General features: G+C 42.8%; 1 protein-coding gene and 1 non-coding gene across 2 annotated transcripts; both read left to right on the top strand.

Moving 5' to 3' along the window:
• The first annotated feature begins 27,100 nt into the window (after nucleotides 1-27,100).
• Nucleotides 27,101-72,924, top strand: SAMD5 (sterile alpha motif domain containing 5). The gene is made up of 2 exons (XM_037034841.1): nucleotides 27,101-28,385; nucleotides 68,402-72,924. Exons 1-2 carry the CDS (start codon nucleotides 27,924-27,926, stop codon nucleotides 68,462-68,464), a joined length of 525 nt encoding a protein of 174 aa, XP_036890736.1. The 5' UTR covers nucleotides 27,101-27,923; the 3' UTR covers nucleotides 68,465-72,924.
• On the top strand, nucleotides 43,166-43,268 carry LOC118979010 (U6 spliceosomal RNA). The gene has a single exon (XR_005064827.1). It is a non-coding gene; the product is annotated as a U6 spliceosomal RNA (small nuclear RNA).
• Nucleotides 72,925-144,179: the final 71,255 nt, after the last annotated feature.

Raw genomic sequence — 144,179 nt, 5'->3', positions numbered from 1 at the left:
CTGAACAGGAACTTTGATCGTTATTAATCACATTCAGAGAGTTGTTTTATATTGTCAGGGATGAGGTATCTCCACTCAGAAATATAGCTTTTCTCTGACCTGAGTGGCTCGTTTATTTTCACTGAGATAGTGGGAGTTCTTCTTATTTTGTGGCCTGAACACCTGATGGATGGCTATGATGATTCTACTTCAAAATAACATAAAATATAAAAGTAACTATAACTACAACTATGAAAGTTACACAAACTATACCAAAGTAAACGTTTGGCTTTTTTTTCACATAGATTTTAATAGCACTCCCAAACATAAAATAACAATATTAGATCCTTCAAAGATATTCCATAACTGCTGCTAATGTCTTTTTGTTTTTAAGATATGGTTTGGATTTCTTTTTAAATGGTATTGGCCATAAAAATTATCCTAAAATTTCTAATGACATTCAGAGGTAACTGTATTTTTAGCAGAATCAATACTTTCAAAGCCCTTCAAAAAACAAACCATAAATCAGCAGCAGGTATTGAANTTGTCAGGGATGAGGTATCTCCACTCAGAAATATAGCTTTTCTCTGACCTGAGTGGCTCGTTTATTTTCACTGAGATAGTGGGAGTTCTTCTTATTTTGTGGCCTGAACACCTGATGGATGGCTATGATGATTCTACTTCAAAATAACATAAAATATAAAAGTAACTATAACTACAACTATGAAAGTTACACAAACTATACCAAAGTAAACGTTTGGCTTTTTTTTCACATAGATTTTAATAGCACTCCCAAACATAAAATAACAATATTAGATCCTTCAAAGATATTCCATAACTGCTGCTAATGTCTTTTTTGTTTTTAAGATATGGTTTGGATTTCTTTTTAAATGGTATTGGCCATAAAAATTCTCCTAAAATTTCTAATGACATTCAGAGGTAACTGTATTTTTAGCAGAATCAACACTTTCAAAGCCTTTCAAAAAACAAACCATAAATCAGCAGCAGGTATTGAAAAGGAAAAACCTGTTAAAGCAAATGCTCTGTTTACTGCTCAGAAGCCGTGAATCATAGAGGACAACGTAGCCCAAACGTGTGTTTTCCTGACATTTAAAGTTGCAGGAGCAAATCTGTGGCATTGAAGTGATGAAATGCAATGACAGTACAGAAATACATTATTTAGTCGCTTGCTAGAGAATGTGATTTAAATTGTCTTTTGCCCCATTATCTTTGGCTCTTGGGCACTTAAGTTGAAGCAGATGTATGAGTCTTTCATAATTAACAAACGTTCCTCTCTGACAAAAAAAAGTAGCCTAATTTGGGGGGAGGGTGGGAGGCTTTGCTCTGTCCCCTCTCTGTCCCCATACCTCCCCCTCCACAGCCCTGCTTCCCACAGATGGAGCCGATGACTCCACTGACTTTAACAGCAAATTAGAATCTGGCTTCTTTAACTGTTCTCACTTTGCTGAAATCAAAAACCACTTAATTAGTTTGCTGCTAGAGTATGTTAGTACGATGACCACGTCCAGTATAAAGCAGTATAACTCGATTTCCTAAGATGGTGTGGGTTCAGAAAAAGATTTTGAGCCTGAATTATGGCCAATGCCTAGAGGACATCCGGATGATGTTTTCGACTTCACCCTATATTTGCAACATCTCCCCCTATCTGTAAAGCCTAGAAAGGCCCATTTCCCGCTGTTTGGTGTGGCAATGTGCCCCTTGACAAAAGTGAGAGTTTGCAAGTTCTTTTTTCCAGGGTGGTTTCTGTGGAGCCTGTTTACTCTAAGCAAATGTGAATGCCTCCGGGAGAAAAGTGACTTAATCCACTTCCCCAAGGCTGCCTGCTGTGCCTCGCACCCAGTACTCCAGGCACTGAGGCCGCCCTGGCAGGGCCACGCCCTTATTCCTTGAGCTACTCAACAACTGGCACAGCCCTCAAAATGTGCAAATGAGCGAGGAAAGCTCTGACCCTCAGAATGTGGGTGCCCTGATGTGCTCTGTTCCTGCACCACGGGATCGCTTGGGGAAACAAACCCCTGGGCATTGCCTAGAGTCCACCCCTCTTTGCTCAGATTTAGAAAGCAGAATATAAGTCCTGTTGTGTGTATCCCATGAGGGTGTAGTGACTCAGAAACCAAGAACGTATTTCTGGGAAAGGAGTGGTTCACTGCATTGAGTACTGTGATAGGAAAGAGGAGAGCCTTGGGATTTGAGACCTGGAAGACATTGGTCATCCGTAACCTTTGGGGAAAGTAGAGAGGAAAGAGGTTTGACTGGGAGGGGCTCAGGAGAGGTGACAAAGTAGAGGCCGTGTATAAATGTGATTGGTAATTTAGCATAAAGAGCAACAGGAAACCATGACGTACCTAGAGAGGGTTATGGGGTTCAGGAAGTGTTCTTAAGAAGGGGAATATTAGAGCAGTTTGTGTGCGGATAAGAGTAATCCAGTGGGTGTGGAGAAACAGTTACAGGAGGGAGAAGGGGAAATTGCAGGCACAGCAGTTGCCGGAGCAACGTCATGAAGAAGGTGGAGGCGAGAGGCCCAAGGCTCCAGTGAGCAGGTGGGTGGAGTTCTGGGCATGAACACTTCTACTGAAATAGAAGGGCAAGCAGACAGGAATGTAAATATTATTGCATGGGAAGTTGTCAGCTAATTATATATTTTCACAAGGAATTAAGCGGTGAAAGGAGGACATGTACCCTATTTCTATACATTAGTATTTGAGGCTTGTAATAGAAAAAGAAGTTTCTACTTAAAAAGGGCGCAGTGAGACAATATGAACAGGGAGGATTAAAAATATTAAGTAATATGATTACTTTAATAGAAAATAAGTCCTTTTCTCTATGCACATGATTGGAGGAAACAAAGAAATGAGTGAATTTGAGATAAAATCATCAGCTAAAGAAAGCAATGGCATAAAACCTTACAAAGAGTATGTCTTCCATAATTATTTTAATTAAAGAAAGAGGTTGAGATGCAGAAAGTAAACTAATGATCAGTGTCAAAAATCAAAAGAAATATTAAAATAAAGTAAAAAGTGGACACACCACAGAAAGAAACAAAGATAATATGAGTGGAAACACCAATAAGTGGCCCCTGTGTGTACTGTCAGCATTTCTGTGGGGCCTGTGAACCAGGAGTTTTGTCAGGCTGAAGAACCCCTGGAAACTTCAAAATGATTATAATTCTTATTAAAGGCATGTGAAAGAGCTTAAAGTTCTTGTGAGCCCCTCTGTGTGGCTGATTGTTAAGCAGTCTTTGTTTTATTGATTTTAGGTGGGAGGAGAGAGAGAAAAACATCAGTCTGTTGTTCCACTTATTTATGCATTCACTGGTTGCTTCTTGTATGTGCCCTGACTGGGGATCAAATCAACAACTCTTGATGTATCACACCACACTCTAACCAACTGGGCTACCTGGCCAGCTGTTAAGCTGTCTTAATAATGTCATGATCTATCGTGCTATTTCCTTATAGCAGTCTGATGAAACAGTTCAGATTTTTTTCTTGCCTTGTAAAGATATTTACTTGGTTTTGGCTACCACACTCAAAATCAAGGCTCAGGAAAAGGATGAACACATGTTATAAATTTGGACATAACTAGGATTTTAAAAATAAAGCTACTGCTTTGAAGATATGAAAAATATTCCATTAGTGAATTGAGTGCCTTGTGAATTTTGCGAAGTATAAGAGAGCAAATATTTTATGAAAAATGAAGTAGCAGATTCTGCTGTTATGCTAAGTTACATACCCAGTATGACATCTTGCTTCTTTAATATTTCAGGGGAGAGAAACAGTTATTCTAGAAGATAATGATGGAAGTCGAATCATTGTGTCATTTGGGAAACCATTTATAATCAAAACAAGTTTTTGAGATCTATTGGGTTTATTTCAAATTTTTCAAAACAGAGTGTATCATAAATTAATTATATACAAGGATAAATTATACATTTATGAGTATATTCTTAGATATCTACTTTTTCATCTGTTTGACTAGATTCTAATTATGAGTTTTAAGCTGGACAAACTGCATATAATAGAGCTATTGGGCTGCTGAAAAAGTCTGTATGACTTTATTCATAAAACAAAAGACATGGTCTGCATTTTTAGCGACAACTTCATTGATTTGGGCGTTTTGAGTATTTCGGCTCTCTCCTGTGTGGTGTACCATGGATGGTTCTCAATTAATGTCTCAATTTGATTGCTATCAACTCTAACTTGTCCACCCAACTGTAGAGCCTCGTCCAGCCAGAAATCTCCAGCACAAAACTTCGCAAACCACTTCCGACATATTCGATCAGACACAGCACCTTCTCCACACACTACACAAAACTTTCGTGTGTGTGTTTCAGTTGCATTTTTACCTTTCTTGAAATAATAAAGCATGATATGCTGCAAGTGCTGCTTATTTTCTTCCATCTTCAACATTAAAATGGTTACACAAAAATTTACCAAATTTGGTAAGTTTTTTTAAATGCACACTGATATGACAGCTGTCATCATACAATCTAACAAAACTGTTACAAGTGAAGTTAAAGATGATTAAGTGCTACTAGAACCATCACATGGGGAAAAAAAAACAAATGAATGTTTTGGCCAACCCAATATTACAGTTTAGATATCAAAAGAAGCATTTCTTAAACATTTGGTTTATGCACTTAAATAACCATGAGGCATTTTATCTGATCATAATGCACATACCTAATGTAAATATACACAAATCCATTTGATCAAATTGTGTTTTCATACGTCATGCTTGTAGGGTTAGTAGTAGGGTTACTTTTTAATTTTTGAAAAAATAAATAGGGCTTGTAAATTTTATTTTTTGATCTTTAAAAATGTATACTAGGTTTTGGACTAAATATTTTTTCCTTAAAATCGTGAATATAAGAAACTAAAGTTCTTTTACACACATGCCTTTGGAATATTTTTTAAAAATCAGCTTATTTCAGATAATTTGATAATTTTTGATCAAGGATCAATTATTATATAACCTAATGCAGTAAAAAGAACATATAATGTAGAGCTGTGAGACATGGGGCTGATAATCCTTCGTCACTCACCTAATACTTATGTGACTATAAGTGACCCACAGCCTCTCTGAGCCCTGGTCGGCACACTTTCCAGTGATAAAAATACTTATTTCAAGGCCTATAGTGAGTGAGGTGAAGTTCTCAAAAGTGCTCTGTACAGAGACATCCTAACACTCTTATTTGAAAACTGAAATGTTTCTGACTTTGTCTTCGCCTCTTCCCAGTGTCTCTGAGGTTTTCTACATCTATAACTGAATCTGCTGTTTTTACTTTGTTAATATTCCAAGTGTATGCTAAAACCCAAACGCCTCCGTTCTCAGGAGCCCACACATTAGAACCTTATTCTTCTCCGTGTATCTATAGGGCGCGGGCTCCGAGCCCAGCAGAGGAGTGTGCAGTGTGGCACACTGAACTTTAGACAATGGAGTGACAGAAAAATCAGAAACGTTGTAGAAAGAGCTGGTACGAATGAGACCGATTCTCATTTTATTGCAGAGTTCTTTGTGGCTGCTATAATTGTTTGGCTATACGTCTGTAAACACAATAGACAGTGTTACACGGTAAAATAATTCAGAGGAGTAGCCCAAATAATAAAATTGTAGTTATGTACGTTACTCCGATAAATGCATATAATGAGAGTATTTCCTTACCAGTAATTTGCAGAAATGCGGCAAACTCTTTAACCTAAGTTTGCTAGGTCTGGAAGTGCCTTGTGGATTTTCCCACAGAGCAATAAAGATCTTTATTGATCTTCTTAAGAACATCAAGCACTATCATTCTGTCATCCATCGAGAGGATATTCATTGAACACCTACCATGTGCCAAGCAGCATTCTAGGCAATGAGTATGAGCAATACGCAGAAACAGCCACTCCCCCCGCCCCACATCTCTGCTCTCACTGGACTCGCTTTAAATATTCTGTTAAGTTATAATAAGTTCTAGGGAGAAAGATAAAATCAGGGAACGGTGCAGGCTGTGTGCGAGAGGGGAAGTTTTTGTTTATGTATTGGTTTGTCTGACATTTTAACTACAGCGGCCAGAGAAAGCTCGTTGCAGCGAAGACAGACGCAGCAGGGAAGAGCGTTCCAGGCAGAGGGAGCAGCAAGTGCGCAGGTTCTGTGAGCAGAGAGCATGTGTCTGTCACACTGGAGCGTCAGTAAGGAGACCGCGCCCCTGGACCGGACGGAGGAAGTGGGGACGTTGTCTGAGCTGTGGATGCAGTGGGACCTGGTAGGGCTGGCAGGGCAGTGTGTGACACTGGCTCCTCCCTCTCCTCCGAGATAAAGGATGAGCGAGAATGGAGGGCCCCCTAGCAGAAGGGTGACATGGCCTCACTTATGTCTTAACAAGGTCCCTCTGGCTGCTGTGTGGGAACAGATGGTAAGGGGACAAGGACGGAAGCAAGGAGACCCATTAAGAGGCTACTGCAGTTTGCCTGGCAAGAGGCGATGGAAAGATGGCCGTGATTCGGAGATCACGTGGAAGTGTTAAAAACTGTACGTAAGGTTAATTAGCATCACGATCATTAGGAGTGGTGGACAGAAAGGATAGTAAACATACAGTTCAGAAGTGCCTATATTTGTAAGCCAGGAAGAGGAAGAATAATCTAAAAACCAAGCAGTTTCTGAGTTCCAGGAGATCTATGTCTCTGGTAGATTTCCAAAAGCAGGAAGACGAGAAGTGACTGTATTCTCATGAGGCAGTAAGACAAGAGGATGTGTTCTCATCACACACAATGTGTCCAACATTGTCTTAGGTGCCCCACCCACAGTACTAACACCAGAAGAAAAACACAGACGGCATGGCTGGAACAGAAAAAGTAAGGCTTTCTTTCTTCTGAAATAATATGACCATTTATGTAAAAATTCTTGAGCACATACCAAAATAAATCCTATTAGAAGTAATGAGTTGAGCAAGGTTATAGGACACAAAGTTAATGTAAAAAAATCTACTGCATTTCTTTCTAATGTCAGTAAATGATTAGAAATTAGAATTTTAAAAAATAGCATTTACAGTAACAGCACAACTTGGAATTTTTAGGGTAGAACCTGCTTATCGAAAACTACAAAGACATTGATGATGAAGAGCAAAGAAAATGTATATAAAACACCCTGCTCATGAACTGAAAATCTCAAAATTGTTAAAATGTCAACTTCCCTCACATTTAATCTATAGATTCAATGCAACCCAGCAGGCATTATTATTATTATTACTATTTATTATTATCAACTATTATTTTATAGAAGCTAGCAAGCTTATTCTAACATTTACATGGAATTGCAAAGGCCTAGAATACCTGTTTCGACTTTCGAAAAGGACAAAATTGGGAGATTTACACTATCTGACTTCAAGACCCGATTACTACAGCAATAGTCAGTCATCAAGACAGTTTAAAGTTGGTCTAGATGTTGTCATATGAATCAATGGAATAGAATAGCTAGTTCAGAAGTAGGTTCACACATACCTGACTAATTGATTTTCAGGAAATCAAAAGGGAAAGGACGATTTTTTCAATAAATTGTATCAGAAAAATTGGATCTCCATTTGTAAAAATACAAACTTTATGGAAGACAATCTGACTTTTGGGTAGTCGGCAAACAAATAAAAATATATAAATTGTGACCTCTACCTCATTACATACAAAAATTAATTTGAGATGAGTCATAGATCTAAGTTCAAAAATAATAACCACAAAATTCCTGGAAGAAAACACAGGAGAAAATCTTAGATACCCCAAATCTTGCAAATACTCTTAAAAAGACACCAAAAGTATGCACCCTTGAAGAATAAATTGATAGAATGGATGAAACTAAAAACATTTTCGTCCTTCCAAAAACAAAGCGAAGGAAATGGAAGTAGGGTACTACGGGAATACAGAACAAGGTGTGTCTCCTGTCGCAGCTCCTCTGAAAAAGTGGGAGGGACGTCCCCTCCCTAATTTAGGTTCCACTGTCGAGACTGATAATTGCCCCTCCAGACGCGCACCCCAACAGCATTTGGCGATGTTTCTTTCCTGTGTAGTTAAGGTCGCTTGAAGAGTGACTTGGGAAAACAAGGAGACGACACAGGTTTTTAGGGAGGTTGAGGGGCGGGGCCGTGGGAGAATTCTTGCCTGTGGGCAGCGCCTGGTATAGGTTGGATACCGGTGAGATCCAAAGGCGGGGGGGGGGGGGGGGACTGTGACNTGGGGGGGGGGGGGGGGGGGTACCTGCTCTTTTTGGTCAGCTCGCCCGATGTTGCACTCAAGGAAAGGAGGGATGAGGCTTACAGCTGTGGGCAAGGCCCGTCAAACCTGGAGGCTGACCCTGGCTTATAGTCCCCAATCCAGTTTTAGAGGTGGAGGGTCCCCTAAAGCTTAGGAAGCTTCCTAGAGAAGGTGGTGCCTGATATAACATGAATATTAAGGAAGGAATATTTATTTATTCATTTTCTGTCTTTTGTTTGTATTTGCCTATAAATATAATTGCCACATACTGAAAAAATACAGAAAAGGATAAAACAGAAATTAAAATTCACTCCTAGCTTCGCCACCCTGAGATAATCTTAGTTAACATTTTCATGCAGTTTCTTCTGGTCCAGACTCATTTGATAATTAGAAGAAAATGAATTTTTCAAAAAATAAAAAATTTTATTGTGCTATATGTTTCGGTACATTTACTCTTTTCTCAATGAAGTCTTGGTATAATTGCTCTTTTCCAACTTTTTAATATAGGAAAGTTAACATTTATATTCAGTTTTGCTCACTGTCTCTGGTGAGGTGATTAATTTGAAACATGGCAAAACTGAAACTGCTATAGTTTTAAGAAGTTTGCAAATATACATATGGCCTGTCCAGAAGGAATCTAGCCACGTAATCTGAAAAATAGAGGCCTTGATTGAAGAAGATACAAGATACAAGAAACATTGTACATAGGACAATGATGCCCCAGGCCCCTTCAAAGTAGGCACCTTGGGACCTCACACAGTTCTCCCAGTCACCATCAGCTACCCTGTCATATTTTCCTGAATCTCATTAATGGTCTGAAATCTCTTCCCTTTCAAAGGTGATTTTAGTTTGGGGAAAAGCCAGAAGTTGCAGGGTGCCAAATCTAGTCTGGAGGGGGGCTGAGTCACCTGGGTGATTTGATGTTTTGCCAAAATATTCTGCATGAGACATGATGCGTGAGCAGGCACATTGTTGTGATGAAGCTGCCAATCACCAGTTGCCATAGCGGCGGCCTCCTGAATCATCTGATTAGTGTCTGTGGAGGACTGTTCAAGCTTAATGCAAAACTTGACGCAGATTTGTTGCTCTACTCCCTCAGTCATTTTGAATGCGACGGCCACACAGTACTCATGCTTCCTTGGTGGTGTCTACTGCCCCCTTGACTAGTGCAGTGAGAACGTCATTGTTCACCCATGTGCATTCCAGTCCACTCTCCTTGGCTGCCAGGTTACACTGATGTTGTGCAAACCATTCTCATATCAACAATGGCTGAACTTTCTCTAGACCATATATGTGTGTGTATGTGTGTGTGTGTATGTATATATGTATGTATTTATATATGTCTATTTTTACCATGTCTATTTTCATTTTACTGTCAAGAAACTGCTGGAATTCAAACTTGACCTTTTCCTTTTAATGCCTCTAGCAGAACTAAGAATTGCCAAAGGACTAAACATCTCTAACCTACTCCACAAAGAATACAAGGTACATTTGGAAATCCACATTCCTTTACCACTTCATCTTTCAGGCGCTTAAAGAACTTGTCAAATTCAAAGGGACAAGCACAACCTCTCATGTTTCAAAAATATGAAGGAGCGTTGGCAATGATGCTTCTAAAGACAGATAGAGTGGGCTTTCTTTGTCCTTATAACTCCCACTGATTCCTCACTGCTCTGCCTCAGATTATTTTTCATTGCCACCACTCAAGGGAAAATGGGAAAAAGAATTCTCTGTCAAGTCTTGCCTGTCACCTGTTCTCCCTGGCATATCTATTTTGCTGTATCCTATTAGTATCAACCCACATAGTCAACTGTAAAATGAAGTTAGCCCTGTCCTAAGACAAAGGTGGTGGCATTGGCCTTGTGCTTTACAAAGGAAAACAAATGTGTAAGGACCTCTGAAAGGCCTTGGTTCTCTGTAAATCCTCATATGGCTTGTGGGAAGAAGGCTACTTTGTATCGTGCTCACATACAGGGCGGGGAGACTAGGTCTTCGCTGAAGTTCACAATAATAAAAATAGTAATGGTAACAGTAATAATGTTCATCAATATTTACGGAGCTCTTACTGTTTGTCAAACACCATTCTAAGCACTTGACCTGATTTCTTTGATTCAATTCTCCTAGCAGCCTGACAGTATAGGCATTTTAAAGAGGAGATACAACCGTAGCTTCCAGAGAGGAAATAATGTGCCCCAGGCCATGCAGCTGTAGAGATTCAGAGTCCGACACTGAACCTGGCAGTGTAGCGGGAAGATCGGATCCCTAACCATTGTGCACACCGCGTCCCCAAAGATTCCAGTCCTCTGCGGTAGGTGGTCCGAGGAAGGATCCATAGTAAAACGTGTGCGGAAGGGAGGGTTACAGGAGATGGGCCCCCAGAGAGCAGAGTCTGGAAAGGCAGGACTTGGTGGTGGCCGTGGGAGGGTACATTTCAGTTGTCCCGAGTAATTCTCAGTTGCTGGTGCTGAAGGCATCTGCCCTCAGCCTCGTCTGTGCCTAGTTCCTGAACAAATCTCGTTTGAGTTGGCGGGTAAGTCGGGAGCACAGAAGTTTCCATCCCCTCACCCCGTCTATGGCAGAGATGCCAAACTGAAGGTTTCTCCTCTGCCTCCCTCTCCCCAGTCCTCATGGGTACCTTCCATTTGGAGTGGTCGGGCCGCATTCCGAGTTCCTCGTTTTGTGCTCCCCCCATTGTGCATTCGAACTGCTGGGTGCTATTCCAAGCTNGCCGTGGGAGGGTACATTTCAGTTGTCCCGAGTAATTCTCAGTTGCTGGTGCTGAAGGCATCTGCCCTCAGCCTCGTCTGTGCCTAGTTCCTGAACAAATCTCGTTTGAGTTGGCGGGTAAGTCGGGAGCACAGAAGTTTCCATCCCCTCACCCCGTCTATGGCAGAGATGCCAAACTGAAGGTTCTTCCTCTGCCTCCCTCTCCCAGTCCTCATGGGTACCTTCCATTTGGAGTGGTCGGGCCGCATTCCGAGTTCCTCGTTTTGTGCTCCCCCCATTGTGCTTTCGAACTGCTGGGTGCTATTCCAAGCTGTGAGCCTGTCGTACTTGACCTATCCACCCTCCCAGTGATGAACAACAGGCTGCCTCCAAGGTCCTATCACGACAAACAACATTGCTAGGAACATTCTTAGAGATCTTTTGAGAACTTTTAAGATTCATAGACTGGAATGGAATTGCTGAATCTTTGAATTGGTCTGTACCCTACCCCCAGCAATGCATGAAGTTGTCTGTATACCAGTATAAACATACCTCATACCAATACATTGTGTAGGTATTGTATTTGGCAAGGTAAGGACTGGCATTTCCAGCTCATTCTTCCCATCCTTATCAGCTTCTAAAAACCGCACTTGAGATAGCTCATTACTATCTCCAGGCTGCAGGCCTGGATGCTCCGCATGCAACCGACTAGGTGCCTCCAGCTCTCCTTCTACGACTGACCAGCCAGGCACTTACTCATGGGGTAACCATCAGCATTAAGCCTCTGTGCTTCCCGCTGTGCCAAAGGTCCTCCAGGGTGAGGGGTGAGTGTCCTTCATGTGCAGAGGGCCTTTCACAATGCCTGGCATGGGGGCACCCAGTGCAAGAGTGTTGGCTCAAATAAACGGAAAACAGGGCACAAGGAACCAATTTGGGAAGGAAGGTGACTGACTCTATTTGGGACAGGTGAAATCAAATGGTCAGTGTAATTGGTAGTGAGACATTCACGTACATTTGTCCTCTGGGAAATCTAGGACTTTGAGTTTAAAGCACAGAGAGAGAGTTAAGGAAGAGTTGCAGCCATGGCTTTTGAGTAATGGCAGGTGACTCAGTGAACTGCGTGGGGGAGAAGAACGATATGGAAAAGAGTGGAAAACAGGCTTACTTAGCAAAGAAAGGAGAGTAATCGCTCAGCAAACTGGTCCCAGAGCACGAGGCTCAGTGAGAAGGATTTAGCAGCAGGAAGGAAATCAGTGTGGTGTCAGCAAGGCCATCAAATCAGTGTGGTGTCACCAAGGAAATCAGTGTGGTGTCACCAAGGACACCAAGGTGTCCCATACTACAAGGCAGTAGGGTCAGCATGATATTAAGCAGGGGCTGCTGGGTCTGATCATTTATATTTCAACGGTGCCTTTGATGGAGCTCAATGATGTATGTCGATATTAAGAAGCGAATGACCTTCTTTCTGCTGATCTACAGATCCTATTTTGAACTTCCTTTGGCCTTAACCTGATTGTAGGACACAAAATATCTCTATGAAAGGGAAATTCAGAATGTGATATACTATTATAAGGAAAAATGGAATTTTCCAAAAAGTCATGCTAAAACATTTTGTGTATAGATTACTTTAGACTATGGAAGGCATTTTTTTTAAACCATTAGGTAATTTCCTAGGCTCATGGTATCACATAAAAGTTCCATGGAATTCTTGTGTTGGAACTCTGTACTTAAAGAAAGGCCTAACCCTGTATCTTTGACGCATACCAACATTGACATGATTTGTGTCAAGGGAAATCCACCCTTACCTAGAAATTTCACAAGGAGCTAAAAGACATATGAACATAAATTATGTAGGGTTACATAGTTGATCATTGTGGTCTTATTTATCATCCAGGATGTTCCTCATAGAGTTTCCATTTTAATGAGCACCTTAAGATTTTTGCCCCCCCCCAAAAAAAGCACTAAACACTTTCTCCATTAATCTCAAAGAATTTTGTAGAAAACATGTGCAGAGGGCCTTTCACAATGCCTGGCATAGTTTTTCCAAAGGTCTTAGATTTAGACCTCTTCAATAAGCCTACTTCATAGCTTTCCTATTTTATAAATATTTCATGGTGATTTTTCTAAGTTATATCCACCTTCTTTCTACCAATCCAAAGCATAATATTTCAGAATTTTTTTGGAAAGAGAAAAAATTGCCTTAAGTCATTTTCCATTATTGCTCGGTATAGAATTAATGAAATACAATTTAAAGGAGAAACTCTTCCTTTCACGTAGCTGTTGTGCTCATTTATTTTATTTCCTTTGCGCCTGAAATTTATGGCTCCCTGTGCTCACCCTTACTTGTAAATCATCTTTTCCCATCTCTACCACTGGTTTCAGGCCCTGGAAAGATATTTTTGAATCCTGTGATTTCCTTTCCTGTGGTGCTTTCAAGGTGGTTAGGTTATATTAAGGTGATTTCAATTAGAATTTAGGTTGGGTCACCTGCAATTCCATCAAGCACAACTATCCAACCCTGGTCTCTCTGATATCAAGACCAGTATTTCTTTCACGAGTACAGTGATTGATGCTCGTAATAACAACCACATTGTCTTCTGACTTAAGAAGATTGCCAGTGTGGTTTTAGTAAGTATTTTATTTATACTAATCTTTATAAAATGTGTAATCCTATATAAATAAATTCTGATTAGATTATTTTATTAACTAGATCCGTTCTTTCTGTGGTTTATGCTGTTAAGTCTCAGAAAGACCGTCAAACTTCTAAGTTTGCTCATTTCAGTTTTTCATTTCTTATATGTCAGCCTTCCCTTGCACTTTACTCTGGCTTTTTTCCCAAGTCAAGGTTCAGTTGACGTGAGCCCTCGGCCAGCTCTGCACCTGCACCTGCAACTGAGCATCTCGATGCTACTGAAGGAGAATGCAATCCCACTGACTGGTCTCATTAAATTTATGACCATAAGCCTCCAAGGTGACCCCAGGCTTCCTGGCACCCTTGATCTATTTCTCGAGTCAATTCCCTCTCCCACTCTCTGGGGTGATTATTTCTGCACCATCTCACATCTCTCCTGCCTTCTTCCTCAGCAGATGACCCCACTTTCTATTATCAATCAGAATAGAACTTCCATATCCTCCCATCTCTAAATTCACTAATGTACTTGTGTGTGGCCCCACAAACTCAGCCAGATACAAATGAAATGAGCCCAATGGGCTGCTAACCAAGACCAGACCCTCCACTCATGTCTGGATGCCATCCCCTCCCGGCCACCCAAGCTCTGTTCCCATATCACCTTCTTCCCGCTCTTCCTGGATCATCCCTCTCTCTAGCCCCATAAGGCAGTAATTTCTTCCACTGCTAAAAGACACCCTTCCTTTACCACTCATCCTTCTCTAGCCCTTGCTCCACTTTTCTGATTCCTTATAGTTACATTCCTTGAGTCAATTGCTTATATTCTCACCTTCAGTTTCCCCAAAGTCCACCACACTGACACGGCTCCTGGAGAGGCCAGGAACTGGCTTCCCTGTTGCCCAGTCCAAAGTCAGACCTCATGTCTTTCGGCGCCTTGGCAACAACGGACGCAGTTGCTCATTCCCTCCTTCAATCAGCTTTATCCTCAGTTCCTGGATCCGACCCACTGCCTGCTCCTCATCTATTTCCTCCTGGGGCTTCTCAGAGTCCCTTCCAGGCTATTCATTCCATTGCTCATGCCAGAAATTTAGGAGTCCACCTTGATTTCTCTCTTCTCAGGCCATATCCAGCAAGAATTATTACTAGCACTTCATCAAATCTGCCTGCTTCTCACCACTTTATCAAATATAGTGCCCACATCTAAGGCCTTGCAAGACCTACTGAAGCAGCTTCTACTCTTGGTTCCTGGCCTCGGTTCCATGGACCAGCCGGTGGAGTCCTGTTAAATTGTGAGTCAAGCTCATGTTCCCTGGTTGGAACCCTTCGGGGGCTCCATGTCACATTTGGAACAAGCTCCAACACCCTTACGGCAACGCGACCCTGGCCCTCTCCCCCACACTAACTTTTCTGTGGCACACAGGCCTTCTTGCTTCCCCCACACTGGGTGCTGCCTCAGTGCCTGTGCATTTGGGCTTCCCTTTCCTCATTCCTTCTCCCAGATATTCCATGACATTTGTTACCTTCTACACTTTCTGTTCTTCATATTTTTATCTTCTCCCAAAATAAGAGTTATTTATTTAAGCTTCATGAGGACAAAAACTTTGTCTCTCTGAGGTACTGCTGTGTGTCCATGCTTGGAACAGGGCCCAAAACGTAATAGACACTCAATAAATATTAATGACCAAAAAAAAGTCCATCGGTGACATACGGTGCTTCCACGTTTCTCAAACCCAGTTCCATCCCACTGTGTGCTGGTCACCGGGCGTGTTCTTTGACACAACGCTGCATCTACAGTTCTGGTCCTAGCCCCCCATGACCTCGACATAGTATCTCTAAGCTGTACCATTGTCAGTCTCATTCCGAGACACCAATGGTCTGTTTTAATGACATCTGGTGTCTGCCTACAGGGCTGCGAGTCCCCCCACAGAGCACTGGGGTAGTTTGCAGCACCTATGTATTCCTTTAACTTGTTATGATGGAAATTTGCAAACACACAAAATAGTGAAGAGAACAGTATAATAAACCCAATTTAATATCACTCAGCTTCAACATTTACCTTGGGCTAGTAATGTCTCATGCATTACTACCCATTACTTTCACAGGTTATTGTGAAGCAAATTTCTGGTGTTCTATTAATTCATCTATAAAAATTTCAGCTCTAAAATATAGACTATCAGCATCAAAAAAGTGAAATACTCATAACAGTAGTACCATTAGCACACCTAAAAGTTATTGATAATGTTGTAATATCAACACATTTCTAGTGATTACTCCTATTTGTCTCATTTTCTTATAATGGTTTTTAACAATGTTTGCTTGAACCAGGTTCCAGAAAAGATCTGTGTTTTAAAACTGACTGATGTGCCTTTTATGTCTCTTGTCAAAGTTCTCCCTCCTCTCTCTCTCTCTTCCCCCTACACCCTTCACCATTTTTGTTCCAGAAACCAGATCATTTTTTTTCTGCACAGTCTCCCTCAGTCTGAATTTTACTGCTTGTTTCTCCCACATGGTCACCTGTTGTATTTCCTGTAACTTGGTAGTAAGATGTAGAGCTTTGATCAGACTTGGGCTCAATATAATTTTTGACAAAACTACTTCATAGGTAGTGTCTACTTTCAACAGCAAGTAACCATGTCTGAATTTCTCTCTTTTTTGTGAGGTTGTCACTCACTGATATTAAGTAGATCTGCAGTTATCAAACTTTTTGTCTTAGGAGGATGTTACAATTTTAAAAATGAGTGAGGATCTGCAGAGATTGTTATTTAATAATAGATTAATATTATCTATTAGTATTTATTTTATTAGATATTAAAATTGGGACAACTTGAAAATATTTATTTGTTCAAAATAACAATAACAACCTTTTCCACATTGATATAAAGAATGTATTTTATAGCATATAACTATATTTTCAAAATAAAAAACTCATAAGAAGAGCAACATTGCCTCATATTTTTACAAATCTCTTTACTGTCTGGTTTAATAGACTGTAAGACAGCTAGATTCTTCTTTCTGCTTCTGTTTCTGTATTTAATCTGTTGCTTTAGCCAAAGTACATCAAGAAATACAATATCACAAAGATGTGTGGTTGGAGATGGAAGGATTATTTTAATACCTTTTTCAGATAATTGTAGATAATCTTATTTGATACTATATCAAAACTTGGCATGGTAGTTTCTTAAAAGTTAGTTGCAGTATGAAATCTGAAACCACATCAATAAACTTTTTCTATTCTGCTACATTAAATTCCATTGGCTTATCTTGCTGTTTTAATGGATCTCTTACCAATGCATGATTTTGTGATATTATTTGGAAAATATCAAATCACTAATATAAGTAGATCTTCCAAATGTGAACAATTTCATTATTCGACTTCAAAAAACATTCATTAATAACCATTAATCCTATTTTTTAAAAGCCTGTAAGTTATTGGCAAACTGTCAAGCTCAAAGTGGCAAGTTCAAATTTTTATTTGAAAACTTGAATTTCACCACTGGCAACAGATACTGTCAAGTTGTCCTCCTGAAGTTTCAGGTTTATTTCATGCATTTTCAAGAAAATACCTGCCAAATATCCAAGTTAAAATAAGTATAATTTTTCTGTCAGAAATGCCTTCAAATGAGAACTGTGTTCCACGAAAAAGAGTGGCTAGTTTAGCTGGCAACTCAATCCTACGGTTGTTTTTAAGATGATGACATGCAGAGGTCAGTATTCAGCATAAGTGCTCTACATAGATTCGCACTTTATCACATAGAATATGCATTAAAGTACTCAAAGGTCAATATTTAATATGATTAGTAATTTTTACTGCATCATTGGGACATTTTTAGGTAGAACTTGTCTTGCCATTTGTGCTGGTTGAGATGCAATGACTGTGACTGCGGGCGGCACAGCCGATACCACCGCCTTGACTGGTGCTCAAGCACCAGCAGTTTCACCCACAATTACTTGTGCAACATCTTTGTATCACCATGAAAATAATGTTAATCTTGTCTCCCTGAAAGTCTTAGGGAATCTTACTTTGAGATCTATCAGTAGATTCATTACTTTATTAGTGGTATTCTAATTCCCCAGCTGGGATACTTCTATTAAAAATTTTCTACTCATCAATGATTTTGATTGAGGTGAAAATAAATTAGGAAAAGCAGAAAAAGCACCAGTTTTTAAAATAATGAAGTGGTTCTCTAAAATTTTCTAAAGGTCACCAATTTGCATTCTATTAAAACGTCATAGAAACTTGTGTGTTTAAACACATTTGATTAACTCATTAAGTTATTAAATTTGATCAACTCATTATTAATAAATGCTCAAATTATTTCATCTTTATCTGGTGGGTGCTTGTTCAGGTCGGCTCCTGAGCCCTTTTGACATGTCTAGCAGTCTTTGATAGATGCCTTGCCTTCTGATATGACAAAAATTTCTCAATTGGTCTAATTAATTTTGTTCATTACATCTAGAATCAAACATTTCTTTAAGAAACTGTTTAATGATAAATGATTAGAGAACACAGTATGGGTGCTAGAGGTTGTATTACTTTTGGGTAAATCATTTTTTTCTAATCTTTTTTGTAGACACAGATAAGAAAATGCTTGTTTTATTAAAAGATAAAATACATAAATTCTTATTGACATTATAAATCAAAATTTAGGACTACAGAGTTTTGTTTTTAGACCTCATTGATTTTACAATGCTATCTTTTTTGCAATTATGCCAAAAATCTTGTATCTCAATGAAAGCTTTCTCCTGATTTATACCACATTACATATGTAATCACTGCATAATCATTCAAATACTACCAACAACAGTGTTATTACTGAGAATTGTTTACTGTTCATACTCTTCCTCCTTAAGTGAAGAGTAATACACACAAGTACTTTTCTCCATCTTGCTTTTCCCCCCAAATATGTAGTGATATGTGTCAGAGATCACCCTGTGCGAATGTACAGAGATTGTCTTCATTTCTTTGACCAGTTGCCAAGTGCGTCTTGTGTTGATTAGTTACAGCTTATTCCATCAGTCTCTCATTGATAGATATTTGGGCTGGTTTCAATACTTAGCTATCCCAGTGAGTGGTGTGATGCAGCGTGTTAGGTCTTCTGCACACCTAATTTTTTTAAATTTTGCTAGTGTATTCTAGAAATACATTCCTAGAAGTGGGATTGCCAAATCAAAGGCTCGGGAACGTTGAATTTGCTGGATCTTATCCATACGGGTTATGCTGGTTGTTCGTTTATTTTTGTTCTCATCTCTCCATCCACCATTTCCCCCTCCACTCTGAGACGCTGTTGCTGGGACTCACAGCCCTTTTATGCTTTACCAGCTGCCTGCCTGTTAAGTTTTGGCAAAGGCGCACTTGACATGGACTGCAGTGCCAGCAAAAGAACGAGGGACTTGCTTTGTGCTTTGTTCCCTCTTCCCGTCAGGGTCACCCCTGCAGCAGTTTTTATCCAGTAAGGAGAAACGCAGTTTCTCACTTTCTCCTCTCCTAGGACCCTCTCTGGGGCACCAGCCCCAGCTGGGCAGCAACCCTTTCTAGAAAGCTCTGCTCTGTGGGCTTCCTCCTTGGAACTTCTCCTTGGAACTTCTGAGCGACCTCTACCATCAGATGGCGCCCCTTCCTCAGAGGTCTGATCTCAACGTCCTGGTGTCCTTGGTCCTAACCAACCCAACAGCTCCCCTTTGTCAGAGTTCTGGATCCATACACAGCAAGGCTTCTCCTTCAGGGTTCCGTATTCTAATAACCCCAACCTCTTTCCTCTGTTCCCTCCCTTTATTTCCTCTGTTAAGGATAATAGCTATTTCCTGAAGTTACTACACTGAAATACTGAGTATGGGGAGGGACTACTTTTTGTCTTCTAAATCCTTCAAAACCTGTTTAACAAACTCTCTGTTAATTAAATCATGCAAACTTTATTTTTCTGACTAACTCTGAACAACACAGAGTTTGTATCACTTTGCAGTTTTACTCTCTATGAGAATGTTTGATTCTCTCCAGCCTTGCCAACAGGTTTGCTGCTAAACTTTTTGATTCTTGCTAACATGGTAGGTAAGCAATGGTCTTTCATTATAGTTTGAATGTGCATTCCCTTATCTTTGAGGAATGTAGAGAATGTTTTAAAATTAATAGCCATTTGTATTTTTACTGGAAAGTCTTTGGCCCATTTTTCTATAGGGTTGTTGACTATTTCCTTCTCTATTTTTAGATGCTTTCTTTGGCATTAGCTACATCGATCCTTGATTGTCATATACATTCTAAAAATGTTCCCACAGGTGTCTGTCATATGTCTTTTTCCTTTGCTAACCGCGGCTCATGTTTTAACTTTAATTTTATTTGTTTGCCATGTAAAAGTTTATTATATTTATGTAATAATCAAAGATATCGCTCTTTATTTTCCCATGGCTTCTGGAAATTGAATCAAAATTAAGAAATTCTTCCTCACACATTTACAGAGCAGTATACCTATGTTTTCTTTTTATAAGAATATTGTTTCTTTATCTTTACACATCTGATCCATTTTGGATTCATCCTGCTGTCCAGTATAAGAAATGTGTCATTTCTATCTTTTTCTGGGCAGATCCTAAAGACCTCCTTTCCTCACCCATGCGTGACCAGCAAGTCCTCTGAGGTCAGAACACACTGGCTGGGAGCTGGACCTGGGAGCAGGTCCTGAGGTCACGACCCTGGTCATAGCTGTGGGGGTCTGGGCTCACTCAGGCGGGCACAACCCCAGTAAAGAGTCTAAAATATGTCTCTGGTGAAACTGGTAAGCTGAAAAGTTTTAAAGATGTATTCAAAACATTTACTGTTCCCAGGATGGTCAACCACACTTCTAGGAACAAGGCTTTGCTGGCCTAAGGATCTGACATGCTGCTCAGGTCTTGGGTTGATAAAAAAGGTCTAAGATTTCACGTACACATCAACAGTGACATCCAATGTCAGAGAGAGTTTCAGAACTGTGATGTACTGCACCTGCCTTTCTCCAAAGCTGGAAAAGGGACATGACCTTGGGCTTTCATAAGAGCTCTGACTACACGCAGATTTCTCATCCTTTAAAGGTTCAAGAATGATAGAGTAAATATTTCAATAGCAAATGCAAAGCAAATAAGGGAGAATGAAAAAATTTAACAAACACATGAAATTACCTAGACTCAAAAGAAACAACCTTTGACTTCATCAAAAAGTCTTGAGGACTTTGGGTCATTCAGAGCCAAATAGATCTCTGGAATTTTTCCTCACAACTAAATGGAAATACATTGTTAGATGGGAACACCTAATATACATTATTCAGTTTGGATACCTGACCATAAACTGAGTGATATCATGGTTAGGGTTACATGAATAACTTGCACTTGTTTGAAATAGCTTTTGTCAATATCACCTTACTTGCATAAGGTTAAATAACCTGACTTTTAGGTCCTAAGTTAACTTTGCTGCATTAGATTTTTTACAAAAATGTACTCCTAAGAGCTGCTTATTTATTATTTAACAAAATACCCCACCTATTGTTTTCACCTTGGGAAACACCAAAGGAACTGTTACCTCCTCTTTGTGAGTGCATTTTAATGTTTTTATTCTTGCCATGGGACATGCTTATTAATTTTACAGAAAGGAAAAGGGAGGGAGAGAAATATCAATGCGACAGAGAAACATCAACTGGTTGCTGTTGACCCGCCAGGGGAGGGAACGTTGGGGGGGCCTGAACCGCATGACCAGCAGATGGGAACGGTCAGGGAGTCTCAACCATGTAACCAGCAACATGCCTCTCACACATGCCCTGACCGGGGACCGAACCCACAACCTAGGCACGTGCTCTGACGCATGTGCCCTGACTGGGCACTGAACCTGTGATCTTTCTTTCAGTTGGTGCCCAACCAACTGAGCCACACCAGCCAGGTCTGTGAGTGCATTTTAAAATATAGAATGTTTGGGGGTATCAGAGATAAGATAAGATATTTTTGAAAAAAGATATATATTTTTTAAAAATGCATCTCAGTTTATTTTCTAGCCCTATTCAGCTCTTACTTGACTCTCTTTCTTTCAGTGACCTCCAGGTCTTTGACTTTTTGAACATTTTTTAAAACTTTTCTTCCTTAAAGAAAGGCCTGTTACAACAGCAATGAATAATCTATCGGCATCCCATGGCCACTGCCTACTGTCCCTTGTCTCTTCTTCCATCGTGTGCGATTGTAACTCACAAGTCTAAAGTACACAGCTCAGACATGTTCCCAGATGCCCCACCCAACGTGTCCCAGTTACGTGGCTAACCCAACTCCTTGCCCCAGTGACCGGTGACCAGACTGCTTGTTCGTCACTCATTGTTCTCATTTCTCCCCATGGCATGTGTGCCTCCTAGGTGCTTTGTTAGCTCACGGTTTATACAGAAGCAAGATGTAAGTCTGCATTGCAAGATGAATATTATATATCTTTAACTTTTACAAGGCCGGGTACTCTGGAAACTGATGTTTAATAGATGTTCATGGAATTTAACTTTTATACACACTATGTGTGAACATTTACCTTCAAAATAAAATGGTGTGAAACCTTAGATGGCGCCAAAAAAATTCAAAACAAATTATTTTTCACTCTGTGTTCTTCAATCAAGTTACAGAGACTGAGCAAAGTAGAAAAGCTGGTTTCTTTATATTTAGGATTAAAAACCTGGATATAATTACTAATCATTTATTACACTGAAAGTATCAATAGGCATTTTGCCAGAGTTATTACCATTATGAAATATTTCTAAAATGGTGCCTGAAAAGAATCTTTCTCCACAACCCATTTTTCCATTAATTTTCATTAGGCAAGAAGTCCTCTCTGGAAGAAAAGAAAATCTGACCCCAAACATATTAAATAATAGTCAGCAGGATAAATGTTTTGAAAATTTTTATGAAAAGAAAGAACACTAATAAAGCAATGCCACTGAAAACACTTGTAATGTTAGAGGCGAGACAGCACTAGAATATTACTGGCGAATGGGCCTCGGTTCAGCAAGCTCGGTACCTGAGCTCTGGCTAAGAAAGAAGTCAGAGCAATGAACTCGAATTATAAGAGAACGTTTATTTAGAAAGTCGNTCATTTATTACACTGAAAGTATCAATAGGCATTTTGCCAGAGTTATTACCATTATGAAATATTTCTAAAATGGTGCCTGAAAAGAATCTTTCTCCACAACCCATTTTTCCATTAATTTTCATTAGGCAAGAAGTCCTCTCTGGAAGAAAAGAAAATCTGACCCCAAACATATTAAATAATAGTCAGCAGGATAAATGTTTTGAAAATTTTTATGAAAAGAAAGAACACTAATAAAGCAATGCCACTCAAAACACTTGTAATGTTAGAGGCGAGACAGCACTAGAATATTACTGGCGAATGGGCCTCGGTTCAGCAAGCTCAGTACCTGAGCTCTGGCTAAGAAAGAAGTCAGAGCAAAGAACTCGAATTATAAGAGAACGTTTATTTAGAAAGTCACAGAGGTAGAAGAAGTGAGCCACCTGGGCTGTGTGGGCCCAGGAAACAAGTCAGAGAGGCAACAGAAGGGCCCTTGAAACTTAGGAGAAAGAGATCAAGGGTATGTGAGGGATGAGAGGGGGACAGTGCGAAGGAGAGGGGGAGAGGTTTGGGTGGGCTCCGGAGTCTTGAGGGTTTTTATCTGAAAATCTCAGGGGAGGATCAATAGAGAATATTTCTCAGCTTTCCAGCTGTGTCTCCTCAGGGTTGTGGTCTCCACTGATTGGTCAGCACCAGGGGGGTCATTTGTCATCAAAGCTGATTCTGACATCAGCCATGGCTTTACCCAACTGGTATTTTTGCTTTTCTGGGCCTCAACTGAGGCCTAGATGTCATCTCTGGGGCTTAATGCTTCTGGGTTTGGTGGTGCAAGGGCTGATATGGAAGGCCTATGAGGCTCTTCTCTGGCTACCTTTTTCTTCCTCTTAGGGGTCTACCATGTGACATGCCAGGGGAGGGCCTGAACCATGGGACTAGAAGATGGGAAAGGTCAGGGAGTCTAAACCACACAACCAGCGAGATGCTAGGGGGGAAAGGTCACCCTGAGAGTGAGATCCCACCCTACAGTTGTCCGTTGCTAGGCACCCAGGGCTTGCGGCCCTGGATGACCTTCTGTGCCTGGTCTATGGTCCTTGCTCTGCTCATGCCTGACTGCCGACCACAGTAATATTATAGGTACTTGACAATGTGGGTTGAGTGAATTAATTTGTGTTCTAAGGCTGTGCTTAAAAGCATAACACAACTTGTTTTTTTTAATCCTCACCCGAAGACAGCTTATTGATTTAGAGAGAGAAAGAGAGGGAGAGAGAAAAAGAGAAACATCAATGTGAGAGAGAAAAATTGATTGATTGTCTCCATACACAACTCATCTGGGGACTGAACCTGCAAACTGGGTATGTGCCTTGACCTGGGATCAAACCTGCAACCTTCTGTGTATGGGATAATGCTGCAATCAACTGAGCCACCTGGCCAGGGTGCAACTTGCTTTTTAAAAGTGCATGGCTGTCTGGATGTAAAATGTAGTCTAATTACAAACTTTGCCTAATGTTATGTTTCACAGAATTTGGATAATTAATTGAAGGTAGAAGAAAATATCACCTTTGTAATCTTCCTAATTTATGAAACAACATATGAAGCAATCAGTTTATTTTCTACATATTTAAACTACTGAAATTTCTCCAGTTCCAATCAATGAAGGAAAACTCTTTTTGCTTCAGGCCTGGCACTGAAGTGCCTACTTAATAAACATTTGATGAGTAAATGAATGATTTTGACAGTCAGCAGGCACTCACAGCAAAAATGAGGTAATGCAGCACTTTGTGAAGAACACGAGGAAACAGATCTGGGTCGTTGTCCCCATTCTGTCGTGACGTAGCTGTGTGACCATAGGTAAATAAAGTGACCTTCCTGAGCCCTGACTTCTTCCCTGTAGGGCAGATGTTGGGATGAATCTCCAATGGCCTTCTAGCTCTAAAACACTAGCTCCAAATCTTAAAGTTAGCCAATTGTTCTCATCAGTTTTACCTGGGACTTTAACTGTAGCTAGAGACACATCTTGGCTATAAAACTTCTGCATGGGAGATGACATGGGGTATCCCCCAGAACTAAATCTAAAAGGGTCAATATGTGAAAGCACGCAGGGCTCAGGAAGGTCACTTTATTTACCTAAGGTCACACAGCTGTGTCATAACAAGATAGAAGCCCGAGGGCTTGAATGAGTGCAGGAGACTGGCAGTTAGAGGGATGTCCAGAAAAGAGTGTCTCCATAGTTCACAGCAGTGGAGTCTCCCGGGAGTTCTCTCAGGGTGTTGCAGCATCTAAGTTTCCTTTATGGCTGATTAACAGTTGATGAATTTATAAAAGGCTTCTAAAGAGGGGACTAGAACGCTTTATTTCCTAATTGGATAGTGACGGGGCACATAAATAAAGGAGAATCAGTGCTGCCTATTGGGAGACATTTGGACATGGCAGGTTGGTTCTCCTCTCTCTCTTGATTTACTGTGTCACCTTGGGCAAGTCATTCATCTTCCCCCAAACCAGTTCCCCTAATTATAAAACGGAAATAAAAATACTTGCTGCCGTCACTGAGGATTAATGAGACAAGGTGAGTATCTAAGCTCCTACAGGGGAAAGCCTGCACATAAGCAAGCGAAGAAATGGGAAGTAGCATCGTTAGACTCTTTGCACAACGTGGGAAGGAAAACCACACAATAATGAAACCTGGAGCTGCAAGTTTCCTCGTCTAAAGAAAGGGGAGTCCCGTCTTTTAAGCAGCCCAATTTCTTTGGCATGCTCCACAGAACCCGCTGCAGACAGGGGAGGGTAGTAAGGGGCACTGCATTCACTCCTCCAGAGTTCTACCCTTGCTCCTCTTCGAACAGTGACATCTCGGGGCAACTTCTTATTCTGTGGGACACTGGGTAATAACGCCACATACAAGATAGGTGGGTAGTGTGTAGACACCTAACATATAGTAAGTGCCAAATAGACGTCCGCTACAACTTCTGTTTTCAGCAGCGTAATTCAAGCTGCTGGTATACGTTCCTCCCCAAAGTGAAAGGTCCTTAGGAAAGAGAGTGGGGTGTAAAGGCAAACGCGGAGTAAGCATTCACAGGTGTTTAAAAAGGTGTGTGTGGGGTGGGGCGGAAATAATGCAATGCCTTGAAGCTCACGTTCTTGGGCTGAATTAAGAGTTTGGGGGGATTTTGACAACGCCTTTTAAAATTCTCCCACACGGTCGCGAGGGGGCGCTGTGAACCCACTTTGGCCAGGGAGAGGCCGGGACCTGAGCCCCGCTGAGAGGGCTGGGTGCATCCCGCTACCAGGGACAACCTACCAGGACCCGCGACCCCAGCTCGGGTTCCCCAAGGGGTGGCCTAGGTGACAGAAGGAGGGAGGAGAAGGGAGGCCACTCTTAGCTCCACAGCTCTTGGCCCACTTCCCTCCTCCCAATCAGGTTCCTTTTTGCCGGCTTTTCTTAATTTGGGATCCATGCGTCCCGGGGCTTGGGAACCCAGGCAGCACCGCTGCCCGGCCCGCCGGCCGCACTCCCAGCCGTCGGAACTGAAGGGAATAGTTTTGGTGTGCTTGTGTCTGGCGTTGTCCCGGGCAAAAGGGCCAAAGCGGACATCTGATTTTAAGGGGTCTGTGTCCCAAAAGGAGTTAACCTTGGCTTTTCTGATTTAGGGGAAGAAGGACCTCCCGCCAAAGGCCAAATGAGCAGGTCTGGAAAGGACTGTAAAATCATTTGTCCACCCTCCAAGGTCGGGGCTAGCTGCCGTCTGGCTCGCCCCGCGCGGTCTCGTTCAGGAAAAATCCAGTTCAGGTCCTGAAACAGCTCAGGTGCGAACTGGAACGGCCTTTCTGCGAAAAGGGACTCGGAGACAGTGAATCTGCCCTCCACCCAAAGTCTCTTAGCCCCAGAAAGACATACGTAGGAAAATTTGGAAGCCGTACCGGGTAAGTTCCCCCTGCCGCTCCCGTCCCCACGCCCGCAGGCGCGCTTGCTCGGCTGGTTTTGTTATTCCCTGTGGAGAGGGTGCAGTGGGCGGAGTAGTATGAGGGTCCCCTGGGACTCGAGCTGGGTGTTGGGGTGGGGTGCCCACATCAACGCGCCCCAGAGACAGGAGAAATCTGCTTCCCGGGCTCCAGGACTGAATGCCTCGAAGTGTCCCTGGGGATAGAGCCGCCCGGGGCGTTGGAGCAGAATGCAGAGTTGGGGGGCTGGAGAGGAAGCACAGAGGGGTCGAGGACAAGAGGACCCGGCAGGAAGTATGGTGGGGGTCCGTGCGGAATGCCAACCTCGGGGAGAGTACAGCCCATCCCAAACTTTCTCAGACCCTAGGGCCTAGGAGGGGAGAGCCAGCCAGGAGCACCACTCACTCGCGTTGCCCAGCCTACCCAACGGCAGCAAGGAGGGGCCGCGCGCGCAGCGCGCGCTGGGCGCCCGCGGTCCCCGCGTCGCGCCCACCCGCGGGGCCAAAGTGACGCTGCTCCGGGCACTGAGCGGCCGCCCACCGGAGCAGCCAGACCTCCGGGCTCCGGCCCCTGCGTAGGCTCCGAGGAAGCGGAATCCCACGCGGACTGGGAAAGAAGGGAACTTGACCTCACAGCCTCGCCCACCCACGTGGGACGGGCAGTGCTTGCCCTCGGGCAGCCCGAGGGCGAGCAGGCTGGAGTCAGGGAGGCTGGAGACGAAGTGAGCGCGGAGATTTCCATGGGCTGGAGAAATCGGTTAAAGAGAATTGTGAAGATCGCTCCCAGCAGCCGCTGGAGCGCGGCGGTTTAGAAGACACCCCTCCCCACTAGGAGGGCGACAGTGACACGCACTCGCGAAGACGAGGCGCTCCAGGGCTGCCTCGGGTCTGCGCAAGAGCCTCCTCCCCAGCGTGGGGCGTGTGTTCAGACGCCCACAGCGGCGACCAGAAAGCGAGATGTGCCGTGCAGTCCCGGGACTGCCCCGGCCGGGGAAACTCCGGGGCGGCTCCACGCGCCACTGACCGGGTGCGGGGCCCAGGGGTGTGCCGGGCCCCGCCCGCCTCCGCCCCCGCCCGCGTCCGCCGCGCGCCCCTCCCCGCGGCGGCCGCGGCGTTTCCAGGGGCGGCGCGGAGCCGCTAGCCCAGCCGCCAGCGCCTGAGAGCTCCAGGCTGCTTGGGGAATTCACTTCGCCGCTTTTTTGCTTCTCCGTCCTCAGGATTCTTCTGAGGGCTTTCTGTCTTTGACTCTATCCTTTCTTTTAAAAGGGAAACTTTACTGCCATTTTGCTTTTCCCCTTGGGGGAGAGGATTAAAAGTTCCGAGCACTGGAGACCCCCGCGCGGCCCCGGCGCTGAGACAGCTGGTGCCGGCGGGGCTTCAGTCCCACGATGTGCACCAACATAGTTTACGAGTGGCTGCGAGCGCTGCAGCTCCCGCAGTACGCGGAGTCCTTCGTGGATAACGGCTACGATGACCTGGAGGTGTGCAAGCAAATCGGGGACCCTGACCTGGACGCTATCGGGGTGCTGGCGCCCGCACACCGCCGCCGCATCCTGGAAGCCGTGCGCCGGCTGCGGGAGCAAGACGCGGCCACCGCCGGCCTCTACTTCACGCTGGAGCCGCAGCCACAGCCCGCGCCGCCCGGACCGTCCGCGGTCCCCCGCCCCACCGGCCGCCGGGGGGAGCCGTACGGCTGCCCGGCCCAGGGCACCCGCGGGGTCCCATGCAGCCAGACCGCCCCCCACAGCAGGGAACTGGTGAGCTACCCCAAGCTGAAGCTGAAGATCATGATCAGGGATAAGCTCGTCCGCGACAGCGTCCACCTGAGCAAACCCCCGTACTCCCGCAAGGTAAGGAGGCGCCGCCCGCGAGGGGACGCCCAGGCTCGGCAGCCCCATCCCGGGCGACTGTGGGGAGGCTTTGGGCATTTGGGATTCTCTTCTGTGTTCTTTCTGTCCTCGCCCTCTGTTCCTTTCTGCCTGGTGTCACTAGCGGTTAGTAACGCAAGATCCTGGACGCGGGTGTCAGTTCTAAACTCGGACCGAGTCTCTGCGCGGTCTCCTCTGCTCACCTGTCAGCGCCTGGACTCCACCCAGAAACGAAGGGCAGTTGCTGATACCTCTGTGGTCGAGTTTGGGTTTGAACGGTACCAGAAGGATGCTTAATATCTCCATTATTTCCAGCCTTCCCTGTTTCCGTTCTTTTCCTTCCCTGTTTGAGAAACTAAGGCAAAGCGAGGGGAATCATGCTCCCCGTTGTTCTCAATCCCATAGAATCAAATCTCGGCTGCACGTTTGAAAAGTAGACCAATGACCTGAACATTCTGGTGGAAAAGTTAAGCAAACACATGTTGGTCCACTTGGAATAAGTGCCTTCGACTTAAGCGTAGAGAGATAGGTAATAGGTGCTGAGGGCCGTGGGCATAGTGGGGCCACTGAGGTCTGTCAGGTCTGTGCCCAGGCCCCCGCTTGGTCTGCTATTCATCCTGGACAGACGAAGTATAACTGTGACTTTTAGAAAGCCTGAGTGGCCTTGCATTGGCAAGAGTGGGACACAGCACGCGGGAGTGAGCCGTTCAGGACCAGGTGAGGAACTCCCCGTGCAGGGGCCTCCGGGAAGGAGCCTGAAGTTACAGCAGCTGCTCAGTGGGTGAGGAAGGCTGACAGGTGCGCCTGGGCAACGCATGATTAAGTAGCAGAAAGTCTCATTTCGCACAGGAGCTCTGCCTCCACCTGAACCTCTTCCTCGTAGGATTCCCCAGCCCTCTAGGGAGGGCATCTGGACTGGAAGTGGGGAGGGGAGACAGCACAGGTGATCCTCCAGCCTGGGGGCGGTTACCCAGGGAAAGGGGCACCTCTGCTGGAAAATCAGGGCATGGAGAAGCTTGGGGCTGGGCGGCGGGGCGAGGACATAGGAAAGATGCTGCAGCTGCAGGGGGTTGTAACCAGCACCCTACGAGGGAAATGCCTCATAATATCTGTACATCGTGAGCAAAGCTTATAATATCTGGATTGAAGGGAGTTCAAGAGAAAACTGCAAAAAGTGGATAACAGTATCTAGGCCGGACTCAAATGAAAGGTTTGATATTATCCATAGGTTAGTTTGAAAGGCAGACGATTCAGATAACTTGCTTGAGTGTATGCAGTTGCTCTCTGAAAACTAGGCAGAGGACAGGTCTGGAGGACAGGCCCCCTCAAATTAAACCCATGTTCCAGTCACACGCCGACTGTGTGACTGATGTGTGCCCAAGACAGAGATGGAGACAGAGATGTTAGAGTTACTTCCAAGTGTGGACAGAGGGGCGGGACCATAAGTGTAACAACTCGTTTCTGGAGTCATCCGGTCAAAGTAGGTCAAGGTCAGACTTTTGTGACTTTTTGAACCAGGGAGTGAGGTGGGCTTAGGTTGAGAGGATGTAAGAACCTGGGCACATGGTAAGTTCAAGTCCTGGACAAAAAGGGAGCCAGAGAACAAGGGGTGTCATTAGGACTTACTTATTTTTGAGGAAAAGAGGTTAATACTGGGGCTGAGAAGGCAGAGGTAGGGGGTTGGCAGGGGTGGGGGGTGCTGGAGGTAAGAGTGGGCCACCACAAGTGACACATTTGGGTTCTGATACTTAAAAAGACAAGACTAGAGATCAACCTTAGAGGCTGAAAAAGATTCCTCGGTGCAAGAAAATTGATTCCAAGGACTTGAAATGTCTGGGCATAGACTTTGGACCGCGGGCTGCTGCCTAGATCAGTGCAGGATCTGGTAATGCATTCGAGCGAGTACAAGTTCTAGAAGACAATTTCACCTTGCGCTGTGATACCACTTACTTTCCACGCCAAGAATTGTTTCAGTCAACTGCTACATGAATCTCATAACAATGTTGGACGATGAAGATAGGTCCCCATTCACTTTCTGTACACAGTGAAGGGAGACCAAAGAATGGACTTGACATAGTTCACTTTAGAAATAACTCTGTGACTGCATGTGTATATAGTTGTTACAAGTAAAACAAACACAGAGGTTGAAGCTAACATATGATTGATGTAACCCAAACTGGGCTTGAGTGTCCGCTGTGCTAGATCACATGAGTCATTCCGAATTTGCTCATATGTGCATTGTCCCGGAAGGTTTGCCTCTTTGATTACTTCAGAAATTGTTTTCTGATGCAGCTTTTTTCATTGCAGACAGTGTCAGGACTGTTTTGTTTTTTTTTTAAACATGATCTGCGTTATAATTTGTCCAGATTCCTTGGCTCTGTTGTGATCAGAATGTGTAGTGTTTGTCACACACGTTTCAAATCCTGCTTGTGAGAGCCAGCCTCACCTTTCCTTCATAGTCATTTGCAGCGTTGATCCCTGTGATTTTCTGTACTGTGATGAGAAAATCAGAAGGCATTGAAAGTGGATTATACGGAGGGTGATCAAGGCAGGAATAGTGAAGCTGCAGGGAAAAGAAAGTTGAGAGATTTCACCCAAGAATCACCTGGAAGGACTGTAAGATTTAGGATTTGCTACAGTGACATTTGACCATCCTTGGTGCTGAGCTACAGTGGTGTGTTCGTTACATCTTATCATCAGTTGTCACCCCACTCAAGTAACTTATATGTTAAGTTTCTCTGGTTAACTAAAATGTAACTTATCTGTAAGTTTCTCCTGTTCTACAAAGGAGGTCTGTAGCTTTGGAAAGGCAGCAGCTTGGAAAGAGCACGGGGACTCCAGTCCCTCTCCTTCTTGTATTTCGTGTCTGACTGCTCGGGTTTCTGCCTTAGCCAGGCGAGGGTCCACTGTTTCCACAGGGTAGGCACTAGGTAAAGCTTCCACACATCATTGCACTACTTGACCAAGCTCCTTGCCAAAGCCTTCTGCTAGTGCCCCAGTTGGCAGCCTGCAGAAGCCTTGCCCTCAAGGAACTTGAGGTCTAGCAGGAAAGACGTGAAGTGACTGAACAATAATGGCTGAGTGTGGAGACTGCTTTGATAGGGGAGCACGTGTGATCAGGGACAGGTGCATCCAATCCAGTTTGCAGGGAGGTGGGGTCGAGGCCAGCTTTCCAGAACTGGAATTTTATCTGAGAACCAAAGGTTGGAGGCGTTTAGCCTGAAGAAGAGGAGAGTCTGGGGTACGGGTGTTCTAGGCAGAGGGGACAGTGTGTGCAAAGACCAGAAGGGGAGGGAGTTTTGCATGCAAAGGGATTTAGTGGAATTTAGCCTGGCTGGAGTCCAGAACCCTGGGAGGAAGTGGCGAGAGACGAAGAGATCGACAGTGGCCTGTCCTGGGTGGCCTTGAAACCATCTTTAGGAGTTTGGAGTTTATCTCCAGAGGGGAGCTACTGAAGAGTCCTGGCTAGAGGTAGGGTAACAATTAGGGGGTAGCCTCAGTGTCAGGAGAGATTTGCTGCTGGCCTGGGCTGCTAGTGACAGTGGGAGGAGAACAGTGGAGGCAGTGGAGTGGCAGAATTGACAGAAGTTGATGACAGTTTAAGTGAGAGGGGGAGAGGGGTGGGGGTGGGGATGACCTGCAGATTTCCGGTTCAAGATTACACTGCCATTCCTGGAGTTAGGGGACCCAGTTGCTTTCAGGTTTAAACGTATACTATGCACCTGGGGAGTATGTGAACATGGTTGGCAGCTGGAAATTTGGCAGTAGACAGAGGAAAGATTCTGGGGCGAAAGATGGAGATTCGGGAGTCATCAGTACACAGACACCATGGGTATGAATGGGCTATTGAGGGAGAAGAGCAGAGGGACCCCGACAAGATGCTGGGGAGCACCAGGAATTAAGGAGATGGGCAGAGGAAGGAAAACTAAGGGAGGCAAAAAGGGCGAGTGGAGAGGAAAGTCAGAGGTGGGTAGCAAGTGACGTTTCACAAGCCGGTGGAACCAGTGAGGCTTCAAGGAGGAGGGACTGACTGGTCAGGAGGGCACATTCCCGTGAAGTGGGAAGCAGACCCGAGCTCTGGTGTCTCTGAAGTAGCAGGTTTAGGTGATGGGACCAGTGAGAGGAGATAGGAACCGGGAACACGAACAATCTTTTTTTGGTGCGTGTAAGACTTTTTTTTTTTTAAAGAGCAGTTTAGGTTCACAGCAAATTGAGAGGAAGGCACAGAGATTTCCGGCATGCCTGCTGTCTCCACACACACGTGGTCACCCCCATTGTCAGCATCCCCCATCACTGGTGCACTGATGACCGTGGGTCAGCCTGCATGCTGGACTATAGTCATTTGTAAAGTCCACCGCCTACGTTAGAGGACTCTCCTAGGGTTGTGTACTCTGTGGATTTGGGAATACCTACATACCTACCATTTTGGGACCACAGAGAGTATTTTCCCTGCCCGTAAAAATCCTCTTTGCTCTGCCCATTCGTCCCTCCCTCTCACCCACCAATGATTTTTTTTACCCTCTCCACATATTTGCCTTTTCCAGAATATCATACAGTTGGAATCATGCAGTAGGTAGCCTTTTCAGAGTGGCTTCTTTTATATAGCATTGCACATTTAAGTTTCCTCCATGTCTTGATACCTAATTTTTTTATTCTGATTTTTGCAATTATAGTTGAATAGTCCCTTTCTCTTTAGCACTGAATATTATTCCACTTCCTGTGAGGACCAGACAACTTTTTGACAAAATTGGATGAGAAGGTAGATCGGAGACATCACCTGGAGGAAGAAAAGAGGCTTTGGGTGGACAGAAGAGTTTTGTGGATTTTTTTTAAGGATGAGAGAAACAGGAGCATGTCCAAGTGTTGTGCTGGGATCCAGAGAAGGGGGGCAGTGAGGAGATGGGAGGAAGGACACAACCTGAAGGCCAAGGTCCCGGAGAAGGTGGGAGGGAATTGTGCCCAGCCCCCTGAAAGGGAAGTGCATTCCCTCCCGGTGGGGGAGGGGAACCTTCACCAGGGGGGACAGCGGGAGAAAAAGGATGGCCGAGGAGACTGGGACCTTGGTGGGGGTGACACTGAACAGCTCTCAGAGCTCCTTGTTCTGGGCCCAGCTCAAAACCCAAAGTTCTTCCAGTCTCTGCAAATGCAGCAGAGTAGCCCATCCAAATGAGGACTACGTTGCTTCCGAAATGTAAAGAAGCCCATTAGGCCTTGTGCCCCTTTTCTCAGTTGTGGGAAGGGACTGACGCACCTCCTAACCTCACTTTGAGAAGGGTATCTCAGTATGCACCCTGGGACCCCTGAGCGTTTTACTGAGGTAGCAAGCAGGTCCTGAAGTTTTGATGGGTTTCCCACCTCCGTACATGGAGAAGTCTTACCAGTAAGTTGAGAGTGATTGCTCTTCTTCACTAGGTCCATGTAGCACAATGTCATCCGCGTAATGGTCCAGTGTGGTATCTTGGGGAAGGGAAAGGCGATCGAGATCCCTGAGAGCTAAATTATGACATCAGCCTGGAGAGTTGATATGTCCTCGAGGTAGGACAGTGAAGGTGTCTCGCTGGCCTTTGCCAGCTGAACGTGAATTGCTCCCTTTGGGCATGAACAGGCATTGAGAAAAAAGTATTTGTCAGGTGAACCGCCTGGCTCCTGGTGGGTGCTCCCCTCTGCTGGCACCTGTTACCCTGCACCCAGCTTTGCTCGGACACTTCAGCCTCAGGTCCTGTGTCCTGTGAACAGAGGAGTGGGTTGTCTCAGGTCTCGTTCCTGATAATAGGGGTGCGTGGCAACTAATCGGTCGTATATTTTTAATACAAATGATTTTCTATGTGCCTGAGGATACAATGAAGGAAAATGATTTTTTAAACTATATAAACGTTTCAGAATTTAGACATTCAAAATTAAGTAGAAATCTTCAAAACAGGCACGGGGCCGATGACAGTGTTGCAGTTGTTCAAAACCTTTCAGAGACTGGCGTTTGCAGAACCCTCCTCAGAGTGTCCTCAGGGGTGGCTGCCTGCCTTCTTTGGAGGTGGCCCTGGCGTGGGGTGAACAGCTACAGTAATTTGGAAGCAGATCAGACAATTAAGAGTCGTGGCATTCAATAAAATGTGCGATGGCAACCAGAAGCTAACAACTGAATGAGTTGGGCTTCAGAATGTACATTAGTGATCCTTTTCCTATTTTCACAGCTTTAAAAATATGCTGTTGAGGTGCATCCGTGTTGCAGATATGAGGATCCCTCAATGAAAGCAATGAATTCCCTGTGGATTTGTGCAGGGCACGGCGCTAGTCCTGGGCTCTCTCTCCAAATAGAGAATGAGTGTGAAGGTGCCTGTGGCCTTGCAGGAGATGCATGAGATCCCTTGTGCCCAGATGTTAATAAGCGGCGGCACTTGATGGGGTGATGTGGATCCGGGCAGTCTCGTGGTGTCCTGATGGCCTGTCACTGGCTTGTCCTGGTCTTAGAAGGCTCGCTTCCCGGCAGTGTCATCTCAGGTCTCCACCAGGCCGTTGCTGTGCCCACTCTTCCTTCCTCGCTTTTGAGTGGAAAAGAAGCTAGAGGGAGCTGCATGAAGGATGCCCTCGTGAACCTTAGCAGCTCTTAGGTCCTTGTCCAAGGAGTGCCATGGAAAATAAGAAAGAAAGAAGTAACTTGATGGAAATACAATTTTTGAAAGATGATGTCAGTTTCCAGATTCTGGTTGGCCAGAAATATGTTCTGAAGTGAATTTTCTTGAATAAGGTGACTCAGGTGACGTGGGCTTGGTCAGGGCCAGCCCTTGAAATATATACGGGCCATCTAAGGTCTTTGGGAGAACCTGGCCCGGGGCGAGGGAGCATTCACCCGGAACCACGGTGGTCACGCCTTCTGGAGGGCGTGGCCTGTGTGGAGCTACAAACAGCGTCTAGTCCTTGGCTCTAACCAAGGCTTAGTGCTGCTGCTACCGGCACTTGAGTTGAAAGGCTTTTAATGGTTATTTTCTAAGTTTTGTGGGGAAAATGCTACTTCAGATCCAGTACTGATTTGGACTTGGAGAAGCCTGGGAGGAGAAGGAAGGGAAGCCTTGCTTTTAATTGATACAAAGTTGATTAAGGGCAAATGACTAGACTGTGCCAAAAGCCATCAGGTCTCTCGTACATAGAGACTGCGTGACATCTGATAGTTTAAGAAGTTTTCATTACTTCTTCTAATCGAAATCAATGGTCTAATGAGCTCAAAAAACCTTACTGTTATGTTTCCATAAATTTATAAATATAAAAAAGAAGGCTTGTTGCATTTGGACCATGTCAGAAAGATATGGGAAATAATTAATATAGATTCTTTTTTTATATACCAAAATCACAATGAGCAGATTTTCCAAATTGTAAGGTATTTTCCCCAGAATATTCCGTAATTTTATAATAAGAGCAGCAGTGTATCTCCCGTAGCTGACACCCAGAGCATCTCGTTATTTAACACCCCACCTCTACTTGACAAAATCATTTTAGGGAATAGTCAAGGAATAACTCATAGTAATTATTTTCTTGGTATCTTCTTTAGTTTTGAAGTAAATAGCAAAGAACACATTTCAACTTTAAAGTATTTAAATTTAGTAAAAGTATTTCACCTGTGAAGTAGAATTTACACTTAATCATACACATGACATAATTTTATCACCTCCTTTATAGGAATTGTAGCTTTTATTTCTGTGTTTTAGTCTTATTGCCTTGGCAGCAATTTTATAGAGCAGTGTTAAATAATAAGGGCAATTATGTATTCTGATCATATTCCAAATTTTAATGGAAATGCTTCTGCTATTGGCTGTCCGCTTAAGACAGGCATGATGTTTAAAAAAAGCATCTTTGTTTTCCTAATTTTGTAGGCCTTTTTATTGGGAATGGATATTTGATGCTGCTAAATGTCTTTTTAGCAACTTGAAATAATTGAAAGGCTTCTTCTTAATGGGCCTAGTGTCGTTATGTGTTACATTGAGAGATTTCCCAGCACTAAACCACCCTTACGTAGCTGGGGTGAACTAAATAACGCAATGGCGTCTTTTGAAGTGAGGGGAGGACTCCTGTAATCTTACTCCCGGATCATCACGACACTCTTTTACCTCCCACACCCTTTCTTTCATGAGTGACGTTTGACACTTTCCCTCTGTTTGGTAATCACTCTGACAGTCATCGGCATGATATCATATATCCGGGGGCAGGGTGGGGGCAAAGTGGATTTACAGTTGTGCGTAGATGAAACGCAGTTTGTTTTCATATTATTTATTTATTATTATATTGTTTATTTGTGTTACTTGTCTCAACATTCTTGTTATTACTTCATATCCTTACTTATGATTTATCTCATAGGTAATGATGGCTAGTAATTAGCTTACTTTTGCCCCTCTCTGTGTGTGAATATGCTACAGTGGACATCCCATGAATAGCTTTCTGGAGGTTGTACACTCTGTCACCGGAAGCACAGAGGCAGGGACAGTTGTGACATGGGGGTGGGGGGGGGAAGCACTGACCCTCATTGCTCACGAGGCAACAGCCTAGTAGTCGTGGGCGACAGTGCAGTTTTCTGGTTGGTGCAGGCATTTCGTTTTTGAACCAGGGGGCAGAGACTCTGAAGGAGGGAGGGGGGAACCCCTACAGATTCTACTGTTTTTGCAGCTTCCTCCCCATCTCCCACTCACTGCCTCTGGCCCCCCACACCTCCTCAACCCTTCTGCATGCTCCCTGCCCCGACCCCATGCCAGGCCCTTTAGTGGGCCGTGCAGGTGGGGGCCACTGGCCATGTGCTATGTTAAATTCAGACCCTCGTAAAAGAAACTGAAGTGGTATTCTGAAGTGGTGTTCGTCTTAATCTGAGTGTCTGGCTCTGGGTAGAAACAACAGCCTGAAAGATAAAACTGAAAAGCTGTGTTGAAATACAATGTTAACAAATCCTTCATTTACATTTACACATTTGTTAACAGGCCAGAGAGAATGATTTTTTTAAAGGCCACTGAAGCAAGGGTTAAAGGTGGGGTACAGGAATGGCGCGCTTCTCAGGAAAATACCCACAGCGGGTTCTGAGTTCAGCTGAGTTTGCAGAAATGGAGGCCCCCAAAGCTCCCCAAGCGCGCCATCCATCATGCAGTAAAGATAGAGCCTCTTTAAAGGAACCATGTATCAACAAGAATGGAACATTGCTGGCTTATGAAGCACTCCTCTGGGAAACTCTTGATTGACAAAAGTCGCATCGCATTAAGTAGCAGTAATATTTTCATAGCCAGGAAGTCATAAAGCCATAGTTAATCTTCATGAAAAGAAAATATTTTACATTAAAAAAAAAAAACCCCACCGAGTTAATTTTGAGACTTACTCCCTACAGGATCTGCTTAAGGTAAAAAGTCACTCTACCTGAACCTGAGAGAAAACATCGTTGATTTGCTCAGTTGTTAATTGTGCCCAAGGTCTGTGCCCTTGTCACTGTGGTTTATAAGGCATCTAGAGAAAGGGTGGAATTAGTTGCTATTTGGGATCACACAAACCCACTCTGCCTCTGGCTTGTCTGGGCTTGTGCAGTAGGAAGAAATTCAAGATATGCATATTGTATCTCCTTTAGAGTTGAGCCAGAGGCTATGCGAAGTAATTACTCTTTTGAAATCTACTTCATTACAGAGAGGTGATGGAATGGTGGAGTTAGGTTGGTGACATTAACTTGGGGTTTTATTGCTGTCATTTTAAATCAGAGATTTTACTGCCACTTCTTGGCGTAGCAGCTTGGGCCAGCATATTTATCGGCTCATAAGATCCCTTGTATTGAACATGGTGGTGGATCGAATCTCCTGGTGGCCTCGCGATTGTTTATTAAACCACTGACAGTAACATGCTTGACCTGCGGAGCCCTACCAGTTACATACTGTGACAGGAAGTATGATAATTTTGTCCCCCCCCCAACATGGCTGTTTTGAGGTTCACATGCTAAACAATATTTCTATTGAAAGTGACCTGTGGGGCGAGGGGGAAAGGGACTGTATTCTTTTGAAGGCAGGCAGTTTGAAGAAGAGAGAGCTCCTAGAACAGTGAACTCAACCTGTATTCCGAACACCTTTCATGCGGCTTCAATTTCATTAATTGTGAAAATTAGACTTATTCTTCATTCAGCCAAATACTAATTACCTATGAATGTTTGATTTGCCTCTTCACAGTTGGAGGGGACTTCTCTGGTGCCTCAGCCACCTGCCTCGCTCTCCCTGTAGAGTTTGTGAGGCTAAGCCCATTTTCCATCCCCATCCAAAGTGACTTTCGTTTTCCGCACAGACTTCCGCAAGTCAGGGTGAGCGTCCTGCTGATAGAGGCCTCTCCGGGGACAGCATTTGAAGACGTCTTTGAAATATGCAGAATGATAGTAGTGGTGACAGTTGATATTATTTCTTGAGTGTGCTTTCCCAAATTATTTCATTCAATCCTCATAACAGCCCTCCAAGGGAGGTGTTCTTTTGGCCGTCCCTATTTAATAATAGACAAGGAAAGGAAGCTTACAGACCTTAAGTCACACAGTTAGCATACCAGGTGTTCTGACCCCAGGGCCCCTGGCCCTCAGGCTACACAAATCTGCCTAAAAACATGGCTTCTGGGATTTTTCTGTCTACTTACGGGTTTGGGAGTGGGTAAGTCCCAGGCATTCTTTACTTTTTAAAAAATGAATAGCATACTAATTAGTATGAATTTCAAAGATGGATGGTAGAATGAATTCATATTTTGTGTTCAATTTAAGACGAGAATTCCTTCACTCTTTCAGCATGTATTCATTTACAAATCCTGATTGACGAAAGGAGACGAGATAGTCATATATAAATTAAATCACACCAACTTGTTGGTAAGATGTCCTGCTGATCCCTGAGCACCCACTGATGAAGTGATTAGCAATCATGAACTATATATATGATCGCTACTGTGTGACATACTGTGCAAGACAGACATTGGTTCTTCTTGGTTCAACTTTTCAGGAGTTTCTGCTGTATTAACATCTTTGCTAAATTCATTCATTGCTATTTTAGTCGATAAGTTCTTAAGATCCAAGGCTTTCCTTCTTGTAGACGAGTGGAGAATTAGATGGGAACCCAACATTTAATCAAATGATTCTTTTCTTCCTCGGAATCGTTCTTGAAGTTGATATGAATTGCTTTTATAGCCTCCAGCAGAGCTTTTGCATACCCGCGGTGGCATATGGTGTTTGGGACCTGGAAGCAGCCGAAAGTCCTTTTGGTAGACGAGTTAGGTAGTGGGTAGTCCTATTTGTAGTCTCAAATCCCAAACCATCAAATGGAAAACAAAACAAAACACAAGGGATATTACCAAGGGATAAGGCTGGTTTTCTCAGAAATGTGCATTTTAGCGGAGAAATGATTTATTTGTATCTTGATCATGTAAGTAACCCCATTATTGTAATAAGCAGAGTCTCCCTACAGAAATTACTTTTAAAGATACTTTTTTTGCATATATGTCTTTGTTTGCTTTAAATGATCTATTTAATCATTTGTTATAAGTATCCTTATAAGTTATAAGTATCCTCTTATAAGTATCCTCTTTGCTTCAGTTCATTATTTGAATGTTGGTTTTTTTTGCTGTTAAAATGAAGAATAAAAACTTAAAATTCAGAGGGTAGCAGTGATAAACTTACAGAAATAGGCTATCTTCTAGACCTTAATTGTGAACAGAAAGTGGTCTGTTCTGAAGAACGAGTTGGCACGTGGTATCGTTCCGGTAAGCCTGAGTCCTGTTACATCTGCGAACATCACCTGTGTCTGAGTTGGAATGTGTCTAGGATAAATTCAGGTCATTCGAGTGTGAAAAAGACTCACATACTAAATATGAGGCTTCATTTTGTTGGAAGAAAAGAGGAGTTTAAAAATGGTGAGAAAGCTTTGGCTATACTATAATATCTTATAGGATTAATAACTTGTTTTAAATAATATTAAACCCTAGAACTTTGATTTTACTTCGGGTGTAGAAAGCCATAAGAAAATATTGCTCCCAGTTTCATCATGAGAAAAAAGATGGATAACCTATGCTATCACACCTTTTTTTTTTTCAAATTCATCAGAAACTTGAGGTCTACAGGCAGTCAGCTGGTATAAATTCCAAGGAGAAAAAGGACACGTCATTCTTTGTTTTTGTCTTTGGCAAAAACACTGAATGGTTAGTGTTTTTCAGAGCCCACGCTGAAGGGTTAGTACCCATCAACGATATAAAGAAAACAACTAAAATGTTTTGTAAATCTTTAAAAGCCATAGTAGAATGGGCTAGCATAATTTCAAATTGCCAGGATCCCCAGACATAAAGCGGACCTGTGTCTACTTGTCACTTGTTACCATTGGCCTCCACCAGATACTCAGGGGAAAGACTGGGAATGGGGCAGGACACCAGAGAGCCCCCCAGTGGTGCCGGCATGTGTGTGATGATCGATGCCCCTGGGAGACAGATGCAAAATTCCCTGGTGTCCCTGCTCCCCTGTCACAGGACACAACTGCTGTCTCATAGGCAGGGGATGGGCAGGAAAGCTGACCACACACTTGGATCCAGGCGAAGATTGGCAGTCGTTGGAATAAGGATAATATAATCTTCCAGCCCTGCACTGGGGCAAGATCAGTCCTCTTGGCACCAAGGGAGGGGCGGGAAATTCACTCTTGCTCAGAATGTGAACTGATATTAAATGGAGGTCTGCCATAGCTGAAGAGGGTCAGGCGTGGACCCAAGGCACAGCAACAACACTGGGTAGCGACTGGCTGTACCTCGTGGGTGGGAGAGGCGGGAATGCTGAGAAAGCCTCGTCTCTGAAGCGCACGTTCACAAGGTCTGTGGATGACCGCGGCTGCAGCAGGAGAATAAAGCAAACACGTTTTGACGCCACCGTGAGACCTGCGTGGAGTAACAAGCCCGAATCTGGGGAAAGAGCATGGGCACAGAGAGGCACTCTGGTGTGTAAGTGTGGAGCGGGACCACCAAGAAAAACTCTCTGTCACTAAGAGGTACAAGCTTCCAGTTATAACATGAGTCAGAGAGACATAGTGTACAGGGAATATAGGCATTACTACCATAGTAGCTTTGTATGGTGACAGGTGGTTACCAGACTTACCAGGCTTATCACTTTGTAAGGTGTATAAATGTCTGAGTACTATGTTGTACCCCCTGAAGCAGGTATAATATTGTATGTCAACTACAATTTTATAAGTTCAAAAAAAACCCCTAAAATTCACACCCATTTGGCACTCAGACGTCACACTGAACACAAGGTGGCTGGAATCTACCACTGGAAGACATCATAGTGTTTGTTGCACTGAAGGTTACCATGGCAACAACAAAACTCAAACTCACATCAACAACTTTCAGATAGACTCAACTAAGCACAATAGTAGCCGGACAAGAGATACTCTCATTCCAGAAGTAAATGTCGGTGATCTCGGTCTCGGCTGTTCTTTCAGATACAATGTTTTGCATTTAATAAAAAATTATAAGATACACCAAAAAAAAGAAAAACAAAATATTGCCTATCAAGAGAAAAAACAGTCACTAGAACTAAACCCAAGAATGGCCAGGATGTTACAACTGTCAGGTAAGAATATTCAAAATGGCTATTAATTATAAAATATGTACCATCCTACTATAAGCTATTAATAATAGGGGAAACTGGGTATGGGTTTATATGAGAACTCATAGTACTGTCTTTTAAATTTTTCTGTAAATCTAAAACTGTTCTAAAAATAAACTTTATTAAATATCACATTGTTAAGAAATACGTTTAAAATATATTGTTAAGGATATAAAAGTTCAAGCCAGAGACTGGGAGAAAGAATTTGTGAAGTACCTATCTGATAAAGGACTGATAATGGGAATATATAAAGAACTCTTACAACTCACTAATAAAAAGAAAATCATTTCAACAGGAAATGAACAAACATTTATACCTTCACTGAAGAAGATATATGGATTGCAGTTATGCACATGCAAAGATATTCAACATCATTAGTCATTAGATAAATGCAAACTCAAACCACAAGGGGACACATTAGTATGGCTGGCATTAAAAAGCCTCTCAAACCAAGTGTAGTTAAGAGTATAAAGTAAGTAGAACTCATACATTTCTGAGAAGGAAGCAGGATGGTTCAGTCACTTTGTAAAACAGTTTGCCACTTTCTTATAAAGGTGGACAGAAGCAGCCCCGGCCAGGGTGGCTCCGTTGGTTGGAGCACTCTCCTGTAGTTGGAGCATTGTGGGTTTGATTCCTGGTCAGGGCACATACTTAGGTGGCCAGTCGGATCCCCAGTCCAGGCGGGTACAGAAGGCAACCGACTGATGTTTCTCTTTCTCCCTTCCTCTCTGCCTTTCTCTCTCTCTAAAAGCAAAGAAAAAAATTTTTCCCTTGGCGAAGATAAAAAATTTTTTTAAAAAGGTGAACAGACACTTAAGATAGCTTACCGTGTACACAAGCAGATCCACTCACAGCTCTCTACCCAGGAGACCTTAAATATACGTCCACCCACTGGCCCGTATATGAGTATACATAGAAGCTTTATTTAAAACTTGAAATAACCCAAATCTCCATCAACTTGTGAATGGATAAACAGATTGCCATACATTCTTAATAGGAAATGCTACTGAGCAAAAAAACAGAATTACTGATACTTGCAATAGCATGGATATACCTCAAATGCATGCAAAATGAAAGAAGCCAGACACAGAAGACCACAGAGTGGATGGTTCCATCTGTATGATATTCTGGAAAAGGCAAGACCAGTGCTCACTTCGGCAGCACATTCTCAAATCGGAACGATACGGAGGAGATCGGCGTGGCCCCTGCGCAGGGGTGACGCTCAGATTCGTGAAGCGCTCCTTGTTTTCTATCGATTCACACTGTTTTGCCTAAAAATGCTGCTGAAAGGTACAGCAGAGTCACCCTAGTATCTTTTTATTTTTATTGGAAACTTTAAATTCTTTATAAAGACTGTAGCAGGAAAACTATAGTTTTTAAATAATCACTGAATATAAAGTGTTTGAAAACTTTAATTTAATGTATGCAGACTCAAAATATGAAATATGAGGGAGGTAGAATACAACAAGTCCAAACTAATTTTTTTTAGATAACCATTACATTTCTTCAAACTGTTTTGATACCAGTATGTCTTCTACAAAAGAGAATGGTTTCATAAATTAACTGATTTAAGGGTAGGTGCTGATGTTATGCATTTTTTAATAAAGAATAAAACATAATAAATTTTACATGGTGAAACTCACTGGGCTTTAAAAATAAGAAGGGTAAATTATTGTAAGCAAACTATATCTCTACAAATCTGTCAAAAATGCTATTCAACTCTCTAAGAACATGTGGTAGTTTCTCAGAAAATGATTTAAAGTGTAATTTAAAAACATTTGGCCATTTCTGTCTGTGATGATGCTCTCTGAGGGACCTTGAACCAATGACGTTACTTCTGGGGAGGGGGGGGCTTAGTTTCCTTAACTATAAAATGGGATAGGAATCATATGTAGCTTTTGTGATATTTTTTAGGATCACTTAACTAAATAAAACACATAAAGAGCTCAGAAAAATCCCCAGAACATGGTGAATACTCCAATAATGTTGCCACGACGGCATTGTGTTGCTTTAGCTTCTACACACACTAAGGGACTAAGTCCCTACTAAGGGACTAAGTCCCTACTAAGGGACTAAGTCCCTACTAAGGGACTAAGTCCCTACTAAGGGACTAAGGTGTAAGCTCTCCAGCTATCGTTGATATCCTAAAGCGAGACTTGACATTCACTTACTGTTTTACTTCAGCACTGATGTTTGATTATGCTATTGCATAGGGGCATTCCTGCCTTTATTCAAAATATTTTTGTCGACCACTCTCTATGTCAGACAGGGTGTTAGGTGGTGGAGTTACCTTAAAGGATGAGACTCAGTCTGTGCCCTCAAAAAACTACCTTGAACCCAGACCAGTCAAGGGGGACTCCAGTGCATTCAGTGCGGTAAGTACGATGAGGAGGTGAGGGAGCCTCTTACAGGAGCCTGTGGAACAGGCGTCTAATCTGAGGGCCAGGAAGATTTCAAGGAGGTGATGATATATACGGCTGGTCCTTGAAGAGGTGTGCGTGGGGGGAGGCCAGCTGGTCATCAATTTTGCCTTTTTGAAACTTTTTGCGAAGTCCGTGGGACATGACTACAAGAGGAAAAAAAAAGAACTTGATCCGCATGAACAGTATGTGATCTTTTAATAAGCTCAGTTGATATCCAGAGTGTAGGGAGCTGGGAGTTCCGAGGGACAGGATTCTAACTTCTCCCTGTTTTTGACTTGGCACTATTTTTTGTCTCAGTGGAGTGGTCAAGCTTGAACCACATCAACGTGCTAAAGAGAGCAGTTCAGATTTTTATTTTTCTAGTGGTTTAATCTTTATTGTACTTTTTCCATTACCATTTAGTCCCCTTCTACCCCCTGCCCCCACAGTCACCACACTCTCGTCCATGTCCATGAGTCCTGTTTCCTTTTGCTCAGTCCCTCTACGCCCTCATCGCCCCCGCACCACGGCCTGTCATCCTGCTCTCCATCCGTGAGTCTGCATCTGTTTTGCTGGTGAGTTCAGTTTGCCTGTTAGATTCCACATGAGTGAAATCAGATGGGATTTGTCTTTCTCTGACTGGCTTATTTCACTTAGCAGAATGTTCTGCAGGCCCCTCCGTACTGTTGCACAGGGGTAAAATTTCATTTTGGTATACGGGATGGCTCTCCAACCGACTGAGCCACCCAGCCAGAGCTGTTCGGATTTTTAATTGTGCTGTGAGCCATGGTGATTGGTTTCTTGAGGCAAAAATCAGCTGGCACCCATGTCACAAAGTCTGATGAAGAGAGAATCATCTGGCAGCCTCCCTTAAAGAAGCTCCAGCGACTGTCCATGTCCTTGACTGTGCCTGACGAATCCTGCTCCCGCAGCAGGCTCAGTCTGTTGATATGCATCCCAACAGGTCCAGGAACACACTGCGAAAGCTGGCGTGCCTTCTGCAAAGCTAGGTGGTTGGAGGGTGGTGATAAGACATCGGTCGGGATGCCCGTCTGTGGTAGCTCCATTGAGCAGATACAGGTACAGCCTCTGGCCGTTGTTCTTGGACACACCCCAGAGACCACACCTGGCCTTTGGGCATTTTGTTAGTGGCACCTACACGCCACCCTCTTCAGACAGTTTGCTAAAAATGAGTTCCCATGGCAGAGGTCACTGATGATGAAATGGGCTTCTTGGCATTCAGCTAAAAAGCATGAACATTTTCCCAGAGAATGGAGAACAGCGCTTTGCAGGAAAAATATTTTAAACCTAGTAATTTTTAGGCTTAGATTTGGCGAGTTTCATATTTTGGTTTAGTTCTACACTGTGGCATATTACTGGCTATTATTAATAGTATTAATTATATTCAGCAAATAGTTATTGAACACCAAGAACATGCAAAGCAATATTAGGTGTTAAGTGGGGAGTTCAAAGGTACAAGTTGTGCTCAAATGGCGTTTCCCATCTGGAGGAAAATCTTTGTCTCTATGTCCGAGTCTATCGCTGTCTCTACCTGTGTCTCAGTCCCCTAAGCATATGTGTGTGCTCTTAACCTTTGTCTCCGTATCTGTATGTACCTGAGCACGTGCCTGTGCACACACACACAAATACACCCACAAATTCATACATAACTCATATTTATCAGTAAGTGTACATAACATTTTCAGTATGATCTGAACACCAAGATGAAGGATAACCCGAGTTCTATGGGAGCACCACAGAGAGGCTGTTCATTTTGACTGGGGCTTTGGAGGCTCTTTGGAGAGGAACTGGCCTGGGTAAGGCAGGCAGGATTTCACTCGGCGGAGCTGCACTGCGGACCAGGAGCTGGAAACTGAGGGCGCTAGACTGTTAGTTCTACAGGGGTCTTGTCCATGTTACGGACTTTCGTACATTCGGCGCCTTGCTGCAAATCTTCGGTGAATGAGCGAATGCGTGCATCGAAGAGCAGAACAAAATCTCAGCGTAGATCAAGTGCCAGGAAAGGAATGACGTGTGGTCCATGGTGGGTAGTATAGGGGGGAGGCCAGTGGTTCTCTGGTGTAGGGTGCAGCTCAGGATCGGGCTGGGCTGTCGAGGGACTTGCCTGCTGAGGAGTTTAGAATGTATTCCACCCACCGGGACTTGTCAGGTATATTTGACCTGGAGAGTTGCCTACACCTATTTATTTTACAACACTCCTTCATACTTTTTACCATATTTTCATTTCTTTCCCCTTCTCTCCTCAGGAAGTCTTCATCTCTTTATCTATAGATACCCCATTTATTTTGTGACTCTTTACCCTTTACCTTCTGAGCTTTGGTTTAAAAAACATTGCGTGCTACATTGCTCCCATAGTGATCCATTAATTTGCCTATTTTTAGGGTCGGAAGCGTAGAACTCATGCACAGGGCAGCCCTGAAAGGATTAAACATGGACTTTATCACTGCCTGTTTTAGTTTGCTAGGGCTGCCATAACAAAATACCACTGTCTGGGTGGCTTAAACAACAGACATCTATCTTCTAACATTTCTGGAGGCTAGATAAAAGTCCAAGGTCAAAGTGCAGACAGGTTCAACTTCTTCCAGAGCATCCCTCCTTGCTTCGCAGATGGCCATCTTCTCACTGTGTCCTCACACAGTCACCCCACAGTCCGTGTGTTGTCTGTGCTCCAATCTCCCAAGTTCCCTTTCTTACAAAGGCACGGGTCAGCATTTAGGACCCATCCATATGCCCTTATTTTTTCCATGATTACCTCTTTAAAGCCCTGTCTTTAATGCAGTCTATTCTGAGATACCAGAGGGTAGCATTTCAACCTAGTAATTTTAAAGGGGGACACAGTTCAGCCTGTAGCGCCGACCCGAGGAGCTTTCTCTGTGCTGTACCACCTGGCACAGACTCACGCTGGGGTTTAAGTCAATCCGGGTCGCACACGGTGGGAACCTGAACTTGAATCTAATGGCCCAGAAGCCGATGGGACTAGATTGTTGCCTAGGAAAAGTGATTCCTTCTGAAGATCTCGGTCTCTAGTATCCAGAAGCTGTGCTACTCCCATCAAAAAAGTTGGGAACTTACAAATATCCAACAAAAAAGTTGGGAACTTACAAATACCTTGTAATGTAAAACTATTTTTGCATATTATCATAAAATAATTCTTTCAGGGTCTGCCCAGTTTATACAGTGCAATCATAACTGAGGTACTTAAGATTTATATACTGTGTTTAAGAGAATAAAGTTAATTTAAAAGATTTAATAATTTTAAAGATGGGTTGAGAGGACATTTTAAAATATTATATGCAGTTGGGGTTCTTGAGCATTTTTTTCTTATGGTGGTCTCATCTTAAAGTGGGTTAGTTTTTACTATATGTGGGAAGATATTTTCCGAAATCTAGATTCTGTTTTTAAAAAAAGGACCATCAAACAAACACAGTGACAGTTTTTTTGCCACAGGAAGGAATATAGTTCTCATCTACGTTCGAGATTTCTCTTTGGTAATAATACCTTTAGTTTTTCACCACGAATTGAGATGACACGGACCGGAGTCACATTAGTATGAGCATGCACACGCGTGCTTTGCACTTGCTGGCGTTTGCCTCGAGCAGGGCCTGTGTGTGGTGTGCAGGAGGCAGGTGCAGACAGCGTTCCTACGTGATGGGCACGTCAGTTCTCATTTTCCTTCTGCAGAGAAGTGTGGAGGGAAGCAGCCCACAGTGCCCTCTGGAGCCCTCTAGCTCCTTCCATCAGCCGGCATCTTGGAGATGTGCCATCCAGCCTCCGCCCCGGACTCCTCAGCCTCAACTGGCTTGTGGTTTTGGTGGCATTTTGGTTTTGAAATCTGTGTGGTTATTGTTGAGGCTTGTGCAATTACCTCAATAGGCAGAGCAACCAGGGAGATGCAAACCTTGCAGACAAAGGATTTGTTATAAACGTTAGGAATCACCAGTGGAAAGGAAGAGAGCGGGAGTGTGACGTGGCTTGGCCTGGCGTTGCAGAATGAGTGACGTGTGGGGCCCGACCAGTGGCTCCCAAACACTGGGAGAGGAGTCGTGTTCTGGGTCCTGAGAGCCAGTGTTTTTGAAATCAGCCTTCTTTGCAATTTCTGCTGTTTAGTGTCTTAATATGTTTTTCTGAGAATGACAGAATCATGGTACACAAATCCACGTTAATCCAAGTTAACCTCTGTCTGAACTTGACCTACTTTCCTTTGCAATTAGCCTTATTTAAAATTGTAAATGACTGCCTTTGACTAAGGCACTGTTAAATAGTGTTCTGTTTATAAAACATATGCCTTTTTTTCCTACCGTAGATCCTTCCTGGCTTGAGAAGGCTGTGTAACAAAACCAGAATATATATTTCAATGATCCCAGAACACTTAAAGGTTCATGCATTTAAAAATGACCATTTTTTTTTGTTTTAAAAAAAATCTCAGGGATTAAAGAGCTTCTTTAGGCTTGAAAACGCTCAATTGATTTTTGTCCTCATATTTTAGAAAAACACTGTAATTGTGTTTATGTGAGTAAAGTCCAGTCCATGTAGGAAATCTACAGTAAAGTCATAATAGTCAGTTAAGACTATGCAAATTGTAGGATTGAATTTGGCAATGCATTTAAAATGTTCAGCCCCCAATCGCAGCATTTAATTGTAATCTCATATTATCAGCAAGATAATTGCTGTTTTAAGGCTGCTTAGTTCCGTAAGATGTGGAGGCAGGCCAGCGCGTTCTGCAGCCCCACAGCCCAGCGCCCAGCCAACGCTGCACTGAGTGGAATGCTCACCGAAGGGACACTTGCATCCATCTGCATCTTATTCCTTTATGCATACACACCTGCAACCAACTTTCATGTCAGAACTATACTCGTTATTATAATACAGGCTGTATAGGTTGGCTTCCAATAGAAGAATTTAGCCCATGTCAATAGAAGCGTTCTGTGAGAGTCAGTTGGAAAGTGGCATTTACAATAAGGGATACTGTAGAATTGATTATCCTTTTGTAAGCGGTGTGCTACACGTCCTTTATGGTAGTAAAATTTATAATGAGTGTATGAATGTGTGTGTGCATACATTCCCCCTGCCCCCAGAGAGCCAGTTATTAAATGTTAAGCAGCACCCCACTGAGACCTCACTGTTGTCATTTCTGTAACTTTTGGTGGTCAAGTTACCTGAGTTCTCCTGGGCTGGAGTTTGAAGGACAGCTGTACTTCATTTCCCGAGGTGGACATGCATGTAGTGAAGTGTGCCTTGGGGTTGGTTGGGTGCTGGGAAGGGGAGGAGTCTGGCCGCACTGGTGTTGGCAAGGTCAGCACATGCAGAGTTCAGACTCCAGTGTAATGCAGGGGCCTAGACTAATCCATTGAACCCAAGTGTAGAGCCAGGTTTTATGAGGCATGAAGCTTTTAAAACTGAGGGGGCCCTTTTTAAGGAACAGAATACATAATTAAGTAAAAGGCCCGAGGAAAAGCCAGGTAAGAAGCCCCGAAGCTTCAGCTGCATGGAGGACTCACCTTTGATCATTTAAGACATTGAGCGAGCTTTTATGCTGAGATGGGGAAGGTAGACTACGGCATTCACAAAAACATCAGGGCTGGCAGATTACAGAGTCACTGCAAGTCTACCAGGATGAAGAACTCTGTGTTAGAGAAACAGAACCAAAGGGTATGTGAGAGGGGAGGAGAGAGAGGAGAGGGAGAGAAAAGAAAGAAGAGAGAAGAGGGGAGAAAGGAGAAAGAAAGAGTAAGGAAGAGAGAAGAGGAGAAAAGAAAGGAAGGGGGAGGGGAGAGGAGAGGAGAGGAGAAGAGAAAGCTAGGAGAGGGACTGATTGTTGTTCGATTGATTTTAAGAAATGGGCTCACACAGTTGTGGGGGCTGGTGAGTCTGAGATCTGCAGGGCAGGCTGGTAGTCTGGAGACCTGGGGAGGAGATGACATTGCAGTCTCTTGTCCACAAGCAGTCTGGAGGGAGAATCCTTCCTGATTCCTGCTCAGGGGCAGGGATGGGGTGCTTCAGTCTTTTCTCTGAAGGCCTTCAACAGATTGGATGAGGCCCACCCACATTCTGCAGGGTAACCTACTAACTCAAAGTCTACTGATTTAAACGTTAATCCCATCTAAAAAATGCCTTGCAACCAGCGAAAAACTGAGCACCATGGCCAAGCCAAGTAGACACACAAAGTTAACTCTCACAACCCCCAGAGCAAGTTCTTGGCCTGAACCACAACACGGGGTTGGGAGGACAGGTGACCTCCTGCCTCAGTGTGGAGATGGCTTGTGGCACCTAGAACCGGGGAGAGTGACTATAAGTGAAATACGGTGGTCAGATCCCTGTTCTGCCATTAGCTACTTTCGGTTTGGGCCCTGAGGGAGGTGGGCCTTCTGCTTTTCAGCCTGAGTTTTCTGCTGTATAAAATGAGAGCATTTGCAGGTACATGCCGTCTCACAGGTGAAAGGATGGAATTTTCAGTGTTCTTTTTAATCTTGTAGAACGCTTTTTGAGGAAAAATCTCATTAGAAATCTCAAAGCCAAAAAGAGAGTCAAAAGTAGCTTCTGCAAATGAGTGATTGGTGCAGGGAGTAGGAGCCCCCCCACCCCACCCCAATCAAAGGCTGGGCCACCCGGGGCATCAGGGTTTGAGAATTGCTGATCCGGCATCAGTGTCACCCTACCTCCTCATCCTGGCTTTTTAAAACCCCTGAACTAGTGTCGCAAAATCACAGACTGACAAAAATTGGGATTTGAAGTCTCGTTCCTTCTAACTGCAAAGTTCTTCTCTCTTGAAAAATGAGCTGTTTGTTCTTTGCTTGCACTGATTTGCTCAGACACAGGAGTGGTTTTGGCAATTTCACATGAGAGCTTCCTGGCAGATAGGAGTCCATCGTTGGACGAAGTTCTAATGAGAACCAAGTCAGAATTATGTAACTTAACTTATACAGGAGAACGAAAATTTTAATTTTTTAAAAATCTCCTGAGTCTTTGTATTGGTGCTTATGTGCTTGATTTGCTAAATTGGATATAGTGATCAAAATCTACAACATTTAGAACTAAATAACTTCAGAAAGGATACCTAGTTCTAAGATTATACACATGTTACGTATTTATAATTACTTTAGTATGGCCGATTTTCTTTAATACTTCCAACAACATAGCTATTGTCTCTCTTGATGAACTTAGAGTAGTTGATAAGAGACAGAAATTTGTGAAATATTAAATACTTAAGTGATAGCTAAAGCAATAAAGATGGAAAATCAGGATGGGTTTTAAGTAAAGATTTTAAAATAAGGAGAATGAATATTTCTGGATTGGCTGATCTGGGAATTTATAACCTAAAGAATGGCATTGGAGTCAGGTCCAGATCTGAGTTGGGAGGGGGTGTGTTCCGGAAGAATGTAAAATATAAGCGGGTGTGTAGAGTGGGAGAGAATGTTCAAAGGAGAACAAGACCCTCTCATTTTAAAGGTAGTAGAAAAGGTATATTTACAATTATAAAGATACCCAAAGGAGACTAACACCGTGAGGCACCAGGATACAGTGAAATGACATTTATAGTGTGTATCACTTATAAGAAGACTCCCTATGGCTGCACAACTTCTTCATAAGAAAACTGTTGCTTTTGCGGTGCCAGAACGTCAATTGTGAGCGTCAGGAAAATTAGTCAGAGTCAATGTACAGAATCTTTGATTGTAGCGGGGTGACTGCACAGCGTGCTCAGCCATGGGATGGAAGCAGTGCGTTCTGTATCTACATACACATCCTCATGTGAACTCTGGTAACTGTGGAACACGTCTAAGAGGCAATTATTAAATCATTCACCATTAAACACACATGGAAAGTTATGTTCACAGTACCACCATTCCTCAGAGTGGCTTGGGGGCTCGTCCAGTGTTTACATCTCAGAGCCACACAAGTAAGGAAGTTGTCGTAGTTCCTTTGGTAAATTTGTAGTAAGGAAATTTAATGCTGATGTTGCAGTCTGTTGTAGTCAGAATTCCGGTATATCCACTGGTGATTCGGGGAGAGATGCACTATTTAATAACCTTTGTGGGCAGTATATTCCATTCGATTTTTTCATTTCATTTTTTGCATATTATGGTTTACTTTAAAAACATAACATCCTGAGCGAATAAGAAACCATCCATAATTTTGCTCCAGAATCCACTCCCCAAAGTTGGCAGTGTAAAATGTGCTTACTTTATGGCTCTAGACCAAACAAGTGTTTGCAAAGGTAATTCTGAATAGCTGAAATTCCTTGGCAACAAAATAATTCTGAATAGTAGTAGCAAATTTATGGATTTCAATTAGACTTTGTGGGGTATCGTAATTCCAGTTTTATATTCCGTGCAGTTCCGTGTTTTGGATTTTTTAATGGGGCCAGTGCAGTAATAATAAAAGTGATTCAAAATGCACCCAGTAATTACAGAGATTTGCTGTTGCCTTTGCGTTAAAAATGATGATGATTTACACGTAGTGAAATTGCGATCTGTGGCTCTATTTAGGGTGTTCTTGCTATTAAGCTGCTTATTAGTTATGGTCAGTGATTTAAAGCTTAAAAGCTACATTAGAGGGCTGTAAAATAATTTATTCTTTAATAGATAATAGTAAATTTGAAACAGACATTAGGTTAATTATAATCTTGTACATTAAAGGATGTGTATTAGCCTTTGTCTCTTCTTGGGTCTTTGGAAATTCATTTCAGATAAATGGGGAAATGGGTGATTGGGTTAGACAGCTTGGTTTATAAATAGTTAACGTCTTTTCTGAATATTCAAGAAAATAATTTCACTTCTCATTGTGAGTCCTTCTCCATGTTAAACAAATGCTAGTTTTCATTTTAAATTCGTCTTTGTTCCAGGTTGCTATTGTTTAAATCAAGCTGAAAAGATTTGGGAGCGGGAGCGGTGGGGGACAGGGATGGTGGTGATGATAAGTCCACTTTAGATTGGCATTGCTGGGAGGAGTTTGTCATTATCCTTTTTACTAATAACTATGTATGTATGTGTACATTTACATGTATATATATGTGTGTGTGTATTTTAGGATTTATATGCTTCTCATTGTAATGTTATGTAAGACACAAATCCAGTGTAAATATCAGATGTGTAAGAATATGAATTTCTTATAACAGTAACTAAATTTGATATTCAAATTCCTATGTTAATATTCTTGTGTAATGCTTGGATGTTATACTAAATCAAATAAGTCGAAGATAAAGAAATTCTGCCTAAACCTATTAAACCAAATCAAATGAGGAAATATATGTATATTATTCAGGATAATATATTACTAAGCTATGTTGTAATAAGAAAATAACACCTCCCCAACACACGCTCCAATCTCAAAACCTCAATATAGCAAAACCTTATATCTGCGAAGTCCAGTGTGTGTCGGCGGAGGCTTTCTTCCACCCAGTGACTCGGGGACCCAGGCTCCCTCCATCTCCTGTCTCCTCTGGGACAAGAGAACTGAAGATTGGCTCAGGATATTTTTTTAAGAGTGTGCCCTGCAAATGACTTTTGTTATTTCTACTTACATCCCATTGACCAGAACTTCATCAAATCTCCTCAGCCTGTTTATGGGGGAGCCTAGGAACTGTCATCTCCGTTGGTGCCAAGGAAAAGGATGTGGAAGGTACTAGGTGCATGGTGCTACCTCTACCGCAGTGTGTATGCTTCTGAACTCTCTGCATGTAATCCTGTGAATTTATAAATGGAAAAATGCCAGAGACGCACGGCATCTTTTAAACAATTTGATGCTCTCCCCTGTCTCTTCCCAACCCCATGTACTAAGATTCAGAAAGAAAACCATATGGTTGTCCCCAGATTCCTCTCGCTTGTGATTTAGCACCTCTTAGTTTTTGTCCTAGACGCTCTGCCTCTTTCCTTCCTTCAGAGAGGTTGGCGGCCCAGTGCGGGCGTAAGGCCGCCAGCTGGCAGGGTAAATGCTAGTGTGTTTTCTGTCAGTCTGTCCTACCTTGGGTCCTGCTTTTCCATCAGTGACCCTCGTCTTCTCTCCCTCTGTGGGAAGGCCTTTCTTTTTTCATTCGGGTAATGTCATACATTCCGAGGGTTGGAAAGAATCATTATTTAGCTGTTTATAGTAAAACATTTCAGCTGATACATCTGGTTATATGTTGTATTAGTTTTCTGTGGCTGCGTGACAAATCACCGTGAACGTAATGGCGAAAAATAACACCCATTTATTATCCCATCGTTCAGTAGGTCAATGTTCTGGGAAAGCTGGCCCGGGTTTTCTGCTCAGGATCTTACGAGGCCAAAATCAAGGTATCAGTCAGCCTGGTTTCAGATCTGGAGGATTTAGGGGGAGAATCTGCTTCTAAGCTCATTTAGGCTTTTGGGGGAACCCACCTGCGGAGAGCTGTAGGTCCAGGGTCCCCATTTCCTTGCTGGCTGTTAGCCCTGGGCCACTGCCTGCATGTAGAAGCTGACCCAGTCCCTTCTCATGCTGCGTCCCCACCTTCTAACCAGCAGCCCCGGGTCAAGTCCTTCTCGTGTTCCCCATCTCTCTGACCTTCTGTCTGCTAGCCAGAGAGACACTGTGCTTTTAAAAGACTCGTTCTAGATTAGGCCCGCCTGAAGAATCTGCTTTTTTTGTCATGTAATTTAGCCTAATTAAGACAGTGACATCTTAGTGTATATTATCAACAGGTTCCACCCATACTTAGAAGGGGTTGGACAAGGCAGGTCGTTGGGGTCATTCTTAGAATTATGCCTCCTGTATGTTCCTACCCAGGGTAGGTTAGAAAGGAAGTTTTCATATGGTGGACCCTGTATTTTAGCCCAAATATACATTTGAAAAGAAAGATTTCTGAGGGCATGAGAATTAGATGCGGATCTGGGGAGAGAGGGTGGCTGGGGTTGGTTAGGAGAGAGGATGAATTTTCTTTCAAAGGCTTTGTCATAGACACAAAATATGTAAAAAGCAACCCTTGGTTTTTCTCCTATGAAAATTGAGGCGTAGTGTGATACAGTGTATTGATGGACTCCCAATTGCTCTTCTTCATTGCCCCTCCCTGTAGGATTCTATATCCTCGCCTTTTAAACTAAGGATCGGCAGGTGGCATGCTTTGGTCCATAAAAGGTGACTAGAGCGATGTGGATGTCTTCTAGGCAAAAGCTTTACCAAACTGTGGATCACTCACAAATTCAATATTTCCCCTGAAACCACAAGGACTGGCAATGTTCCTGATAGAGACCATTTTGTCACCTTTGGTCCTGGAGTGAAGAAAATGGCACAGAACCACAGTAGACCCAGGTCAGATCTGCAGCACAAGGGAAAAAGTAATTGTTATGAGGCAGTGAACTTGTGGGGTCATTAGTTACTGCAGCCTCACTGGCCCATGCTGACTGATATGCCTGCCTGGTACTTCTGGGTGCCATTTTAAGTTATCTTGACCTTAATCTGTTCCAGCCACTGCTGAGCAAACAGTTCTACGTAGGCTTCAATTAACAGCCTAACATCTTGTTGACTTAAGCCCCTGCCTCTTGCTTATGTGTCCAGGTACTCCTCTGATTTTGTCATGCAGTCCAGTGAGTGCTGACTGGGCACTCCCAGGTGTGTAAACAGGAGGCAGGGGAAGACTGACACCTGTGAGGCAAACCTTGACACGTGGGTAATGGATACTGAGGGATAAAGGTTTTCCCCTCTTTCTTCCCTTACATGCACGGTTCTGAAATGCATTTCTAAGGCTCTTTGGAACGTCCTGCGGAACTGAACAACACATCACCACGTGGCCAGCTCCATAAACATTCTCATGTTGGTTTTCCCTACTTTATTTTGCTTTCCTGGCCCTCACGTCTGCCCTCTGGGATCACCTTTCCAAATAAACTGCCTGCACATAAATCTTTGTTTCAGGATCTGTTTGATGGGGGACTATGACTCGTCACCAGTTAGACCCCCATTTAGTGGATCCGATCAAGGTATTAGCCACCAGCGGAGTGAATTACGTATGCAATTCGGCAGTGTAAAGAACTATACTGTGCATTTATAGAAACTTGCGAGCATAAACACTTTGCCACTCTGCCTGGAAGTTACTGTGGGATGTGCTGATCCAAGGAGAGTAACACCTTCCTCCTCCCCCACACACACTGATTAATCCGTCATTAGTTTCAGTCCATCCTGATGCCCAAACACACAGCTGCTGGTTGGGAGGCGTTTGTTTTCAAGATTTAGTGACTTGTTGAATAGCATGTTGTTAAGCAAGTGTTTATATGTTACAGCACAGCGGAGGTTGTGGTAGACCTGTGTGTTGCCCTTCAACTCAGAGCTGCCGTCTGCTGACAGTGTCATGTGGGACGTTTGCCAGGCAGCATGGGAAATAAATGCCTCGTTTAGGGATTGAGCTGATGAAGTTTCTACAGCATCATAGCTCTGTTTTCTCTCTGCCTCCTCATCAGTCCACTCCCTAGTATTCTTAAAATCACAGCGTGATGGAACTGGAGGGAATCTTAAAATCCTCTAACCAAACTCCCTATTTCACAGGTCAGAAAACAAATCTGTAGATATGAACATGATCCACTTTGGGGTGGGGGCAGGGAAGAAATTGAAGGGGATGTGATCTTGGCTGTTAAGAAGATATTTTTCTTTTTTGACATAATTAAATTCTTGATTGGGATGCTCTGAAATGAACCATGAAATTCTAAGCACTTACAATGCAAGTGTGATTTTTAACTAAGGCTACCCCCTCTCCCTAAACTGAATGTTAAGGTGGCAGATGTGTAACTAATCTTAGCTGAATCTATATTAAGAAATCAGCAAGGTGTCTTTATTTAACTTGCATGATCTGTGAATATAATATAGTGCTAAATAGCATGACTTTGCACATTATGTTCTTAAAATAAAAACAGCTCCTCCTTTGAAGTGATAGTAAAATGCAATAATGGGAAAGGTTATATTATATTTGTTCTCAAAGGGAGTGAGACGAACAGAAGGAGAGAACTGAATAGCTTGGTTCTAAATGTGATTTCAACAGATGAATGTATTTATTTTAAATTCTGTTTCATGTGAGGGACAAAAGCCAGCTCTTAGGATTGTGTTCTATGCTATACAGGGGTCACTTCTATCAACAGAAGGGGGGAAGGTTGAAAATCCCTTGTTACTTCTGGTTTTGAATTTTCTGAAAACTATCCAGTCCATTGAACTTCTGTGTTTTAGCGTGGGGATGTTTCCATGGACCTGTGTTAGTTCCGGCCCTTCCCGTAACCTCTGGAGCCAGACATGGGTCCTGCAGAAACTACACGGGATTATCTGTTTCCCCGTTTGCCGTCTTTGCTGCAGTGTGTCGGGTCCTTGAAGGCGAAAACAATGGGAAATTGTAAGGCCCAACTGTGGAAGATTGCGTGGAGAGGAAAGCCAGCTATTGTGATTTAAGGTAGAAAAAATGTTGGCCTTTAGCTTCTTGAACTACTGCGCTAACCAATGCAAGAATGTAGCTATGGCCACTCAGTATTTTTGGAAGTCTGGATTCTGAGGCCTGACTTTCACTTAGTAAACCGATTTTTATTTTAATGTATTCACATGTCTTCAAGAAAGCGATTTTAGCTTCAATTGATTCTTGTCTTCTAGGAAAGTGACTCCTAATCCGAGGAGCACAGACCCTTGAAAAATGAATACAAGAATTCTGGAAACTATTTGGGTATCAGCCATTGTTAGTGGATATCTAATATGTCTTGTCTAAGTTTATTTGAAGGCAATCTTAAATTCTTGGTCACTTTTAAAGCAATAATTTTTTCTCAGGCAAAGTGCAGTAAGAAAGTAAGAAAAATGGAATAGTGGCGTTACTCTTTCTTTAACATGTGTGTAGGTACACACGCATGCCCTCCGTGTGTGTGGAGGGTCTGTGTTTCAGACTGTTACAGAGGTCTTCTGGCTTGGACAAGCTGAGGACGACTGCTGGGACAGTTATATATTCTAGAGGATGTGCTTCAGAAAGCTAAGTGAAAGTTTTCGAAGCTAATGGTTCGGCAGCGCTTAAAGCCTACACATTATTCGTGATTTATTCTGATAACAGTTGTGGATGATTAACTTAATGCGGCTGCACATTGGTTATGTTTCCTTCTGAGGATGTGACTAAGTCTCTCTGCCTCTTTCGTCGTGGGTTCATATCACTCAGTGATTGAACCAGGAAATAGAATTCCGTGCCTTTTATGGGGGAGGGGTTAGAAAAAACATCCAGACACTTAGATATAGACGTGCACTGTGCCTGATACCACTCTAAACAGTTTTACAAATATTAGGTGGTTTAATCGTTAGAACAACCCCGTAAGGTGTAGGTGCTATTGTTGTTCCAGTTTGGTTTTTCTATTGATGGGAAACTGAAGCGATTGGGTTAAGTAATGTGCCCACTTCTAGCCGCCCAGGAAGTAGGAAACCTAGGGGTTCATTCCAGTCTGAGCAGGGACATCTGCAGTGCACGACCCAGGGGACTTCTATCCTGGCCAGAAGGGATTTGGTGGCCACTGTCACTATCCCGAGGATAGGCTGGCTTGGATTGAGGTCGTGTATGTACCAGGTGTCCTCCACTGCCCACCCCCAACCCCTAACTTCACACACACACACGTGCGCGTGCACACAGCTACCCTGGGCTTACTCTGGACACAGATATTAGGCTGCCTTGGACTATAACCACAGTGCCCTTTGACTTGGGTTTTCTCCTAAACCTTCTAGAAGTGTCACTTCATAACAGCAAGTGTGTGTGGTAAAGACCCCCAGTGTGTGATGGAACTCAGTCCTGTTTACCTATTTTGCTTCTTTAGGTAACCTACTTACATGTCCTCAGAATTCACATGGACAAAGCCAGCATCCTGAGGATTATTCAGATGACACTATAGGTACTGTGCCTTTAAAGAAATTAGCTGGTGGCCCTTGAGACCCAGAATGATGATATCAGAATATGCCACTTTCATGAGACATTTGAAAGTGCCCCACCTTGCCCTGCCAAAAACCAGAGAATAGCTGGAATGACAGAAACCAATACAGACACCCCAGATAATTCCTCACTCTGGCTGCCAATAAACATGCAAATGAGCTTTCCAAGGGATTGCTAAAGAGGACTATGGCCATTGTCTTGCTCCCTTCCTGTTCCAACTTGGCAGGTGAGGCCAAGGCCTAGTGGAGGTCAAACTTCAGTGCTCAGGGGTCTGGGACTGGATACTAGGAGACCAAAGGTTACATTGATGTGACGGGCTAGCTGTTCTTGGAACTGCCCAAGGCGCTTCAGAAGCTGTGCCTTTGTCAAGGTTGGCAAGTAGAGTCCCTGAGAGAAGCATTTTCCTGACCAGCGCAGTTGTCTTTGCAAACCTGCTTACCAGACTGGTGAGGAAAATCAACTCGCCTCCTGGTAGGAAGCCCCCTAGTCTTCCTCATTACATGGGGCAGAGCCAGGTAGGGGGCCGGGGGTGCGAATCCCAGCGACTGTTAGGAGGGAGCTCCCCTTTCGAAGGGTGCACTCACGCTGCAGACTGATGATGAGTTGCCCCTGGCTTGCCGGTGCTGATTGTGTGACTTCTACTTTGACTCTCCGGAAGTGGGGTAGAGCAGGAGTTCTCCAAATGTGGTCCTCAGACCACTGGGGGTCTCCGACACCCTGTAGGGCATCTGTGAGGTAACCATTGTTTCACAGCCGTACTCTGACATTATTTGCCCTTCTCACTGTGTGGATATTTGCCCTGGGAGCACCGGAGCAGCAGGGGTGAAAGTGCCGGCATGTCAGTGCCCATCAGGGCAGTGGCACCAAACCGCATCAGTGCCTGCTGTGTTCTTCGTCTGCACACATGCCAGAAAGAGCTGTCTTCCTGAAACTGTCTTTGACAGAGCAGTAGAAATAAGTGCTTATTAAAGTTCAGCCTTGCCCTGGCTGGTGTAGCTCAGTGGACTGAATGTGACCTGTGAACCAAAAAGCTACTGGTTCGATTCCCAGTCAGGGCACATGCCTGGGTTGCGGGCCAGGTCCCCAGTAGGGGGCACACAAGAGGCAACCACACATTGATGTTTCTATCCCTTTCTTTGTACTTCCCCTCCCCTCTGCCTAAAAATAAATAAATAGAATCTTTAAAAAAGAAAAAATAAATTTAAAAGTTCAGCCTTTGAGTAAATTTTAAAAATTTTTGTGTAATAAAATGGAACCATCTGCAACATAAAGACTTCTGTTGCAAATGGAAGTGTGTATGAATCTTGTCTCCTTGCAAACCAGTTAGGCTATTGTTTGAGTTGCCAGCTGAAGTATCAGATTTATTCATAGAACTTCACTTTCTCTTGAAAGAACAACGGAAGAAAAAGCCATGGTTAGTTAGACTTGGGTATTTGGCAGATAATTTCTCCAAAGCTGCATCAAGTGGATGTAATATTTCAAGGAAAACAGTTGGCCATATTTACTGTTAAAAATTTGAATATTCCAGGAAAAATTACATTTTTGGAAAATTTGTATGGGCCATAATGAGCTGGACAGTTAATAATACTTGAAGGCTTTTTTGATGAAATGGGTGGTGATTTTAACACGTTACTTTTTTGATATTGTATAGTGATATGTTTACATTCAGAAGATCTACATAACTCAGCAACCTGATATGATCCAAATGACCAATGCATGATGTTACCAAGTCACATATGGGAAGAGATCTGTTAAGAATAAAAGGTGGACCAATGATTTTTACGTAGCAGACTGTATAAAAAGTTCACTGGTGTGGTTTCACCTTTCCCATTGCAACTGACTTTTAAGAAACTATCTGTTGTCAAGCATTAAACAAAAGAAAACAATTGCTTCCAATGCTAATTTTCTATTTTTGATGCTGTAGTAAATAGTTAAATATCAGTCTGCATTTTAATATGTGTGGAGTCCATGTATAAACACAGTGTATCGTTTTTAATGTATTTAATTTAAATTGTTTGCATCATTTATTTAAAAGGTAGTAGTCAAATTTTTCCTTACATATTATGAATTACATTTACTATAATACTCTATCTAAATAGGCATTATGCACAATATTTAATGTTCTCAATAAAAACAAAATACCTTTGCTTAAAATCACATGAGCGTATGCTGGGAAAAACAATGAAGGAGTAAAAAAAATATTCCCAAGAGAATTTGAGAAATGATGTATTTATGTGAAGGGGTTCTGTATGAGTTTCCGAGGGCAGTTATAACGAAGTACAATAAAATGAGTGGCTTAGGATGACAGAAATTCATTCTCCCACAGTTCAGGAAGTATGCAATCAGGTTGTGGCGGGGCCGTGCCCCTCCAGAGGCTTTGCAGGAGCAGCCTTCCCTGCCCGTTCTCACTTCGGGTGGCCCCTGGCGTTACGGGGCTTGTGGATGTATCACTCTGTTCTCCACCTGTCTTCACATGCCCTCCTTTTCTAGGCATGTCCTTTTGGGTCCTTTCCTTTTCTTATAAGGACACCAGTGATTGGATTTAGGGCTGATTTTATCCCCAAGAGCCTGAACCAACCGCAAAGACCATGTTTCCAAAGTCACATTCTCAGGTTCCAGGTAGATGTGATTTGGGGGGAACACTATTCAGCTACGAATATTCCCAATCAAAATGACTGGGAGGGCAGACATAGTGTTACAAGGTTGGACTTTGCGGTTGGACAGAACCACTCTGCCACTGGTTAGCACTCCGACCCTGCCAGGTTATCTGCACGGGAAATCTGAAGATTGCCCACCTGTCAAACTCAGCCCAGGCTGGCCATCATGTTGGCTTGTGAGAAGTTAGAGGATTATGTGTAATTATAAATGGTCTTCGCACAGTGGCTGGCACAGAGGATGGTCACTCAACAAATAGTAGTAGTGTTTATTCTTGCCAGGCTAGGCAGATAATGATAATCACAGCATGCATTGTAAATACGCTGTTGATGGCAAATTTATTGTTCATGATCATAGTAAGAGGTAAGTGTTAATGGTGATTTTAAAGACCACTGGTACTTAATAATGGGTGATTTTACTGTGAGCAGGTGGGAGAGAAAGAGAGAGACAGGGAAGGGCAGAGAGAAGAGAACCCTTGAGTAAGTAGCCAGTAAGCCTGGTTAGAGAGAGGTGTTGCTAGAGACTAATTGACTATGTCCTCCCAAAGTTCCCATGTTGAAACCTGATCTTCAGTGTGATGGAGTTAGGAGGTGGGGCCTTTGGGAGGTGACCGGGCTGTGAGGGTGGAACCCTCATGAATGGGATTAGTGCCCTTAGAAAAGAGGCCCCAGGGACCTTCCTTCTGCCATTTGAAGACTCATCCAGAAGGTGGTATCCATGAACCAGGAAGAGGGTCCTCCCCAGACACTGAATCTGTGGCCACCTCGATCTTAGACTTCCCAGCCTCCAGAACTGTAAGAAATATGTTTCTGTTGCTGGTTATCCACCTAGTCTGTGGTATTTGACTAAAGCACCCCAGACAGACATACAGAGTCATCGGTAGGACTTGTTTCTCAAAAGACTGACCAGATATATTTTAAGGAGGACAGAATCCTGGTGTCCAGCATGCTCTAGCATATATCATGATCTCTGTTCTGGATTGGTGGTGTGCATTTAAAGGTCTGTGACTTGATCACTGTTTGGGGTGGTATTTGGAGACCTTGGAGCATAATATGGAGATACTCAAGAGGCCTGTATCACCACAATTCCATGCGGTCCAGTCCAGCTGAGTCTGCCCTCCTGCAGCTGTCAAACTGACTCCCTTCGGTGGCTGTTTCAGACTGTGACCACCAGCCCCAACCTCACCCCTCACCCCCCTCTCTGTCTTCAGATAGCGTTGGTTCATTATGACTGAGCACCAGGGGTCCCTTGTCATGAGCCCCGCCCTCACTCTCTTCTTCACCTCAGAATGTGTCGGCATCTTTATCTATCTGCTCTTCTTTGCCTCTTTTTCCACGAGGAATTATCCTTCTCCCCTCTAAGACTAATCCCACCTGTGGTATCTACTCTTGGCCAAAGTCCATAATTACCCCTCTATTTTCTTGCATTTAGTCTCTCTCCGTAGAATCCTTTCGCTCCATCTGTAAACATGCCCACACTCCCTCTTTTTTCTTGAAGGCACTGGTCCCTCCAGCTAACATTTTGTCTCTCTAACTGTACTTTAAGTTTCAAAAAAGAAGAGCGACCTAGCCCCAGCTTCATGTTGTGACAAGCTGTTAATTATTATAAAATTGTTGAAAGAACAATCTAGAAATCCCAACAGTTAAATCCTGGTAATTTCTTCCTGGTAGAGATAAGACATGGCTGTAACTCTAGGCAGGGAGGTGGTTCTGGCTTGCAGACCATAACCCCCGTGTGGGAATTTAGCATATTCAGAGTATTCAGTGATGAGTATAACACAATGATTTTAAGAAATTGGGATTTACATAGTTATTCAGTTGGAAAAAATTGTAAAATTGGTTAATGCCCTGAGGATTGCATAAACAAAGGCACTTTTATCTTTTAACCCCTGAATTCGTTTCTGCGAGTTTTCTGAATAATAAGCAGGTGGGATAATTTCCAGCCTCTTTAGGATACTTTGCATTTGCTGAAAAACGGCAGATAAGACCTGCCTGAAGATTGGAACCGTGTCGGTCACGAAGAGCTAGTGAGAAGCAGTGCCGTTTATTAAGACCCACTTAGTTTGCTCAGGAGCCAGGCAGTAAACGGGTGTTTTGCAAGGACACACTGTGGATGATGGCAGGATGGTAGTCCACAACATGTATGCAGCATTTGGGTATTTGTGTGCAATGTAAAAAATATACACATGTGTAGAATATTCTGGAGGACTTTGAACAGTTTTCTCATCTGTAGTGTCCCTAAGCCATGGCCGATCGCTGGGCTGGTTAGAGTGCCCGCCCCATACGCCAGGGTTGCAGGTTCGATCCCCAGTCAGGGCACATACAAGAATCAACCAATGAATGCATCAATCAGTGGAACAATAAACCAATGTTTTTTTTCCTCTCTCTCTCCCTCCCTCCTTCTGTTTTCCTCTCTCTCTAAAATCAATCAGCCAGTCTAAAGAAATCTACCCTGTAAGTCTCCTCCAGCAGGGACAGGACCTATGTGCCCTGTCTGGCACAGGGCAGCCCAGCCTGCGGTCTAGGCGGCAGCCTAGGCCTCCGCAGTGCAGCCGCTGAGACAAGAGCCTCCAAGGCCTTCAAAGACTGCGAGTTGACCATTCAGATGTGTCTGGGTTTAGTGAACATGCACAGATTGATAACTTTTTCTCCCTTGTAGAGGCAAAGGAATTTATACTCCTATCTGATGTGCTTGACTAAAATTTCCTGGGAGGAACTTAGTTTACTGAGAAATGATGTGTGAAAATTATAGTGTGGGAGATTCAATCAACCAGCAGCAGTAGCAATGTGTGACATTATAGATAATGTTCCCGCAGGAGATAAAAGAAGTGTAAAACGTGTTCCTGCCCTTGGAGAAGTTCACGGTTAAGATGAGGCGGTGTGGCAGCCCCGTCTCTCTGAGCAGGTCCCCAGCCTCCCCTTGGCCCCATAATGCTAGGCACCGTGACGTGGCCAAATGCTGGCAAACTAAGCTTGAGAAAGTCACGTGGTGAAAACACCTCATGTCCTGTGGCCACGGGCCCAGACGTTCAGCTCTGTGCCCTTTTAGCCACCCAGGAGGAGAGGAGGCAGCATTTGCACCATCATTCCAAATTCAAGTTTTCCTACGACACAGTTGTCCCTCAGTTGTAAATGAATGGCATGGACTGTCCATGTGCAGTAACCAGTTTTATTATTATTTTTCTCCCAGCAACCAAGTGTGAGAAATTTATGTCTATTGGGTCTATATTTGTATTGGAGCTAATAGGTCATTAGAATAGTATCACAATAGAGAAGTAACTTCCGGGTGGGTGAGCCTGCCTATTATTCTGACTGCCTTTAATTAGGGGTCTCACACGTGGAAAGAGTGACAGACTTGAAATCCGTTAGGAATCAGAATGATAAATGGAAAAAATGTGGTCTCACAAATCATCATTTTTAGCCATGGGATTATAGTTTCTTTGTTCATTAAATAGCGTTTTCATGCTTCTCAGATCAGAATTGCCGAAGATCTTGAATTGTGGGGCTCCCCTTCACCTTTCCCATCCCCCGTGATAGCCTAGAACAAATTGGGAAGTTACACGGTTCAGCCCAAGAATTAGGTTTGTGTGGCCCTAAAACGTGAGCTCTGTGATTGAAAATGATCTCAAAGACAGGTAAGGGGAGACGTAGGCCAACCTGAGTATAAAACTCTCAGTAATGGTTCCTAGAAATAGGCAGGTAACATACACACTGCTGACATTTGTGTTTCATTCATAAATTCATTCATAAGTTCTGTTTATAAAAATAGCAAAACTTCAGGAGCATTCATGGAACCCAAAATATAAATCTCTATTTATTGTTCCAGAGGTGGGCTTTCATGAGAAAGGACCCCATGTGAGGCCGTTCCTTTCAGGATTTTTAAGTCAGCCTAGTACTCCATCCAGAGATGACTGTACACGTGTATAAACAGACTATTGTTTTTCTTGGTGGTGTGAAGAAAGAGCTTTTTTTCCTGTAAGGAGCAGGACAGGTGATTTAGGGGAAGACGCAACCTGACTGTGTGCGTGGGGGGAGCAGCTGTGTGGAATGAGCCTGGACCGGCAATGCCTGTTCGCCCAGAAGACTTCTTTTCAGCAGTGAGCTCCTTAAAGTTGGTCAGGATTTTTAAAATATGTTCCCTTCTATTGCACTTGGTTAGAAACAGGATCTGGCAGGGGCAGGAGCTGGGCTGTCACGTGCCTGTCAGCCTCCAGCGCGGAGGAGCCCTCCTCGTACTGGGGAAGTTTCTGGCGTTTCCCGTGGTTGTGAAGCAACGTGCGCTCGGCTAATTACTGTTCTCTGCTCTCACATCTTGGAACTCCCCACGACCCAACCGTGGAAATCCTGTTTGTCTGCCTCCCACCCGCTCCCCCAAAGAATGAAACACAGCAACTTGCAAGGCTGGGCTTGTTTAATGAATGCAGTTTGTTTTTTTTGTGGAACCAAAGACACAAGAGGTTCCGGAGGCTGTGAGCTGGATGCTGGATTGGAATGACCCTATAATCCTCATCTTTAGAAAAGTTTAGTATGGAAGGTGTCTGCTCTTGCTAGATGATAACCATTTTGAAATCATTTTCTTTATTTCCATCATTCCTATAAATGACCTTCCATGGTAGGCGAGGCCCTCTTCCTGGCTGCAGGCAGAGCTGCGTCTAGCATGGAGACCTCTGAGAGGCTTCTGTTTCAATCAGAATGTCTTCAAGATGCCGCCTCCCTGCTCGACAGCCCCATTCTGTCCCTTCGTAACTGCTGATGCTATAACCCGAGGCTCTTTCTGGTTTTCCTGATAGAAATAGTGTGTTATCTTGCACTACAGAGTAACTAGATTTTAGTGTAATGTCTTTTCATTCATTCACGTAGTGAAGCGATAAAAACCAAAGAGTATCGCCTTCCTTATGTTAAGGTGAACTTCTCCTCACTCCCCACAAAAGAAAGATTGAATGTCACTTTTTCCAAGTTTGTAACAGAAGGTGATTTTATACAGATATTGGCTTGATGGTTTTTTTGAGTGACTATTTGACTATATTAATTATAAGTTATTATTACTTAGAATTATACACACACACACACAGGCCTGAAAATAGCTCAGTTCTCTGGAGAAAGACATTTTCTAAGCATGAATAGTAATACTTTCTTTCCATACAAATGCAACTGCTGGAAGTAGTTACCCAAACTAATTAGTAATGACATGTTAGTTAACATACTGCCATCAGCAGGTGGCTCTCTGAGCAGGGGTGCAAATGGCATGTGCTCCAACAAATTGTCGCACCCTAGAGAAGTGTGTACAGTTGTTTATCAGAGAGTCTTTTTAATGATGCCTATAATAGGAATGACTTTGTAAGGCAGAAAACTGGGGGCAGGTAGTAAGAGATACAGACTAGAAAAACAAAACAAAAGAAAGCAAAATAGATTCCCCCTTTTCTAAAGACTTTTCCAAGTAAAAGCAAAACCAGAAACAAGTAAACAGCCGAGTCCTCCTTGTCATCTCAGGGACGCTGGGGAAGACGGGTGTCCTCTCTTCCCTGCCCTGTCCTTTCTTCCTCTCCTTTGTCCCTTTCAGATCTGTCAAGGGCGTCTTGGCACACGGCAAGGCTGTGACAGATGGGCAGGGAGCTGTAATCTGTTGCCGTCTCTCCATTTCGCAAGGCTCCTTGCGACAGTGAAGGGGTTAAAACTGTCGACACCTATCGGAGCCTGGAGATCCTTAGTGTAATGTCAGCCCCAGACACTGACGCAGATGACCACACAACTGCATGTGAATTCTACTCGCTTTCACTTTCTGAGAGTCCTCATGAACCTCTTTCCAGCTCTTGTACAACCATGCTTTTTAAATGTGTGTGTGTGTGTGTGTGTGTGTGTGTGTAACAAGTTACTGCTGCTCCATACACATGATTAGGATGGAAAGTGATTGGGAATCGGTTTTATTTTGGAAGGTGCATTTTGAATGAGCACTTGCAGATGCAAGTTTACTAGATACGCACCCTCTGAGCATGAGGTATGTGGCCTTTAGAATGCTCCACAGTGTGTTGACCGGTATTCTATTAGGACGGGTGCTGAGGTATAGTATCGAGTGATGTGGTTTAGGAAGGCAAACTGCTACGTGATGCACGTTTATTTAATTTTGTGTTACTATCTTGTCTTATAGGAAACACCAAAAAGAAAAGAAATAGTCCTTTTTAAAACAAAAGTGGACCTCTTTTAAAAGAAAACTTTGGAAGAGTAGGCTTGAGAAGAATAAAGTGTACTTTTGCGTGTCAGCTTCAAGGAGAAAATGAATAGATAAAAAAGCAGAACTTAAAGCTGTTTTTCAAAAGTCCAGGCGATAACCAGAAAGGGACAACTCTGACTTAAAAAGCAGGAGCAGGGACCCATGCTAAACTAGGTGAAGGATGGGTAAAGGAGAACCTCAGTAACCCCTATGTTCAAATCCACAGGTCCCCATGGCTGGCATCCTAGCGTACTTAATGAATTGGCCGAAGTCATCACAGAACCGCTAGATATCATTTTTGAGAACCCGTGGAGGACTGGTGAGGTGCCTGAAGACTGGAAAAGGGCATATTTAGGACCTTCTTTCAAAAAGGGAAATGGATGGTGACTCTGGAAATACTCATCAGCTTAACTTTTTGCGTGGAAAAACTCTGGAATAATCAGTCTACTGGGTAACTAACTTACAATAGCTAGGAACGAGGCAGCAAAATATTACATGTTAACAAGTATTGAGTTCATTTTTAAAGGACACATCATTGTGAGATATAGTCATGCATATTTTGGGACTCTTCCCTCTATTCTATGAGTTCTTGAGGAAAATAAATGAGGTTAGCTAAGGTTTTGGGGTTTAATGAAATTTAAGTATAATATCAGATGAATAGCAGGTTTCTGGCATTAGCTAGTAATTACATTATTTTTAAATTAACCTTTAACTTGATAAGAGTAGTTTTAACTCTGTATTTCAACCTGGTTTTTTTTTCACTTTATATAGGACTGTGTTTTCATAGGTTGACATAATTTATATAATTTTATATTGAATAGTTTGGTGAGGGAATTCTTATTTTAAGGTACTTTATATAGTCATTTCATATATAGGTCCATTTATAAAGCTGACGCATTAAGGAACATGACCAAAGGAAATCATTTTTCCCCTAACTTTTCTTTTTGAGTTGAGTCTGGCTGAAGTTCAGTGTTAGGACCAATCAGACCGCCTTGTGCTGATACAGACTGAGCAGGAGTCGGCCGTGGCTCCTGGGGCCGGTTCTCCTCCCCGTGGGCGCTGGCAGGCTGCCACAGAACCTCGCCCCACCTGGCTCCTGGCGTCTGGCCTCAGGCCCATGGGGGCCGTGGGCTTTCAGGAGGCCACAGCTGATCCAAGAGATCCAAACACTTTTCTTAAATATTGTTACACATTGCCTTTGTACGTGACTAATGTTAAGCCATAACATCCAAGCGAGTCACGACCTTGAACCTGTATACCCAATAGATGGAACAGTAATTAAGGAAAGAGTCTGTTTGTACCTCTCAGATCAACCACCACCTCTGGCGGGTTAAGAACCCTGTTTAATTACAGCGGAAAAGGAGAGCAGAATGAGGTGGAAGGAGGAAATTAAGATGACTCTGGAGTTTTTCTGGTTCCTATTGTTCTTGCCTTTGGATATTGGCAGTTTTATTTTCTGCTGAGAAAAAGCAACCATGTTGATGGGACTAAAAATTGAGTTACAAGGAGATCATTGGAAAAGATACGAGATACGCAGCAAACTCTGGAGTCACAGGCAGCTTCTGAGAGTGGCCGAGCAGTGTCGTATCGCAGAATCTTTCCTGTGCTGCGGAGAAGTGCATGAGAGCTGCAAGTTTACCGTAAGATGTAAGTGTTCTGAAGCTCAAGAGCTGGGGACACTCAAAGGGAAAGACATCTATATGCATTTCTTCCTGGTGCCTGCTGGTCCCTGGGAAGCGGGAGGCAGGTCAGGTCTCCAAAGGCGATTTGATTACAACACTGCCTCACAAATCCAAGATTTACAGGGTTCAGCTACTTCTAGAGATTTAGATACTAGATAAGCTCAGTCTCATTCTTAATGTAAATGCAAGGAAATTAAAAGCATATATCTGTTGTGCTTTAAATATACATAGCTTGCATTTTTGTAAGGACTATCCTCCAATCAAACTTGAACTTTTCTGGTGAACTAGAATCTTTAAACTTAACAAGCCATATTTTTAAAAGAGTGTGGGGGTGTCTATATAGATTACAGGTACAATTTATTATGATACTAAATGGGTTCCTGTTAGAGACCTCGTTTCCAGGTGCAGCTTCTGTGGCAGATGTGTTTCACAGATGCACACTTACACGCATTTGCCAAACTGTTGCTAGAAGGGACCCTGCTCCTGAAAAATGTACTGCTGTCATTGTGGGCATTATGACGCAACCTAAACAATCAGGATGAGGTAAGAGCTAGACTGTAAGAGAAAATCATAGTCTTGCCGTGAATTGTATCTGGCAATAATTACTCTTAAGAAGAGTCGTTTTTAAAGTGTCTTTTCTTTTATCAAGCATTCATGATATTCTTAATCTCTTAATGTAAAGGGAATAGTTGAGGGACAAATACGTTATCAAAACTAGGGGATTATGTTGATACGTTTTTCCTAGAACATCAGAGAGATTGAATACAAACATTTACTTCCTAATCTTGGAGAATTTGGAGGACTATAGCAAAATTTACTTGAAATTCTTTTTAAAAGAAAGTTTGTGGGGGTGAGGAAAGAAAGATTTTATTACCAGAAAATAGCTCTTGGCATAGGGAATGTGTAATCATCAAACAATTTCCTTTACATCCACAGAATAGTTTCTCTTCTTCATCTACACACAAGCAGTTTCTAACACCTTGGTGTTGCAAAGTGAACAACAAAACAATAAGAACTGAGTTTTTACTTTGGAGTTTGTCGGATCTTAGGTCAAAATAATACCTCCTATTGTTCTTAAGAGGCTTAGGAGTTCTGTATCCTACACGCACATGGTTCTTGGCCCAGTGCATGGCACATAGTAGCTGCTCAGTGTCTCTCTTCCTTTCCTGCTTTATTGCCAGTCACTGTCTTTATTTTTTCCAAAGATTACCTGAAAATGGACAAGAAAACTCAAGGATAAACTGCCACATTCTTATTGCTTCCTTAAGCCCCCTGAATAAGGCCCCCTTGCTTTCTTTTAGGAAGGAGAAGAGGAAGTGACCGTTCACTGTCGCCGCTGAGCAAATGGGTACTGAGTGCAAGAGCGGGTGAATTTGTAAGGCCAGCACCTGCCCGGTCTGGGAATAGCCACATAGACACATGTGAAAGTTTTTCTCCGATTTCCCTCTTTTATACAGGCTTTAGAGTTGTAAGTTTGATGTGCAAATCAGTGAGTGGCGTATGTGCATTTTCCTGTGCTTTTGGGACTTGACTTACAAACTAGGAGTGCAAGGGGACATTTCCCCAAAGCTGCTTCCGGGGTAAAGTCAGCCAAGGTGTGAAGCAGGTGATGGTGTGTCAGCCAACTGCTGTCTGGGAGGAGAAGCCAGGTGTGCCCGCGACTGGGGGGCACCTGCCGGAAAACTGAGACTTCTCGGTGAAGGGTCGGAGTGGTGTAAACAGGTCCCTTGCCTTGGCGTTGAGGACCAACGGAAGGACAGGTTAAAGAAAATTAAATCTTTGGACAGACTATTTGGTTTATATGACTTTGTACATATAGTATTTAGGTGTCCAAAGACCATGTTCTGGCAGGTGGAAAAGTTCTGAATTCCAAAGCGAATAAGGAATAAACAGTGGAGTATAATATCCAGACATATAAATAAGAAATTATCTAGAGCCTGACCTTAAATTACAGGTTCTCCATTCAGACCAAGAGCCAAGTAACAGGGATTTCTTAGAAGAGATTAGCTGACAATGTGAGTTTAGAATAAAGCCATGATAGATGCTGTATTAAATTACACAAAATTGATTGTACAGAGCAAAGCAAATCAGCTAGGCTTTCTCTCTCTCTCTTAGAATTTCTGATTTTGTTCTTATAACATCCTCAATGGTCATCAATTAGATATTCCTACATCAATGTTTTACACTATTCAGATTCTTTGATTAGAAATTCTTATTCAACTCTATAGTATTGATCTCCAAGGAGAAAAAAAATTAAATGAAGTTTCTACTCCATGATCACTATTTTAGATATTCCCTTAAAAGACAAAAAAAAGAAAAAAGTAGTTTAGCAAATGAACAACATAACTATTTTTACTTATCAAAATAGATGTTTTCTTTTAAGTAGTTTAAATTCCTGAAAATGAACTTTAAATTTTTCTATGATTGTTGTAAGATAACTTTTAGAGGGAAATGGGAAGTTAAATTTCACAGTAAGAACTGGGTATTTTGGTTTTTGGGGGTTTTTTTTTTGACAATTTGACCAACATTTCTCCCACTGGAACCAAAAAAAGTCAACTTTTAAATATTATTTAAGATGACAAATGTCTTTTCCACATGTACTCTGTAACATGCCCTCTGCCAGATAAATTTGCCCTTCCTCTCCCAAAAGTGACGTGCTGCGTCATGGGCGTAGAGGGCAGGGCATAGAGGGCAGGGTGGTCTAGTGACTGGGGAAATGTTCAGGCTCCCATTGTTCATTGCAGTCTCTCCCTGTTCCCTAAGCTTGACAGTGTTCTGAGGTACTGTTTGGGTTAGTGGGGCCATGATTCATGGGACACTTCTGCCCATGCAAAAATGCATGCACATCGAAGTTGGTGCGCACAGAGTCGCTCTAAGTAAGCTGCAGGTTTGGTTTTATAAATGTAACTGTAATGGACATGGCCTTGCCCTCCCAGTTATTGTTTTAAAAAGAGACTGTACGAGAAGGCATAATGAAACAGCATTGTGAGCCGTGGACTGGATGCCCATGCGGCCTATGATTTGCAAACATGTTCGTTCCTCAATAAATGTGACTTTCACAGTGGTTCTGCCTTGGCTTCTTTTGTAATCATTTACGTTTTGATGAATGGAATAGAGTGTGTGCGTTGTTTAAACTGACAATATATAACTGTTTACAGTACTATAGTATTATGGTTAGCATGGGAAATTAGATTTCTAACTCGAAAGAAAGGAAAAAACAAGGCTTCCCACCTTGCATACACAGTTCAAATAAAGCATTATGATGTACGCTTAGATGCTTTTATGGGATTGTTACATATGTTTATGTTGTGGCTTTCTCCCTGTTCCAACTAGAATATTTCTGAGGGTGAATGCATGCGATTCTGTGCTAGCCATGGTGGCCCACCACAGAGGGAGGTGGGGAGGTGGGATGTGTTAGGTGGTAGTCAGGGTTCCCACGTGGAGTGTCTCCTGCTGTGGTGCCCACTGCCCTGGAATCTCTGTCACTGGAAGATTGTTGTGATTCAGCCTCAGAGAAGCGGCATCGCAGGGGTCATTAGGTCAAGGGTCTACTGGGTTCAGTCCCAGCCTTACCACTTTCTGGTTAGGACCTTCAGCAAATGGAATGATTGTTGCAAATGCTTAGCAAAGTAATGAGCACATGGTAAGTTGCCCCCAAACATTATTTTGTTGTAGTGTTTTGGTTTATGTACAAGTGGCATTGGGGGATGTTTTGGGGACTGAGAATGGCTGTTTTTATTCCCACTGCAAACACGAGGAAAGTAAATTTAAAGCAGGGAGATAGAGAGTAAATATTAGAAAGAAGTATGTAAAAACTTGAATTTTAGAAATGAAAAAGAACCTTAGGACAAGCCAATCTACTTCAGAAATCAGGTCATTACAACACCGAGTTGCCAGGAGCTGGTGATGTGCTTGTGATGACCTGGGATTGGTGGCAGACAATGGAGATTTCCCACGACCTCTGACCTTCTGTCTGGTGTCAGATCCTAGGAAGTACAGCTGAGGTCATCTCCAAAAACACCCTTCTTTCTACCCCGGTGTTAACTTTGACTTAGATCAGTGTTTTTCAAGCTGTAGCCACAGAACATGTTTGTTCATAAATGGAAGCTCCTAGCAGTCCCAAGGCTCTGCAGGTGCTGACAACCTGACCTTTCAGCTCTAAGACCTTAGGCTTCAAGTCTTCCTTGACCTACAAAATATGGGCAGAGGACCTACCTGAAGAGACACTTCTCCAAAAAAATCATACAGACAGTCAACAGACATGGGAAAGGATGTTCAACATCACTAACTACCGAGTAGCACCACACACCAGTCAGAATGGCTGTCCTCAGAAAGACAAGAAGTAAGTGCTGGTGAGGATGTGGAGAAAAGGGGACCTCATACTCCACTGGTGGGAACGCAAACCGGTGCTGCTACCGTTGGAAAGCAGAGTGGAGCTGCCCCAAAAAACTAAAAATAGAGCTGCTATAGCACTCAGCGGTCCCACTTCTGGGTATTTATCTAAAAACAAACAAACAGAAAACACTAACTCAAAAAGATATATATATTCCTATGTTCATTGCAGCATTTTTTATATTTATAATAGCCGAGATATGGAAGCAACACAAGTGTCCATCAATAGATGGATGAAGATGTGTTGTGTGTGTGTGTGTATATATATATATATATTATGTGTGTGTGTATATAATGGAATGTTATTCAGCAACAAAAAAATGAACTCTTGCTATTTGTGACAACATGGGTGGACTTAGAGGGTATTATGCTAGATGAAATAAGACAGAGAAAGTCAAATACCAAATGGTTTAATTTGTATGTGGAATCTAAAAAAACCTAATGAACAAACAACAGAAACAGACTCACAGAGATTAATAGTTTCCAGGGGGAACAGGGGTGGGGAGGGGTGGGTGATAAAGCTGGATATAGGGAACAGCATTGTTATAAGCTTGCACGGTGACAGATGGTGACAACACTTAGTGTGGTGATTTTATTGCACAATATATAAATGTTGAATCATTATGTCATACACCTGAAACTGATACAATATTGTATAGCAACTATACCTGAATAAAAAAAAATTTCAGTCTTTTTTGATCTATCAATACATTTAGAAAAGCCAATGATATTGGTGGGGAGCACTAAAATGTATTTTTAAACCTAGTAAGTGTTCATTTAATAAAGAATTGGATGATAAAATACCATTAATAAAATCACTTCACAGAGGCAGCTTTTGAAGTATCTCAGCTGAACCTGGAAAATGAATACTTTCCAGTCTCCAGGCCATATGCTTCCCCACTGAGGATTTTTTTAAATCTGAAAGAAGAATCTTGAACAAATTTAAATGAAAAAAAATTAGTCTTTTCCTCTAGAATTAGCCTGAGGACAGAGTGCATTCACATAGTTATGGACACTTTTTTGGCCAACCTCCACTACTTGAAAATATATCCGTGTCTTTAACAGAACATCTGAGGAATCTCATCTGTTTCTTGGCTGAATAATGAGCACAGATTGTGAATTGTATATATTCAGTGTGCATTCTTTTACGTCCATTGTGCTCAATCAATTTAACTTTACTTTAGAAATTAACCTACATAACAGCATTTGCAAAAATAGCCATTTTGAGTGAAGAATATTTGTTTGATTTTTTCTAAATCCTAACCTCTCAATCAGAAGCCCTGAATCTCATCCTGATTTTCCTGGTGAGTAGCCAAGTCACTTTTTTTTTTTTAAATACCTTCACTGTCTCATCCATAAGAGTGGCCAGTGAATAGCGTCACCTAACACCGCCCACAAAAGGTCTGGGAAGCAGACAGCACCCGAGTAACCTCACAGGGTTTTGAGGAAAGTTAGCGACCTGGTCCAGCTTTTCACTGCAACCTGCGGGGAGCTGTGAACCCACCTGGTCTGTCCCCACTGGTGGTGTTCCTGGGGCTGTATTTTCTTGTATTTTGCAGTGGCTCAATAATTCGAGCAGGGTGGGGCAAATGTAGCTTTACTGTTGTGAGTACATGAAACACAGAGCTTATTCTTATTATTAATTATTGTGTTATTTTCCATATGAACAACTGTAAACCTGCCTTTGCCTTACCCTGGAAGGTTGATGGGTGAATGAAGGACGGGATGGACTTTCTCCCACCACTGAGGAAACTACCCACTGAAGTTGTGTGAGTTGGTTCCTCCAGGGTATTTCCTGGTTCCGGGGAACTTGCTGGGACACTGTGATCTTTGTGTTGGAAGGAGACAGCTTGCCTTTCACCCCGAGTCCCAGGAAACCAAGTTTTTCTTAATCAGTTCACCTTGATTATGGTTTTCTTATTATTTAGGTCCTCTTACTTTCCTGTGTTATTTTGTATAACACCATAAATATAAGTAATTTATGAACTGAACTTACACATTCATTTAGGTTTTCTTTTTCTGAAATGCATTAAACATTGTCATTTGTGAAGGTACACACAAATACTCAAATGACACAGTTTGAATTATGATTTTATTTTGGTCCTATTTTCTTCATCTGAATTGTAAGAGGGTTATCATCTCTTCCTGTGATAAATGCTAAGAAAATATCGACCTCTTTCTGCAATTAAAACTAATCAAGGTATGATTAATATACTTATCACATACATCCTAGCATACGGGGTACTGGTAGACAAAATTAGAAATATTTTGATAAACTGACTTACACAAACATTAACTACCCTCTTAGATTGCATTTAGACATACTTCCTTATAAAAACATTTAATGTAAATTCATGACCTATGATTTTGTCCTTGGTAATAATTACTTCTTCTCTGAAGTTTACTTGTACCTTCTATCAATAGAAAGGCCAAAAACCCAAAACAGTGGAATAGTTGAAAACTTCCAGTCCAAGGTTTTTCAGACCTGGTTTTGGATCCCACAGCGCTGCCGAGAATTACGACCGCTTGACCTCAGAGGAACTTGCAGCTGTACAGTGATCACGTGACTTGTCTTTCCTTTTAGTCCCTGATGTGCATGGATCACGTGGAAGGGGGCGGGGCGGAGAACAGTCGCGCTTTGCACAAACAAAAGCCTGGATGCGAATCCCAACCCCCCCGCGTCTGGCTGAGTGACTTCGGGCAGGTTGCTACCTTCTTCCAGTCTCTTTGCCATGTGAAAATTGAGGTCAGTGACCCCCCCTCACAGAGGTATTGTGGAAACTGAACAGAATGACGTGCAAGATGACCCTCGAGGAGGGTCTTTGTTGGAGGGACGAGAGTTTTTACCACGTGGCAGCCAGGAAGGATTGGCGGGGGCGGGGGGGGGGGGGTTGCATTTGGGTGGGGGAGAGAGTCTGTGGGATGTGGGGACTCGTGAAGAGAGGCCTTTGACTCATGAACTAAAATTGTTTTCAAGATAACATTCAGAGAGAAGCTTACATTCTTGATCTGATTACAGAACAACACTAAAAAGTACAGTCACATGCCCTCAGGACTGCTGAAAACACTGCATATATATTTTTTCATTTACACAACGACCCTGTGAAATAAATGCGATCGTTATCCCCACTCTACAGATGCGGACACTGAGGCAAAGCCAGATTTGGGTAATCTGCCCCAAGCCACACGGCCTGGAAGCAGGAACGCCAGAATCTGAGTCTCCGTACTCTGTCTTTAAGCCTCTCCTCTTCACCTGTCTATTTATAGGGGCAAATATAACACAGGACCAAATAAAAAAGGCTATAAATTAAGAAGTGAGAGAAGCAGAATGACAAGAGTGGGGGTTATCATGAAAGAAGGGGTGCTGAGGGGTCAGGAGACTAGGCAAACAGGGCATCAAACGTGGCATCTCGTCAAGTCTAAAGTGCCCCAGATGGCGGGACACCAGTATGTGGCCAGTGTGTCTGTTGCACAACGCTGCTTTCTAATTAAGATTTTCATTTGCAACTTATTGACAGAGCTTTCTTAGACTTCTGTGTGCATAGGTGTTCATGATTTCTCACAAATATACATAAAAATAAAAATAAGAAACATGAGGTAACCCTCCCCTTTTTTGGGGCAGACTTCCCTGGATCCCTTCTCAGCTCGGGTCCCCGCAGTGCCCCTTGTCCTCACTGTGTCATGTGCCAGCAGGGGCATTGCTGACATAGCTCATCCAAGGGCAGGGTGAGCTATGGGGTGGCAGGGTGGGGGGGGGGGTCACCCAAACTGTTCTACACATTTAGGTGCTCGTATTTTCTTGATCTAACCTGAGATTGTCTGCAGAAGATTTTCAGGCAGTGGCTCATTCATTTCTTCAGAGGATCCTGAAGTGGCTTGTCAGCTGAAATGTCATGGGCTCACCCCTCCGTGGCCATGCCACCCAGAAGGGCTGCCACGTTAGTGTGGTGCACGTGGTGGCGATTGCACCACTAGCTGCCAATCAGAACCGACCCTGGTTCCCCATCTGTTGTCCTCCACTCTGATTTCACACGTGTTTGAATGTCAAAATGCACGTGTTGGAATCCATGAAATATGCTTGTCTGTGGAGTTACAAGGGAGTTTCAGCCATCTCTCTTCACCGTCTCACTTTAAATACCGTAGGAAATTCAGTTTACCTCTGTTATCCTGGGTGTCCTTAGGTCTATAAAATGTTGACTTGCGAGTCTCAGAGAGAGGCAGCCTGTATTAAGCACACTGCACGTATTAGGTGCTTGAGATGCAAGTATTTTTTTACACTGGTTTTTAATTACTTTTGTTTTCCTCTATTCTATAAAGAGTACTAAACTGCCATTTGAAGTCACCTTATAGAGTCTGAGAGAAAAATTAATATTTCGAAATTTTTGAACCCAATAAAAGTCGTTTTCTGTTACACAAACGGATTCTGTCTTTTTGTTTTAAGTTATTGATAATCTTTACATTTCATTTTAATTAGAAAACCAGTAGGCAGCATCATACCAATGTCCAGGACTTCCTACTCTCTGTGACTATCCTCCATGACACCCAAATTGAGAAACTCATAAAACAAGTATTTATTATGGTGGAACTTTGGGTGAGGCAACCTAATTTCTTCTAGACTTTCAATGAATCAATAACAGAAGTTGCAAACATACCGAACTGTAATTTTCAATAATTCTCATCTCGATAAAATCCCAAGGTCTTCATTAGAACTATTCCCTTTAGAAAAATCACTTCATTGTTCTCATCAAATACAAAACACAGGAGAATTTATATACATATTCAGACAAAGAAAATCAGTCAATAATTTGATAGATACAAGCAAGGCATAGTGTGAAACATTAAAATCATTGCCTAAAATTATTGAGCCTCCCTCCCTCCCACCCTTCTTCTTATCTTTCCCTTTTTCTCTTTCACTTCCTCCTTCCTTCATTCCTTCCTTTCTTTTTCTCTCTTTCTTTCTTGGAACTGACAACAAAATAAACCAAATATATCTATTTTAGCCCTTAAGTCCTACTCATCCGCTTTTATTTTTCTATGCTTTAATCTTCTTCCAAGTACATTTGAAGAATAGTAATAGTAAATGCGTTTTCTGAAAATCTTGGCGCATTTCCTGGACTTTGGAAGTGCGAGGAAAGGGTTGACAAAAAAAAGTGATTTTTGAATGAAAAATTAAGTCTATACTTACATTTAAAATCCCCAGAGACATGATTAATATGAACCATAGTAGCTATTTTCATTAAGGAAGATAGCCAGATTGTATTTGGTTTTGATGAATTATTATTTTTAAAAGCGTGTAGTGACTGAGTATATATGAAAATCTAGTATCTAGTACTTAATGTTTTTATAACACAAAGCATAGTGTCATCTTAACCAATAATTGAAAACGAATAAACTGATGAAGGTTATATTCTGGCATCGGGTACACGACGACAAAACTCCAATCTATCAAAATAATAGCTCTGTTAAATGCCCAGTAGGGAATAAGGCAAAGCCTGTGACTATGTCGCACGATGGAGAGAAGCTGAAACCCATTTGCAAAGCCTGCCTCCTGGAGTTATGCACGGCTGAGAGGGTAGGGAAGGACGAGAAAGTGCTGTGCACTTGGTTTATTACACGTCAGAAGTTTATTGCCCCTCTGCTTTATACATGTTTTTGAATCTTGCCTTCGGACCTTTCAACACTAATGAATAGCTGCTTAAAGTTTAATTATTTTGTTACTCTGTTGCTTAGTTGTGGTCTTAGTGGGATGTTTTTGGTCTATTTAGATGTAATTTATTTGGCTTCATAAACAGTATATAATGTCGTGCAACTGTAATACAATACTGGTTTCCAGTGGTACCTTCCCAAAGGAAAGCGCCCTTAAGTTAGGAGGGCAACCTGCCTACTCTGGGGAATGCTGCTCTCCGCTCACCTTGGGGACCCCGAGGAGCTTTTAAATCGCATCAGTTATAAAACACTATTGGAGAATAAGTATGTCCTTACAGGAAAGGATGAGTTCGTTCTTTGCATGATTCCAAAGTAATTCTGAGGTATTATCTAGCTATAGGAAAAACTGAAGCCTAATTTTACCCTTGATGCAAAGTTGGTCATCACAGACACGAAGAATGATCAGCACGGGCGGGGTAAAGGTAGGGTCACAGTTGTGAGCACGAGAAACACAGAGTTTATTCCCAGACGATGATTCATTGATTATTTTTCATCAGAACAACTGTGAACCTACTTTGGCCCCACCCTGTACTAGTGGGTTTGGGTCCAGATTCTGTAGTTTAAAATGCTTTCAGGAAATTTGGAGCTAATCTCCAGAAGAAAACATGCCAGAGGTTGAAAGTCATTTGTGGATATTAATTATTTACATTTTAGCCATAACATCGAGAGTAATGTCTGCAAAGTGAACAAATAAATCAATGCATCCTTGTGATAGGTGGTAAAATGTGGTGTGAAGAAAAGAAAACACAGACATCAGTGGAAAGGAAAGAGTTAGACATGGGTTTGAATTCCTTTCTGCCACCTGAATCCCGGTGGCCTTGGGCAGGGCGCCTCACCTACGTCAGGATTCTATGAACCATCTGTGCGGTGCGGTGTAGCTAGCAAGTGCCCAATAAATGTTAGCCATTGTCATCATAATTCATCTTCGTATCGGACAACTATGCTATTAAGATCGTGGGATGAGTCGCAGCCCAGTGGATTTCTAAATGACCCAGTTTGAGGAGAATTTTTGTGGAGCGGCACGCCCTGCGGAGACTGCACTGGGCTCTCTGGAGGAGGGACAGAGCCTTGCCACACGCAGGAGGAGGTGGACAGGCAGCAACCTCAGACTCTATATACACAAAATGGCACTTATGCCAAACAAATTAATAAAACGTGGTGGAGAAGTAAAGAAAGGGTGTGTGTAATTTGACGAACAGTCTTAAAAGGTGGGTAGGATTTGGGCTACTGATGGGAAGGAAGGTGGGAGTGGAGTGAGGAGGGAGGGGTTCCCAGCTGGGGGAGCCTCGGGGACAGAGGCCTGACAGAGGAGAGTGCGTGGTNACGCCCTGCGGAGACTGCACTGGGCTCTCTGGAGGAGGGACAGAGCCTTGCCACACGCAGGAGGAGGTGGACAGGCAGCAACCTCAGACTCTATATACACAAAATGGCACTTATGCCAAACAAATTAATAAAACATGGTGGAGAAGTAAAGAAAGGGTGTGTGTAATTTGACGAACAGTCTTAAAAGGTGGGTAAGATTTGGGCTACTGATGGGAAGGAAGGTGGGAGTGGAGTGAGGAGGGAGGGGTTCCCAGCTGGGGGAGCCTCGGGGACAGAGGCCTGACGGAGGAGAGTGCGTGGTCTTCTGGAGAGGACGGGACATTGGCTGGAGGCTCTGGAGTCCAGAGTGAGCAGGTGAGTAAGAGGAAAGATGTGTAGGATGTGCCTTGGAAGCAGGCCTGAGATCTTCAATGTGACACTAGGAAGGCCTACTTTATTTTATGGGCTGGGTATTGCAAGCGTTTCTTTCTCGAGATGGGTAGCCAGTGGCATTTGCATGCCCGACATATTTTCAGGCGCCAACTGTGAATCCTTACTCGTGCCACTGTAAGTACTGGGAAAAACTGGACATAAATCCTGCCATCGTGGAGATTGTATTCCTCAAGAAATGTGGGTGTGGGTCATTCAGTGCTGGCTTCTACTTTCTCTTTCACTCAGAAAGGCACATCAGAATGCAAATGCATGGTAACCTGGGCGCGATAAGAAGAGCCTAACACATGAACGTGAAAGTCGCGCACAAACCGCCACTGCACGTGTGCTTGTGAGTGGATCATAGGTGCGCTGAAGACCAAGACTATCTCCGCTGGACCCCGGCGCCAGCAACTCCTGCCCAGGTGTTTGCGGAGGGAAGTGATGAATCTGAGAAAGAACTGGAGGCTGCTGGCATCAAGGCTACTCTCATTCAGTTTCCTTTGAGTGTCACCATCCTACAGATCCATGGGCAGCGCTTCCCTGACGGTCCCCTACCACCTGCTACCTCCCCGGTCAGCCCCTCCTCTGCACTATGAAAGCCAAAGGTGCAGCTCTGTTCACTGCAAATCCACGCTGGCCTTTGCCTCACACTATCTCCCACCTCCCTTTGTTTTAATTGCGGCGATTTCCTTCCTTGCCCTTGTCTAGACCAACACCGCCCAGCAGCACTGTTCTGCAGTGACGGCCGTATTTTACTTATTCTGCACTTTCCAGTGCAGTAGCTACTGGCCATATGTGACTGTGGGTGTTTGGAATATGGCTATTGCTATGGAGGAAAGCAGTTTTTAATTTTAATTAATTTAAGTAGTCGTATGTGGTCAGCAGTAACAGATTAGACAGTAAGGTCTAGAGGTTCATAAAAGATGTGCAATTTTGGATTCTCCTTCCTTGACAGTTATATATTTTAATGACATCAAAAATGTCTAGGTTTTTTTTGCAGCCAATTTATGGTTTAAAAAATTAAATTTGCACCTAAATCTAGGATCAGGAAAGTGGCAGGGCTGTTCCCTCTGTCTGCACATGGCCTTGCAGTCCCAGCAACAGGTAACAATGGATGCCACTTTGGGGCAAAGCTCCACATGGCTTTTTGTTTTACCCTACCTCTTGCCATTTTCTAGCTAAGGAAAAGAACAAATATTTCCTTCTTCTCCTTTCCAAACAGGCAGCCCCAGGGTAAGAACTGCAAGAGAGAAGAGGTAGCTCTGTTTAGACAAAAGCGTACCCTGAAAAGTGATGTGATTTTCCCCCTTAGTGGCTCCTGGTTGTTAACAGCTGAGGGTGAAGGAGAGGGATGGGTCACCATATGGCAGGACAGACAACTGTGTGCCTGGTGCTATTCACTCATAAATGGTGCAAAAGAGAAAGAACCCATTAGCAGGGTCAGGGAGGTGAGGAGCTCCATCTCGGACATGTTGAGTTTGAGGTCTTTGTGGGGAGATATGTGCTAAGAAGTGGAATATATGGCTGCACCTCTGGAGAATCATGTTCCCAGGATAAATGTCTGGGATGTGCGAGTAAAGTCACACAGGTAGGATGGCCTAGGCACAGTCCCTAGAGTGAGCAGAAGAAAGAACAAGAGACAGAACATAGCCATAGCATCAGTATTTACATGATGGATGAGGGTTGGAGATTTGATGTGTGGGAAGGGGAATGAGTAGATAGATGGTCCAGAGAGAGGGGTCCTGAGAAGGGCAGATGGTTGGGGTCCAAGAACAGGTGGAGGGAGAGAGACATCAGCCTTTGGCAGAAGGAAGTGTGACTTTTAGTTTCAGGAAAGGAATGGTGTGGCCACAGGTAAGTTAACAGGCTCAGTAGGTGGCAGTCGAGAGAGATCCTGTCTGAGTGCGGGGCTGGCCAAAATTAGTTCCATGTCTAAGATTCTGAAGTGACCTTTATGTACACACTGAGCTAATATAAATGTGCTTGTAAAAAGACTCAGAAGCTGAGTCAGCAGGACTTCCACAGGGCTTTAGGAAAGGGATGGGTCCCCTGGCCTCGGCAGGACCCAGCAGCAAGCAGTTGGGAAGTTCTGAATCTAAAAGAAAGAGGAGCTTTAGGCACTCCTCCCCCTTGTAGACCAAACTAAAAGCAGGAAGTAAGCACAGTTAACTGTCCTGGCTTTTCCTCTCTGCAGTTGGTATTGCACACGTAGGGTTTTCATTTTAAAAACTCCGTCACAATGCATCCTCATGTGTCTAAGGTGCAGAACCCTAAGCTGGGAGCAAGGCCTCCGAATGGATCAGCGCTGCATCCAGAGCCCAGTGTTAGCAGCACCTGTTTGTGTGAGCGGCCTCTGTAGTGCCTGCCTGCCTGCCGTGGTGTGTGCAGCTGAGCCATTGTCTTGGCAGGTGCTGGAAAACCCGGTTGCTTCCGGAGTACGGGGTGTCTTGGGATCCGGGTGCTATCAGCTTCTGAGAAAATCTTGTTATGCAAAATGAAAATATGCCTAAACATTACAATATTTAATGATTTCTTAAAGTAGCATACCGATTCATTAAATAAAAATAGGATGTATAAAATCGATGTCTAGCTTCAAACATAAACATTTCATTACATGAGTATTTCTCCGATATGAAGCTGAGCAGCTGTTTCTCCAGATGCCTCAGCAGGGCTCTGAGGGGAATAGCTGCTAAATCCAATACCGTAGTTAGCGAGATATTGAAAGAAATACTACAAGATGCCTCTGGTTTAATCAGTAAGGCTCGAGGAGCTAACGTTTAAACACAGAGCACGGAATTAATGTGAGAATTTGGATTACATTCTAAACAAGGAAAATGTAATTGCTATGCTTTTGTGCGTCCCACATTCTAATTTTTATTATTTAAAACCTATTAAATTTCCATCACAAGAAACCCTCTTTGTTTTCCCTACAATCAGTTGTCATTGTGGCAGCCAATTGTTTTGAAAGAGAAAGTACAACATTATTATTTATGAGAAAGAGCTGACACACACAATCCTTATATTTAGCTGACTCTGATATGGCTGGGCCAGCACGTTCAATCACATGCATAACGACTTGAGAGATAGGCCCAGAAGGTTACAGGGAATTTTATGCAGGAACCATCAGCCCTAGACTGAAATGAAAAACTGCTCATAAACTGGTCCGTAACCTTTTGCCTTTCTGCACCATAGAGTGGCAAAATGAAGAGTAGGGGAAATTTATGGAAGGGTTCCATTGTTGCAGAATGAGCTATGTGATAATTACATTAAAAAATGGAATTTTTTGAAAAAGTAGAACTTTAATACTCTATGAAATATTGGCAATTTACCTGGAAGAATGCTATTAGGAAAAAAAGCAGTTGAGTTTTTAATAAATGGAAGATAAGTCTCATATATTATTTTCATTTCTGAAAAATATATATATATATGAATAAAAATGTTCAATCATTTTGTCACATTAAAAAAGTCTCTAAAATACTGTAAAATACTTCAAAGAGTAAATAGTTTTAGTAAAAATTTATGTGGTCTAAACATGTAGGGAAATACTGGAAGGTCAAATGGCAGTGTATTCATAATTCTTTCTTCTGGTTGCTATGATTATAGGCATTTTTCTTCTTCTTTTATTAATGAATATTAGTCCTGAGCATGTGTTACTGCCCTGATTACTAAAACACAGCCCCACCCAAATCCCCTTCAGTGTTTCAAAGCATTTTTGTGGAGGGTTTGTAGACACCATTCAGACCTTCTTAACTGAGGACTTCCTTTAGTTTCCCCAGGAACTATCGTCTGTCTTTATACTGATAAAGGAATTCTTTAAGTTATGTAACTTGATCCACTGCTTCTTGAACTCATTACCACTCATGGTTCTTCTCTCAGGATGCCAAAGACCACAGCACTGGCCCTGGACAGTGGCCTTAGACCGCAGGTGGCAAACGCACTGAATCCGGCCCTCCACCTTGTTTTATCTGGCCCGGCACCTTGTTTCTACCTGGTGGCAGTACTGAGCTCTTACTTAAGGAATAGTTACACTTATATGGTCCTAAAATTACATTTGGCCCTTTGAAGGCAACTGTGAAGCTGATGTGGCCCCTGGTGACACTTCTGCCTTAGACTGAGGCTGCCCCGGCCCAGGCAAGACTGCCCTCGCCGTCACTGTCCCAGCCAGTTTCAGGACCACACGCCTTCTCCTTATTGCTGGCGAATGAGGACCATGCCTGGCGATGTGGGAACATGTCTTCAGTTGGCATTTGTCCCCCTGATTCTATAAACTTACCACTGATGAATAACTATATGCATTACAATTATATAGCTAATTTGCTAGTGTAATATATCTTCTTGGAATAAGTAAACGAGAACTCGTATTTCTTTTGGGGTGTTTCAGGCCACTAATCAGATGAGCTGTGTGAGTCCTTAGTAAAATGTAACTTGCGTGCAATTTTTGGCAAGTATCTTATTAGCTATAAAACCCTCATTAGAAAATGTGACAGAAAAGGAAAGAAGGAGCATGAGAGGAAATTGTTGTTGACTTCACAAAAGTAGCTGCTGGTAAAATAGGTATAACAAATCACTAGTTCTTGATATATCAAGGATGTATAAATGCATGCTTATGTTTAAAGGATTTGGGGGGACTTACAGGCTTCTAAAAACTTCATTCGTTCACCCTGACTCAACATGGTGCCCCCCGATCTCCAGTGCCCAGCCCCTTGAGTGAGCCACTGTTCTTTATGACAGGGGTACTGGTGGAGGCACGTGGTTAAGAGCCATGGATAGTGACAGAAGAATCTGGAGGATGTCATGGCAGCTAGATGGAGGCCAGTCGGGGGATTTGAAACATTGACAGTTTCAAAATGAAGAGCCGCTGAGATAGCTCCAAATGCCGCTGTAAATACTATTGTAGGCAATAGCGACCGGAAGGGATGAGGCTGATGGAGTCGTGGCATGAACCCTTTTCTAGCAGTTGTTAAGTCAGAAAACTTGCACCCAAATTCAGTAATTAATCTCACCAAAGAGAACAGGGTTTTGCTCTTAAGAGTTAGTAGTGATGGGGCCACTGCTGCCTCGTATGGACTTTACCTCATGGGCAAGAACTAGCATGTTAATGAGAAGGCAGCAGTGTGCTGCTGTTTAGCAGGTGCATTAAGTCTCTCAGGCCACTAGGGATTCCTTTAATAAATTACTACATAGCATAAGAAATTGCTTCCTAATGGCCTGAAAGGTGTTCTGAAAGAGTAGCAATTTACTCCCTTTTTGCAGAAGGAACAAGCCCCACATATAGTATTAAGGACCTGCTATTTCTCTGTCATTGAAAGGATTCTTATTTTTGGTCTTTAATTATGAACTCCTACAGAACTTTGATTTCTCTTTTTTTTTAATTTTATTGAATTTATTGGGGTGACATGGGTTGGTACAGTTATACAGGTTTCTACCACACATCATCCGAATGTTGTATTGCATGTTCACCACCCAAAATCAAGTATCCTGTCACAATTCACCCCCCTTTACCCTCTTCTACCTCCCCCACTCCCCTTTCCCTCAGGTAATCACCGTACTATTGTCTGTGTCTATGAGGTTTTTTCCTTAATTCCTTTACCTTGTTCACCCAGTCCCCCCAACCTCCTCCCCTCTGGCAGTCATCAGCCTATTCTCCATACCTAGGAATCTGTTTCTGTTTTGTTAGTTTATTTTGTTCATGAGATTCTTTTCACAGTTCCTGCACTAGTCTNATCTGGAGGATGTCATGGCAGCTAGGTGGAGGCCAGTCGGGGGATTTGAAACATTGACAGTTTCAAAATGAAGAGCCGCTAAGATAGTTCCAAATGCCGCTGTAAATACTATTGTAGGCAATAGCGACCGGAAGGGATGAGGCTGATGGAGTCGTGGCATGAACCCTTTTCTAGCAGTTGTTAAGTCAGAAAACTTGCACCCAAATTCAGTAATTAATCTCACCAAAGAGAATCAGGTTTTGCTCTTAAGTGTTAGTAGTGATGGGGCCACTGCTGCCTCTTATGGACTTTACCTCATGGGCAAGAACCAGCGTGTAAATGAGAAGGCAGCAGTGTGCTGCTGTTTAGCAGGTGCATTAAGTCTCTCAGGCCACTAGGGATTCCTTTAATAAATTACTACATAGCATAAGAAATTGCTTCCTAATGGCCTGAAAGGTGTTCCAAAAGAGTAGCAATTTACTCCCTTTTTGCAGAAGGAACAAGCCCCACATATAGTATTAAGGACCTGCTATTTCTCTGTCATTGAAAGGGTTCTTATTTTTGGTCTTTAATTATGAACTCCTACAGAACTTTGATTTCTCTTTTTTAAATTTTATTGAATTTATTGGGGTGACATGGGTTGGTACAGTTATACAGGTTTCTACCACACATCATCCGAATGTTGTATTGCGTGTTCACCACCCAAAATCAAGTCTCCTGTCACAATTCACCCCCCTTTATCCTCTTCTACCTCCCCCACTCCCCTTTCCCTCAGGTAATCACCGTACCATTGTCTGTGTCTATGAGGTTTTTTCCTTAATTCCTTTACCTTGTTCACCCAGTCCCCCCAACCTCCTCCGCTCTGTCAGTCTTCAGCCTATTCTCCATACCTAGGAGTCTGTTTCTGTTTTGTTAGTTTATTTTGTTCATGAGATTCCACATATGAGAAATCACATGGTACTTGTCTTTCTTTCACTGGCTTATTTCACTTAGCATAATATTCTCCAGGTCCATTCACGCTGTCACAAAGGGTAAGGTTTCCTTCTTTTCCACAGCTGTATAGTACTCCATTGTGTACATGTACCACGGCTTTTTCATCCACTCATCTGCTGATGGGCACTTGGGCTGCTTCTTGACTGTTGTAAATAATGCTGCAATGAATATAGGGGTGCATATATTCTTTTGAGTTAGTGTATCAGGTTTCTTCAGATACCTTGCCAGAAGTGGAATCACTGGGTCATAAAACAGTTCCAATTTTAATTTTTTGAGGAAACCTTATGCTGTTTTTTTCACAGTTCCTGCACTAGTCTGCATTCCCACCAACAGTGTACAAGGGTTCTTTTTTCTCCATGTCTGCGCCAACACTTGTTGTTTGTTGACTTATAGATGATAGCCATTCTGACATGTGTGAGGTAGTATCTCATTGTGGTTTTAATTTGCATTTCTCTGATGATTAGTGACATTGAGCATCTTTTCATATGCCTGTAGACCATCTGTATATCCTCTTTGGAGAAGTGTCTATTCAGGTCCTTGGCTCATTTTTTAATTGGATTATTTGTTTGTTTGGTATTGAATTGTATAAGTTCTTTATAAATTTTGGATATTAACCCCTTATCAGTTGTATCATTGGCAAATATATTTTCCCATTCAGTGGGTTGTCTATCATTTTGTCAATGGTTTCATTTGCTTTGCAAAACCTTTTAGTTTGATGTAGTCCCATTTGTTTATTTTTCCCTTTGTGTCCCTTGAGAACTTGATTTTCTTAAATCCCAGTGGCATCTTTATGTCAAAAAAAAATATATATATATAGTGAAAAAGTAAAAATTCAGTGTTGACATAAATCCTGTTGAAGGACTGCAAAAAATGATAAGGGTAATTTAACCCAAATTTTCTTGGTGTCTCAATTCTGAACAACGGTGGCCGAGACAAAAAGAAGTGGGTCACGTCAAAGGGTGGGGCGGGGAGGGGATGTAAGCTCTGAGCCGAGATAACAGTCATCTGTGAGGACAGCCGTCCCAGGCGCCACGATTAATTAAGGTATCTGCCAGTCAGGTGGGCCTGAATCGCTCTGCCTTGGAAAGGGCAGAAAGCCGTGGTATTTACACAGGGATCATCCGCTTATATTCAGAGCACTGCCAGGGCCCCTTTTGGCAGCCACTCACTTGTTGGCAGAATGTCTTCAATTACAGGCAAACTGCCTGGTCTCATCTCATCACAAACCAATTTGTCAGGATGTGTGTATTAGGCAAGCTTTGGAAACAGAAATATTTTACTTATTTTAAAATGGTGGGGGAAAACTCTTTGGTGCATACCTTCAGAATTGCCTTATGAAATTTCACTCTGAGATAAATATTTAATAAAAATGCGTGTGTCTTTCATAAGGAAAACAAACTAGAGAAGGAATACCATTGTTACTGTGGCTGTTAAATGCTCTGATTGTTTACGGAGAGATTGAGGAATGGAGAGGCCAAAGGGTTTTTGCCTGAACTCCACATTTAAGCTAATGAACATTAATGGTCTCTCTTTATATAAGTTCACATTGCCTAGATTTTTTTAAAAATTGTTTTCTCCATACTCTGATAATAATAGGGGTTAAAGTGTTAGCTGTTATAGTTTATATCCTAACAATTTAAATAAGTAAGCGATATAAATATAAAGATACAGCAAGTGTGGGGAAAAAAAAGCCTATAGCAGCAAAAATAAAATAAAGGCCAATTAATGAAATAAAAGCCAAAATAAAGAAATGCATTAGCATTCTTCTATTTTTCTTGATTCTTATCTTTCTCTGATAGGTTGTAAGACAAAATTTCTAAATGATGGGAACTAATAAGCGATTGTTATTATTACATAAATTATGTTAACATTTATTCCATGGCTCCTCATCTGCAGCTTTCTGTGTTACATGGAAGGATTGAGCAAAAGAGAAAACACTGACTGTCAGGGATGCACTGGGGCAGTTGCTGGGGGCTGGAGCGCTGGGGGAAAGAGGGCTGAAGACAGGGGGAGGGAGGATGGGGGTGGGAGGAGACATGTTGATGAACTGATGGACAAAGACTTGACTTGGGGTGGTGAACACACAATACAGTGCACAGGTGATGGGCTGTGGAACTGTGCACCTGAAACCTGTATAATTTTGTCAGCCAGTGTCACCCAATCAAGTCAATACAAAGGAAAAATAAACAAATAAACTTTATTTATAAGAGAATAACTGCTTTCCTGCACAGCTGATTATGAAGTTAATGCCAATGACATGGATGTTACTCTGGTACCAGATTTAATTTGGGAGCTTTAGGGTATTTATCTTCTTGTGCACTTACTTGTTTAGTGCTTGTCTTCCCTGCTCGACTGTGTGCCTAAGAAAGGTAAGACTCGTGTCTTTTCCACCACTGTATTCTCAGCTCCTGAAAATTACTCTAATTCTTGCTAAAAAATATTTTAATGAATCTTAAAGACATGCTGTTCTGGGAACATGTCATGTAGTATAATACATCTAAAATGTATAAAATATATTCACTTAGCAGGTGGTTGACACTCATGTCATAATCACAGTATTAATGTACCAACAGGGGTATGCCTGCTGGCTACTGAATTTACCAAACAGTAGGTAATTTTTTTACTGCAGCGTTTTCAAAACTTGGTAGGACTTTTCTCACTCTGGGCTCTTCCTTCCACTGTCTGACGTAGGCTGCCCTTCCCTGTGTGCTAGAGCGCTTCCTTATTTTGGTCTTTAAGTTCCTAGAACTTAGCCCCCTCTCTGTTTGACCTCTAACTACATAGTAACACATACAGCTGGACTCTGAGGGTGCATTTCCCTGAAGGATGTTCTATAATCTGAGAACTTTCAATGTGTGATGCTTTGGCCTTTTTCAAAATGGATTGCGATCTACTGTTTCACCTCTTTAAGTTTAAACCTGTCTCTGTAGACTTCGTGCAATGGGAGATACTTGCTCTTTTAGGGTTTGTAAAATGAAGCAAAGAAATTAAGGTGAAACAAGCAATAATGTGAGGAAATAGAGGATGAGGAGGAAGGACCAGAATCAAGTTACTTTGAACCTCCCTTACCTATTAAGAGGAATCATTATATGATAATTAATAAATTTTGGTAGGAGCTCGAAACATGGGTATGTATCTGATTTGTTTCCAATTATTTTAGGTAAATCTACAATATGAATATCATTGTCTGCTTTCAGGCAAGCATTTCCGTTCCCTGGATAAAATGTCTTATTGTCTTACTGTGTGATATGATTTTGAAGTAGATTTTGGAAGAGCTGTAGTTTGCTTATCAAGATAATACACTTTTGTTGTAAGGTCAACTTACAGAATTTGGCATGGTGGCATGTGGGTTCCTTTTTCCTTGTATATCTTTTTGCTTATTTCAACTAGTAAGTCGATTCATGGAAATATGGGCATGACTCTAACAGGGCCCTGTTGGGCGATCACACCTCCTGTTTTGTTCCCGTTTTCCTGGCATGAGTATCAATAGTACCCATTTCACTTTGGAAGATGTGGACAGTAGCATACACAGTCAGTTGATCTGTAAGGGCTTTGTTAATATGATCCTTGTACTTTGAACGTTTCCCATGTTTTTCCACCTCTGCTTCTCAAAGACCAAGATTTCCTTTCTCGTACATGCCATGGAGACACAACTAGTGTGGCCACTTACCATGAGACATAAAGGATTGGGGGCTGGAGCCAGATGACCTGGGTCTGAGCCCAGCTTGACTGTTTGCTGGCTATGTGACCTTCAGGCAGTAGCCCATCTCTCCAAGGCCCATGGTCCTCACCTGCACCCGGGGTAACAATAGCACTTCTTAGGAAAGCAGTACAAGGTAGCAGTTACAAGTTTGGACTCTGCCACCCAACTACCTGGGTGTGAATTCCAGCTCTCGCAACTGAAGGCTACGAGAGCATCAAATGAATTGACATATAAAAATCCTGAAAGTGAAGCCAGGCACATGGAACATGCTCAGTGGGTGCTAGCAATTGTTGTTAGTGCTCTGAGAATTTAATATGGTATAAATGCAAGTGCCTCAAACACAGCACTGAGTAGATGAAATACAGTGATGTTACCAGATGCTGAACTGGTGTACCTCTGTTTTCTGTCCCTGATTAATCCCAGCTCTATTGGGTTGGCCAAAAAGTTCATTTGTTTTTTCTAGTCGATGGCTATAGTAGTGCTTCATTGTCTTTAACTTCATTCAAAGCAGTTTTGTTAGATTGTACTGTGGTGACAGCTGTCACATCAACATGCATTTAAAAAAACATATCAAAATTGGGGATTATTTATATAGCCATTTTAATATTGAAGATGGAAGAAAACATGCTCTACAACATGTGTGGCTTGTTATGCTTTATTATTTCAAGAAAGGTAAAAAAAACAACTGCAATGCAAAAAAGATTTGTGCAGTGTATGGAGAAGGTGCAGTGACTGATTGAATGTGTCAAAACTGTTTTGCTGAGTTTCGTGCTGAAGATGTCTCACTGGACTCTGTTCCGTGGTCGGTAGACTAGTTGAAGTTGCTAGTGATCAAACTGAGAAATTAATTGAGAACAATCAATGTTATATCATGTGGGAGATAGCCGACATACACTCAACACATTCAAATCAATAAAGTTACTGGTGAAAATGAAAAATATGTTTTTTATTTTACAAAAAAAAACTAAACGGACTTTTTGGCTGGCCCAATATATAGCCATCATAGATATTTTAAATGTGTGCATACATATGTGTGTGTCTATGGGGCCAGAATTAGAAACTCAGCAGATATTGCTTTATATCTCCAAATAGATGGTTCAGGGCTGCCAAACTGCAGTTAAAAAATCAAGCAAAATGCCACTACGTTTCAAATAAGATGCAAATGTGAGATTCACTTGCTCTTAGAGGGTGTATAAAGGCTTTGCTAAATTAAAAATGCAGAGAAGGGAGGGTTTATTTATCCTGTTTATTTGAAGTCAGAGCCAGAATCGTGATGGTTTAACGGTTCTGAACATTTCGTTAGGTTTTTCCAGAAGAGAGAGCTTGCATTTATCTCTTAAATGGCCCATAGCTATTTCTACATATAAACTGGGAAACATTTTATTTCTTTAACATTCCTCAAGGACGGTGTGGCTCCAGTGGAACACGCGTCCTTCAGTGAGCAAAGTGGCTGACTGTCCTCACCGTTGTGTGTGCAGAGCCGGGCCCTGCGCCGGCCAGGGATCCGCGTTTGCTGAAATGGAGGGGGTCACACCCCGCCGGAAGGGTCAGCCACTGTTTGGTTTCATGGCCTTGTTTTTTTCTTTTCAATTCTTTGCTAAGACAAAAAGTCAGTAATAACAAGTCTACCTGACCTCATGGAGAGACACTCGATTGCCAAGTTTGGACACATTCTTTGAGACCAACTTACAGTTCACAGTTTGCAGTGTAACCAGCCGCATTCTAGCACAAATTTAATTCAGTCGTATATCTGGGAAGCGTGTTACTCAGTTTTTCATTGAAATGGGGATTTCTATTAAGTAGAAATAGGAGATTTCTACTAATTTGACTGGTTAGAGTAAGGATATAAGGATCACTGTGACATTTTTGGAAAATTTATGGGTTCCCCCTTCCACCCAAGGCAGTACATGCTCCAGGGACATGAAGCTCAGAATCCCAGAGCCGCCTCGGAGAAGGGCTCTGGGGTTGCGCCGGGGGAAGCTGCTCTTCTGTCTCCAGAGGTCTCTCCAATTCCTCCTCGCCTGGAGGAGAGCAGTGCAGGGCATTGGGGAAAGTAGGTCAGAGTTAGTGCCGGAGAGGAGTCGAGTCTTGCTCTCTCTTAGGTTTGGGAGTGCCTCACCTTTCACGTCCGAGGAGGTGTTAGGTATGTCCTGAACAAGCCCTACCTTGGCTGATAAGAATTGTTCTACTCCCGAAGTGGCTTCATTTTGTTCTTGTTTAAAACGAAAATGTTGCCCTGACCAGTGTGGCTCAGTGGTCAGGCGTTGCCCACTCCCCAAAGTGAAGTATTGCTGGTTTGACTCCCGGTCAGGGCACATGCCTGGGTGGCAGTTTCAGTCCCTGGCTGGGGCATGTACAGGAGGTAAATGATCAACGTTTCTCTCTGGCATTGCTATTTCTCTCCCTCTCTTTCTCCCTCCCTTCCCCTCTCTTTAAAAATAAATAAATAAAATATTTTCAAAAGCAGGGGTGGGGGCGGGGAGAAATGTTTTCATCCCGCCATGCAAACAAAGAGGCAGCTTTTCAAAAATGAAGAGGCAGGGTCAGTGCCAGGAAAGGGGTTCCAGGCTGTCATGCAACAGGAGGGGCACCGACGTGGTCTCAGGTGTTCAGGGGAGGCCCCCAGAGGAGGAGGCGTGCAAGCTAACCTGCCAGCACCTTCCAAAATAGAAAATGGGTTCCAGATTATTTAAAGTATGAAGTCCAGGTATTTAAAGCTCTACCCAAATCACGTCACATTCATATTTCTAGACTTCTTTCTCAGTTTGCCCCTATTCACCCTACCATGCCCATCACCACTCTCCCTGGTCCCCAAACACATTGGGTCCCCTTGATATCTGCCTTCCCTCTGTTCTGATTCATAAAGCCCTTGGCCTCACCCAGGTCTGTGATCACTGATCTATGTTCTTTTCACAATGAGTAGAGCAAGCAGAAGTTACCTCTTTTGCAATCTTTTATCAAATAAGATCTAAGCTCCTGAATGACTCAGTCCATGTATTAATAGTACCCAGCACTGTGGGTACTGAGAGACATTAATGATTACAAACTCTAGTTCTCTGCGAAGCATTGGGCCACATGCTTAACTTTTCTATGTGTCAGTGTGCTCATTTGTAAAACAGAGATGCTATTATCCGTACTGAGAGGTTGCTTGAGGCCTTAGTGAGAGAACGTATGTGAGGTGCCCAGCCTAGTGCATGGCACACAGTAGGCATTCAGAGCTGGCTGTAACAGCTGTTACCATTATGCGCTGTTCTCACGCCGCGTTCAGGATCTGTAACATCCATCAAAGGTTGAGGTCTTGAACCTCCTTCAAGCAGAATTAGAATCATAGACCCCTGAAGCCAGATGAGGCTTCAGTATCATTTAGTCTGGAGGGTTGATTTTTTAAAAAAATTATATAATAGAGTCCTGGAGCACTATACAGGTTGTTAAGGGTGTGTGGTGTTTTGTCTTTGTGTTCACATAACAAAGAACTTTTGGTAGATGAGGGTAACTTTGCCAGTCACACCAGAAGTTACTGTGACTGGAATCCAGCACCGAGGCATTTTCCCATTCATTCATTCATATTATTGAACACTGAGGGCCTGCTTCATATCATGTAGTAGGACACTGTCTGGATTTAGAGTCACAAACAAAACAGACCCTGTCCCAACAGAGCCTCCTGTCTAGTGAGGGGGCAGACAACATGAAAATACATTTTCAAATAAACGTGTGGTCAACATGTTGAGGCAAAAGGATAGGGTTCCTGAAGAGGAGGGTGGAGAACCTGCCTTAGATTGAGAGATCCAGATAAACCTTCCACACACTAAGTTATCAATGTAATGGAGCCTATATTAGTTCCTTAAAATGTTTAGTCAATACATCTGAAGTGTTCTTTAGGAGTAATGTGCTTGAAATAGTTGCTAACACCCGGCGTTGCATAGGGGTACTGCGCACCAGGCATTTGCAGTTGGCTGAATGCAGTGCTGTTCAGTCCACCTGTATCTGAAGGTTTTCCACAGACACAGACATGACTTGAACATGGATTTCAAAGGAGTTAAAATTGCAAAATCATGCATCAACGTCTCACTCCATTGTGCCCTCCATAATCGTCCCCGGCACCTCCTTTCCTTTTGCAGGCCCTAGACTTAGAGAACACATCCGCTGTAAGAGGTCTACTAAGACCTTTTGCAGACTTGTCCCCAGGAAAGCAAAGCAAAAAGCAACCAAAGCCAAAGACGACAGTGCAACAACGAACGCTTCTATTTCCTCATCTTAATTAGTTCGTATGTGCGTTATCTCTGAGCACTTTGATCTTTCTTCCTCCCCTCCTTTGCTCGTCTTTCGCTCATTTCTTTGCTTATTAAGACTCAGTCAAGGGTTAGGTAAGAGAAGAAAGGGGAGAATGCAGTGGCTTCCTTCTCATTAACGACTCTTGTGCGGAGGTGTGGTGGCAGAGAAGATTGGAAGTGCAAGGAGATTATAAAGACATTTGTGGATAATGCCACTGATTCTGATTATGCCAAGTTCTGAGCAGTGGAGATCATTGAGACTGAGTTTATTTTATACGTTTTCATCTAATCCATTATGTTACAGAGACAGGCATCCGTAAATAGCTATTTCTGCCTAAAGTATTTAACTGAACAGATTTCCTAGAGTTGTGATGGTGACCGGTTCTTTCCAATAAGAAAGGAGAAAGATGCTGGGCGGGGGGTGGATCAGGGGGAGTTCAGACACTATCCCAACTACAGCTGTATCTCTGAGACGGTAACTGTAGTCACTCTTCACCAACAATCAGTTCATCAGCAATTGTCACTAACTGTCTTGTCTCTGGACTTTGGCCACATGAGGAAAACTGGGACTTAGTCCAATGGCGTTCAGTTAATTCAAGAGGTTTAAGTACCTTCTGAAGCCTCATGAGAAAACTGAAATACAGAACAGGCTGACAGGGACCAGAGGAGAGAGGGGAGAGAATTTAAGGGGAAGGATTCACAGGAACAAGTGTAAAGGACACATGGACAAAAACTAAGGAGGATGGAAATGGAGGGAGGTGGGGAGCCCTGGGGGGTGCGCTGGGATGGGAGTAAAAGACAGAAAACTGTACTTGAAAAATAATTAAATTTTAAAATGCTTTAAAAAAAGAAAACTGAAGTACCTTTGGTGTCATTTTTGTTACGTATTTGTCAATGCTGTGTGCAGAATTTGGTGATGACTTGAGCCTCAAAATGCAGCAGTTCTGCTTACCAGGATACTTATTCGCTTAGCATATCCCTTCTCCAGCCCCAGCTGGAAGACAGAACTTACTGTACCTGCCTCAAACCACAGAGGAAAAGCTTGGTGAAGCTGTTCATTTTCTACAGCAGAATAATTCTCATAAACTGCCTTAGAACTTGCTCTACCTGTAAGACCACAGCATAATGTGTCACCTTCAGAGTTGATCCAGCTCTGAGATTCACTCCACCTCACAGCCTGCCATAAAAATCCCTGAGAGAGGACATGAGATTATGAGATCTGTTTTTCATAATAATGACAATAACAAACATTACTATTATTAACACAGTGCAAAAAGCTTTATATGCAATATGTAACTTAATCCTCACATCAACCCTATGAGACAGGTTGTATTTCCTCCCATTTAATGGTTTGCAGCTTTGAATAGCTTTCCCAAGGGTGAGCCAGCAGAGCCTAGATTCTGACTCAGGTCTTCAATGCAGCTTTTACCCACTTGCTCTTCTGCCTTCCTTAGGAGAAAGTGCCCCCACTTCTCACCCAACTTTAGTAATGGGTACACTACTGAATTGTAATTTGTAAGCAAGACATGCATACTCCCCATGCCTCAGTTATCTCATCTGGAAAATAATAATAATAATAACTTCCCTGTCCACACTCAATAGTGCCTTGTTATTTTTATTTTTTTAAAGACTTTACTTATTTTATTTTATTTTTAGAGACAGGAACAGGGCAGGAAGACAGGGAGAGAAACATCCATGTGTGGTTGCCTTATGAGCATCCCCTACTGGACCTGGCTTGCAACCCAGGCATGTGCCCTGACTGGGTTGCAGGCCAGGTCCCCAGTAGGTTCCCAGGCCGATGCTCAATCCACTGAGCCTCACCAGGCCAGGCATCCTTGTTACTTTTTTAGGACACAGATAAATGTGGTTTAGGCCTATAGCAGTGAAGCTTTTGCTGGCCAGGAATATTGAAGTAATATATATTTGGGATATATCCTCTTTACATTATGTGGTTAGCTATAATATCTTCTGTGTTTTCCAGGGGCCCAGAGAAGTAAGATACTCAAGGCTGTGTGAAAGTAACTAAAAATTACCTAGAAAATCAGATCATGTTAGAATTTTTTTCATCCTCATTAACCTTTTCCTCTTTGCCAGGGCTTACTGGTCCATGACTGTTTCTTTATCACAGTGCACTTACTTATACAAAATTATTAAGTTTTAAACTCTATAATTTTTAAAATTGATTAAAAGCATAGTTCTAGTTGCATGTTTATTAAACTTACCAGTACTTGATTATGGCCATAATTGCTACTCTGGCAAATTTTTGGTTTTTCTGTGTGTCTGCAAGTGACTCTTGGAGACTAGTGTTCATTCCCTAGATAGAAATTTTCCAGAAAAAATGGAAGTATCATTTGCTCTAAGAATGTCATTTGAACATTCTATTTGAACGATTCGTTATCAAACATTCCCCAGTTATTAATGAGCTATTAGCCCCAAATTCCTGAATATTATAAATTATTTATAAACATCATGAAGAGCTACTATAATCACGTACATTTTATAAAACAGCATTTTTAAATTACAACTTTACTGATTTACATTACAAACATGCCCATTGACTAATATGTGTCCATTTCTGCTTTACCTACTTGATAGGTCACCTGGAAGAAGGGTCTGTCTGCTTTTATCTTACTTTGAAAAATGTCATGTGGACCAGTGATACCAGCGGGTAGTGATCCTCCTTTAACTTCCTTCAGAGCCTTATGTCTAGGAAACGTCTGACTTTTGGGTATCACGTGCTTCAAATTCAAATACACACCATCTGAGGACTTTCCCCTTCATGCCACAGGGGCTTGAGGGGCTGGGTCATGATGATGGGGGTGGAGGGTAGGGGGGTGACCCAGCTGAAAATCCACCTGGACTCTGGATGGCCCTGAACACCCTAAGATGCCACTGTCCAGTTGGCTAGGGAAGGGTTGGGCAGGGTGTTTATCGTATAGATGGGTCCTTAGAAAAATCAGCATTTTCTCAACTATAAGGTTGTTGGTGTTTAGGATTAATTAGTAGAGTTATTAATCCAAACAATTAAAGCCTCTCCTAAGAGTACAGCTGTCTGATTAATTAGTCTATTAATTAATCAGGGGCTCCTCCAGATGTCTGTTGAGATACTGTCCCTCGAGCGCGGCTGGGCTGTGTTTTCCGACCACGAATTAATCCCTTTCACTTATACAACTTTACGATAAAAGGAGGCTATTTATTAAGAGCGCTTGTTTTGAGTTTGCTGTGAGCGAAAATCTATTTGTAATTATTTCAGGTTATCCTTCTCACTCACGTATGTGACATACTTGTGTCATGAATTGATAACGTCTGATAAAATCTTAATAGCTTTTCAGATGTGTTCCCTCGCACGGTCCTAGAAAGTGTACTTACAAAATTAAACATTGCAGCTGAGAAAGGGAGAGTCATCACATTCTACAGCATGATTTATTTATTTCAATAAAGCAAGAAAATTATACCGATATTTCTAGTCATATAAATTTCATGACCACTTCCAGAGCACTGTTTTTCCAAGAAAAAAAAACTTTTTGTGGCAACACTGTTTTGCCTTGAGTCTTGCTTCAAACTCATGTGGGACTCAGGTCCCCCAGACAGCCCTTCTGTGGCAATACCTGGGCATCCCCGGGGAGTCTTGCCTATGAGGTTAAGGCGTGACTTCCTGGTCCAAGTGTGGCTGACCTGTTCTGTCCTCTGGTCACCTACATACTCTCAAGAGAGAACCGACTTCCCTGTCCCCGAAGGCCACCCCGCACCCTGGCCCTGCGTAACCACAGCTCCTGCTTCGGAGCAATCTGCCTCCTGCAGCCACACTGCCCTTCCCGGGGGAGGCCAGTCCATCCGGCTCAGCCCCAGCCTTTGCCACAGGGGAGGCCCTGGGGTGGCAAACCTTGCAGAGTGTTCTCTTTAAAAGTGCGAAAGAACAGTCACCCCCACACTTTTTTGTGGGGCAATATAATAGAGCAGAAAACAACCTAAATCTTTTCCCTTATAATAATTTTGTTAAATATATATTTTGGTTTAACTCTCGACTTCCTCATATCCTTAAAAACTCTCCATAAATGAAATATGTATGGGATAAAATCCTATTTATCTTTCTGTCCACATGATCACTTTTTTTATTCAGTCAGTTGTGAAAATTCATTCCCCTTTCTCCCTTTTCTAAGATTAAAATGTGCTTTCTTGCAACTTTTTTGTTTTTTGGTGTTTGTTTTTGCTTGTTTTTATTTTTATTTATTTATTTTTATTAAAGTTGTGAGGGTGATATTGGTTAATAAAATTCTATAGGTTTAAGTGTGCTGTTCTATATTACCACTTCGTACCTGTCCAAATGGCTATTGTCAACAAGATAAGTAATAACAAGTGTTGGAGAGGTTGTGGGCAGAAAGAAACCCTCATTCACTGCTGGTGGGAATGTAAACTGGTGATGTCACAAGGGAAAACAGTACGGTGGTCCCTCAAAAAATTAAGAATAGAGTCACCATGTGACCCAGCAACAACATAAATTTAAGAAGCAGAAAGACTTGGATTTGAAACATTCAACCATCCGGCGTCTGTATAGACTTACTCAAGGATAATGATGATGGTACGGACTTCACAGGGTAACTACGAGTTACTGAGTCTGAAAGACTGAGTGTAATCCAGGATCCTCATCAGAAACCCAATGCTTTGATCTCCCTCAAAGTTAACAACACCCTCTTCTGTTGTGCATTGGACATGCACATTCATCCATCCATCCCATCAGTGCTTCCTGTGTATCTATTTTGGGAAAGCCAACGCTGTATGTCTCAGATAGGCATATAGATGGGGAAGGGGACCAGTGAGAGGAAAATACCCTGGGCCGTGGTTGAGGCTGTGGGCCCATCTGAGCTCACCAGCACAGACGTGGGGAGCAGGCGTTTAAAGAGAGAGCAGAAGGAGGTGTCAGTAGTGAGGGGTGTGCTTAGTGTGGTGAGAGGAGAGCCAGGAGAGGGACAAGAGCGACCAGTGTCACAGAAGACAAGGGAGCGATCCCTAGAAGCAAGTGGGCCTTGTGACAAATGGTTCAAATTGTCCCTCGAATAGGGCAGGACTAGGATTGGTGACTGTCAGGGTGACAAAGAATGCCAAGTTGCTGTAAGTTGAGAAGTGAAGAGAAAGGAGAGAATAATAGATTTCTTGGAAGAAGCGTGACTCTGAAGGGAAGAAGGCAGTGAGGAGACAGAGTCAAGGCAGTTTCATTTTTTAAGATAGAGAAAACTGACCATGTTGTTCTATGTTCCAGATAGTTTTGCCTGTTAAAAAAAGGAAAAAAAAATCCTGGTGTTTTGGCTAGAGAAATACTTTGGGAGAAAAGGATCAATCCAAACATTTTTCCAAGAGCATTTCTGATGGCTCAGTGTTCAACTCCCATATTTCTTTCTTGAGTTGGAATTAAAAGCAAAAGAACCAGACGTATTGTCAGTTCATATTTTAGTCAGTTTCTTGTTGCAAGAGATTTGTAGAAAGGAACACATCTTTGCCTGACTCTGGGTAAAGCCACAGATCCTATTACATACCTCAGATTGGTCCCTGGCCATTTCTTTCGTTCATTTAAAGACTTGTTTATATGTCTGTTATTGGACTGGCCCGACCCAGGAGGCAACAACAGATGCTGAACGCAGAGTGTGGCTAGGGCTCGTGGGATCCTTCAAGCTCCCCATCTCTGCCCGTTGCCCTCGGCCTGTGTCTCCCTGGAGCCTTCTTGTTTAGGTGGGAGAGCTGCTCTTATAGCCCAGGGTGGAAGTAAAGTGAGAAGGGGATTGGCGTCTCCACAGTGTGGGCACAGCAGGTGCTACACATGCAGCCTCCTGGGTCCTTGAGAAGCCCCTTGACAATGGAGAAAGCTCTGGGAAGTGACTGTGCTTGGATGCTCCCTTTAGCAGTGGCCGGATGGGAATGATTTTTGCAGTGATCTCCCTAATCCCTCTTTCAGCAATCTCTGCTTTCACTCAAGCCCTGCTACAGGAAGTTCACCGGGGAGTCAGCATGTTCCTGCTCAGGAACTAGCCAACAGCCTATAAATTGACCTGTCAAGCTCTCTCCTCTCCTCTCCCCTCCCTGCCCCTCCCGTCCCTCTTCCCGTCTTTTTAGCTTCAGACAAATTTGTAGATAAAATAGGCAATTAAACGGAACCGAGAAATGACTAGCCTCCCATTTCCTTCTTCTTGGGGCAAGTTTCCTTCGGAATTCCTCCTCTGCCATCTTCCTCCCCCACCCCCCGGACCCAGCTCCACACACTCCCTGCCCTCAGGTTTGTGTTTCTTTCTCTTTAATTTCAAAACTGGGCGAATAAACAGATCTATTCTCAGAGTACCTTCCTCTCCTCCACGTTCCCGCTCCTCGTTTAGAATCATATGTTTTGACATAATTTATCATGGCTTGTCATCCCTGATGATTAAAAAAGGCACTAATGAGATGAAGCCTGTCAAGACTTGATCGCTGGGTCCTTCCGTTCTGTCAGTTGGTAATAGGACCACTCGGAGGAAGCAGGAAGTGAGGACAAACTATGGATTCTGGTGGAGGAGGGCAGAGGTGAGGCGAGGCTGCTTCCAATCAGAACTCCTCAAGGAGGTCAAACACCATCAGAGCGGTGTGTTCTGGACTGTGGGTTTGAAAAGTGCACCAAGTGATAGGGACTGAATGCTAACACTTAGAACAAGCTGTCCACACGAGCAGACTTTTAAAAACATGGATGTGAGCTTTTGTTGCTGCGACTGGGACTGGACGGTGAAGATAGTTTTATTTGTGTGACAGATGTACCATGAGGGCCCCACAGAGCAATGACCTTTCCATCAGTTTCACGTGGAACACGCCAGCTGACCTGGACAAGAGCCTGCCTGCACACGCTTGTCCAATAGGACTTTTTGCTCGGGCACCATCCCTTATTCTGGACCGGTGTGGCTTGGCTTGCAAGTCAGTGGTAGTTGGTAAGAAAATGTATCCAAACACAAACCAAGAAAACCATCAAGTGTCTGCAGGCAAATTGATAGATGATACATTCACAGCACAGTACAGACACTGAGCACCATAGGTTGGAATTTTTCTGCTGGTCTGTCTGCACATACTCAGATATTCGGAAAGTCAGGTTACTTTTATTTATTTATATATTTTTATTTTAATTGTTGTTCAAGTAGTTTTGTCTTTTACTCCCAGCCCGTCCACCCAGCCCTCCCTCCCATTCCCACCCCCCTAGTTATTGTCCATGTATCTTTTATACTTGTTCCTGCAAACCCTTCCCCTTTTCCCCTGAAACTCCCTCCCCTCTTTCCTCTGGACACTGTTAGAGGTCCCTTTTATTTGTAGAACTTCTCTAGCTTGTCTAAGAAGTGATTTCAGTACAAGCTTTGTATTTAACTGTGACTTGTGGTGTATCATTCTTATTCTTTTAAAATTGTACACGTGGCTGTTTAATATTGCTTTAGAGACTTGGAACGTCGGTGGACACGCAGTTTGCAATCTTTCACGAGGGGGCACTTGTCCGCATTGTGTGAACATAGACATACCTTCGACTGTCGTCCTCTGTGCTGGCCACGAGTCTGAATACCTGTTAGGGAGACACCAAGTAAGAAAAAAGATAATTAAGTGAAAGCATGATTTTTGACTCACATTACTGTTACTCTTGTCTCTTATGGCACTAAAGTATTAATCATGGTATGTTTCTGGCCACCTGCTTGATTTGACACGGGCAGCTTCACTGTGAATGCGAATATGCATTTCCGAAGTTTCATGGCGAAGCAGCTGCCGGGAGGAAGTCTTCATATTTTATGAAAACCATCTTGGCCCATTGGCTCCTTCACTTGAATTAGCACTCAATTATCCCAAAGGAAGGGGCTTAAGACTCGGCAGAGCTGGAAGATAACCTCCAATCTCGTTAGCACGGCGGCAGCTGCCTGAATTGGTTCACACCAAATTGCGGCAACTCATTTTATTTCATTTGTGCTGACACTTTAAAAAGGCACGAGTGTATTTTACATTTTTTAAATGTCTTGGCACAGATTGAGAGCTACGTAGTAGCCTCGAAACTGGTGAAATGTCTCCCTTAGAAAATATCTTTTATTCCTGTTTGAGAACAGACAAGCTACAGACTGCATGATCGTTTTTTTTTTTTCTTGCTGTGAAAACACATCCTATTTGACTTAACATTTTACTTTGGGACAGAACTACTGGACAGGAAGGGTGACAGTGCTAAGTCAATGCCTGTAATTCTGGAGTTTTCATTTTCTGATCACCTGTTTGTTTAACGACCCGAACAAAGTAGAGTGTTCCCATGAAACCTTTTGTAAACTGACATGGTGCAAAATGAAGCAATTATCTCAGCACACATCTTGCTAAGGGGTCCACAGAATAAGTGCAGATAGAGCTTCCAGACAACTTTAAACCTACGGGGCTTGTTGCCCATCTGCTGGGGGCGCCGCTCATCACAAACAGGTGCTGCAAAACCCATGCTGGGGATTAGTTTCATTTTTTGCTTTTCTTCCGTAAAAACATTCTCTTAGAATTCCTTCCGGTTACCAAAAACAGGTACAAATGAATGTAGGTCTTCCATCCAAGCGAAGTGGCCAAAAGCAAACTTTGAAAAAGTGGGGGATACCTGTAGTAAGTTAGGCCCTATTTCAGAAGTATGCGTTTACCGTGTTGGAAGGTATCTTTGCAGAAACAAACGTAACCACACAACATTCTCACCCAACAGCATAAGAGTAGTTCCAAAATAAGGGAATTAAAAACGGAGAGGATTATTCAGGCCGAGGCTACTCAGACAAAATGGTGTGGGTGTTGAAGACCGGGACTGAGACGGCATGCATCCCTTTTTCACTAGGATTCGTGGGAAAGGGGCTGCTTCATGCACACTACGTATGGCACTATAATTTTAAAGCTCTGTAAAGGTATGATGAAATTGAAAAGATAAGACTTTAAGTTCAGGATTCGAATTCTTTAAAAAAGAAACTGATCTTAGGGTTCTTCCTGGGGAACGACATCAGAAATGTTAACTGCTGTTATTTCCCAGTGATTACTGCAGACCTGAAATTGAGATTCAGGGAGGGAAAGATCACCGGTGATTTCTGAAACAGAGTCTCTTCTCAGCATGATTCTAGGCCCCTGATGTATCACCCAGGCAAACGGAATATTTCTGGTGCTCTTTACAGTAATTTTTGTGTGTATAGACATGCATTATATAGGTAGATATTAATCTGAGTTTATACTGACAAACAGAGAAATATGGTTCATTAGATTTCTAATTTTGTCTTGACTCTTTTATGAGTCAGGCATTCCCAGAAGGCATTTATTTATTTGTTTATTCTTAATTTTTTGACTGTATTATTCCCCATTGCCATTTCTTACTTTAAAACTACAGGAATCAATGTCAAAATTTCAAAGTGATATTTGCATTTCCATGTTCATTGCAGCATTGCCCATAATTGCCATGATATGGAAGCAACTTAAATGTCTATTGTGGTTGAATGGATAAACAAAATGTGGTTTATATACACAATGGGATATTATTGAGCCCTAAAAAAGGAAATCCTGCAATGGGTTATTATGAGGATGAGCTTGGAGGATATTATGTTAAGTGAAATAAGCCAGTTACAGAAAGAGAAGTAATACACAATTTTACTTACATGTAGTATCGCAAACAGTCAAAGTCACAGAGGCAGGGAGTAGAATGCTGGTTGACGGAGCCGGAGCAAGGAGGAAATGGCAGGATGAGGAAGTTCTAGACATCCGTTCTACAACTTTGTGACTATACAGTTTTGCACATTAAACATTTTGATTTAAAAAGTAGCTCTCATATTAAATGTTCTTATTATAAAAAAAGAGAAAAACTGAAGGAATCAGTATTTCAAATTTGCTCTTGTTCCAAACTAACAGTAATAGGTTGAGTTGGGGGAGGGGGACCCTGTCCTTCAGTGTTACATCTCATACCTCACCCCGACCAGACCAGTCTGGTGTCTTCACTGCAGTCTGGTCCTTAGGTGCATTGGTGTGCAACACGCCCACGTGACGTGCTGCGTCACAAAACTAGTTATCTGTCCAGTCAGGTCTGAGATTCAGGCTTCCGGTTCGCTGACCAGTATCTTCCCACTAAGCTGTTGCACAAGATTTTGGGTAAATTGATATTAAGCCTGTTTATGAATGTGGGAGACCCATTTGATAAGGAAACTACCTTGCTGGGAGCAAAAGGTTTAGACTGTCTCATTTTTATTTCAAAACTGGAAGCTGGACAGGGTGGATTTAGTGTTGATCTTTCGTTGACGCCATTCCCCAGTCATTTTCTAAAAGCCATTGTATGTTAGCGTATCAGGCTGCGTGCATGTTCTTAGGTCTTAAATCTCTATAGTGGCTGGATTAAAAATACACTTTTAAATTGAATAACTTCGGCTTTTAAACTGGGGTGTAGGTTTAATATTATTATAAAACAATGTTTGTTTGTAACATGAAGATGGATGACTGGAAAAATTTTAGATTTAAGAAAACCGCCCAAGTGCGTTACGCCAGACAGACAAGATCGCTTTTCATTTCATATGTACTATCTGGCTTTTTACTAAATGATGCTTAAATATCAGCATCTCAAGTTTATAGTCTGAGTTAGTGCTTCGATCAGTGAAAAATATCGTTTTTAACACTACCTTGAATTTTTCCTACTGTAAAGACCTGGCAGTTGCTGATAGATATTGCTTAAAAGACAATAGATACGTTCTGCATTCTGTATGATATTGTGAGGAAATTGTGCCCTTTTCCCCTACCATGTACGTCTGATCCAGGAGATCATTTCTCTGGAAAGGGCTATATAATTACAAAATCGTTTCACAAGGGAGGAAACCCCTTGGCAAATTTGGGGAGTTTTGAAACACACAAGCAATATTAGGCGGGGATCCTATTTCAATCCTGGTTTTTAAGAAGGGAACTAGTTTTGGTTCCTGTTTTCTGGAAGTGCCCAGAATCCTTTGCTCAGCTTGGTTGGAAGAATTCTTTTGCTTCTTTGACACATTGTCTTAATCAGGCTTCAGCATCGTGGAATTTGTGAACCGAGGCTGGGAAAATTACTGAAGGTCTCTTAGAACACCTCCTGTCCACCTGTGCTGACGTGAGGAAAACTCAGGGCTGTCTCTTATCAACTAACAGGAGCATGGAGAATTATTTTTTAAAGTGAAAAAATTTTTTAAAAACATAGTGGGATCTTAAAATGTTTTCCAAAGCTTCTAAATCTCTAACTTCTGCCAATAGATAGATATCTTATGTGAGATAATCAGAGCCTTGATCACTAAAATACAATCTGGTTGCATTTCCACACCTAAAATCTCTCTGACACTATCTGTGTGTCACTTTCTTTTTTTAAAATAAATTTTATTTATTTTTTAATTTTTTTGAATTTATTTATTTATCTTTAGAGGGGAAGAGAAGGAGAGAGGGAGAGAAACATCAATGTATGATTGCCTCCCATGGGTCCCCCACTGGGAACTGGCTCGCAACCCAGGCATGTGCCCTGACTGGGAATCGAACCTCGATCATCTGGTTGTCAGGCCTGTGCTCAATCCACTGAGCCACACCAGCCAGGGCTGTGTGTCATTTTCAGTGCTGGGTCAGTGTCATGCTCATGTGGCTATGTTTAGCAGCATGTTCAACTGCATAATACTGTATCAGTTGGAATGGGGGGTTAAGAATCTGTAAGTAATCTTTGTGGATTTAATCTTATTCTGTAAGCCAAAGAATCATGTAAGGTACTTAAATATAAATATTTTTCTATTTTTTTTAAATAAAGCAACTTATCAAAATAGGGTGGAAAGAGTGATTATTTTTTTAAAAAAGTTGACCCATTAAATAATCTACAGAAATTCCTAAACAATCTACCATTTACTTCTTTGTAAATGGTTGACACCATTCCCTAGTAATTTTCTAAAAGTAATTTTCTAATTTTCAGGTTTTCTGAAATTCAATAGAACTTAACACTAAATAGATTGCAGTGTTTTACAAGTTTATCATACTGTGATCCAAGATGAAGTGACAAGTCAAACCCAAAAGATAAGAAAGAAAAAATTAACCATCAGGGTTGTATCTGGTTCTGGGCAGCATACTTTCAAAGGAGAGCAAACCTGCTCTTCTGAGCAGAGAAACCAAAATAGCCAAGGAAATAAAAGTGTTCTCATGAGGGATGTTTGCAGAAAAGTGTTTATCACAGAGAAGTCACCGGTAGATCTAAGGCTCTGTCGTCACATGGTATGTGCACAGCAAATATTTGTTGAATGCATTAGACAGGTTCTGTCTGATGCCTCAGGGGGCAGCAGGATCCGTTCTGTTCCACACCAGAAAGAACGTTCTGCCTTCCAGCTGCGCAAAGGAGGATGGGTGTCCCCGGGGTGAGTTTTGGACCAGCACAGACCCGATGGCCCTTTGGAGAGGGTGCTGAGGAGAGGACTCACGGAAGGCACAGAAGGTGGGGTCCGGTGACTTTGGTGATCCTTTTTTGTTCTGACATGCTGTAAAGTGATTGTTTATTAGTTTTTCTTGGATTCCTACTCAATTTCCTCATTGTGTTTTGACAAATGTTGAAGTTTTAACAGCACCCTTGGACTTATTAAACAAAGTAAAAAAAAGCTGTGAGATAAGACGAGCCAGATGGCCCAAGCCGGGTCCTCCCTCCCAATACTCCATGTGTGTGTGGTGCAGACAGCACATGTCTCGACTGCATTTCAGTTGTTAGGATGCTTTTGTTAACTCTGATGGAATTTTGAAGGTTTTTTTGAAAACAGAAAGCACTTGCTTTTCAAAGGATGAGTGTTTTCTTATAACAGATGGGTAAGAGCGACCTTTAGAAGCTATTCGTTTATAACTCCCTTGCTATAGGTTTAACTGCATTCCCCCTAAAATTCATAGAGTGGAGTCTAACCCACAGAACCTATGAGTGTGGCCTTATTTACAGACAGGGCTCTTACACAGGTATCATGTTAAAGTGAGCCCATCAGTGTGGGCCCTAATCCCAGATGCCCTTCTGAAGAGGATACATTTGGAGACAGGCAGGCATGCAGGGAGAATGCCATGTGAACCTGAAGACAGGATCTGTAAGCAGCAAGGAGAGGCCCGGGACAGATTTTTTTCCCTCAGAGCCTGCAGAAGCAACCAACCTTGTCAACAACATCTTGACCTGGGTCTCCTAGGCTCCAGAACGGTGAAATAATAAATTAACGTTGATCAAGTCACCCAGTTTCTGATATTTCATTTCGGCAGTTCTAGCAAACTAATGCACTCCCTTTCACTTCGCATCTTCCCTGGATGGCTAAAAGGAGAAACATTTAGGAGAGGAGAGAAGAAAGGGGCCTCGTCTAAAACAGTTATTCCTTAGATACACCTGGATTTAATTTTCTCAACAGGCCAGTTCAAATCAACACAACTGTGGCTGTTGCTGCTGTTGCGAACCAGCTGGGGAGATTGCCACCAACCATGCGTGGAGATCCCACCTTACGCTGTGTGCTGTGCTCTACAAACGGCGAACGTAATTTTCTCACTTATGAGATGCTTTCCATGCTGGGCACACACCTCTTGTTACACATCTTACCTTGTGCGTGTTTGGGTTTTAATTTACATTTATAGGTGAGGGATATTTGGGCTGGTTGATAACACCCACACAGAGGGGTGGGAAATGGGTCATTTGCCTGAAGCATTTAGTCTGTTGCAACTTCTATTGTTGCTGGCTGATCAACCCCGCTGGAGTGAAAGTAGGAGAAAAAAGTGACCCCTTTAAACAGAGATCTTCCTCAAGACGTGATGAGCTTTGGCGCGATGACTACACTCCGGAGAGCATGCGGGCCGTGTTGTGGGTGAGCTGCAGCCCAGGGAGGTGATTCTTCAGCGGTCTCTTCCCACCACCATCTGCTACGCAGTATATTTCCTGCAAAATTGTGTTCGAGCGTGGAATTGAAATTCGCATCATTTCCAGTGGTTTGCTATGAGTCAGATGCTTGGACCTATCTGCGAAATTCAAATCTCCTGCCAGTCTTTTTAAGCGGTCCTTCCTACACTCACCGAGAATGTCAGCGTCAGCCAGTCCTATCAGAATGAGCTAAAGTTCTTGAGTCGGTCATTCCAGTGAGGGATGGGCCTTCCTTTTCCTTATTGTTGCAGGAGGTTTGATCAGGATTCGGGGTTGGGTGTAGAGGGGTGGCCTGGGGTTCGTGTGCTACCACCAGAGAGAGTTTGAGGCAGGAAGGTCCAATGAGGGTCCATAAGAGCCAGAGTTCTTATTTTTTTTAAGATTTTAGTTATTTATCTTTAGAGGGGAAGGGAAGGAGAGAGGGAGAGAAATATCAATGTACGGTTGCCTCAGATGTCTCCCCTGCTGGGAACTGGCCTGCAACCCAGGCATGTGCCCTGACTGGGAATCAAACCGCGATCGCGTGGTTCACAGGCCCGCGCTCAATCCACTGAGCTACACCAGGCAGGGCAGAGCCAGAGTTCTTTATAAGAAGAACCTGGCTCTGGAGCTTCTAGACACACAGTCTCAGGTGGAAAGTGCAAGAGGGATCAGAGAGGAGACTGAGAGCTGGTGAACATGGGCCTGGCCAGAAGTAAGCAAGGAGGGTGGGGCCCACTTACCGGGACCTCCCTTGCAGTTTCCCTGGTGTGAACTGGGGAGGGTGCATCTGGCTCCTCTGAAGAGTTCGAGTTGAGGAGACAGTCCTCGGCTTCTCTGCTGGTTAAATTCTTTATTTGGGAGGAGCAGGAGCTTCTCCCCAAGTCCCCCGAAGTAACACAGTCTGATTACAAGGATCTGTCGCAGGAATCTCAGACAGGCAGCCTAGAACCCTGGGAACAGCCACAGGATGAAGCCTCGTGGAGATGAAGATCCATCTGGGGAGGGGACAGGAACTTCTGATGCTGTCCCAGCTGCCTCAGCACCACGTGTGCGGGCACCTGCGGAAGTGCTGGCTGTTGACGCAGTTCCCGTCTCTCTCCGGTTCCCTTGGCCTAGACCTGCCTTTTAGCTTCAACTCCAATTCCAATTGCTTATCTATCATGGCATGTCTTAAGTTCAAGGTCTCACAAAACAAGGATGATTTTGGGTTAGCTGGCTGGACTGTCACCTAGCTACTGACCCAGAGTTGGGTCAGGTGCCATTACGTGGAGGTCATATGGTGTCCGTGTGGTGACTTATGGCTGGGCTGTGGGTGTCATACCATTCTGGGACCTGGCTGGCTCGAACGCAGCATCCCGATCAGCCACAATTTGTACCACTGCTGGAGGGTTAGTTATAATTAGGTTATAATGGCCATATATTTTCTCTGATTAAAAAGTCCTTAATTTCATTATTGCTTCTTAAGAATTAAGTTTACACTTTATTACTTGGCATGGAAATCCTTAGTTATCTGGCCTCAAACTATTTTCCTATACTCCTCTTCTGTAAGTATTCTCTTCCAACCCCCACTACCTGGAATTGCTTTCTCTGAATTTCTTTGCCTTTAAAACCCTGAACCTCTTTTTATGGGAAACCTAGTAGGAACAACGCTAGACTGGGCCTCAAAAATGGTGCGGAACAGAGGATGCTGTGTGATGATGGATAAGTTACTGTTCCTCTCTGGGCTGTTGTCTCATTGCAAAATATGCAAAAGTACATCATCTTATCTAAGTTCCATTCTTCCGTTCATCCTTGCTGTGTGGCTGAACCAGGGTCAGGACTCAGTCCTCCAACTCTGTTGTCTTTCTTCTGAAGTCATTGCATCTGGAGTCTCAATTCTTATTGAAAGTTCTTTATGATTGTATCTCAGAGAGGCACTTGTCCCCTAATCTGCTTGCTACTTTCTTGCATGTCCTGAAGTGGCGGTGCAGTACGGTGTCTGGTCAATGGGTCCTTGTCCTATGAACCTCCTTCCTTTCTTATTGAGCCCTCTGTGCCTCTTAACTGCCTTCTCAGAGCCCAGGTTACTGGCATGAGAGTCTGATCCACCGTCAAACTTCTGAACACCTGGTTGGCCAGTGCAGCCTTTGGGCCCTTCCCTCGCCTCTCACTCCGGGCTTACTCTGCTCCACTCATGGCCACCATGCCACTGCGCCCCCAGTGAGTGAAAAGGATTCCTGGGAAAAGCAACTTTTCTGATTCATTGGCCGTTGGAATTGGTTTGTAATTTATAAACTCAACTTAGAACATAATGATGTCATTTCCATCTTTGCAAATGTGGCATCCTCTCAGGCCTCTGCTGCAGAGAGAGTTTTGTGGAATGAAATTGCTCCATGGCGCTTTAAATGGGACTTGCTGCCTCAGCTATGTGGCTGTGTCTGTTCTGGGAGCTAACTGAAATTTGCTGTGGCGAAGGCTGGTGACAAATGCTGGGCTCCATTAGCTTACGGGGGCGTCACTTTCTCCACTGTTGATTGTAAAACTTGTCACACCTGGCCTGGACTCTAGGGAACAGTGCAGGGCTAGGACACAGGGACTTTGGCCACTGCCTTCAATGTGATACATACTCTGATGGCGTTCCAGCTCTGTCTGTGACACCCATGTGCCTGCCTCGTACAATAGTAATACACATGTCCCGCAACTGCCACAGAAGTTCATTGACGCAGATTGAATGTGAAAGTATTTAAAAGGCAAAACTTACTGGGCAGGTGAGTCATTTAATTTTTCATATAAATGTTATCATTTTATCCAAACTCAATTAGTCTTTTGTTCAACGTTTGTTGTCTAATAATGATGGTTAAGCTTTGCTGGGTGCTCAGAGTATGCCAGAACACTCTGCCTTTTAATGTTTTCACTGATTTGACCCTCACAGGAGCCCCCTCATCTCTGTTTTATAGGTGAGGAAAAGGAGAAAACAAAGGCAAAGGTTGAGTGGGTTCCTCAGTGCTTGGCCAGTGCTTTGACTGGGCTGGGCACTGGGCTGGACATCAGGAACCCACAGCTCAGTAACGTGCAGCACAGGAACAGTAAAGTCTCATTGCAGGGAGGACGAGAATAGGGAAGGCGACTGGCCTCTATTTAAGCCTAAAGATAGAGAAACAGCTAGGTGCTGGGGGAGTCCCGTGGATGGACAGCTGGTAGCACTTTAGACCAAACGGTAGGGACGTGGGGGCTGATCCTGAGCCTTGGAAGGAGGTGGGTGAATGGAAACCTGGAACGTACACTAAGCAGCTGGCTTGGAAGCTAGCTGGACCCGCGAGAGTCCCTTGAAACTAACAATGAAGCTATCAGAGGTCAAGGTAAAGCAAGTTATCAGAGACTGGACAGACAGAGCAAGGTAAGGTCAGAAACTCAGGGACACTGTCCACCCCAAAGAGCCCTATGTGAGGAGACAGGGAGGACCGTTCACACCCAGGCCTTAATGGGAGTCCATCACTGTAGTCAGCCTGCAGAGACTTCCGAGTTTCTGCTGCACCAACTGCTCTCTTGACCAGCGTGGGGCACACCCCTCAGGGCACCTGGTCAGAAAGAACATTCAGGGAAGCCATACACGCTGTTCTCTTGAGCACCCCATATCTCAGTAAGTCATTTGAGCAACAGACAGCAGCTTATGGGATCCGTCTCTTCAAAGTATTGTCTTCCTGTGGTACATCCCAATAGTTCACCAGTGTTTTTAAATTAGTTTTTAAAGAGAACGTGTGTCTAGCTGGGAAGTTGGAACTCTGCAAAAACACAGTAAAATGGGAAATATGCTTTCAAACCATTCAAAAATAACATCTTCCTCATTTTTATTTAAATTTATGAAATAGGACTTAAAATGAGTAAAATCATAGAGGCACCTGCCCTTGAAATGAATTAGGTACGTGAGTGAACACTGCATTTATATCTGAACTTCCCAGTAGCCAGGGTAAAAAGGGAAATGCCCTTGGTTGTTTAGTTTTCTATATCCTAAGTACAGCTGGTTGCGAGAGTGTATACAACCACAGTCATTGTTATCTTGTGTCCACCAAGGCAATCACAGAGCATAGGCTGCCTGACAAGGGAGGCTGCCCTCTAGTGGTGGTTACCCCTAAACAGCTGACACCTGGCCCCTGGGATTCCAGCAGCCCCGGTGGGCTTGTGCCTGGTGGGTTCCTTATAGAAGGGCTGGTGGAGTCCTAGTAGACCACGCATCTTCTAGCTTGTGCAGTTCTTTTCTGGTTCCTGACCTAGTGACACATGATTACCACTTGAGTTGTTACGGATTCTATAGGAAGTCTAATGTGTTTAATTGAAATCAGTTGAATGTTGGTGTTTCCTGCTTGGAACCACGTGCCACCCTTGCTGAAAAGAGCAATGACAACTGGGCCCTCCCTCCACTGGAGGCAACCCCGTGCACCTCATCTCCTCCTCTTCACTGCGGTGCCTGCTTCCTCCATCCATGCCCGCCGCTGCTCTGGTCAGCAGTGGACCCTGTCCTGCTGAGATGACTGCCCCTCTCCTCTGTGCCTCCCACAGCTTGCTTGCAGGCTGGGAAGGCCTCACAAGTTGTAGCTCAGCCTTATGCCTGAAGGACACTCCTGGCCAGCTGACCTGGATCTGAGCTCTGCTCTCAGAACAAAGACCACACAGTTCACAGGGTTCGAGGTACACTTCTATTCCTGTATTTACTGCATCCCAATTGATGGCAAAGTGTTTACTGTCCACTAGCCAGGAATTCATAGCAGTGGGGGAAGAAAGACACCGACTCAACTCATTCTGCTCCAAGACAGAAGCTTTCACAGCTGTAAGAGGCCTCGGGTAAACTACAGAGCAAGAACACACTTGAAGAAGGCTTCCTGAAGAAGGCCATGGTGCCTCAGCAGGTGAGCGTGCTTCCTCACTAGGGTGCTGGGAATGGGCAACAGGTGAGCTAAGCCACCGTCCGCCCCCGCACCACCGCCTCAGCACGCTGCCCACGGAAGGGTCGCTGGCTCGCAGGTTACTGGCCTGCTCCACCACCACCTCGGTGTCACTTCCCATGTGTCCTGCCGTGATGACGGTAAGAACACTGTCTTAAGGAGGGGTTGGATTTGGACATTGGAATCATGTGTTTTTAAGGGGAGTTCCAAGAGAAACAATGTTAGAGGGAGGAACCGTGAATATTCCCGTGTTCGTGGATGTGCGTGTGAGTGTGGAGGGAGCGATAGGCAGTAAGTGTATAGGGAAGGGTTAGAGCATCATCACACAGGGTCTTAGCACTCCAGGCTGATGACCTTGAACTGTATTTTGAAGTCCAGGTAGTAAGCGAAGGTTTATGTATAGTGGAGCAATACGATCTGAGTAACGTTTCTTAGATAGCTACTTACATTCACTTCTTGGGTTTAAAGGGTGGAGAAGCTGGAATGAGAAGTCCTGGAGGGAGGTTTTGAAGTTTTATATGTGAGAAACAATGAAACATGAACTAAAAGAGTGACTGAGATCAGGAGATTGCATAGACACAGGGGGTATTTTGTAGAGATAGTCGAGGAAACTTGACTTCTGGTTGGATAGAAGGTGGTGTGAGTCGAGGGTACAGGCAGGGACAAGAGAAGGCCAATGTTGAGGCAATGCTGGGGCCTTGCACCTGGCTACTGGGTGATGCCAATGGTTGCAGACACTCTCGGGTTTCCAGGTGACAGCCACCTTCCCCCAATCCCACAGTCCCCTTTTTCTTGCAGACACAAAGTTATTCCTCATCCCAAGGATAACCCTAGATTGATCTGAGCCAGTCATGGTCATTCATGTCTCTTCTAGTGCATGATCTCAGAGTAGATGTGGGACCCAGGTTGGGCCAATGAGCTAAATGAAAGGAGAAGGGGTGGGGCCTCTGTGATGCAATGCAGCTGCTGTGGAGCTGCGCCCTTGCTCCCTCTCTCCTCTCTCCCCTGAATGCTGTTTCCTACAAACACCATCCTGGGGCAGTGGAGCATCTTCGGGCCACCGCGGCCGGGAGATGACCACCCAACAGCACCTTTGGCTCCGGAGACCAAAATGAATAAAGTCACTTAGTTCCTGTCTCACATTCTTGGGCACTCTGGCCTGGTTGAATTAGCCACCCAGGGTTCTGAGATACAGTTTATTAGCAGGGCAACTGTAGTAAATATCACACTAGCTTTGTAAGAGGTGTTTGTCTTGCCTCCTTCCCCGATACAGAAAGGACTAGCGTAGATGGAGTAATCTGATATTACTTTGCTATTTCCACAATTTATTTTCCTGTTTGAACATTCTCATTGAAGAAAACAATATAACTCAGAAGATGCTAGCAGCAAATCTTCCTAAAAACACAATATATTGTGGAAAAATAAGCTTTTGCTCATTGTAACTCTGACCACATTATGCCTTGAATATATGAAAACTTGAGATCTAAAAGGACCATTAAATTTAAGTGAGATTGAACACATTAGTGATGTGAAGAATTGGTCAGTAGTAGATGTCAGTTAAGATGTTTCAATTAGGCTGAAATATAACTGAGGGCCTATACATTTGTCTTTCATTGTATTTATTTTCTGTGTACATTTATTTTACATTCCAACCTTTCATAATTCTGAAATTAAAGGGAGAAGAGGATCTAAAAAGCTCCAGTGCAGCTTATAAAAAATCAGAAAGTGGAGCAGGGCCAGCAGGCTGATAACCTGGGGTCCTGGGGTCCCAAGGTCATGCACACCTCACTCCACCCCTTGTCTCCCCAGGGGCTGTGGAAGTTCCCCAGAAATGGGGCCCTCAGGAGCCAGGCTCATCTCTCTGGGGCATCAGTTTTGCTTCGTGTAAAGTAGTTAAAAACAATGTTTTTGTGTTAAGATGAACAAGGATAGATTATAGAGAGAATGCAAGAAGAGCTTGATTTATTAAAATTGAAAAAAAGTCTTTTCGAATTAAAAACTGCCTGTATTGGACAGCCCTCTTTCAGCAGCTCTGCACCCTGGGGGTTGCTGGGGGTGGGGGCAGGGGAGTCACAGTTAAAATCAAGTCGGGAGACAGAGAGAAACAGGTAATTTTTATTCCAGACCAGGCATTTCATTGACGTGCATGTTCTGTGGGGTACATGGAGGGGCCACCGGAACACTGGTAAATATTCGCATGAATACCGCATTCCCGCGAAGGCCTCAGGGTTATAGAATCAATCTGCTCCTATTTTGCGGTTAATACAGATGCGATGTCCCCTGGTGTTTGGGCTTTTAGTCATCATGACAAATGAAGCTGCCTTCATTTTTATGCTTTCATAAGGTTAGAATCACTCAGTATTAAAGCTAAAAGAAACTGGTAGCCCATAGAGTCTGTCTACAGAATTCAGTCTGAACCTGAAATAACCAAAATTATTAGGTATTGCTGAAGTTACTTAATTATCAAGTCCCTTAGCATATAGTCATTAACTTAATAAATTACTTATTAGGCTAAGAATCTGGTTTTTCTAACTCCTAGTCTTATTTCTTTTGAGAAAGTAGAAGTAGAGATACAGGGAAATGTCAAGACCCATAAACAGTCTTAGCTAACTGGAGCTTCTCACTGTTGTATTTCATACCTGCAGCTTTGTTCTAAACCTCCAGCAAACTACAGCCTACTCACCCAGCTGATTTTTTAATACAGCACCGAAGTCAAATGTTTATTAGGTATTGTTAAAAAATAATAACAAAGATCAATGTATGGCAGAGGTCATATGTGGCCCTTAAAGTCTAAAACATTTACTCTTGTGCTTTACTGAAGAAGTTTGCTGACCCCTAAATCACAGTGGCTGACTACAGGAAGTCCACATCTAGTCATGGCCTTGCTGACGGACCCCACTTCAGTTTCAGGCAATAGCAACCTCAGCTCCAGAGAGCAGGTCCCAGTGATACCGGTCTTGACAATGCTCTTCATATGCCTCACCTGTTTTCAATTAGGAACAGCCAGGTGACCATGTGACCTTGGTTCTGACCTTTGAGGCCTAAGTGGAAGTCTTCTGTATGGGGAGGGAGGTGGAGTAGTTTGGGAAAGTTTCTCTGATATAGTCATTTGGCAGCACCTGTCTCACCTCTTTGAATGTGATTTGATGGCTGGAGTTGCAGCAGCTCTCTTGCCACCGTGAAGGGATGACCAAGAAGATTGCGGTGTCATTGGCCTTAATGTTATTGAACCAACATCAGCAACCATTTATCTCAGGGGGTCTTGCCATAGGGGAAAAAATGAAACCCAGGTTTATTAAATTCAGGATATATTTTCTCATCTACCAAGAGTTACTGAACTTTTATTGATCTGCGTTTATTCATTATTGCATCACCTCCTTTTTACTTATTCTAACATAGATTTAGCCTTTGTAATTAGAGTTAATCTTATGCATTTTAGCTATGCCATATAACCTTGGAAAATTGCCCTTTCAGCTTTCAGAAATTTTAAAGTGGCAATAGTGATAGTACCTCATAAGGTCTTTGGGGATTAAAAATTAATTCAGGGGAAGCTCGGTGTAATTAGCGCTCCAGGGTGTGAGTTGTGTTGCTGTTATTTTGTTATTATAATTCCCCTGCTTTTCTTCCTCCTCTTCTGTCTTCCTCTAGGTCTTTCATAAGGAGAAGCATTTTGGGTTCTAATTGGAACCCCATCCTGTTACTAATGGGACAAAGGCAATGGCCTTGGAAATGTCAGGAAATATTTACCTACAGGAAAGAGGTTTTAAGTTTAATGTTGGAAATAACCCGCAGATTCCTCATTCTTGGTGCAATTTTAATTTGAATCAATAACGGACAGATCTAGAGTACAAAAGACAGCAGAGGAAGCATTTCCTTTTCTTTTCTTTCAGTTGTCAAGTTACCTGGGTAGACAGACTGTATACAAATAATTAGGAAAGCACCTCATGGCCAGCTGAAGGTCTTGGCTTCTGCTTAATGCAGTTTGACGGTTTTCAGAGATCAAGGTGCCTGTCACCTGACTGATACACATTTGTGCAGGAATTTTTTATCATGCCAATTTACATTCTCACAAGAAACTCTTTGGGGTTTTAACAGGGAAGAGCATCTATTTAGTAAAATTAGGAACAGGGAAAAAACACCTCTGTCTAAAATGATGCTTCAGAAGGAGGAATATTTCTATTGCAATAACTTATTTTTTGATTGCCTCTATACCTCTTCCTGCTCCATCTCCTCATTCTGAATGGCATCATTAAACAGTGCCCGGTGTGAATATGAATGCAAGTCAGGAGAAGTCTGCCAGTCATAGACCATGCATTCAAATGTTGGCTTTACATAATTATCCTTCTTTTCCCCTATGTTCTTTATGGTGCCCAGTCTAGATTTTGTGGTACTATCTAGTAAACCGGCAGTGAAAATTTCTTTCTATTTGAATGACAGCCTACAGCATTCAGTCTCACACCTTGATGAAGTTTGGCTCAAAAGAGAGAGCGCTATTGGCAAAATGACGTTTTATCAGAGTCTTAAAGACACTATTCACGTTCCACTGATGTTTTCCTTTTTTTGGATGGACGTTTCCTGGCCCTAGATTATTGTTCTGTATCTTTGAGGTGTGCAGAAGGCCTAATGACATTGGCCCTTGCACCCCAGTTCTAGAATTTGTTCAAAATAGATATTGATTAAATGAAATGCCTGGTAAATATTTCAGTCTTACACAATATAGTGTAATTCCTCATGAATGAAAATATTATTATTGTGGGCCAATCAATATTGCTGACAGATTTGCTTGTTGTTTGTTTCCCAAATGTTGATGAGGTTTCTTTAATCTACTCACAAGCTTCAGGTGAGGGAGAAGGAGGCCTCGGAAGGAGATTTTAAGCGAGCTTCTGGCTCCTTTAAATGAATTTGATACCTCGGTATGAATGATTCACAACCAAATATTCTTTTAAGAACTTAAGAATCACACTTATAGACCATTATTGACCATTTTCAAGGATGTATGTGGGAAAATGTTAATTTCTAAAACTCTATGGCTCGTCAAGTATGGCCCTGACTTTTAAAAATAGTGAATGTAATGCCCATTGCAACTCAATATAAGAAAAGTTTCTTAAATATACTTTGAAACTTTTTTTACAAAAGAAGCCGATAAGCAGGAGCCAGTATGGATTTGCTAAGATTATTTGCTTTGAAGGTAGGATTAGGGGGGTGCTAGTGAGGGAAGGTCAGTCTAGCCTGTCTGGATTTCAAAAGGTATTTGTCAAAGGGTCTTATGATGTTCTCATAGGAAATAGAGAAATTTTGTCTAACTCGGTAATGTTCAAAGATTCATTTGAACACAAGCGAATTTTTTTCAAACAAAAAATCCTGCATAATATGCCCCCCAAAAAGAATAAAATAAGAGAACAGAAAGACAGCGTTGACTTAGGGATTAGAGAGATTCCCTTTGCTCCCTTCCCCCTGCAGCCTGAGGAGCCAGTAATTCTCTTTGGAGGGCAGATGGGAGGCCACTGGCTTATATGATAATATCTTTGGCTGGGTTCATAATGGACTGACTGACCAAGCAGTGCCCGTTATCATATTGATGACAATCTATAATGCATTCTCCAGCTGAGTGGCACAGAGAGTCATTCTCTATTTTCTCCTGTTTCTCATTTTATAAATTTCTTAGGTGGCTAAAGATATTGGTGATGATCAATATCTTTACTGATCCTGAGTTCAAAGCTAGGGGATATAGGGAGGTGTTGAGATGTACAATCTGACTCTAACCAGGTCTCAAAAGGTGGAATGACAAGTTCAATAAAATTAAATTCCGTGGGAGTGGATGACAATCCCCGCCCTTGGGGTACTCAGACCTCAAGTCATAGACATACAAAACAATGATATAATTTAGCAGCAATATGTGGAAGCCTTGGGGGTTTCGGTTGGTTTTAAAGTGAGTGCCAGCCCAGAGCAGTAACAGGACAACGTCTAGCCCAGGGCAGCAAATGGTCTCATAGCCTCCAATGGTCAGAACCAAACTGCACTTCGGTGTTTGGTGTGGTACCGATGAATCCTGAGCCACTAACTCTGTGTCAGGCCATGTGTTTTGTTCTTTGTATATAGAACTTTCCAGGGACTGTTACCCCTAGAGTTCTGACCGTGGGCCTTCCCTTTGTGGGGGCACATCAGGCCACCCCTGGGTGAATCACCTCTCCTCCCAGCACTGAGGAAACGGGGAAGCCCACCTGCTTTCCAGTTCTGCCATCGGCAGGGATGTGCTCAGAAGCCCAACTCCAGCCCATTGAAGGGTTTTCAATGAGCTGTGAACCTTGGGTTCTCTCAAGACAAAATCAGCCTAGTTTCTCACCTCTTCATGCTGAAGGATGTGTCGGAGGTTCAGGCTATGTCAGGCCACAGGCTCGCTCTGAATCCTGTGACAACAAACTGCTTTTGACTCTTCCTTCCCCTCTCACCTAAGTAGGAAAGTTTGCAAGTGTGTATAAATGGTGAATGCCTTAGAAAAAATAACCATAAGCCTTGAAAATAATATTCTGTTTGAAAGGATGTTGTGGCAAATATTAGGTTAGTTCCACTATCTGAGCCTCCTTATTTAAAAATTTTGACAGGCTATTTAATTCTAATGAAAGCATCCTAGTTAATAGAAGTTTTCCCTCCCCCCGACTTTATGCGTTCCTCCTCTCCCACTGTCCCAGCCGCCTCCTCCTCCTTCACTCCTTCCACACACATGAGGCGCTGTCCACACCACAGTTATTGTAGAACAAATGCATTAAAACTTAGTCTGTGTTCAGATGCATCCCGTGGATGAAGGGGTAAATTGAATGAAACGACAGACATACAGGCAGTTTTAGTGTTGGTTGCTCTTTTAAAACAGACCATCTTTATTGAATGCCTAAAGTGTGATGAAGTTTCTTCCAAAATGCACCAAAGGATAGCGTTCATGAGGCAAAGCGTCCAGTTCTTTATTTTAAAACTGTACTAATTATTATAGATAACTCTCGCCAGGGCTCCACACTACTTGCTTTGAAAAGATGAAAAATGCCAGTGCGCACCCCCACTGTCCCTTCTGCTTGTGAGGTTTCCTCGCCTGGGGGCTTCTTCAGGCTTATTCCTTCTGACACCAGGGGGGAAAAGCCAAGGGTGCTGTTAGCTTTGCTGGTTGCTGACCGGATCGGGAGTGACTGGGGACGTCGTGAGCTCACACGACAGCAGTCTTGAGTTTTGTGGAGGTGGCTGCAGAGAGCAAGTTACACCCCCACAGACTGAGAACTGCCATTTTTCCCAAGTAAAGGAAAGTGCTGACATTGGTGTGGAAATCATTTCCTCCGGAGGCCCACACACAGCAGCTTTTCTGCAAAGTGTTGACCTGGATCTGTTAGTTTGTATATAACTTTTAAAAATCAGATAATTTTTACAGCATTCCAGCAAGTTATGTTGCTGCTGCTTTATCTTTGTCTTTTTCTCTTTTTTCCCTTCTTTCATGAATTTTTCAAGTTTTGCATATAAAACTATCCGTCTCCCCCTTTACTGAGATAGCATGCACATATACAATTCACCCATTTAATGTATAGAGTTCCATGATCTTTAGTATATTCACAGGATTGTGTAACCACCACATAGTCAATTTTAGACTATTTTTATCATCTCAAAAGTACACCCTGTATTATTTACAGGTTAGCAGTCACTCCCCATTTCTTCCCCCTGACCTCTGTCCCACTATACCTTGGCAATTACTAATCTTACTTTCTGTTTCTACTTTGCCTATTTGACATTTAACATAAATGGAATTACATATTCCTATATGGTCTTTTAGACCAAATAATAAGGTCTATGATCTTTTGTGATGGCTTGTTCTGTTTAGCATGATATTCTCAAGGTACATCCATGTTCTAGCATGAGTCAGTACTTCATTCCTTTTTATGTCTAAATAATATTCCATTGTATAGATTTATCATGTCTACATTCTTTCATTCTCTTGAAGCCTAGGAGTTACATCTCCTCTACTGGAAAAATTTTAAATGGGTAGATACTGTCTCCCACTAGGCTTACATTTTCTGAAGCATATAATACAGCACCTTCACCATATTACAAATTCAATATTGTTGAGATTATAGAATTACATGGGGAAAAAGTGATTTGGGCATCTTTTTCATTTTGATAATAAAGTCTAGGTAGGGAAGATATGAAAGGGAAAGTGAGAGATGGGGTTTGATGTAATGCATTGAATGAGCGTGAAACAAAGCAAGGTAAAGTGAAGAAGAGGAGCGAAGGCCCTTAGTGGGACACAGATCTCGGAGAGAGGGCTCACAGGTAAAGGGGGTGGCTGATGGGGACTCACACACACACACACGGAAGCAGTTTATGTGAGAGCCAAACTGTTAGAATGGTCATCACAGATTACATTGAAAATTTGGCAGAGACAACCTTCAAAAGTTTGTTTTGTTTGTTTAGTTTTATAGATATTTGTGAAATCCTTACAATTAGAATGTAAAACTAGTTTGCCATGAATAATTAACTTTTTTTCTAACTTATCATCCTCACCATCTTGGCCACCACCACTGGTATCATCAGTGTGAACATTTGTTAAATGCACATTAAAGTGTATTGAAAATGGCCACTTCTTGATATTCAGAACACCATGCTAAAGCATTTTACATGGCTGTTTTGTAGCCCTCCTAACAATTCCAAAAATAGGACCTTTTAATATCCCCAATTTTACATACGAGGAAAGTGAGGCCAGAATTTGAACTATCCTTGATAATTCTGATACCCATACATTCTTCTAAAGTAATTTCTAGTTGCAACTTTCTATTTTCAGGCTGATTTCTGCTTTGGTCTCTTGACTTTGTGATGATTTCACAGTCATGGTAGTTTGAGTGGTTATTAGCCGATATTTATTCCCCTCCTGCTCCTCCTGGGTCGTGTGCTTCCCACCCCCCTAATTTGGGTTTATGTGACTGGCTTAGGCAATGGACTATTAAGCACATGGTGTAAGCAGAGGCTGCAAGGCATGCGCCCTCTTAGGCTGGCCTTTCCTGCATCAGTGGCCCACTGCAAAAGGAGAATGCCCAAGTGACCCTTTTGGTCTGAGGCCTTGAGTGGATACGTGTAGAGCTGACCTGCCTGGAGCCCGGTCAGCTCAGCTTGGCCAATCCATAAGCACCAGGATACCTGTTTGACATTGCCAGCCACTGGGTTGGGGTGGTTTGTCACACTGACTGATTGTGGCAGTACTGACTATTACAGTAGTGTCTACTGGTTCTTTCATTTACTTAAGTCAACCAGAGCTGATTCGACTTTCTACCACATACCAGTCACTATAGAAGGTGCTGAGCCTATACAGATGTACTCAGTAAAGTCTATGTTGTCTTGAGTTTGGTGTGTAGTTAGGAACGACGATGTGTCCATGCGTTATTTAAAGAAAGGGTAGAATCTGGTGAGTGCCCCAACAGGTGGCTATGTTTATGCTCTGCGAGTTCCACAGAGAGGGTGTTAAGACTGATGGAAATACCTAGAAATGCTGAGGGATTAGGAAATGTATGAAATAAATAAGAGAATTTAACTCCTTTGAAGACTAAGAAATACCAATTTTCATGAGGCCCCCTATCATTTTTAGCAAAGAGATGACATCCTGATCAAAAATTTAGATATTAGATATCTATGTAATCTGTTAGTAGGAACATGAATTATAGGCATGAGACTACAAAATCTCTTCATTGTGTTCTTTTCTAATATCGACTGGCCTGGATTCCAAAACACAAGCTACCCCTTTTCGGATTCCTGCCATGTGCCAGTCTTTACCAGTTTTCCTTTGGTGGCCAGTGCCCACTGGCACTGTGGCTAGGGGCGGGCTGCCAGGTGGTTCTGCATCCGGGCTCTGGGGTCCGACAGGTCTGGATGAAGATCCAGCCTCTCGCCTTATTTAACGTTCCCACACCTGATACTCCTAATAAAGAGTCAGTCCCGTGGAGGGCCATTACCGAATGTTAAATACGATTATTTCCATCATGATCTAAATCCTTGATGACCATGGAGACCCAGGAGGCCTCTGCTGCTACCTAATGTTAGGACATGGTCAGCAGACTAATTTCAAATACACCTTTAATTCGGACCCAATGATGGACTTAGGGGAAATAATTTTAAAGACACTGTCTTGGGTGACTAGAGAAAGGTGCCTTAGAGTCACTCATCCCAGTCAGTAACCCCCCAGGCATGAGGGGACAGGAAGGAGGGAGAAGTGGCAACTCCATGGAATGGTAGTAGAGATCTGGGTGCCGGAAGCTCACGGAAGGCTGTTCACTTGGCACCAAGCAGCCCGAGCACTGCACAGCCGCCATTCTCTGGGACCAGCTGAGACACTCCGGGCGACCATCCATCAAGCCCTCGCCCTCCTGAGCAAATGGGAGTGTCCACCACCCCAACAGAGGGAGTCCCGTCGGGTGGGGAGTGCCTCTGGTATTTAGCTCGGTGGGACGGAGTAAACTCATTTCAGCTGTAGATCCCTAGTGAGCGTGGGTTCTCAAGGGCAAGTAGGACTTTGTGTCTCTGAACCACAGGTTTTCGTGTGCAAAGGGAGAGGACAATACCTACCAAACGCCATTGGGTTATTTCAAGGATGGCATGAAATGTGCATGTAAGTGAACTTACACCCAGTGTGCTCAATGGGCATGACGGACAGAGGACCAGAGGCTGCTCCCATTTGGGTCCTCCCCAGTGCTGCTCAGCTGCGAACACCTGAACAGAGACGGCTTCTTCATTGACTGTCTTCTCGGAAGGAAACTATGAACTATGCAGTCCATCTGGCCAGACTTTGCTGAGGTTTGCATACCTTTCATTCTGAAAAAGAAAGAAACCCCTTCATCCCATCACTCTCAGCTCATCCTTACGCAATACAAGGTGTCCAACACGAGGGATGGACAAGAGGACATACTGGTCCATACTCACCCTTTGGCACAGGGACCGTTTCAGGAGAATGAATAGTGGGCTGTCCACAGAGCGCTTTCCTGTGTGTGATTTAAATGTCTTCCCCTTCATAGCCAAGTTTTGCTTTCCCCCTCTTCGTTTCAAACCAGTTTAGTCCATTTTGTTCAGTACTAGCCTTTATTAATTTCTCTCATGCCTATATTTAAATTCCTTACATGACAGTTTTGAGAAACTAATGAAAATTAGCACGTGTTAGTGTATCACGTTCCTACAGAAACCTGCTAATACATTAAATTACACTTAGTAATAGTAAGATGGACTGAGAGAAAAGCACTACCATTTATACCTGCTTGCTTGTGTACTGTCTCCCTTCCCACCAGGTATGTGGAACAAATATAGCATAAAGCAAAGACAAAGTCACTCTTGATGCTATTTTTAAAAAATGGCTATTTTCGAAAATGCTCTGCTTCTTGATAAGAGACAGGACAGTTATGGCACATGTAATGTACATATTATTCGTCTGTTAGGAGCATTAGTCCATTTATCTCCACTACCGAAAATTCTTTTGTTCACTGAAGCCTTCAAAGAAATTATGTAAAGATATTTTTCTTCCTAGATATATACTTTGGCAATTTGATTTTGTTTTAAAGTAGCATAATTACATTTCTCCATCTCTTCTGTGAGTCACAGCCACCTTGGGAACGCCTTTGAAAAACCTGATTAAGAATGTACGACGTGAGTGACTGGAGTGTAATGGTGTTGCTGTTCAGCTGCTCTCCCGAGTCTGGTTTGAAATCCAGTTCTGCCCAGCAGGGTTTGCCCCGAGACCTGTGGCAGTAAGACATATGGGCCTGAGCAACTCTGTGGGCTGTGACCAGCAGGTTGGCCAAGTCACATTTGGGTAAATAAATGTGGGGAACCTCCATCCTTAGTGCTGGACACTTTTATAGCTTGTTATGGAATAAATGAAACACACATGTGTTCTTCATGAGGCTCTCAAATTCAGTATTTTCTATTTTAGATGGTAATCTTCTGGAATACACAAACCTTGCTGTTAAATTTATTTTGTGTTACTCGCGTATGCATGTTGCCAAAAAATAATGCATTTGTACTCTAGCTAGAAATTTGGTGGACTAATGTTCTCAAATACGTGTATTATTTTTTCTGTGTGTGTCAGATATGCCAGCTGATTTTTCCCAGTGAGATAAAATAGGGCAGATAGATAGCCGTCAGCTGAGCTGGACAAATTCTATGCAGTCTTTGTGCCGTGTATTCTGGTTCTAAAGATAGACGAGGCAAAGTGAATTATTTAAGCTGGAAGTTGCAACAACTTGGGAGATGAAAGTTGCTTTTAACCTTTTTTGAATTTTTACAGTCGTGGAATCCATGCCAGGAAGCCAGCATTTGTAACTTTGGTGTGGTTATAATTCTGATCTAAGTATTGTGCTGTAGTTATATGATTTAGTAACAAAATACTCACGGACATGGACATCAGTGTGGTGATTGTGGGGGTGGGGGAGGAATAAGGGGGGGTAAATAGTAATGGAAAACATATAATAAAATTTGACAAAAATACCAGAACACAATGAATTAAGTTTCTAATTTTTAAAAAAATGCTGAGCATCGTCCAGTATTTGGCCTGTGAAAATAAATGTGTGTTCAAGATAAGGATATAGCCAGTATGTATGAGTGTGAGTAGTGTCCTCGATGCGAGACACCTCTTTGCAAGCTTCATGCGCCACTGCAAGCTGTGCCAACGCTTGTTGGGGACGATGGGGCTGTGTCTCTGGGGGCCCCTGAGAGTCATGGCTCACCCTCATCTTCGTGGGCTCTACCTCCAAGGTGTGGGTGCCACCTCCTCCCTGACGAAGTCCATGCTGCCCGCCTGACTAAGAAGGGCCGCAAAGCATGCTTGCAAACGTTTTTCCTGCATCTTTCTTCGACAAGATTTTTTTCATACATTCACTGTCATAAACTCATGAGAATCATTCTTTAGATTTAGCAGTTTGACCATCCATTCTGTTTTGGGTGGCCACCGAAACCCTAAAAACTTCATTGGGGGTTATTTCTAATAACCGTGTAGAAACAGAGACAGCTTCCCTTTGAGGCAGTTATTATTGGTCAATTTTTACTAGGAAAGTTGGTTGCTTATCCTAAAGGGCAAGACTATTTCAGATTCCCTTGTGAGGGTAGTGATGGGAAAAAGAATACATAACTTGCGATCTCAATTATTTAGCTGAAGCTAAACACAAACAGCTAAAAGGCCTAATGGTAAAAGATGATAAACATAAAAGTAAACAGAGCTCTGCAAAGTCTAGCCAAGTTCCAAGGAGGCGTCCTAAAGTATGGGGGAAATGCTAAAATTTTTCTCACAAATTGAAGAATGGTACATTTTTAACTTAAAAATTCACTCAAATAAACCAGGGTTACTGTGTTCATCCCATTTAAAACTGATTCAGTGGCAACAAGTATCCTTATTTTAAAAGAAATACAATGCTATGTTGCTATTTTCTTAATACCAAAATGGACAAGCACCTGGAAAAGTTACCAAGCCAGGAAGCCACTGGCTTTGCAAGATTTTCAATCAGTGCCATGACCTCCAAAGTTAGACCTGGGGACTCTGCCTTTTGGAAGGTCGCTCAGATGCTTGTTTTGTTGCTTAGCAATTAAGTAATTTTTAATTTAATGTTAGCTTCCTTTGTTCCACTGCCTCAGCTCTTGAAATATCCCTTTGAAGATTCACGGAACTCTGTGGAAACTTTAAAATTGTGTAAGAGTGAGTTTGGGCTCTTTAAATCCTCTGTGAACCTACTTTAACCTCCAGGAAACATTAATAATAGTTGGACAGTGAGGGGTGGGCATTACTTTGTAGAGTGGGGCAGGGCACACGACCCACGGAGTCCACATTTTTAACCTGATCCCTGAATTCTTCTGCCTGTGACAGCCTGCTCTATGCTCCACTTATGCAGCTAAGAGCTTTGATTCCAAGCTGGAGGTCTGACACTTGACGATCTCAGCCAGAATTTCCTTCCCCACATTCCTCCCTTAAAGTGAGCTCTGGCAACACAGGGTAAAGTTCTCTTGCTGGGGAGCCCTAGTTAGAAGCTCACTGATTCATCGGCTACAACGAAATGAAAGGGCTCTTGTCCCAAAATGTGTGTGACCCAGTAAGTCACCCTCCTTTGGGAGATGGACCTGCTGGACATGGTGAAGTGCAGGGTTCAGGAGAGTGGCCAAGAAAAGCGAGCCCATTTCAGAACTTCTGGAGGACAGACTGGCTTCTCCAGCGAGGTTAGCGCCTTATGCAACGCATTCTCTTCCTTTCTTTGTCTTGTAATTTTTTTTTTTTTGCTCAAAACTTGAATGGTTGGATGACTAGACTCTCATTATAAAATTTCAAAATGCCTACCAAGAGTGTGTGTGTTTCAATGATGATTCAGATCCTACATTTTGAAGGGTTTTGTACATGATTAACATCCCGCAGCCTCAAAGGCCTGCTGTGAGCTTCCCGTGGTATTCCACCCTGCGCACTGCGGTGGGCCTTCTGTGGTTACATTTACAGTGTCTGGAGGGAGGCGAGCAATACAGAATCTGTTCATTTTACCTATGAACTCGGAATAACAACTTTTAGGGTCGTGCGGTAAAATTCTTGTTTGTTTCCCTGGAGTTTGAATTCATGACGTGTTTGCCAAAATCACTTTTCCTTTAATTCACTTATAAAATGCTCGGGAGGAAATCACGTTCTTAGACAACTTGCGTTTTGTTACGGCGATGACAGTCTAACGTGGAGATGCTTGACTTATTTTCCTATTTCATTGTCCTGGTTTAATTTGTGCAGATCCAGAAATCATAAATTACACCTTTTGTTGAAACTTTCCCCTTTGTTTCCTATAAAGTGAACAATGAGGGTTTTTATACACACATCACAGTGTTTTTTTTTCTTTTTCTTTGTAGGAAAGTAATGAGCTAGATCACAGCCTATGGTAAGAATGTACGTGGCCCTTGTAATTATTTCTTAGTTAAAAAATCCATTTCCTTTTAAACCTCCTGACTTTAAAGATTTGATCAACGTTTTTAATTTCTAGCTCTTCTCATTGTACTGATTGTTGTTCTCAGCACATTTATGCCTGTATGTTGCAGCTTGTGGAAAAGGCTCTGAATAATGTCCCCTTTGGTTGAAATGTCACCTTCCTGGGCCTCAGATTCCTTCTCTGTCCGGTGGGAGAGTTACCAGATGATGCCGGAAGCCGTGGGAAGCTCCACTTAGGTGGCGCTGTAATCAGGGCAGCAGTCAGGGTTCATAAGTCATTTCAGTGGCCGAACACCCTTCTCTGCACTGCCTGTTTGAGACATGACCTTTACGTCCAAGCTGCAAGCTCCCCTTTTGCATGTTGCCTGAAACACATTCACCCTTGGAGATGTCGGCAGGCATTCAGTGCCAGTGGCCACGTGGGGCAATGCTTTCCTGTTACAGAAGAAGAAAACAAAACAGCGCTCGATGGAAACAACCGTGTAAGAGCAAATTCACTTACTTTTTGATTTCTTTCCAATGCTGTGCAGCCCTAATCTTACTGTGAATAATCCCCAACAGAGGTTGTTATACCTGAAAGCTCGTCCTATGTACCGTTGCTGTCTAAGGCAAAACCTACCCATTGCCTCTCAGGCTGCCTTTGTGCCTGTCGGGCTACAGGGGCTCAGTGCCCATGCGCAAGGGGGCCGGTGGTGAGCTGGCGGCCATTTACACCACTGCACCCCGGGATAAAGGCTCTGAAAACACACACCGCATAGGTGGTTTTCATGGAGCCTAACTCCATGAAGAAAATTATTCCTTTCCCAGACACAGGAAATTCAGCAAATAAAGTCATTGTGATGTCACAACAATTTTATTCATTATTAATACGGGTGAGGAACACTAAGCTCTATCCTATCTATTTCCTGCTTTCTACCTTGTGACTCTACTTGATACTTGCTGTAAGTCCTCACGTGGATGGACATGTGAATAATTATTACCTTTCACCTTAAAAGACTGAGATATTTAGTGCTGTGCAAGAGATGTTAGTACTGTGCAAAAGATTGAGGTATTTAGCACATGCAGGAGATTTTTACTTTAGATATAAGATATTTATATTCATCGGTGCTCTGTGCCTAGTGCTGTGATGACCTCAAGGGCGTCTGAGAAGGGAAGCATTGCTTGGCCCGGAGGAATGAAGTTGTGATGGCAGAAGTTCTGGTAGAAGATGAGCATGGAAGTGGGGGGTCAAGTTTCTGTCACTCATCTGTCTAAGACTTTCAAATTACACAAGGTGCACGTGGCCCTGCTAATTGATAAACTGACTGTGCAAGCAGTTTTTCACCTTGAGCAATGTTTTTTCTTGGAGCTGACTTTTTTTCGGAATCTTGATTGTCAGGTAGGACACTGAGGTGGGTTTGGCCAAGGATGGGGACCTTCCCTCCTGTACCCACCACTTAGTCCTGCACGAAATTTTGATCAGATTCCACAGATATGCCCAGTCTCATTGATCCTTCCAGCTGAGACAGAAAAACTCATGAAAACTTCCCACCATCATAATGTTCCATTTTCCCACAGTCTTGAATATATCATTCTGTTTTATTTGTTGGGGATTACCCAGTGCATTTGCAACTGAAGCACAGCATTCCTGGCAAAAACTCAGAAACTTAAAATTGTACAGGGACTCGTGTGGGATTTCAGGATGATGTCAAACCATGTGACTATTATGACACCGAGGCTCATCCTAAATCGAACGCTAAAGTTTGTGGTGTCCAGGGGAGGGGTCTGCACAGACTCACCTCCTTGCGAAAAGGGTCCACAGTTTTCATAGATTCTCAGGTATCTATTGTTGTTGTTTAAATGCCTTTAAAGGAGGAAAAATGTAACTAGATTTAACGAAAAGATTCCAGGTTTCATGAGAGGACAAATGGAAGTGTATTATTGCCTCTGTAATTAACAATACCAGATTTGTGGTCCACTGCGAGGTAGCCAGAGGGCCGTGGGACCACGAACTTTGCCGCCACTGGTGCCACAACAAGTCACTGCCAGTCTGTGTGTTTTGCTATATGGAAGCAGAACAATGGAAAATTCTACGCACTGACCAAAGCAGAAGAATGGGGGAAGAGGAAAAGGAATGGCTGTGCGATGTTTATGAGTAAACCCTATGGGTGCAATGAAAATACCCACGTGCTTCTCTAACAGAAGTCACAGGTTTGTGTTCCAGTGAGACCAGCATATACAAAGATAAATTTGAGTGATTTAAATCGAGGCAGCAGGGGCTGGAGGAAGGATTCATAATCAAACACCCATAAAACACCTGTATCAAAAGTGCAAACTGGAGGCACTGTAAGTGAATGGTGCTTTGTGAAAAGTACAATGACTGACCAAACAAATGACTTAGTTATACTGAAGTCTGTATATAATGAGGCCGGAGTCATAACTTAATCCTGAAATATAACTGACCCTTGAACAACAAAAGGGGTTGGGGGCGCCCACACCATCCAGTTGAAAGTATGCATATCACTTTCCAGTCTCCAAAACCTTAGATCATCAGCCCTTTGGGTATTTGGATTCCACCAACTGTGGGTCAAAACAGTGTTTTCTAGCTGTGGTTGGGAACATGCAGTTGGGAATGAGAAAATACTGTTTTTGATCCATGGTGGGTCGAATCTGCCAATGCAAAACCGTATTTATTGAAGGAAAAAAACTCCCCTCGTAGATGGATCAGTGCAGTTTAAAACTGTTGCTCCAGAATTAGCTCTTGAAAGTTACTGGTACATTGAAAAGACTGTTTCCTTCCATCTGCTAATGATCTTTAAATAATTATTTTCATTTATAGTTAACTCACATATTTGATATTTGTATATATGTTGTATATTCTATATATTCTCTTCATATTTGATATATTTTTCTATGGGTTTCAATATTCTATCAGTTTTTTTTTAAAGGAATGAAATGCTTGCTTAAAAATTAGATGTACCTTCTACAACCCTTTTAATCTTCTGGGTAGATTTTTTTCTTAATTAGCTATGGTAATGGGGACATCAATTAATACGCACAGTAAAGAAGCTAATTCTATTCAACTGTGCTGTAGTTATATTCCTTCATCTGAATTTGATGTAGTTAAAAAAAGTGGACCGCTTGTCTGATTTGCATTTTACTTCTTTTACCCCACACTAGACAACATTTAGACGGAAGAAGATATAATCTCCAACTGGACAATCAGCCCAAATTCATTATGCTCGTGACTTATTTACCAATAAGAAGCAATGTTGTGCTTTTCTGCTTGGGTAGAGTGTGGAATCTGAAATCTGGAGCATTTTGTTACATAGAACTTGCTATACTTTTATGGAAGGCTTTCCAAAAAGAACAACATCAGGAATTCCTGATACATTGGCAAGGTTTTGTTTGGGATCTGAGCTTGCCTGGCGTTAACTAGTGCTGTAGGTCCAAAGAAACTGGGTTTAAATGTCATGGATAATGACAAGTAGGGAAATTGGAACGTTATTTGCATGTGAATGGGGACAAAGGTGACGGGATGTTGATTCATTGTGTGATGCATGTTTGCTCTTGCTGAAATGTTTTACCTCCCGTGAAATGATAAACAATATTTCTTACTGACGAAAATGTAGACACGAAGCCTCGAAGTGTGTGCTCCTGAAACACGGCTCCAAATTGAAAACTTTTGTTTTCTTTATTGGGTTTCTTTAAAAACCCAATCGGAGGAGGCAAGGAGACTTAGAATTTTACCCTTTTAAGGTTAGCGCTTTCCTTAATGTACATCTTTACGGTTAGGAGAGATGAGAGAGGAGCGAGGTAGTACATTCCAATAAGTATTAGGGATTATTGGACAAAGATATTTTACTTATGTTCCTAGGAAACATTTAAAAAATCTTTAGAGTAAATTAGATTTATTCTTCATATATTGTCTTGTGTTATTAAAGTATCTCTGTTGATCTAATATGATTTTTATTTATAAGGTTAATAGTTTTGTGGAAATGAACACAACCTCAATTATAAGACAGTAAAGGAGCAAATTTTTCCTAAAAAATCTGTCAGTATCTCTTTAAGATGTTAATAATTAGAGTCTTAGAAATAGATCAAAGCATACACATATTATTCATCGTGCTGTAGAAATATTATCAAATACATCCATTTATTGAAAAACATCGATTTTTAAGACCACTTTGCATCATAGTCCTTTCATTTAATTATATTTAAAGCATGATTTTATAGCATGTATATTATAGATCATTTTGTATGCATATATATGTATTTATGCCATGTATTTTAACTAATAATTCTCTAAAAAATCAAAGAGACGTGGGATTCAGAAAGGCCCCTTGGCTAAACAATACAGGTCAGAGGATCAGGGTCAGAATTGGAGTTCACTAGCGCCCCTGGATTCCGAGCCCGTTATTGAAGCGTGCTGGCTGTCGTTTGATCTGCACAGAAGCGTAGGAAGGTCAGGGTGCTCACAGACTGGTGTCTGTATTCCGAGAGAAGACACAGCAAAAGCGCAGATCAGAGACCGCGAGGGAAGCCCCCTTCCTGTGCTGAGGAGCCCCCGCGTGCTGGGACTTTAAGAAGGAGATGCCCCAATCAGAAGCTCTGCAGGGCTGCCAGGCTGACGGGCCCCCAACCCCGCACAACAGGGCACCTCACTGATTTGAAGAAATGCCACGAGCAGCTGGTGGCAAGTGCAAGGAGGGGTGACGATCCCCACTTGGGGGGGTCACTGGGCCTGACGTCTTTCTTTCAAGAATTTGAGCAAAGTCCAGCTCCCCAGGGTGTTGTGAGGTCAACATGCCAGTCAGCACCACCTGTGGAAGCTGGTTTGGAAATTGTTTTCAAAAAAGCACTCTCCAAGTTCATGCCCGCAAGCTCATGCAGTCAATTTCTTTTATTTTTAAGGTTTTATTTATTTTTAGAGAGAGGGGGAGGTAGGGAGAAAGAGAGCAAGAGGAGCATTGACGTGTGAGAGAAGCATCCATTGGTTGCCTCTCGCACTTGCCTAACTGAGGAGCTGGCCTGCAGCCCAGGCATGTGCCCTGACTGGGAGTCAAACCAGTGACCTTTCAGTTTGAGGGAGGATGCCCAACCCACTGAGCCACTCCCTTCAGGTCATGCAGTCAATTTCTAAAATAAAAGATACATTGTTCCGCCCTGGCTGGTGTAGCTCAGTGGATTGAGCGCGGGCCTGCGAACCAGACGATCTCGGTTCGATTCCCAGTCAGGGCACATGCTTGGGTTGCAGGCCATTTTCTGGCAGGGGCCAGTTCTCTGCAGGGGATGCACGAGAAGCAACCATACATTGATGTTTCCTTCCTCTCTCCTTCCCTTCCCCTCTAAAGATAAATAAATAAAATATTTTTTTAAAAAAGATACATTGTTCCTTCCACTGCTTGAGGTGACAGTGCTGACCCCAAGGTTAGAATCATAGCATTTTTCTATAGGTGAGTGTATTTGTGAATTTAGTTCAGCTTAAGCATGGAAGCCATTGTGGAGAAAGAGGAAAAGCCAGTTTCATTGAATTCCGATATACTAGGTATAATTGTGCACTTGGATACTAACACTTTCATCTCAGAGGATTTTCCATAGTTTTGTACAGTGACTGTCTTTTTTTTAAAATATAATTTTTACTTAATTCTTGTTCAAGTACAGGTTTCTGTCTTATATTCCCAACCCTGCCCGCCCCCCCGCCCCATGCTCCCCGCCTCCCTCCCCTTTCCACCCCCCACCCTTAGTTATTGTCCATGTGTCCTTTATACTTGTTCATGTGAGTCCATCCCCTTTTCCCCTATGATTCTCTCCCCTCTCCCCACTGGAGAGTGACTGTCTTAAACCGAGAAGCAGGTCAGGGATGAGAGATGGGGATTAGTGAGGTCTGCGGCCCCATAAGGCCTATGTCCCTTTCAAGAAGAAATGATGTTACTTGGCTCTAGCTGACGATTGCATGAGAAATGCAGGTTCAGGGCTATCAGATCTTAAGACTTTTTTTCATAATAAAGTGAAGCCTCAAGGTTTTATGTGAAATTTTTCAACCCTAAATAATGGTTTGAACTAACAAAACACATGCACAGGCCAGAACTGGTCCTTGGGTCTGTAGTCTCCAATGCACTAAGATCGTTATCGGCGGCAAACTGCATACAAACCCCGTGCCAAGTGTCATGTGTACGGGAGCTATAACCTCGTGAAATAGGTATTATTACCCTGCTTTAGTGATAAGGATACTGGAGTTCAGTGCAGCTAGCTACCTTGTATAGGATTTAGTACTTAGGATATAGGAGGAAAAGGATCCCAGTCCCAACCTCAACATTTCAGTCAGCAAATATTTATTGATTATATAAGATCTTTCAGAGACTCGCGAGGCTTTGGGATCCATGTAAATTAAAATACATGAGATGAGGACGAGGATGGCACAGGAGAAGGACTGCTGGGTGTCTGTTGATCAGGGCTTGAGAGATGAGTAGGCGCTGACCAAGTGCAGATCACAGTGAGAGTGTTCAGCGAACGTGGGAGTGCGGGTACCTCTATCACACACTGATTCCTTTTCTTCAGATATATGCCCCAAAGTGGGATTTCTGGATCTTAGGCTAGTTTTATTTTTAATTTTTTGAGGAATGTCCATACTGTTTTCCATAAGGGTTGTACCAATTTATATTTCTACCAGTAGTACACAAGGGTTCTCCTATTTTCACATCCTCCCTAACATTTGTTATCTCTCACATTTTCAGTGATAGCCATTCGAAAAAGCGTGAGGTGATATCTCGCTGTGGTTTTCATTGGCGTTTCCCTGACGATCGGTGATGTTGAGAACCTTTCTGCATTCTTGTCGACGACTTGTCTGTCTTCTGCGGAAGAACGTCTTTTCAGGTCTTTGCCCATTTTAAAAATCAGGTTATATGGGTGTTTTGGTGTTTATGGGCTCCTTGTATTTTTTTAAATATTATCCTCTCGTCAGACTTATGGTCTGCAGGTGCTCTCTCCCGCTCCATAAGTTGCCTTTTCGTTTTGCCAGTGGTTTCCTTTACTGTGCGGAAGCTTTGACTTTGATATTGTCCTGGTCTGCCTCTGCTTTCGTTGCCTGAGCTTTTGAGATTCCATCCGAAGGGTAGAATCCAAGGAGTTTTAGATCTTTAAGTCTATTTTGAGTTGTTTTTGAACAAAGAATTTTAAACAGGGGAATGAGTTGAAATTTTCAGTTTTAGGGTGGTTACTTTGGCCATGCTATGGAGAAAACAGATTGAGGAGGTCACTACTTAAAGAGGTAATAATAGAGGCAGAGTGACCTTTAGGAAACTAATTAGAATCATTCAGGGGAAGGGACGGTGCCTTGAAACAGGGTGTTAACACGGAGTTGAAATTTAATTGTGCAGGAAACACTTCAGAAGTAGAGTAAGACAGAAGTGGTAACTGAGCATACACAGGGGTATGAGAGAGAGGATAACGAAAGATGAAGTTTAGATTTCTGGTTTTGCCAATTGTGCAGATGGTAAAACCATTCATAAAGACTCAGCACTTGGAGAACAAAAACTGGCTTTGAGGCGGATGACAGATAGAGTGACCAGATTTGGGTGGGTTAAGCCTGCGTAGGTAGTGGCGGTGGGACATCCCATGGAAATTCCAGAAGCCCATTGGTGATGATTATCTGAGGCTGTGAGGAGCGACCTGAGCTAGACCAATCGATTATAAGGGCGTAGATGGTGATGGAGAGTATGGAAGAAGACAAGCTGGCGAAGGCAGGATTATGTGCTAAGGAAAAGCACAATCACTTTCCGAGTATTAGTTCCAGAGACTATGAGTTGCTGAAGGGCTCCTGATGCCCCCACGAGTTGTCACTAAGCAGGTGGCATATCGCCACCATCATGCTGAATTCATCTCCTAAGAGAAAACTGACATGATTATAACTCTTCAAAAGATTAAGTAAATTGATCACAGTTATGCGATAGATAGCATTTGAACATAGGTCTCTGGGTCTTGATTTTACCACACCACTGGCTGGACCCTGGGAAGTGGGGAGAATTGCCTCTCTGAGCCTTCCCTGTGTGTCTAGAGAAGCAGACTGTGGCATTTGTCAGTGGATGTCTCAGTCCACCGCCACAGGAAAAAGACATCAAAGCCTCCGGCTGCCCAACACGCACCTCTCAGCTCGTCTCCATTTCAGTTGATGCACAAGTCCTCATCACCATTCCTCTGTAGGAATATTTGACTCTGGAAGACATGCAAGCAATAGTTTCCACCCTGATCCCCAAAGCTGGTGAAGATTTGTCTTCAATATCTCTATTCGGGCAGAACAAATGTGTTTGTACTTTCCTTTCTGATGCATCTGCAAGTCAGCAAAAAGCTAGGGAAAATAACTAAAAGTAATTAGTCTGGAGCTTTATTTGGAATTGTAATCCAGTGAAAAATGTCCTACTAACTTACATATATGTAAGTATCCTTTAAAAGTTCCTGACGAAGGGTGCTTCCCTCTACACGTTGAATCGCTATAAAAACTTGTTAGGAACACGCTTGCTTTTCCTTCACACTCACATGGCACTGAGCTTTGGCTGTGTGAGCCGGCGAAGGCCATTGCCGTGCACAGTGGAATTGACTGTGGAAGCACAGGCACACAAGAAGGTGTACTCAAGGTTACCTCTGTTGAATTCTGATTAGCAATGTTTATGTTCCATTTAATGTTTTCCATATGCTTTGCCGTTTGAAAGTTTGGTCTGTGCGCTTGTTCTCATCACCAGCTGTGGGAGTCTAGACCCTAAGCTGCAGCTCCTAACCGAATGTCTGGATATTCTGACCGCCAGAAGTGTTTGTTTTAGTTTCGTTTCGTTTCATTTTTCATGGAATGAGGGCTTGGGTGACATGTTGTGACATATTGTGAATATAATCATGAACTTCAGATGTTTTTATCTTTATGATGGAGCTATTTTGTCATATGCTTCAGTGACTTACAGTGTGAAGAATCTTGGCATTTTTTTTTAGCTCGGAAGACAAAGCTGAATGTTCTAGAAAATTCACGTGAAATGAATTTTACTGTGACTTTTTCAAAGTAGCTTTATTATTTTTGTAAAAGTAATTTGTGCTCAGTGAATGAAAGGAACATCAAAAAAGGCAAGCACAAACTTTTTATTCAGGAGACTTTTTATTCAGGAGATAAAAAATCACCTGAAATTTTACCACCTGGGCAAGAGTGTAGTTCGGTGGTCATCTTTCATAGATCTCTCTCTGTGAATGCATTGCCGTGTCTTTTAAATGATATTACTGATTAATAAGGGTAGAAGTATATTTCAAATGTTGACTCATAGACCTCATGATTCATTATCTGATCCTGGGCACTTGAGAGTGAAGGGGGGAACTATTAATAATGAGGCTGGGACAATGGGTATGTGCCTGGACAGTCCAAGCATCCTGACATCAGGATTATTCTCCTCATAGACCCTTTATGGGTACCTATTTGTTCATGCATGCATGTATTGTATTTATTTAACATTTATTATATGCCAGACAATCCCTGGTGTAAAACACAGACTCTGCCATTGTGGGCTTGCAGTCCAACAGCAGTTAAAGTGCCACATGTTGGGGACTTCGGTGCAGGGACACCTATCACCCAATAAGAAGACACGTGGGCAGTCCCTGAGCTGAGCTGAGCAGTAGAAGGGCTGCTCAAAAGATGGTAGAGCTAGCCCAGCAAGACGAGAGCAAGGGACATTCCTAAAAAGAAGGTGTGACATACGCAAGGACTAGAGGGAAGTGTATGGAATATTAGAAAAGTGTAAAAGGCTCAGGATGATGAAAACTTTGGGTAGGAAGGAGGGGTGGCTGAAGATGAGGCTGGCCACGAAGGCAGAGCCCTCCGAAGAATGACCTTGTATGTGATGCTAGTGAGATTTGATTTCACTGTGGCGCAGGCATAGTTTGAAGCAAGGAGTCATTAGACTGGCATTTAGAATGCTGGGTTAAGAAGCCATTCATGGGGAAGATGGGAGGTATCAGATGACATTTAGGAGGTTGAGTTAACAGTGTTTGGGGCAAAGGAGAGGAGAGTGTCATGGAGCCAAACTCAGGCTACAGGCGGAATGGCGGAGATATTTGAGAAGCACAGAACACTGAAGAAGGAGCCGGGTTGGGAGAAGGAGAAGAGGGTGATGGGTCTGTTCGGTTCGAGGCTCCAGGAGGACGTTCTGGTGGAGATGTCTGTTTGTGTGATTATGGCTGGGGAGAGAGATGGAGGAATTGGAAGTTTAGAAGTGGTGTTTGAAGCAATGAGAATTTGAGGCCAGTTTGGTGTTTATGACTTATCATGAATTTCTATTAACACTGGTTCAAGGTTATTGAATTTGTAATAGAGAAGAATAAATGTAGCTAAAATGATGACATTTTGAAGTTCATTCATCCCCACCCATTTTTATGAAAGAAACATTTGTCTGGGAGTTGTAAAATAGCACCATTCAGAATTTATTGTCCAAAGGAATTGACGAAGAGATTTTTAGCTAGAAATGCAATTTGGAAAAGTCACTTTTCTTTCTGTTTCCTAATAAGGAGATGTAATTAAAGCTCTCTAATTAAAAATAGCAAATGGTTACAGCCCAGCCTGTTGTGGAGACAGAGAGCCTTTGGTTCTCTGGAATCCACAAGCAGTCCCGACAGAGTGTAGCCACACACAACTTTCTCCATTGCTAATCTTTACCATATGATTTCCCCTCGCATGCAACTTTTACATAAAGAACAAAGTCAAGGAAGAGTGAGAAAAATAGAAAAAAGGGAGCTATTCTGACAGTGGAGGCTCTTTATTTAATTGTGTCGTATTTCAGAGGAGGAAGCGGAAGACCAGAGCATTTCACAGCCTTCCCCAAGGTCCTGCCCTTGCGGGTCCTCAGCTGGGTCCGAGTGCTGCAGCTTAGTCATTCCCATTTGGCGTCTTCGCAGTCTAAGACCCTGTAGAAATGATCCATACATTTGTTATTCAATAAATGCAGTTTTAATTATTATTTTTGCTCTTTAAAACCCATTGCTGATTCAAAATACCGATCGATAAAAGTGTGTAGCAACTACATCTTAATGGCCCGAAACGTAGGTATGGAAAATGAAAGGAGACGAAGGAGGATTTCTTAAATGGCAGCTTCGCATTTTCCTTTTTAATTCTAAGTGTGTTATCTCTCTGGTCACATGGTTTTTGTTTAATTGCACTTAAAGCCACTTGATTTCAACATGAGATCCAAATACTTCCTCTGGTATAACAAGTGAGAGTTGTTTTTTTTCTTCTTTTGTAAAGTGGTTTTTGAAACCATATTATAAACATTTTATAATAATTGCCATTGTCCTCTCAACCTAGAAAAAACATACGGACATCGAGTGAGAGTGATGTAGGGATTCTGACGCCCTGTTATTTTTCTTCCTTAATGTTCTGACATGCTTCAGAATAAAAGCTTGCAGAGTGAGAGGGTTCTAGATGCTGATGACATCAGGATGCGGTGGAAATGCTATAAGAGGCAGGGGCTGTACTGCCTGGTGGTCCTCTGTGGCCTCCCATCTCCCTGATTTCAATTCGCTTGTGTGTCTTGGGCTGGATTGTTGTTATAGCTCCTTCAACTCTATTATCTTATAGTCAAGACATACATTTTCATTTCCCAGGATGTTTGACTCCCCGTGCATTTTCTTATTCTATCTTGTGTGGCAGAATTCTGTCACTTTATTAGTCAACATTAATTTGCTAGTTATCATTTATTTACTTGGTGCCTATCTCAGGTGCCATTTTTGCTGGTGATTCCTGACAGTCATTAGCACCCAATATCAGAAATTCCATGGGCTTTTCCCCCGGAGGTTAAGGGAAGCTTCTTGGTTCACAAATGATGTGCTCAAACTTAAACACACTGTCTACCTCATTTCTTTGTGAGCAGTATAAATATAAATATACCTGTGAGTAATCTAAGATGTTAATGTTTTATTGTGTTGATTAAGCTTCAGAAAATGAGAAGCAAGTTGAACAAAGTATGATACATATTTAAAATCCACAGATTTCCTAGAAAGATAACAAATTGTGATCTAAATAGGAAGTAAAAATAGAATTAGAAATCAAGTAATAGTCCCAGATGTAGTTCATTAGACTTGCCATATACTCAGAAATTCAAGTGAGAATGTTACCTAGAGCTTGGTTGCATTATTATTATTTTCATTTTCATTTGCTTATTTCTTTTAGAAAATGGCAGCCAAAGATGTTTAGGGCAGTGGAAGTGTATGTCTCCACTGTACATATCACAGAGATAAAGTAGGTTCACGTGAAGCCTTCCCATTCATATGCATGTCATCTGCTGCTCCATGGAGCGGTCTTCTAATTACACTTTACATGTGCTTTGTGCAAGCCGGCATTGATCTTTTGAGTACAGTTGTCTGGTTTGAAGACTTGTAATTAGGCAGAAAGATCTGGTAAAATGCATTCTGTGGAATTACTCAAATGCTCCGTGTGTATGAAATTGTTCATCTAGAATTATCTATCTGGAAAAAGGCACTTTTGAATATGCACTGAGCCTATTTTTAAATTTCTGTTTCTCTCCATTATTTACTGATATTTCATGCATTTCCTGGACATTTGCAAATTGCAGGGTTTTGATGTGGAACTTGTTTTTGCTTTCTGTGGGCTGGTTAATTGGTGAGCTCTTTATCCATGATATCAAGAACCAGGGTCTTTTTTATTAACTCTTTGTGAGCCTGCATTATTTTCATGAGTGTGGAAAAGAGGCATTGCCTTTGAGACTTCTTGCTCTTCCTATTCTCCTACAACACTTGTCACAGTCTGGGAATACAATGGAGAATGACAAGAAGAATTTAATAAACTGTTTTGAATAGAATCCCCTGATATTGAGGATTCTGGAATGAGCCCTTTTGTCTTTCCCCACTTTTTTTTTGGTCAGCATTTGCAATTCCTTTTACTGATGGAACCTTTCTCCTGCAGGATGAAACAATCCTGGTAGGGATTTTTAAATAAACCATTGAATTTTGCATTGCATTTCTGAAAACCATGAAAGGAATGATTTTCATTTCTCTGGAAATCATTGTCCTAGTCTGTAGGTGGTGGTGTGGAAATTCTTTGAAATTTTCTCCCTTGAAAATGGAGAGGCCAGTAGATTCCTTGTTCCTTTTTCACACACAAATAGACCATCATCACATGCCTTTCTGTAAATGTATGAATTTACTTTCTAAGTGGTATGAGAAATTATCTCTGCACAAAGAGCTCCCTGGTGGATTTACAAGGTTTGCAAGTGCCAGAGAGAGGAGTTTTAATGATTCTTAGGGATTTAAATTCTCCATTGCTCCACGGTTATATTTTTTTTAACCCAAACATATAGCACCCCTTTCTAGGACGCTGCTATTGCTCATTTTAGCATTTTCAGAGTGTGGTTTTGCTTCCTGCTGATTAGCCTCTGCTTTTTGCGCCTTCTCCTGCTGCTGTTCTGATATAAATGCCTGTGAGTAAGCAGTAAACTCCAGCATGAGGGGAGATTATTTTTTCTCCATGACTCTTAACAGCGTTTACATCAGAATGATTCTTTTGTCAGGCTGGTTGGACTATTTTTTTCTTAAGAAAAAGAAAAAGGCATACATACGTGTGTGTGTTTATGTGTGTATCACCTAAAACAAAGTCCAAAAGCAGACAGGAGACCCCAAATCTCTTCCCAACATTCTAGAAATCTGCTCATCAGTTTACTGTCCATCCTCCTACCTGAGCCAGAAGGATCTTCTGAGTTAGCCTGGGGATGGGTGGGGATCGTGATGAGCGTCCTTTAGATTGACAAGAATGACAGCCCAAGTGATCAGGACCATGAGGACCCACTCATCACATACCTGTCGAGTCATCATTATGATGGGCACTCAGAGATTTTACTTTCAGGTGCTGAAATTCATGTTCACTCATTTCCTGTCTTTTACTTTCCCTTCTGACATTTTTCTTGGAAAAGGTTGGTGCACTGTAATGTTTCATCTCTCATATAAGTGGCCTATGAAGAAAGGACAAAAATAAATGCATTGTGTGTCAGAAGACTTGTTTGGTCCCACAAATTTCCTGTTTGCCAAGGTATTTGCAAAGTGAAGTCATTTTAATGTGTCCAGAAATAGATGTAATAC

This window comes from Sturnira hondurensis, unplaced genomic scaffold (assembly GCF_014824575.4).
Source record: "Sturnira hondurensis isolate 20B ecotype Veracruz unplaced genomic scaffold, ASM1482457v3 Scaffold0022201, whole genome shotgun sequence".
Taxonomy (NCBI): Eukaryota; Metazoa; Chordata; class Mammalia; order Chiroptera; family Phyllostomidae; genus Sturnira; species Sturnira hondurensis.
The sequence above is the reverse complement of the archived record's forward strand: the minus strand, read 5'-3'. Positions and strand labels throughout refer to the sequence as shown.

Bases quoted from the DNA above. Each gene is read 5' to 3' on its own strand.
- SAMD5 (XM_037034841.1), top strand. From the start codon at position 27,924: ATGTGCACCAACATAGTTTACGAGTGGCTGCGAGCGCTGCAGCTCCCG. The intron at 28,386-68,401 runs GTAAGGAGGCGC...TCAAATCCACAG, and splicing joins AACCCCCGTACTCCCGCAAG to GTCCCCATGGCTGGCATCCT.